This window comes from Strigops habroptila, chromosome 8, assembly GCF_004027225.2.
Source record: "Strigops habroptila isolate Jane chromosome 8, bStrHab1.2.pri, whole genome shotgun sequence".
Taxonomy (NCBI): Eukaryota; Metazoa; Chordata; class Aves; order Psittaciformes; family Psittacidae; genus Strigops; species Strigops habroptila.
The window spans coordinates 6976598-7118150 of NC_044284.2; the positions used below are offsets into that span (position 1 = coordinate 6976598).

At 44.1% G+C, this 141553-nt stretch overlaps 5 protein-coding genes and 1 long non-coding RNA gene across 8 annotated transcripts in view; 3 read left to right on the forward strand and 3 right to left on the reverse strand.

Annotated features, from left to right (window-relative positions):
• Positions 1-2981: 2981 nt before the first annotated feature.
• LOC115611405 (transcription cofactor HES-6-like) lies at positions 2982-5764 on the reverse strand. 2 transcript variants are annotated; one of them, XM_030494274.1, is made up of 4 exons: positions 5604-5739; positions 5053-5148; positions 4853-4928; positions 2982-4140 (listed from the first exon to the last, which is right to left on the reverse strand). In XM_030494274.1, the coding sequence occupies exons 1-4, from the start codon at positions 5664-5666 to the stop codon at positions 3695-3697; spliced, it is 681 nt and encodes a 226-aa protein (XP_030350134.1). In that variant the 5' UTR covers positions 5667-5739; the 3' UTR covers positions 2982-3694. The 2 variants fall into 2 exon arrangements, with proteins under 2 accessions (XP_030350134.1, XP_030350135.1); XM_030494275.1 differs by having other exon boundaries at positions 3481-4140; positions 4853-4931; positions 5604-5764.
• Positions 5765-17056: 11292 nt separating this feature from the next.
• CAB39 (calcium binding protein 39) lies at positions 17057-60082 on the forward strand. The gene is made up of 9 exons (XM_030494273.1): positions 17057-17318; positions 40259-40415; positions 47272-47436; positions 51196-51314; positions 53962-54130; positions 54894-54953; positions 56156-56221; positions 56530-56673; positions 57500-60082. The coding sequence occupies exons 2-9, from the start codon at positions 40302-40304 to the stop codon at positions 57686-57688; spliced, it is 1026 nt and encodes a 341-aa protein (XP_030350133.1). The 5' UTR covers positions 17057-17318; positions 40259-40301; the 3' UTR covers positions 57689-60082.
• A 5628-nt stretch (positions 60083-65710) lies between these two features.
• On the forward strand, positions 65711-76154 carry LOC115611471. Its single transcript, XR_003992593.1, has 3 exons — positions 65711-67845; positions 74447-74624; positions 75847-76154. It is a non-coding gene; the product is annotated as an uncharacterized LOC115611471 (long non-coding RNA).
• Positions 76155-79701: 3547 nt separating this feature from the next.
• On the forward strand, positions 79702-102131 carry ITM2C (integral membrane protein 2C). The gene is made up of 6 exons (XM_030494454.1): positions 79702-80162; positions 92681-92818; positions 93564-93752; positions 94030-94140; positions 98285-98435; positions 99736-102131. Exons 1-6 carry the CDS (start codon positions 79863-79865, stop codon positions 99825-99827), a joined length of 981 nt encoding a protein of 326 aa, XP_030350314.1. The 5' UTR covers positions 79702-79862; the 3' UTR covers positions 99828-102131.
• A 14443-nt stretch (positions 102132-116574) lies between these two features.
• LOC115611703 (G-protein coupled receptor 55-like) lies at positions 116575-120330 on the reverse strand. Of its 2 annotated transcripts, none has more exons than XM_030495013.1 (2): positions 120185-120330; positions 116575-117700 (listed from the first exon to the last, which is right to left on the reverse strand). In XM_030495013.1, the coding sequence occupies exon 2, from the start codon at positions 117669-117671 to the stop codon at positions 116754-116756; it is 918 nt and encodes a 305-aa protein (XP_030350873.1). In that variant the 5' UTR covers positions 117672-117700; positions 120185-120330; the 3' UTR covers positions 116575-116753. The 2 variants fall into 2 exon arrangements, with proteins under 2 accessions (XP_030350873.1, XP_030350872.1); XM_030495012.1 differs by having other exon boundaries at positions 116575-117725.
• A 20739-nt stretch (positions 120331-141069) lies between these two features.
• LOC115611981 (G-protein coupled receptor 55-like) overlaps positions 141070-141553 on the reverse strand; it is a 927-nt gene continuing 443 nt past the window's right edge. The window contains exon 1 of the mRNA XM_030495731.1: positions 141070-141553. This exon is cut by the window's right edge and continues 443 nt beyond it. Within this exon, the coding sequence (XP_030351591.1) occupies positions 141070-141553 (484 nt within the window).

Genomic DNA, 141553 nt, shown 5'->3' on the forward strand with positions numbered 1-141553 from the left:
TAGGTTCTCAAAACAACATTGCTTCTCATGAGATGAAATATGAGCATGTGCCTGTTAAGACAGGAATGTTTAGAGTGGAAGCTGTGAGATAATGGCATATATAAAGGAAAAGTGAAGTCTTGGGTCTTGTGCTGCTGGTGGGTTTGCTTTCGCTTCCCTCTCCAGAGGAACGCTTCACTAGCGAGCTACAAGCACTTGCAGTGTGGTTCAGAGCAGTTTGCAAACGTTTTGCCCTGGAATTGCTTTTGCATGGGGTTTTACAAGGTCACTTGCTTGTGAGTGTGGAGGATTAGAGGATCATGAGCCCCTTCACAGCTCTTCTTTGCCACAGTGAGCCCTCAACAAAGAGGTCAACTGAAAATTTGGCTCATGTTCCTTGTTAAGCAGCATGCCTGAATCTGGAGCATTTTGGCCTGGTTGCTGTGGAGGACAGTGGGGACTGTGTGGGTCAGAAAGAGGTTGCTCCACTGAGCTGAGGGTGGGCGGAGGAGTAAGGGAAAAGGCAGGGATGCTTGGAGGCCCAGAGGGTTGTGTGTGTGTGGGAGAAGACAGCATGGCAGGGCTGTAAGTTCTCTTAAATACTTGTGAGCCTCTGTACCTTCCTCATGGGAAAGGATTTGGTCCTGTTTTCTGAGAAATAAGGGGGAGTTTTCATCTTGGATTCCACAAGAGCTGGTCTTGGAGCACAGTATATATAAAGGTTTGGACCCATTATCCTTTGTCCTACCACTACAGTCCCTGATGAAAAGTGTCGTCTCATTACAGGTTTACATAAAGCTGCTGGTGCTTGCTGCAGATGTGAAAATAGCATCTGTATGGGCTCTGCTCCTGTGTCCAAAGCATGTGTGATGGTGCAGCTTCAAACACGAAGACAGTGCTATTTACTTTGCATTAGCCAGCTGGCTGGGGGAACTTCTCTATGCCCCCTTTTGCCTAGGGAGAGGATGGTAGTATTTGGCAATGTGGTTTTGGGTGGTCAGTGGAGAGGTGCCTATATTGAAGAGCAAAATATGATTGCTCTTGTACAGCCCTGGTCTTGGTAGAACTGGGTGGGTTTGAAGTAAATACAGAATTCCTTTGTCAAACACCATTAATAGCTGAAATTGGTGTACATGAAGTGCTATGAGTAATCTTCTGCCTATCTGAAGAAGTGTTTCCTTCCCTGAAAACTAGTGACTTGCAACAGATTCCCGCAGCATTCGCTGGGTACGTGGCAGGGAGATAATAGGAAAGGTCACCATTGGTGGGAAAGGAAGGCAATGAAAAGTGAGTGTCCTGAACTAAAACTGTTCCTGGACATCGTCGGCCAAGAATTGCACTCACACTGTTCTATTTATAAAACCCCTCTGGCCAGCTGCGACGTGACCCTCCACACCCTCCACAGGAGAAACCCTGAACTGATTAGAAACAGGAAATAATAGAACTCACCAACCACAAAGTAAACAAGCAGAGATGGTGAGAAATACATATCTCTCACTGACCTCTTTTCAGCACAGTAACCACAGCCGATCACTGCAGTCACTGGGGATTTACAGCTTTTAGGGGGAAAGTATGTTTTGAAGTCGGTGCCGTCAAACCATAGTAAATATTTTCATTGCGGCCTCTCCCAGCATAACAATAAGGTGGCCCCAAGTGACATGAGATACGTTACTGACACCATCTAGAAGTAAAAGAAAACTTCAGGCCTTTATCTAAACTCAGCAATTATGTGTGACAATAAACTGGGATGGTCTTTAATGTCTTTTGTCTTCCAGGATTTGTGGTTTGCTTTGCCTGTTTGCCTTGTTTTCTCTGCCCATGAGTATTCTGTGTGCTTGGCTGCAGGGGTTTGCGTGGGCTGGCCCCAGCTCCCACCCTCATCTGGATCTTTGTGGTGGACGATCCTCTTCATCAGGGACTGTAGTGATAGGACAAGGGGAAATGTGTTCCAACTCAATCAGGGGAGATTTAGGTTAGGTATAAGGAAGAAGCTCTTCCCTGTGAGGGTGCTGAGGCGCTGGCCCAGGGTGCCCAGAGAAGCTGTGGCTGCCCCATCCCTGGCAGTGTTCAAGGCCAGGATGGACACAGGGGCTTGGAGCAACCTGCTCTAGTGGAAGGTGCCCCTGCCCGTGGCAAGGGGTTGGAACTGGAATAGCTTTAAAGTGCATTCTATCCCCAAGCAGTCTGTGATGCTATAACTCTATGATCGGGGTGTATTTTCTGCATTGGTGGTCACTCCAGAGATTCCTTTCAGTAAAGGAGGAGGTTTTCAGGCCAAGGGTAGAAACTGAGGTTGTGGTAAGATCTGTACAATCCTGTGTCTTTACCAGCCTTCTCACTACGTGACTAAAGAAACCTGCCTTACCTCCACGCAGCAATGTGTAGGCCAGTTGTTTCTCTTACCGCCCTTCTGCCACTGCTCCTAATGGCTTTTCAGGAGGGCTGGATAAAAGGGAGAGCTTCACAGAAAAAGATGCTAAACCCAGAGGTGATGGTTTTCACTCCTTCAGCACATCATCAAATAGATCCTCTGCATAATGAGCCCCTCTGATCTGCGGGTCCATTAATTTGTATGTGTGGTGTTTGTTTAAGAGCTCCTTGCTCTTTTATTTGAACTGTAAGGGGCTTTTAACTGCCTTTGAGATGGAGAACTGGGAACAAATGTTGCCAAGCAGATTTGTCCCAGTCTCCTTGGCCGAATTTGCAGGGAATTTTACCTTCTGCCATTTACATTATCTCTGCCATTCCTTTATAAGACAAGCTAAAGCATCGATCCAGGCTGATGAACCCAACTCCTGATTTCTTTTCTCCTTTGGAGCAACCTGGTCTAGTGAAAAGTGTCCCTGCCCGTGGCAGGGGGTTGGAACTGGATGAGCTTTAAGGTCCCTTCCAGCCCAAACCAGTCTGTGATTCAGAAATCAACCATTTGTGAGAGAAGAAAACAAAAGCAGATCCTCAAGAACCATTTACTCAGAGCAGAAAGGACAAGGGTGGGAGAAATATCAGTTGTTATCATCAAAAAGTTTATTTAGAACTTTCAGTTATGGAAACAAAAGAAATAATCCCTAAATATAACTATGTGTAACATACATATATACATGTAGCTCACCAGTTTAACAGTAATATCAGACGTCCAGGTTTGGGAACAGCATGGCCAGAGTAAGCAATCCAGAGAGCATTTCTAAACAGCCTAAGAAGTCCAAAGTCTCTCCCTTTCTCTATTTCTAATCACAGCAGTGTTTTTATACGAATCAGAACCAGCATCTCCTACAGCTGCACAGGGGTAATAGTAAAATTAAAACGCAGAACACATTGGCCATGTGCCCCTTTATCTAACACAGTGATCTCAATGGCTTATGTGAGATCCAAGAGGTAAGCTTGATGCCAGAGAGGGTCATTGCTTGATGTCTATTATTATTGCATCGTTATTAATAGGAAGTTAATCATTTTAAGGATGTAAGCAAGCTATATAATTAATATACACTAAAGAGCAGGAGAGGATTCTATACAATAATTTAGATGTATTAAATAAATAAAAAAATAATAGCAGCCTTCTACAATGCAGGCTACACATAGGTTTACTTCGGCTTGAAGTACCCTGGTCTTTAGTACACCTACAGGAACAGACTTGCTCCACAAGTGTTTTAAAGAAACATATCTATAAGATACATACGTAAGAGTGTCTAAGGTTAGGATAAACGTTTTAAAACACACTTTACCATGGCCTCCACATATCTAATGACCCCATTCTAGGGTTGTTATGGGAAAAATTGGGCTGCAGGACCTGTCGGGGAGGTGCAGCATCAGCCTGGCTGAAAACAGACAGCGGTGGCAGCTGGAAGGAGTTTTTCGAAGCCTGCTTGTTCTCTGCAGCATAGAAGCGCTCCTGTGATGGGTTTGTGCCCCGAGTGCTCCCCTTAGGGCTCAGGGGGCCTTTTGGTGCCAAGAGAAGCTGCTGAGATGGGCTCGAAGACCTCAGTGCTGCTTTGCAGGCGTCTTCACCCGACCTGGGCAAGGATTTGAGCAGGTGGTTCAAGAGGCGTGCCCCGAGGGTCTTGTCCATCCACTCGCAGGTGAGGAGGAGGTTGTGCACCTCGTGCATGCACTGGATGTACCCGGTGCTGTACCGCTGCTGGGCTTCCAGACCCACTTTGGAGTCAGCTGTGTTGGAGACAGGGCAAAGGGGAGTTGGTGAGCAGGTAAAATTTGCCCGATGTGTTCCTGCTTAGAAGCATCCACCAGCTCCTTTTTAGCAGGGCCTGTTGTGATAGGACGAGGGGTGATGGTTTTAAATTAAAAGGGGAGATTGAGCCTGGACATGAGAGGGAAATTTCTTACAGTGAGAGTGGTAAAACACTGGCACAGGTTGCCCAGAGACGTGTTGGATGCACCACCCCTGAAGACATTCGAGGCCAGGCTGGATGTGGTTCTGGGTTGAACCACATCTAGTTGAGGATGTCCCTGCTCATTGCAGGGGGGTTGGACTAGATGAGCTTTGAAGGTCCCTTCCAACCCAAACTGTTTTATGAGCCTGTGATTCTAGGTCTTGCATATGTACAGATGGGCTCCTAGGGGCATTGCTGAAGCCGACGGGGCTTTACTCTAAGCTTAATCGTTTGCAGGGCTTTGGTGGGCACCAGGCATCCAGCCAGAGTCAACCCACCGCAAAGGGGAAGGCGATGCCAGGGCAAAATCAGACCGAAAAGCAGAAAGTGGCTCTGGAAGGAAAAAACCACCTTCCGCGGGTTAACCAGTGCCCAGCTCTATCTCCCCATCTAGTGGAGAAAACCAAACCCGAGCAGCAGACTGGGCCTCATCGGGTTTGAAAGATGCTTTTGCCTGTCCTCGCAGGGTGGGAGGACAGGGCACTCACCCATCAGCTTGCTGCTCTGGATATTCTGGAGGTGCTTCACCGTCATTTCGAGGATGTCTGCTTTTTCCAGTTTAGACTGCTGATGAGGAAAGAGCACAGCAGTTAGAAGGGTTTGTACCACATCCAGAAGAGACACCCCCCAGAAAAAAACAATCCCCACCAGCAAAAGGACAAAAACCAGCAAAAAAATGAGCACTTACATCCAGGTGAAACGCGCCCACAACTGTCTCTTTCAGCTGGTCCAAGCAGTTATTAATCCTTTCCCTTCGCTTCCGCTCAATGAGGGGTTTCCTTAACTGTCAGGGAAAAGAAGAGGAGAGGGAAGAGTTGCAGTTGATGTTTTTTCTTCCTGTTCCTGCTGCAGTTCAGCGAGGGCAGAGAGCCCCATCCCCTGCATGAAGCCAGCACAGGGTAGCACAATGTTCAGCAGGGGCAAGAGATGGATGGAGAATGTGCACCTCCAGCTCTAGAGCTCGTGGCCTGTCCCTCACATGCTGTTAGCTCTCTCCCACTTCCACCCATCTTAAGCAGAGTTTACCCAAATGAAACAGAGAGGAGCCTTTCTAAGGCAGAGAAAGGAAGCAGAACAAACACCCACATGGGTTAAACTCAGAGAAAGCATCTTAAGATGAAAAAGCAAGTCCCCTTTCTCTTTCCTAGAAGATGCCCATAACCCTGCACTCATCACTCGCATGCCTGGCACCAGCAGCCAGGCATGGGGTTGCTATTGCAGCAGTGTGAAGGGACCCACCTTCCTTTCCTCCTTGGTGCTGGCCAGCTTGTGGGCGCTGCCAGCAGTAGCCGTGGCGGTCATTGTAACCCAGGCACTGGGAAGGACGGGATGGGACGGGAAGGAAGCACTCGGGCAGTGGGTCGCTTCTGTTCCCGCGCTGGGCTCTTTGCTGCTCCGCTGCTCCTGTGCTGTATTTATAACCCAGAATTAGCATGTGAAAGGGGACTTTCCTTGGCGGGACTTCTTTTCCCACACGAGGGGTCGAGCCCGGAGGTTTGTGGCCATCAATCAAAGCTGACAGGTCACTGCTTCTTTTCAACCACCAAGCCGCCCCCCCCAAACGGCGACAGATGTCCAGCCTCTGACGCCGGGCTTTGGAGGCAGCTTTTGTTAGGGAAGAAGGGAAGGAAAATGGGCGCGCTCTGAGCAGCTTGCACAGCTCCTCGCTCAATTTGCACAGATTCCCAGGGAGGGAAACAATAGCCGGGAAGCCGTTGAGTTACACCTGGGAAAATGCCTTCTGCCTGTCTTTTCCTCCTGTACCTCCTTGAAGCGTTGCCTATTTGTACCTGCTAATCATTTCACATCTTTGAAGAAGCCTCTTAATTTAATAATCAAGTACTCGAGCCAGGAGTTCCTGCTCCCAGGGATTATTATTACAAGGTAATGATGATCGATTAAAAACTGTTGACAGCAGACGCCCGTAGGAAGGTTGTTTCAATCACAGAAATCCTCAAGGGAAAACACAAGGACTTTATTTTCCTTTAGGGAATTCTCTGTTGCACAGGGATGGATGTAGGAAATCAGTAACTCTTCTAGTTTTTGGCTGCAGTGTAGAATTTAGCATTAAACAGGCATCCTTACAGATGCAAACAAACCTAGAGGCAAGTTTGTTCTATGGGTTTTCTACTTCTGTGCTATTTTCCCCCATGCTGCAAGGAAGCTTGGGTGGTTTTGGGAGGAAAGGTGGTGGTCTGTTTGCTGCTCTGAAACACTAGTGCAGAAGCAGAGGGGCCTTTGGAGGAGACTTGGCACAGGGTGAGAATGCACTTCTATGCTTCCTCCCTTCTGGGGGTAGTATGAAAGTGTTTTTCATGACTGTGCTTTTGCTTTCTGATGGTCGCTTTGCTAATGAGCAGGATTTGGCAGTGTCCCGTTGAGTCCCACAGGCGAAGCCCTTTGGGTTGGTGTCGAATGTGTCACCTTATTGATATGGAGAGGAAGCAGTTCAGAAGCACCGACCTATAGGTGGGATTTCTCAGCTCCCTCTCCCTCCTCCAGCCCTGGGTAGGGATGTGCCCTAGTGATATAAGTGAGGACATCATGTCCCTTGCTTAAACACTGTGGGTGTGCGTGTGAATGCAAACATACCTGCACACCCTGCTGCCGGGCTCAGCGTGGAAACGTGGCCCCAGACATGGTGTCTCACACTTACCTGGTTTTAGAAGTGTCCTACTTGGCAAGGGCCTGAGGTGGGCTGGTGTGGTTGTTGCGCTGGGAGGGGAAGGTTTGGGAGGGGAAGGTTGATAACTTGTCCTTTCTGCCAGGTAAAGGGAGCAGGGATGGGCTCCTTATCTCAGGTGTCCTGCGCACAGCGAAGGGAGATCCACCACCCCTCAGGCAGCCAGCCCTGCTTGCTTGCCAGTGAAAACTCCTTGTTTTGTTCAAGCTTCTTCCAGCCCATGTGGGAAGTGGAGTGTTGCTGGTGTTTATAATAGGAGTATCTGTATTGCCACACGATTCCCATGGCTCGGCATGGAAGAGGCAGCAGCTGGGTTGGGATAGGGGCAGAGGAAGCGGGTGCTTGAGGCTGGAAGTGCTGCCCATCACTCGGGCACATTGCTTCTACCTGGGCTTGGCTTGGATGGTGGGTAGGGAAGAGAAGAAGTCCCCCCAAAAACACCCCTCCATCAGCACCTTGTGTAGATGTTAAAAAGTTCTTTTCTTTCTCCAGGGTGTGAAATGTAGACAAATAGCAAATAAAGAAACCTTCAAGCAGTGCTCACGCCTTTTTCTTTCCTTTTCTTTTTTTTTTATTGGAAAGCCCAGGAAATAAGAGAGGCTTTGTTGATGAAGGAGCATCCTTTTTCAGTGAAACCCAGCAATGCAAAAGGGAAGTGGGAATTTGAGAGGAAGAGGCACCTTCCCAAAGCAGTCAGGGCAGCAGGGGGAAGCCTAAGACCACCTTGGCTCCTGGCCCAGCAGCATGGCAGAGGTGTCAACAAATGCAGAATTGCCTAAAAGCTCTGAAAAACATGTTCTGTGCCTGTTGGCATCACTCCCTGGCTGGGCACAACTGCAGGGTGCTCTGTGTTTGTCCCCATGTCTGTGGAACAAGGGCAGTGCCACCACGAAAAGTCTCTCTGGTCTCCATGGTGGTGGTATCTCCTCCCTTGCCTCCATGTTCCTCTTTGGCCTGGACTTGCTGCTCCTGCCTCACCCTTCCTCCCACTTTTCTTGCCCTGCGAGGGGAATGCTCTGCAAAGGGGATGCCCTGCGAGAGGAATGCTCTGGAAAGGGGATGCTCTGCGAGAGAGATGCTCTGCAAGAGGGATGCTCTGCAAGAGGGATACTCTGCAAGGGGGATGCTCTGCAAGAGGCATCCCCAGCAAAGTGGCTCCCATAGCAAAGTGGGTCCTATGAAGCCAGCAGGCAGGGGGGTGCTGGGACAGCCAAGTGTGACACAGGACCGAGAAGATCGTGGTGGCCCCCTGTGCCCCGCCATGGTCCTTGCTCAGCCCATGTAGGGCAGCTGAATCCCCTTCTTTGGTGGGACAAGCCCCTTGGCTTGCCCGCTGGCATCTGCTCGGGGTGAGCTCATTTCAAGGCTCATTTGTAAGACAGCCCCGCAGTGAAAAAGAGGAGCAGCTTTTGCTGTAAACAGTTATTTTACACCTCTCAGTCATGGCAGAGGCCTTTATATTGGAGGCAGGGGGGTGCAGGCGGGAGCTGCCCTGGCTTTGGGGGAAGGCTGACATCTGTGCCGGGGATTGTAGGGACCCACCAGGCCAATGCAAATGAGCATTAAAGGGAGCTTTCTGCAAATTCCCGCTTTCCTTTTGCATTGCCCACTGCCAGGTTTCACTGAAAGGGGATTCTCCTTCCTCAACAAAGCCTCTTTTTTTCTTTTTTCCTGTGCTTTCCAAAAAAAAAAAAAAAACCCAAAAAAAAGGAAAGAGAAAGGGGTGAGCACTGCTTGAAGGTTCCTTTTTTTTTTGCTATTTGTCTACATTTCACACCCTGGAGAAAGAAAACAACTTTTAACATCTGTTCCTGCAACTTTTTAAGCGGGAAAGAAAGGCTCTTGAAAAGGGGGAAAAGTGTGGCAGATGTTGGCAGGTTCCCTCTGACGCAGATGTCTTGCTCCGAAGAAAACCTCCTTTGGAGCTTGGCGGGCCAGGGCTCCTCTTTGACTCAGGACACGCGACTGCCGAGCGAGCAGAGGGACGTGGGAAAGCGCCGCCGAACAAAAGGCCTTATTCAAACAAACCTGAGAGCCGTGAACAATCTAATAACCAGCAGAGAAATGGTCAGTGCCCCCCGGTCCTGCCGGGGAGGGGGTCGGGGCAGCCGGTGGCCACAGGATGGGGGAATGTGTCCCCAAGGCTGCAAGCAGGGGTGTCCCCTCCTTGCCCCCACGACCTGCTCCCTGTGGGGTGTCCAACAGGGTGGTTTGGCCAAGGCCCATCCTTCTGGAGGTCTCTACTGGTCTGCAGAGCCAGCTGCATGGGAGCTGGCTGCCCCACGGCGGCAGCAGAGGTGGAGGGCAGGTACCTGCGGGGGGGGGCTTTAATGAAGCTGTTAACTAAGAAGTTCTGCCAACAGTGAAAGAATCCCCAACCGCATCGATTAGGACTAGTTGAAAGATCCTCGTGAAACTGGTTTTAAGGAAAGAAGACTTTTTTCATGGAAAAAAAAGAGAGAAAGAAGTATTTTCTATGAACCTTTTGTTCACCCTCTCCCCTTCTCTCTAGCTGGTAAATGAAATGATTTAAAATAAGAAAAGCTGGTAATGTTTAAGTACGGGCACTTCATAGGAAAATGGGAAGCCTAGAGGAAAGGGAGAACAGCCAAGAAAAATCCCATCAAAGGCACCTAAACCGCAGCCGCTCTGAGATGAGCTACATCTCCATCCAGGTCTCAGTTCAGGATGTGGTACCCAGTGTGTCCCACCTCAGGCTGGTGAGCAGGGTCCGCAGGGGAACCACATGTCCTGCAGCCCAGCCGGGACAGGGTAGTGCTGGAAGTAAGCTGGGGCAGAGAAGCAAAGGATGATTTATCTGTGCATAGGGTGTGGAGAAGAGCATTTGCAGTCACCATCCATAATGGGACACAGGACCAAAAGTGAGGGAGCTGTGGCTATGCTGGGGAAGGCTGTTCTAGATGCCCTTTGTGTTGGAAGGTTAAATCCTTGGGGCTGGGGTGATGCTGTCTGTACCAGGTCACTGTTTTTGGCAATGGGGTTTGTGGCTGGGCGAGCGCTGTGTGGCAAGCGGGAAAGAGGCAGAGGGGATCTTGGAGATGAGTCTTGATGTCTATGGCCAAATGGAGGCCTGTCAGGGCAATGTCCTATGCAATTCACCATGGTGTACACAGGGGTAGGAATGCAGTTGGAGGTTTATCTGCTCCAGAGATGTTTAAAGGTGGAAAGAGAACACATATATGGCTTTGGACATGCAGTATTTTCATCACAGGGGAAGTCCGGCTCCAGAAGTAGCACTGGACATCCTCTGGAATGTCTCTTGACAAAGATCAGTGCGCCAAACGTCACCAGCCCCAGCTCAGCTTCCTTGATACCAGCTGGCTCTACTTTCGGGAGTGCACTCCTGGGATAGGAAATAATTACAAGGCTGGTACCAGCTGAGTAATTCTCAGCTTCTCTTTCACACACCCCCATCCAGCCTTCCTGTTAAGGATCAGCTGATGCTCCTGCCGTTGCTCAAGCCATCTCTTGCCTGGTGAGTTAGCAGTGCTCCCTGCCCCAGAGCAAGTGTTATCTGCTGCTTCACAGCCCAAAACTGCTGCTTGCAACACGGCTCCTAGGCCTTATAGGAAGAAGAGAATCTGATAAGCCATGTGGGTGGTGACAGGATGATGAAGGTTAGCCCCTTGCCTGTGCCCAAGGGGTGGTACGAAAGGGAAAAGCCAAGCTTGGTGGAGAGGGTTTAAGGGGCTTTTAGGGAGCACACAAAGGGGGTTCTTGATCTTTCCTCATGGGGCATCCCTGGGGTTGTTTTGTTCAGGAGGGCAGCTCTGGGCTTCCTCTTGCTTTGTACGTGTGTGATAACAAGACTCATCTGTAATGCAGCAAGGGCTTGGTTTATTCAGTAAGCTTCTCTTTCACAGCACCGTGAGTGCTGGGCTCCCCAGATGTCAGAACCCAGGGCTCAGCACCCTGTATCCCAGCCCTTGCATCCCAGCCCCTGCACACCCCATATATCCAGCCCATGCACACTCATATCTCAACCCCTGCCCATCGTATAGTCTAGCCCCTGCACCTCCTGCACAATCTGCTGCTTCTTAGCTTCTCAGTTCCTGAAGATGCAGAAGGACCTGGGTTAAGTTTCACCTTTGTGAGACAAACGTATCTTCTGTGAAGGAAGATCATGAGGGGAAAGCAGGGCGGTCATGAGGCGTGAGGTGTGGCTGTGAGGATAGATCTTGAGGGGAGATGAGGTGCAGCCATGAGGGGAGGTGAGAGGTAGCCATGAGGGGTTGGGGCAGCAGCTATACAGTGTGGGTCACTACGGGGGGCAGATGAGGGGTGGCTGCGAGTGGAGAGCATGAGGGGCAGCCATGGGGGGAGATCAGTTTGCCCTCAGTGACATGGTTTAGTGGTGGGCTTGGCAGTCCTGGGATAACAGTTGGACTCGATCTTGAAGGTCTTTTCCAACCTAGTTCATTCTATGATAAACCATGAATAAGCACAGCTTTCATCTCAGTGGCTGTGTACCAGTGACAGCTTTCTTTGTGTAGCAGGTGTGTATATGTGCGCCGACACCACATCCTGACCCCCTGACACAAAATACCATGTCAGCACGAACAAGGCCTGTCATCAGTGATGCTCTGCAGGGAGAGCGACTCGCAGCCCTTGTCCTTATCAGCAGCATTTCCTGAGTGCTGCTCATTTCTGGTGCTGCAGGGCTGGGATTGCAGCACCCCAGGAAGTGGGGAAACACTCGCTTGGGGTTTTTGCACTTGCTGGTTCAGTCTCAGCACAGCCCAGATGCTGCTGGGACAGCAGAAGACGCAAGGGTTTAGTATGGGAGAGTCTCCAGTCTTCGTGCTCCAAGTCTGTCCTGGATGGTACATATAATCACATCCTGCTCTCTAAGATAGTCTTTTGTATCCATATTTTTAGATTTATTTGTTTCTACCAAATAAAGCAAAGTGGTTTATACATGCTGCCTGGTTTTAACTATCTCTCCTCTTTGATTTCTTCATTTTATCCCCCTCTTCAAATCCATCTAGGAACCTGTCCTTTTTTATAGGGATGAGGATTTCTCCTTCCTCTGGAGGAACCAAACGGTGTAGGAAGTCCTGCCAGCTCTTGGGGCACAGTTGCTCAGTGGAAGGAAGATGAAAGCCCCAAGGGGGTGAAAAGCAGCCAGGTGCTGTGACAAGGTGGATAATGCTCCATGGGCTGGTCTGTGAAGGGGAAAAATGCAGCTTGCACTTGTTTCAGCTTCTCCATAATGAGGCATGTAAAAATAATAACAAAAACCCCACTGTCACAGCCCTTTTTTCCCCTTTCCTGTCTATATTTAAGATTAGGAGCTGTGCCTTGGGTTTGACAGTTTTCCAGAAGAATACCTGGGCTCAGATGAGTGTTCTGTTGTGTTTCAAAGGTGATAAAAATTTTGCCATAGAACATAAATAACCTCTCTTTCAGAGGTGGATCCCACTGAGCCGGGGGAAAGGGGTTCAGGCCTTCCCCAAACCAGTGCCTGACTTTCAAGGTGGGGACAAGCAGAGCTCTGGAGTGCCCTTCTCAGGTGCCAGGGATCCCATCAGGAGGAGGAGGAGGAGGAGGAAGTGAAGCATAGAAAAGCTTAGGAGAGCCTCAGGGAAGGTCCTTGCATGCATTTGTTGGAGTGGCTCAACACAGGCTTAAGTGACATGGCAATGGCTCCTGTGTTAACTCATCCCCACAGCAGCTGAGACAGAATCCAGCTGAACAGCAGGACTAAGCCCACGCTATTCACTGCAGCAGTTCTCTGCTGTAAGAGCTAATTAATTAGTTTCTGCAAAGCCCTTTGAAGGGGCAAAGCACTAAGTAAGCATTTAGCAGCATTATCCAGAGGGTGTGGGCTTCAAACCTTAATGGGGGCTACTTAAATCTGAACCAAGTTAGTAAACTTGGCTCATAATTTCTTTAAAACCTAAACCAACAGGGAAAGCATCTGAAAAATAACCAAAGCCCTGCAGTCATTTGGTAGAGCTGAGCCTGTGGAAGAGGAAGGTGCAGCAGAGGGATTAAGAAATAAGCCTTGATCCCTGGGGATGGGGTGGGACAGACACCCTCAGGGCTGCTGGGAAGCTACTTCAAAATCCTATCTGAGAGGCAGTGGCTGCTCTCTTCAGGAAACCATCCCTGTGTGAATGGCATCCAGGCAGCATGATGCTCTTGCAGGGATGCATTGGCCCAGCCTGGGTTTTGGCTGAGCCACAGCAGCCTGTGGTGCTCTCAGCAGCCTCCCTGCTCTTGGCCAACCTGCTCTTGGCCTCAAGGAGAGAGGAGGGAGGCTCTGCAGAGTGAGCTGCAGCCGTGCAGGACCTGGCACAAGGGAGGCTCTGCAGGGCGAGCTGCTGCCATGCAGGACCTGGCACAAGGGAGGCTCTGCAGGGCGAGCTGCTGCCATGCAGGACCTGGCACAAGGGAGGCTCTGCAGGGTGAGCTGCTGCCATGCAGGACCCGGCATCCTGCATGGGGCACAGCGGCTCTGCGTATGGTACACCCAAAGGAAGAAAAGAGGTGAACAAAACAGAGTTGCTTGAAGGAAGATTAATTTCACAGGAGGATATATTTTTTTTCCTCACTTTCGCTATTTGTCATTGTAGGGAGCTGAACCTTGGGCCTCAAACCAGCAGCAAAACCCCCCTAGGATCCCATTCAGCTGTCTGTCCCTCCTGAGCAAAGCGCTTGAATACTTCCCTTTCCAACTACCTTTTTTTTGTTTCCTCCAGTAAAGTAACTTGGATTTTTTAATGTTTGCTCAGTTCCTAATTTTCAAGGATTAATTATTTCACAATGGATGTCTCAGTCACGGCTGTGAATAAGAGAATTGCTACTGTACCAAGAGCTCTCTCACATGTTGAATTTAATTCCTGCTTCTAAGAGCTTAGAAAAGTCACACTCTCTCTGCTAAGAGATTTCCCTGCAGTACGCTACACAGGGATGGTAATTGCACTGAAACCATTACTCGCATGATCTTTTTTCCAATGGTCATTTGTAAAGCAGTAGTGTCTATTTTCCAGGAGCTGATGTCAAAGCCCTGTGCCAGCGCTTGCCTTTAATTCCTACTTTCTGTGTAGTCAGTGCCTTGAATATTATCTGTTTAAACCTGAATGTCTTTTAGCATAATTACAGGTTAACAATTTGAACTCAGACATACGCACCCTTTTCATGCTGGCTTTGAAAACCATTATTCCCAGCTCACAAGTGGGATATATGAACTGCCAGCGTTTCACTGACAGTACACCATGGGTCAAGGCGAGCTTTGCAAGCCATTCCCCAAGGTCCTGTCACCCCAGGCAGGCAGTGTGTCCCCCTGCCTGCTCCATGTCCAGAGCTCCTTCATCTCTTATATCTTTATGTAAGAGCACGTATACATTTGGGGGATAATAAGCAAGTATATATAAACATACATATAAACATATTTACGCTTGCTCTTGTATCTTTTTATGTATGTATATATATAAAGTGTGTATATATACACACACATATATACATTATTGCCCAGCGAAAACTCCCTCTGTGCTTCCATGCTGCTGGATGTAGGGATGGCTGCAAGAATATGTGGTCAGAAACATATCTCTGCATCCGAGCTGTAGCACACAGCTGACTAAGCAGGCTGATTCAAGAAGACCTCTTGGCCGAGCATTTCACATGTTCTGTGAGATCTTTCCACATCGGAGATGGCACCAGGAATCTCTTTTCTTGTGGTGTTAAGAGTTGCTTCCCACAGGACGTTGCAGCCAAGCCAAGGGAGCTGGAGGAGAACAGGGCCAGTTGGAGCGGGAAAGCCAATGTAGTGCAAAGGGTCCAGGAAAGAAAATCCATCTCACAGGGGTGAGAAGTTGGACTGTGAAATACGGGAGGTTGCTGTGAGGCTGCTAAAAGACACAGCTAGAGCAGAGCACATGGGATATATATCCAAAATGCAACAGACGGGGCAGCACAATGCCAGCCAAGCACTGCCGGAGCACTGAGTTTTCTCAGACATCTGGGGATGGTATTTGTTGCCTGGATATGAAGACTATTTTGGTTTATGTTTGAGTTTGTTTTTAATTTGGTAAACTTCCAGCTTGGGGGAATGCCTGCCAGGCATGGGGGAAGAGAGGAGACCCTGCAGTCCCCAGGGGAGTGTGTAGGTCCAGCACCCTGTGCAAATCCCATTGCTCTAATTCAGGTGTGGCTAGAGAAACTGCTTTTGTGTTTCCCCCTCCCTGTCACCTCACCATGGCTGGAGCAGATTCTCACTCTGTCTAATACAAGCTCACTGAGCTGTGAGTACAGCCAAAGGGAGAGGAGTTTAAGGCCCTCTGTGCCCCACTGCCGAGCTGTGCCCCATGCAGCATCCTGGCGAGAGGCAGCTTTTCCCACCAATGCCACTTGCTCGTTGTAGAGCAGGTGAGGCAGCCGCGGCGCATGAATTGCAGAGCAGCAACGTGCTGCTGCAGGAAAAATGCTGGCAGTGATAAGCCAGACCCAATCCCTCCCCAGTGACGTGATGAGGAAGGGCAGGAAAGGGATGCCACAAAGGTGATCAGGGGTCTGGAGCATCCCTCTGATGAGAAGACATTACGGGAGCTGGGCCTGTTTAGTTTGGAGAAGAGCAGACTGAGAAGGCATCTCATTAGTGCACATAAATATCTCAAAAGTAGGTGCCAGGAGGATGGTGCCCTCTTTTCAGTGGTGCCCAGCGGCAGGACAAGGAGCAATGGCCATAAACTGAAACACAAGAAGTTTCACCTCAACGTGAGGAAGAACTTTACACTGAGAGTGGCAGAGCACTGGAACAGGCTGCCCAGGGGAGTTGTGGAATCTCCCTCTCTGGAGACATTCAGGACCTGCCTGGATGTGTTCCTCTGTAACCTGCACTAGGTGGCCCTGCCTTGGCAGGGGGTTGGACTGGATGGTCTCCAGAGGTCCCTTTCAACCCTAACAATTCTGTGTGATTCTGTGATGTGGAGACACGTAACAAAAAGAAGCTGAAGATAGAAGCTGTCAGCTCATGAGGACATTTCAGGAAACCAGGCCAGCAAGTCACACAGTGCTATGCAGCAGTAATACATCAGACCTGCAGGGGCCAGGTTTCACCTCCCAGCTTGTAAGAAATTCATGACTTGTTTCATAAAGATATATTTCTCTGTTTTAAAATCATGGTGTGTATTATATCACACTAATAGACAGTATCAACTTGAACTGTGCCGGGAGAGATGTGTGCTTTTTTCAATCCAGGTTACGCTGCATTTGTCATGGCAAGAATAATCATAGAATCACAGATTGGTTTGGTTTGGAAGGGACCTTAAAGCTCATCCAGTTCCAACAGGCAGGAACACCTTCCACTAGACCAGGTTGCTCAATATATGAGTATTACCACCCAGGAACACGGCAGCAGCCCAAAGCCCTTCCGTACCACGATGGGAATTAGCAGAAACAACCTTTGGACTATAATTCACTGGCAACCTGGTGCATGGGGCTGGCTGAAGTCCATGTCCGGGGCAGGACTCTGTGTCACAGCCGCACATCTGAGCCCTGGGGCTCATGACACGGGAAGAACAGGAGAGTTTTGTGACAGCGCAGAGGGTGCAAAGGGCTTGCAGGAGGTTGGGGCAAAGAGGAAAGGGGGAAATTATTACTTATTATTATAAGTACTTATTGAATTAATTATAAATTATAAATTATTAAGTAACAATATTTATGATAGGTAATAAAAACATGGAAATAAAGATAAATATATATACTAAAATATAAATAGTTATTAAATAAAGAATATTAAATACCCCTACAGGACAAAATGTTAATAATGAATAGAAATAATAATAGAAACAAAGAATAATAAATAATAACATTGGGATAACAGTAAATAATGGAGGGAATGATAGCGATGTCGATGACACAGACCCGCCGGGGCTCGGGTTTTGGTGGTGGGGGGGTCCGGTGCTTCCGCGTTACTTCCGCGGCGCTTCCGCTCCCCGCGTAGGCGCCGCGCTCGGCCCTCCGCGCCGGCAGAGGGCAGTGTGGTGCGGCAGCGGGCGGAAGCGTCGCCGCGCTCCGCCGCGCTCCGCCGCCGCGCTCCGCCGCCGGGCGAGGGAAGGGCCGCTGCGACGCAGCAGAGCGCGGGGCGGGGGGGGGGAGGGGGCCGGGCGAGCCGGGGCCGCGCCGCGCCTCAGCCTGCAGCCGCCGGAGCCGCGCCGCCAGCCGCCGCACCGGGGCGGACGGGCCGCGAGGGGCAGGCCCCGCCGGACACGCCGCTGAGGAGGCGCCAGGCCGCGCTCCGCACGCAGGTACTGAGGCGGTGCGGCCGGGGGTCGGGCCCGGGCCCGGCGAAGGGGGACGAAGGGCACCTGGCCCGACGCGCATTGTCCGCCGCGGCGTGCGGCCGGGTCGGGAGGCGGCGCTCCCGCTGCTGGTGCGTGCGGGGCGGCCGGTCGGGGCAGGGCCCGGTCGTGTCCTGCGGGCCGCGGGGGAGCGCGGCCTGGCCCGGCCGGTGCCCGCCGCTTGCCGGCCCCGGCTCCCGGTTCGGCGGAGGCGTGCCGGGCAGATTGGCCTCGGAGGCGGCGCCGCCTCTCCGGGGCTAGCTGTGGGCCTGGAGAAGGGGCAGGTCCCGGCGGGTGCTTAGTGCCCCCGGTGCGGTTGGGGTGGGGGTGTCGGTGTCGGTGTGTGTGAGCCGGAGGCAGTGTGAAGGGGAAGGGCACAGGCCAGCGTCTGTGTTTAGTGGTGCGGCAGCGCCTTGGATCCCGGAGTTCCTCAAATGCAGAGCCGGGCAGCGAATTAAGATGTACAACTGCGCCGGGTTTACCTCAGCCCGCAGCAGAGGAGCCGGTTCTGGGGTGGGAGGCAGCCGCTGCCGCACGGCCCGGCCCGGCCCGGGGTGCGCAGCAGGGCGGTGAATGCTCTGCCCCAGCCAGGGAAGAGTGAGCCCTTCGGTCAGGAGAACATCCAGTTACAACCTCTTCTTTGTTATGTCCTGTAGTCCATGAGTTGATGAGAGGTGTGGAGCAGGCACTAACTTACGCAGCTCTCTCAATGTCCAGGTCTAAGGCCTCTTCCTACAATTGTTACTCGTGTTCGTAGTCCTCATAGACCTCTGTGCAGAAATAGCTGGATGTGAGGGCTGTGAAGATCCGATTTTTTTGGCAAACTACACTGTGCTCCTGAAAAAAAAGTTTTTTTCATAGTTTTTCCTACCAATCTGTGAATAGCACTAACTCTGAAACCAGGATGTACCCAATAGTTTGGTGTTTGGGGCTTTTTTTATTAAAGAAAATGTAATTTTTGGTATGTGCTCATGTAGGTGCATAGGATTTATTTAAAGCCTATATGCAGTCTTATGGGAATGGTGTGATTTAATTTGCATGATGAGTCAAAGATTAAATTACATGACCTAGGCTCTTTAGTTTCAGTGAGGAGTGTAACAATGTTTGGAAGAGCAGTTTAAGTGTGGATCAGAAATGAAAGTCGATTAGCATCAAAATATGGCCAAGTCTTGTGTGTGCGTGTGGGTTTTTTTTAGACTTACCTGTCAGAAACTCTAATTCAAGGCCCTGTGTTTTCCTTTCAGCAGCATAGTTCACCAGCAGGAAATTTGTCTTCCTTTTTTACCCGGAGAGCTCATGAAATCATATACTGTCAGAGGAAATTTAACATCCTGAGCTTGCGCCTTGGCATCTAAGCTTTTAAATAATACATTTTTACTATCTAAAACACTGTGTACTTTTAGTTAATACCTGTTACCTAATACCTATTGATGCGGCACATGCCTTTAGCTGCAGAGAAAAGAAAGGCCAAGAGATATTCTGTGAATTATAAGTGTGGCACCTGTTTTAGGGCCAGAAATAACATGGGGTTTTTATCAGTTGGCAGCTGGTCTGGTGTGTAAGAGTGGCACGATGCCCTCTGTCCCTGTGTTTTGGTGGGATTCTGTCTGTCGTGGGCTTGATGTTGTAAGAATATTGTATTTTACCATTAGCTTTATAGTTGTCCTGTGATGCGAGACCCTGAGTCAGCCAGGTAGTATACACTTGACTTAAATTTACCTTTATTTAAACTGTAAATGGTAGTGTGATACATTGGGGGATTTTCTTGGTCAGACTGAAAAAGCACCTTAGTACAGGAAGAGATTGTGTTGGGAGTAAGCAGAACAAAGGTCTTGTAATGTCAGCTTGTATGTATGGGCTGACATGCTGCTGAATATTTCTGACTGCTGGCAGCAGTGGGTTTATTTCAATTTAATTGTGTTCTCTTGTTTATGTTGACACAGAGTTCTGAAACTTTGATTCATTCTGTAGGCATTGAATGCATGGTTGGGGATGGAGAAGTATAAAACAGAACTTTTTTTAAGATGTATGTATTTGTCCAAATAAAGGAGACTAAATAAAAGTTCCAGTTAATATTTAATTTGTGACAATATGTGTTTGAGAGATAATTATGCTCATTGGGTATTATCAAGCACAGACAAATGTGTATTCCCATCGGGGTGTGATAGCATTAAGAAAAACTCCACCTCTTGGAATTCCTTGTTTGCTTTTATGAAACATTCAGGAGGGAATGGTGTTTATTTTGCATTCTATTGTGGAAGCTAATGCATCTCTTATTAATTAATCGATGGTAGTCAAGTGAGACCTTACTGTTGTGCTCTTCATGCTGTACTTTCTAGGGTTTTTGAATATTGGAATTACCAACCAGTATCCTCCCTTCTGAATCATTTCTGTATTGAGCTTTTGCAGATTTTTTTTTTTAGTGAGATGTTTGCAGCCTTAATTTTTTTGTCTAAAATCTTTTGGAAATCTTTTGGAAAGCTTTGATAATTGCTGTAATGTGCTTAGAGGCTTTAGATACTTGCGAAAAGGATGTCTTCTTTGTACTGCATGTAGACTTTTGGAATGGGGCTCTAATAGTTGATGGTGGTTTGAAGCAGGGGGCAGGAAGGAGCCTGATGACCTTTCAAATTCCCTTGTGGCCCTGCTTTTCTGTACTTCTGACACCCCAAAACATGGTTTAATTACAAGAGCAACCATTAAAGTATGATTACCTTTGTCTAATTGGAGGCATCTTGCAGCTTTCTATCAAAAATAAGATTTGACTCATCTGCTCCTTCAAAATGAATAGTACCACAACAGCCTGCAGCTATTTATGTGAATAACGTGCAAAGCAGAAATATGAGTTGACTTTCAAATACTGTATTTTTGACATCGTACAGTTGAAATCCTGTAAATTTAGCAATTTCTGGTAAGGAAAGAGTGGGCTGTGAGCACTTTTGTCTCTTCTTAGCTGCAAGTTGAAGCCAGCTATCCATCACATTGGACAAAACCCTTCTTAGTCCAGTGATCCTAAGTCATAGTGTTCACTGTAACTGTATTTTTGTGGCTGTAGATAAACCCTAAGCAAGATGAAAAATTCCTTTTGCTATTAGTGCTCGAGATTGTGCTGTTCTAACCAGACAGATGCTATATCCCCAATTTGTTGTCTAATTTAGGGCGTTCATTATTCTGAGTAGTTTGCAACTTCAGCTTTTATTCCCTTCCTTGTGGGCTCTTCTCTTTCCCCATGATCTCTCTTGGTATCGTGCTTCTTTCACCGCAAGATGTAGAGGTGTGTGCCAGAAGGAAGCTGAATGTCTTCAGTTAGAAGGTGAAACTTTATGCTGAGATCACTCCTTCTTCCCCTCCCCACCCCCAAGTGCAAACACAAAGTTAAATTAGAAGATGAGGCTGTCTTGAATTATTTTAACGGACTCCAGCTAGGCTTTTAAATGCATGCTTCAGGAGTACCTAAGGCTTAAACTGGTGTCATGTGAGTTCGGTCTTAGCCTCAGCGGGTTTATGTGCTTTCATTATTCCACCTGATGATAAAATGGCACATTCATTTGTCCCTATTTAAATAGCCTTTATAAAGGATTGAATCTAGGATTGATCCAAACTGGAAGCAGGCAAAATACTGTGTGCGTACAGGAATAACTGTTCCTCAGCAGCCTTCATGCCCTGCTTTTTTTTTTCAGACAACATTAATTTAGAAAGTAAATTGCATAGGTTTAAATAAACAACTGCAGTTTGCTTTCTAACTCCCTTGCTTTGAGTATTTCAGCCAATACTTCATATACTCAAAAGACACTATAAAAAGTTCCAGACTGTGGACTTCGGATACACTGAAAGGAAGCAATTTTTAAGCCTATTCACAAGGCCATAAAAATCAGGGGAAATTGCTGAATGTTTACCCAGTGCATCGCTGCTGTTTGTTGTCTTATTGGGGTGGTTTTTTTTTTAGTTTTCTCTCTTTTTGTTATTTCCATTTTCATTGTCATTATCAGTATTATATTGTACTTTAGTTATTAAACTCTTATTACCTCAACCCATGGGTTTTATCTTTTTTCCAGTGCTTCTCCCCATCGCACTGTGGGAGCAGGGGCTGCATGGTACTTAGTTGCCAGCTGGGATTAAACCATGACCCTGTTGTGGGCAACCTTTCTGTTTTATTGGAAATCTGCTACTTTTCGTACAATACCTAGCTCCTTTCTAAAGATCTGTTTGCTCTGTAGTTGTGCCCTCCCCTTCAAACACTCGGAGAATTCATCGCTAAAAAGTTAAATATAGCAAGACAGTTCAAAACCTGAGGAGTTATAATTAGTACAGAACTGTAGTATTAGTGTAACGTGGTTTTCTAAGTTCGGAAACATCTTTGGTTGCAGTTATTTAGGAGTTACTACTTGGAGTTATTTTTAAATGGTCAGTTATATTGTCAAGTGTTTCACAGTGAAAATGGCTGCACCAGTGAAAAATTGCTGTGTGCTGCCTTTGATCCTTATCCTTTTGTGTAGGGGGTTTTGGATCCATTTGTATTGATAACATTCATTTTTCTTACTAAAATAATGTAACTAAAAGTTTAACTGCAAACCCTGCAAGATCTGAAACATGACACTTAAAAACAGTGAAGAACTTGGCTATAAATTAAATTGAATTAATATGTCAGCTTCTCAGGGAGTTGAGTATGTGTGATTGCGAGAGAAGTACTTATGTGCAGTCATTCGTGTGTATGAAATGCCTTAGCTCCTTTGAAGTTACCCGTGTTAAAACATGTAATGAAAATATGGAGAAGTGTTTCCAGAAACGTGGAATGCATCATCTTTTTCTGGCTGCTAGAAGTGCCCGGGCAAACAACTGACCACTAAAGAAATGCCTTTCTGAAAAGCTTTTGTTGTTGTGTTTACTGATTTTAAGTAAAGCACGCTAGTACCTAGAAATATGAAGAAGGAGTTGAGGAAAGCCCCTCCATCTCACTCCTATCCGATGCCATTTCAGATTTTGCCAGGCAGAAGTTGACCCAGTGACTTTCCATGTTGTTTTTCTCTTCACTCCCCTGGACAAGAGCTCACCTGGGAAGGCTTAGCATGGATGGATACCTTTTGTTTTGCAAGTATTCATTCAGAGCCATGCCAGCTTCCCAGGTCATCTGCTGAGGAGGTTGCTTCAAAATAAACCTGTAGACACTGAGTTATCAATTGCATCTCGGATGATGTGGTAGATGTGTGTGCTGACAGCACACATTGAGAGCATCCTGTGCAACGGAGTCTCTGATCTCTTCCTTAGGGTAGGCGGTTTCAAGAGGTTTTGCTACAGTTGTAGAAATGAGGCAAAAGTTCACTTGTGTCATATTTTACTATGATTCTTACGTGTGAATTTGATTGTTATGTGTGAAGTATGCCCTTTACTGCTTTGGCAGATGATATTCCTTTTAACATATGTCAAAAGATATCTTTTTCCCTCCAGATGTATTGTAATGGTTTATAAATTAACTGGCATGTAACATGTGAACTTTATTAAATACAGTAGTAGACAAAGAAAAGGCAAAATAAAAGTTCGTTCACAGCGAATTAACAGTTTAGAAAAGAAAACGTAGGGGGGTTTATTCTACCTAAATGAGACCTTAGTGATACCGACATGCAGCGAGTGTAACACAGGTGAGCACTGAGAAGTCTCTCCCACACAGTTTATGAATGCATCGTTCTTCTAACCTGTAACACCTGCTATTCAAGTCCCAAGTTTCTTCTGGCCAGAGATTGGTAGTGATGGAGAAACTTTGCAGGGGAATTTAAAGAGATACCTTGTAGGGGAGAGAGTTGAGACACAGTTCTTGGTAAAGGCTTTGTGTATGATCAGTACTGTTAGAAAAATGTTGAGAAAGCAAAGTTAGTCTCTCAAAAGGTAACATTCAGAACTTCACTCTGCTTATTATTTGGTACAAAAAGTTTAGGTGATTGTTCTGAGGTTGTTTTCAGTAGGACCGTTTGTTGGTCAGTGCAGGAGAAAACACTCATGCACTCACAAAGGGGCATCCTTTGCATGTACTTTAGTTGTGACGTAGTATTTGGTCTTTTTCTTTATTGCATTAAACTCAGTTCTCTGAAGCCAGCAGGATTCAGGTCCTGTGGGCTTTTCATTGGTTCAGAGATACTAATGAAAGTACTTTCCACAGTATTCTTCAGCAGCATGGTGATTCTCCCTCTTTTTTCTCAGATAATGATGCTTAAGCACAAAGAATTTTTTCCTGTGTTTGCGTGTGTGGTGATGTGTGTATTGTGTGGTAGTGCGCTTCCAGAGTTTTTTTCCAGTGACATCCACTTGTGGTGTGAGATTCATTTACTTAAACATAGATATCTAGTAGTATTTTAGGTTCTCCAAGGCATCTGCCCAAGACAGGTAGGAGGTTTGTGGTTTTCTGATGGGGCAGTTGGAGACCAGCTGTGCTTTGCTATTTGCAGTGACATTTATCATTCAGGCACCTGGATTGTTGCCATGGAATTAGTTGTTAGTCTCAGAATTAAAAAAGGATGGGTTCTTAAGTGGTGACTGCATGTTAGGCACTTAAGTTGTGTGTTGCCTAATGAGAAAAGAAGATTCAGGTTAGAATTATTCTGTTTGGGACAGTACATGAGAGAGTCTTGACTGAGGATGCTGGTTTTGCTGTCCTCTGCCTTGTTGAATGCTTTCCAACTTTAAAATCAAATAAGGAAAAGTTCCTGTGGGAAACTGGTCTTTTCTGTAGTCTGGTGTAGTTTATCAGTGGAATGAATGAAGGCTTCTCTTTAAAGAAAAAAAATATGATTGAGGAAAGCTAAAATAATCAAGATAATTAGAAAACCTTAAATCTTGAAGTGTTGGGTGTTGAGCTTGAGGGCCTTGCTGCTTGAACATGAGAAATTCAACTTCAAATATGGCCTGAAAGCAAACTCAAGCTCCAGTGACCAGGGCAGATAGACTTTTTCCATGGATTTCATGGATAATGGCTGACAACGAAGGAATCTTCTTGAAAATAATCTTAAGTTTTCTAAACAAGCGCTATTCTGGCTGTAATTATTGAGATTTGTAATCTCCAAGAAAAGCAGTATATTGACTCATCAGTATTGACTAACACAGTTCCGGTTTACATCTATAATTGACATTGAGCAATATTTAAACTCTGCTAACTCTGTAATAGGGTGGAGCTGGAGTAAACAGTTTTTCTGTTAGGAACTACATCCATTCACAGAGCATTTTGGGCAGAGTCCTGGCATAGCTGTGCAGGCAGACTGGTGTTACTCTTAACCCATGTGGTAGGGTGTGGGGATTAACATCCTTAGATCCAAAAGAGCTTCTTTATTTCAGGGTTAGGGAATGTTTTCCAAAAAAGTCACAAAAACTTCAGGGCATTTGTGTGTGATGACAAACTTGTGACTATATTGAAGGTTTAAATTCTGTTCAAGAATTGCATATCTGTTTTCTTCTGTCTTTTAACTTGGAAAAACCCAAACAGCCTCCAGCCCCCAGCTTTATAACTGGTGATTGTAGTTACTCTTGCCTACCTGTATATATGTACATTTCAGTCTAAAGAGAAACAAATTCTGTTTAGTGAGCTTTCATTCTTGTTTGGGAACTTATATGTATATTTGTGTGTGTGCATCTCATGTATTTACACAGGTTGGGGACTTACTAATATCAAATCTAGGAAGAAATGTCATACCTGTGTTTCAGAAGTAGCTGTTAGTGATCTCTTCAGAGAACAAGGAGAAGGGTTGTTGGCCAGAAATACAGAATCTTTCCTCTCTAAGTGGGTTATTTTTAACCTTCAGGATTACTTGCAAGCTTGAAAAGTCTTAGTACAGCAGAAGTTTCTACAGCTTGCCACTGCTGCTTATTATGGTACTTTAACTTCCAGTGTTGTGGATTCATGCCTTTAAGATTTTTACCAAAACTGAGAAAATGTGAACTTTCATCAAGTCCCTGAATTAGATAACCAAACTAAACCAATTTTAAAATGATTGTGAATGGAGAAATCAAAATATGTGTTTTAGGAGCTAAAAGAGAAATCTGGATAGGTTGAAAAGCACATTATCTATTAAAATCTTCTTTGACTTAGTAGTAGAAAAAGAAGTATTTTGATCAATACCTGAATTCTGTCAAGTCCCAATTTCCTTGTGTATTTAGAGGATGGTTTATTAGATTCTAAACAACTTCATGCATTTTATTTGTTATTTTCAGAATTTTTAAACATACCATTACATGTTATCTTACAGAATTTATAACCAAGAGTGCATTTTGACTGCAGCCAAACCTAAGGTTATAGATTGAAACCTGAGTGTTGAAAGCATAACTTTTCCTTCTCCTTCTTAAAGGTAGCATTTTTCTAATATGTTGATTACTTTAGTTGTTGAAAATGGGACGACAGTATAGAATTCTTTTTGTGTGTGTGAATTGTGATTTCTTTTGGCTTGCCTCTGTAATTAGAACAAGTCTGTTAGAACATGGAACATGGAAATGATTTTGCATAACTTAGAGTTTACCAAGGCTCTGAATTTTGATAGCTGCAATTATTTTATTTCTAGAGTATTTGATTGTTTAAGGGCTCTTGATTGAAGCCTCTTGGTGTAGAAAGCAATGGCATTATACTGTTGTAAACTCCTATCAAAGTAATTTTTATAATCCCTTGTTTAAATAAAATTAGTGTTAAGCTGGTGCACCAATTAACAATAATAAAGGTTGGTTTTGGTTTGTTTGGTTTTCTTTCCCCCACGTAGCCCTGAGGAGTAGATGGTGTTGACAGGGTACTGGTGTAGCTGAAATGGTAATACACAATGTAGGATTATGTATAAGGAGTGTGGCCAGCAGGTTGAGGGAGAGGATTCTCCTCCTCTGCTCCGCTCTGGTGAGACCCACCCTGCAGTCCTGGTCCAGCTCTGGGGCAACAACACAAGAGGGACGTAGAGCTGTTGGAGCGAGCCCAGAGGAGGTTGTGGAGATGCCCCGGGGGCTGGAGCAGCTCTGCTCTGGAGCCAGGCTGAGAGAGCTGGGCTGGGGCAGCCTGGAGAAGAGAAGGCTCCTTAAGGGGAGACCTGAGAGCAGCTTCAGTGCCTAAAGGGGCTACAAGAAATCTAGAGAAGGGCTTTTGACAAGGGCAGGTAGTGACAGGACAAGGGGAATGGCTTTAACCTGACAGAGGGGAGATTGAGATTAGACATTAGGAAGAAGCTCTTCCCTGTGAGGGTGCTGAGGCGCTGGCACAGGGTGCCCAGAGAAGCTGTGGCTGCCCCATCCCTGGCAGTGTTCAAGGCCAGGTTGGACACAGGGGCTTGGAGCAACCTGCTCTAGTGGAAGGTGTCCCTGCCCATGGCAGGGTGTTGGAACTGGATGAGCCTTAAGGTCTCTTCCAACCCAAAACATTCTATGATTCTAAGTAACAGCTAAAATGCAAGCATTTCTGCCTGAGCTTGGTGTCTGCCCTTTGGAAGATCTGCTGTCCTTCAGAATGATTTTATTTTCAGTGGTCGGAGAGGTGATGTGTGATCATTCCTTGGGTAAACTTGTAGATATGATAACCTCTTCTGGTCGTGTTCAGTTTTCTCTTGGTAGCATTACACAGCAATTGCATTAGAGGAAAGTTGAGAGACACTCTTATTTTAGTGTTGTGAAACAATTTGATAGTTCCTTTTTCCAGTCGAGCTCTTAGCAGATCAGATTAGGGAACTGTCCCTTGGAGATGCTTCAGTTTTTCCACTGTGTTACTTGGCCTAATATTAGTTGCTTCTTGTTACAAGCCTCAATTTTTTAGCTTGTCGCTAGACTGGTAGCTCTCAAACATTCTGGTTTGTGGACCTCTAGATGTGTTGCAGGATTGATGCTGACTCCCATTTAGAAAATATCAACAAGTGCTGATTTTAGTTACATTTTATGAAGCCTCTGGGCAGTTCTGCCTTGGAGAATCACATCTACAACAGGTATTGCTAGCTGCTTTGATGTAAAATCAGTTGGAAAGTCTTCCTTTTGGAAAGGTACCCGTCTGCTAGGGTATTCCCCCTGCCCCTCTTTTTATATGCAAAAGTGCTTTTTGAAACTTCTGGGCAACTTGTCTTAGTTCTAACAAGAAGGAACTGTAAGGTGTTTTCTTGTGAATTTTGGCTGGAATAAATTTTAATGTTAAACTTCTAATCAGTTGTTATTTTTTTGTGTTTGTTGCTCTGATGGAAGCAGAGAAGTTTGCTTGCCATGATGGTCTGTCTGGAAAGATAACTTAAGTGTCCTCAAAAGCGAAAGACTGATGAAATGTGGCATGTATGTATATCTGATGGTTCACAGGCATCTGGTGTAGTGTTTCTAGCCTATTTCCATTTAGTGTGCAAGTAACTTTGGGTAACTGGAACCCTCAGGTGATGTGAGAAGGGAAAAGAACTTTCACCTGAGTTTCCTAAGAATATCTGGCTTTTCAGAGTGTGTATGCTGATTTACCCTGCTGCATCATAGATCTTTGGACTGCTGTCTTGTGAGTCATCAGGACTCTTAGTTAGGTTAGCATGGCAAGAGCTTGGATACGTTTTGGGGAGCAGTCTAGATCATTCTTCCTTCTTGATTCCTGTGCTCTAGAGCATTTCATAGCATGAAGTAGAGCTAAGGGTTAAGTTCAGACTCCTCTCCCTCTGCTTCAAAACATACCGAGGGGAAAATGCAATGACATGGTATTAAAATTCTGGCTGTCACCTCATGTCTCCTGAAGGTTTGTGCCATGGATAGTTCTCTTAAACTTGGTATGCATAATCTCTGCCCTTAAATCTATCTTTCTATGTTTGGTGATCAGCCTTGCCCCAAAGGAACACACCTGTCTTGGCAGTTGAAGTGTGATGTGGTTTATGTATCAGAAATCAAAGCCATTACTGACTGTGAAGATTTAGACTAAACACATGAACCGACACGAGAGACAGAGGTGTTCTGAGGCAACTGTGTAAAGGACACCTTGTTTTACAGCTGCTTTAGGTGATCTTGAGATTATTTGTGTGGAATTTCTGTATTGCTCTGCCTGCTGCTTCTCTTGGGAGAATGGAGTGAATTTTCCCATAAGGTTTTGTTGTGTTTGCTAGTTTGTTTATTTTTTATTGTCGTGGCACACAGTTTGACATGAATTCAGTAATGACTTCTAGTTTGTTTGGAAAGGAAGATAAGATTATCGATGTATTTTCTCTTTCTTAAACCCATGGCAGTTTTTTCTAGGCTAAATTTCGGCCAGCTCTTTCTCATAAGGTTATTTCTTACAAATGCACTGTTATCTTGATAGCAATGAGATGTACATCTGAATATCACAGATGTGTTCTGGCCTATAATGTGTTGATTTTGATTGTTTGTTCTTTCAAGCGATACCCATGAAACTAATTCTCCATCTTGAGTATTTAGGGAAAAAGAAGTTTCCCCTGAGTAGCCTCTGATTTTGTTGTTAGTGCTTTTTTCCCATCATCACGTTGTCCTTGGTACTGCATACTCAAGAGGAAGCAGGGATTTTCATCTGGGGATAAGTTGGATGAAAGTTCCATACTAAAACATACCTCCACACAGCTAGCTTGGGAAGATCAGCTGCTTGCTTTATAGTGGTACTGATGCTGGTTGACAGTGTGAAGGAAAAAGCGCTCTTTATAAAGGTACTTAATGAGTAAAACCCTAGCACAGTTGCAGTTGTTATGGTCAGAGGTGGTGTTTTTTTACCAATATAAGCTGTAGCTGTACTTGTAGGATTTACCAACAGAGCTGTGTCAGTAAACCCTTTGTATTGTCATCAAACCTGTGTTTTAAGTGCCAGGGACCATGGCAAAAAAATAGTTTGACAGGAAGCAAATTCTTCAAATGGATGATGACTTTACAGATCAGCTGAGATAGTGCCTGTACGTCAGCTCCTAGTACTAGGTAGGAGATAAGAAAAAAGACCAAGAAGTGATGAACAGTTTTTTGCCTTCACTGAATGAGGATGTAATGAACCAGAAGAAAAGGGTTCACAGTAATGGTGGGGTCATGATTCTGGGTTGTTTATTGATTGCATTCTGCTTTCTCTGTGACTCAGTACATAACTCCCATAGGTTGTCAGGAACTCCCTTTCACAGAGGAGATACTTAATCATTGAATAATGTGCCAAGTTCTCTTGGTTTTGTGTAGCAAGAATCAGCTTGGATTCGTGGGAGTTGATCTCAGAATAATTTACATTTCAATCTTTGTGTCACACCAGTGAGATGTCTCAATAGAGGCAGAAATAGCAGAATTGAGGAGTCATCCGTGGTCTCAGAGTCACCTCTCAGAAGTCTCACCAGTTGACTTGACATCTCTTTGCAGCGCAGCTTGCTGTGCCTGTTGGTTTTGGGTTTCAGCCCTACTTATGTCAAGCTAATGCACAAAAGTAAACCCAGAGACACTAAGCTGTGCCTGGTTGCATGTCATCTCAGCTAGTTTGTAAAGGGCTGTTGGGACTGAGGTGAATTGTACAGTAGTCTAACATAAACAGTCTTTAATTGTGAACTGCCACATTGATTATATTGGAAGGGAAGCCTTCACGGGTAATATGTCAAAGCAGAGATTGATGTAGTTTGCTATATTCTGCCCATGGCAGGGGCCAGTAGTAATCAGTTAGGGCAGATGGATACTCCCTGATATATCTTGTTAGTTCTGAAGTGAGTGGTTTTTGGATGTTCCTGAGTTTCATCAGGATCGCTGTTTTACAGCCCATTACCTTCATGCTTTAATGTCGTCATTCCTTAAGTGATCTTATTCCTTTGTAGGTTGTGTTTGTTAAAGATCTGTTGTTCTTCAGATAAATTAGACGAAGTGCTATAATATGTTGAACTTGGATAAACTTAGGTTGAACATCAGAAGTTTCTATCAGGCCATAGAATTTGGTCTCCAAAGGAAGTAAAGGAACCATGGGAAAAATATTGTTGATATTCTTAAACATTGTTTTTTAAAGTGATACTACGACACGGTTCTTAGTGAAACTGCATTTGGGTAAATATTTCATCTATTTTTATTTTTCCCCCTAGCTTTGTTACTTGTGCTTCTAGAGAATGGCTTTACTGAGTGTAGTTTTTTTGGGGATTGCACGTGGAGTGGTCCCAGACCCATTCTCATAGTTTGATTGTTCTCATCTTCTTTTCAAAACAAAACACACCAAAGAGCCCACATGCAATTCCAGTCCTAATTTGCGTTGGTACTTACGAGTCTCATCCTTCATAATGTAACTAATTCATGGTTTAGATAATACATTTTTTCCTCTGTCCATTCCACCGGCTTTCTGCTTAAGATGAAATGCTGATGTTGTGGTGCTAGTGGGGTTTCCTGTCCTTTGCCTGTGTGGTTTCTGATATTCGTGCAGCCATCTTTAGTTATTGGAACATGTTGACTGTTAACCTCATTGCTCTGTGTGAAACTAAGTTAGAGATTAAACTGCATTTTACTTTCTGCCTCCCCTTTTGCCACTTCTCACTCTCAAAATTAACCTGTAGATGTAATAGTGGAAATATGATGAAAAGAGAAATCCTCTGGAAAGGAATAGACATAATATATATGAAGGAATAGAAGTAGTTACAAAGGAGACTCTTGCTTTGCATTTGTACTTCCAAGGGTGGGTAGAATGGCATGTAAGTAATTGCAGCATTTTTTGTCCTGTAACAAATATTCTGGGTTTTGCGATGATGCAGTAAAGGCATCTGAGCCAACAGGGGTTTGACTGTGATGCCAGGCTATGAGAAAATCATTCAAGCTTCAGCCTGGCCAGAAGTGGGCATATGGACTGACAACTTCTCTTGGAGCGGGCAGTAAGTTCCTTTTCTGTGCCCGGCCTGTTAGAGGTAGGAGTTCCTTTTTGCGATGAAACTTGTGATTATTATTTTTTAACAAATGTGTTTACCGAGTAGCGGGTGAGGCATTTACGTGCTTGTCTGTAGACCATATTGTAACAGAGCAGCAAGGTTTGTGGGGAAGCGAATGGGTGGGGTAACTGAACTGTACTCAGGGGAAAGCAGCTGAGTCATGAGGTTTCCTTGAATATGGAGAAAGAGGGATCTCAGATTCTGAGCATTGGTAGTAACAAGCTTTAGTGCTCCTGGGTGTCCGAAGCCTGTTGAAAGCCACAGCCTTATTTGAAACCAGTTCCTGCTTAAGTTTCTGCAAAAGCTCTGTAGCTGCATGTTAAGCTGCTATGAATATAATAATGTACAAGTCAAAGTGTAACGTAGTTTTAGGAGGCTGTGGTGAGCTAGAGAGCCTAACGGTGGTAGCTGCCCTTCTGTTCCCCCAGCACCGTGCAGGTGCCTGCTGGAGAAGTAGGCTCTTGAAGAGGCAGAAGGATCAGTGAAATAATTGAATGGGAAGAGAGAAGCCTGCTTAATGAAAGGAATCATCTGGTGTTTGGTGCTAAAGAAACAAGCAGGGCTGTGAACTGCTGGGGACTTAATTGCTTTGAAATTTCCAGAAAGCAAGAGGCTATCTCACATAATGGATTTTATTTTTACATAGAAATTTATTTTCCTTTTTTTTCCCCCCGAATTGATCTTTGTTGTTCACTGAATTGTTCATCCGTGTTACAGCAAATATTCTATTCTTCTTCTTGATTTCTGTTTTTCTCTGAATGAAATTACCATTCTTAGGGGATTTTTTTTTTCCCATTTTTATCTTTAAGTGGGTCACACCACAAATAATTCTGTGATGCAGAGTTGTGAAAGTGCTTTTGAATCAGATTAAAGCTCTTGTGTGCTGCAGACTTGATAGAACAAGTTAATAGTGAATTTTAAGGAAGATGCTAGTGTTCGGTGAGTGGGACATGCCAGGTGTGTGCTGAACGTGCCTGTTTTGAAGGGAAACTTGTGTGTATAAATTGTTCCTCACAAAATACCAGAACAGATCCAAACAGATCATTGCCGTAGCCATTTAGGATGTCAAAAGTTTTACTTCTTACATGTGAGATCTATCCAGTCCTTCTACCTACATTTTAAAATGATGTTGAAAGAAATGCTGAAAAGATGTGCAGAAGTATTCAGAGGATGGCAAAAATGTGTTAGAGCTGCAGCATGCTGTTAAATTTTGCCAGCTGGTAGTGCCAGTTAAATACCATTTACAGCTGTAGCCATTCTGTTGATATTATGCTTACGCAGGTAAAGCCATAGTTATACAAAGTAGATCATGCTTGTAGCCCTGCAAGAGGTTGAGGTGTGTGCACTTTCTGCTCTTGATCAGTCTCATTGCCTCCATGGGACGAAGCTTTTGCATGTGAGGTTGTAGTAACTATCTATGCTATTTAGAAAAGTATTTTGGATGACAGCCTGTCATGTTTCAATTTGTTTAGCATATCCAAAATAAAATTGAGAACTTACTTTGGTACAATGCTGAAGCTCTAGAAAATGGCTTAATCTAGCGTGAAACCACATATCCAGAACCAAGTACTGAAAGATGTAGTAGAAAACAGCATGTGAAAAATGAGGAAGAATGTTTTAATGACGAATGTGAGTACTCCCTGTAAATAATATACTGAAGGAAATGATGGATGCTGCCTTTGGTCAACTATACTTCTGCAAATAGTACAGGGCTGCATCACCTGGAGCGTGACAAGCAGGTTGAGGGAGGGGATTCTCCCCCTTTACTGCGCTCTGGTGAGACCCCCCCTGCAGTCCTGCATCCAGCTCTGGGGCAACAACACAGGAGGGATGTGGAGGTGGCCACAAAGATGCTCCTCTGCTTTGGAGCCAGGCTGAGAGAGCTGGGCTGGTGCAGCCTGGAGAAGAGAAGGCTTTGGAGAGACCTTAGAGCAGTGTCCAGTGCCTAAAGGGGCTGACAAGAAACCTCGAAGAGGGAATTTTGACAAGGGCATGTGTAGGGACAGGACAAGGGAGAATGGCTTTAACCTGACAAAGGGGAGATTGAGATTAGACATTAGGCAGAAGTTCTTCCCTGTGAGGGTGCTGAGGCGCTGGCACAGGGTGCCCAGAGAAGCTGTGGCTGCCCCATCCCTGGCAGTGTTCAAGGCCAGGTTGGACACAGGGGCTTGGAGCAACCTGCTCTAGTGGAAGGTGTCCCTGCCTGTGCCAGGGGGCTGGAACTGGATGAGCTTTAAGGTCTCTTCCAACCCAAACCAGTCTGTGATTTATGAAATACAATGTGAGGCCTTTCAGGAGATGCGCTGTATCCAGGAATTTGCAGTGATGAGCTGGTGGTGGTATTTCGGATGCTTTGGAGTGGCACCTGCCTACTGTCCTGCCACACCAGCTGGGGCACCTGCCCTGGTACTTACAGAAATGGTACTTACAGCTAATGGTACTTACAGAAAGTAAAGCCAGTAACTTAAGTCTGGCTATATACTCTGATAACCAGGAACATTCTATAATCTTGTACAAGCGGGCTGAATAACTAATACAGTGTCTGCCTCTGGCTTTGAAGTGCTTGAATATTCTTTTCCCAAAGAGCATGGTAGCTTGCATAAAATATGGCTGGATCAAAGGAATGGCTTGTCAGTCTTCCTTCTGGATGCTGGGCATGTCTGAGAGTGAGGCAAGACTTCTAAAAAATGCATAATATCTTGATCTATTTCTGTTTTTATCATTCAACCAGACTTCACAGCAGTGAATTCTAGCTGAACTAACAGCTGCTTGTAACAATAAGACCTGATGAAAACTGATTTATGTTATTGTTTTCAATACTGGTGTAATGAGCCTTGTTAATCCAAGAGGCATACAACAAAAGAACAGGTTCTGAGGGGAAATCAGTTCTATCAGGAGCAAACACATGCTCGAGGCATCATATTTTTAATACAAACATGCCTCTCTCTAGCAGGATGCAGCTTGTTTTCGGTAATAGACTGATAAATTGTCAATTAAAAATCTGCATAGAGAGCAGACCCAACTGTTTGTTGTGAATCTAGATTTTTGTCCTTTGTAAACTCAGTAACTTAACTGTATCTCCTTAAGATAATCTCCTGTGTGTTATCATCATTGTTGATTGTAATGGACACATGTGATTTCAGATTAGAGCTTGGCAGCCTCTGTCTACCTGGAGGAGGAAGAGGTGGTGTGCCCCAGCCCTCTTCTCTGCTCCTGCTTTTCCAGGACTGGCTCTGGCTCATGGCCGAGAGTGCCTTGTGCTGGTTTGTCTTAAGGACCTTTCAGAAATCTTTTTCTTCCTCATTTTTGTTGGGTTGTGCTGCTGCCGTGTTGGTAAGTTCAGTGAGCACGCAGGGCATTCAGACAAGTATCACATCACTCAAAATCACTGACAGAGAGTGAGCTTCCCCCTTCATTCCTGCTTTTGATTCAGCTTCAGCCTTACAATGAATGCCCCTCCAGTGAGATCATGAGATGAGGGAGCTGATTCACAACTATTGCTGGTCAGAGGGATGTGTTTTCTGCATTCCCTATACTACTCATTGTTTACTTCTCTTTTACGTGTTAGTTGTCTGATAGCCTAGTGAGTTGAACTAGATATGAGGAAGAAATTCTTCCCTGTGAGGGTGCTGAGGCGCTGGCACAGGGTGCCCAGAGAAGCTGTGGCTGCCCCATCCCTGGCAGTGTTCAAGGCCAGGTTGGAGACAGGGCTTGGAGCAACCTACTCTAGTGGAAGGTGTCCCTGCCCATGGCAGGGGGTTGGAACTGGATGACCCTTAAGGTCCCTTCCAACCCAAACCAGTCTGTGATTCTATGAATCGACTCATGGATGGGCCAGCTGACCCTGGTGTATAAGCAGGGGAAGGAGTGTGGTGCTGGGAGCAGAGGGGGAATGGGACCTCTCTGGCCATGACCAGCTCTTGGGTTGGCTCATCTTGGGAACCTTATTGTTAGTTGTTTAGCTTTATTAAAAATTATGTTGGTTTTGTTTATCTTCAGCAGTTTTTTTTCTGATGTGCACATTAGCTGGATGTTACGGGTGCTTTTTCACTAGGCTTGGGTTTTTATAACATAGAATCACGGACTGGTTTCTTGTGGGGCCTACAACAGAATAAGAAATTGAGTTTATTTTACCTGGTTGTGTCTCAAAATTGGGAATGTAGGGGTTTTTGTATGTTACTTAAGTAGCGTTTTGCCTGTGGGAAAAATGGACATTTGCTCTCCTGAGCTGCAATAGCGTGAATACTTGAATTCATTTAATGCTTTGTTTATGGATTATGCTTCTATGCACAGAAAAAAGTTACAGCTTTTTAATGTTGTGGTCATTGGTGGTATCTCGTAAGCAGAAAGGCTGAATTTGCTTCTGTGTCTTTGCTTATACAGCTTGTATTCTGTTACCTTCATTGTAGCTTTCAAAGCGTGCACTGGGGAGATTTCAGTGGTGGTCATTTGTGTGTGGAGTAATTCTTTGCACATGTCGCTGCAGTCACAAGTGTTACTGTTTCTTCTACCAGTATTTTTCTTGAAAATAGTAATGCAGGCATCTTACAATATGTTTTACTTAAAACCAAAACAAACATAGCATCTGCAACAAAAACCCCCAACCTTCTACTGTTTGAGTAATCAGGTTTTAAACTGTAGCACACATTTCTGTTACATAGGTAGCACATTTTCTGACCCTTCAAATAAGAAATGAACAATTACTAGTTTGGGGTATGCTCTCTGCTAAATCTTTTAAAATTTGCAAGAAGGTAGTTGTTTGTTTATTGTGCTTCTGTATTTGGTCTTGCTGCAAGAGGGTTGTCCTCACAGAAAAATGCTTTTAAGTGTTGTCTGCTTAGTTAAAAAGCAATCCTACATGTGGAATGCATTAGTTTTAACTTGGACATTGATTGATTGTGTGATCAATGCAGTGAATAAAAAATATAAAGCCTTCTACATAAAGCAAACCGCACTGATGCATGCTGCATAGACAGAGCTGGGAATGATATACTATCTGAAACAGTGGGGCTACTATCTCTTGTTATCACAAAAGCCCAAATGTCCCAGTGTGCCTGAGTGTGTGTCAGTCCAGCTTCAATCTCTGGGTGTTGGCTGCATGCCACACTGATGTTTGACAGTCCATTTGGATTTACAATGGCATCTAAGATTTCTAAATGTGGCTGTGACACCAGTGCTTTGAGGGCCTTCAGTTTTGTTGCGTTTGGCATGCTTGAGTATTGGTGAAATAAAATACATGCTGGTGAAAGCCTGAGTTTTGGATAATATCAATCACAGTCTCTCTTAACAAATGGATAAAAGCAGTGAGGTTTCTGGGGAGGTGAGATAAAGCAAAGCAGCCCAGTGGAGTACAGAGCTGTCCATGTACTTGTTGCTGTTTAACTCTTCAGGATTCCTCTGATCCCTTTCTTAAACCACAGTCAAAACTTCATCATGAATTTACAAAGCAGCCAGGTGCTAGGAACGTGTAACAGTTGTCACTTGACATGATGTAAGGTCTGTCCTTACTTAGAGAAAATGCCATTTGGTGGTGTTTCCTTTTTTCCTTGCTTTGCAGATGTGGGTTGTTGCAGTTCTTTCCGATCTCGCACAGATGTTGTCATTGTCTATTGTGCACAGGGTGCTGCTTGGGGTAGTTTTGCTGGGATGAAAAGGGAACAGCCCGTCTATGTTCTCCTCGCTGCATCAAGTACAGCTCAGAGGGACAAAGGGACTGCTCCTGCTGGTTTTTTGTTTGGCAGGATGTGGCACAGGTTCTTCAGTAATAGAGTTTTGCTTCAGGGTTGGTGGGGTTTTCAGTCTTGAGGCCCCAGAGGATGTTCCTGTCGCTGTAATAAAATTGAAGTAGCAGGAACAGTGCATTTAGTCCATTTTATGTAATAAATACCTTGAAGCAAAATGTCACCTTCAGTAATCAAGGATGTGGATTTCCTTCTTGCTGGTGCTGGCAGTATTTCCTGATTTTTCTAAATTGCTTATGAGAAATTTGTACAGGAACTTACCTGAATTGAGAAAAAATTGAGTATAAATAAATAAATTGAGTATAAATATATGCTGGTGAACTGTTATTAATTGATTATAAGGTCTCCTCGGAGCCTTCTCTTCTCCCGGCTGAACAAGCCCAGCTCTCTCAGCCTGTCTCCATGGCAGAGGTGCTCCCCTGTGGAGAAGAGAAAGGTTCCAGAGAGACCTTAGAGCAGCTTCCAGTGCCTAAATGGGCTGACAAGAAATCTGAAGAGGGGTCTTTGACAAGGGCCTGTAGTGACAGGACAAGGGGGAATGGCTTTAACCTGACAGAAGGGAGATTTAGATTAGGTCTAAGGCAGAAGTTCTTCCCTGTGAGGGTGCTGAGGCGCTGGCACACGGTGCCCAGAGAAGCTGTGGCTGCCCCATCCCTGGCAGTGTTCAAGGCCAGGTTGGACACAAGGGCTTGGAGCAACCTGCTCTAGTGGAAGGTGTCCCTGCCCGTGGCAGGGGGTTTGAACTGGATGAGCTTTTAAGGTCTCTTCAACCCAAACCAGTCTGTGACTCTGATTCTATGATTATTTTCTGTTAGACATGCTAGTACTTAGACTAAAACTCATGTATTAGTTGTGTATGCATGTGTGTGTATCTGCTTTATGCAGAACCTGGAAGGTTTCAAGTCCAACTTGTAGACTAATTTAAAGGAGAAATTAAACACCATCTGGAGGGAAATCAAGTTTTGCAACCCTAGACATTGGGCACAACATGAGGACAGTTGCTTGTCATTATCTTGTATTAATGTTGTTTCTGTTGTCTAAGTAGTCTTTTAGTTTAGGAGTAATATAGTTGTGATCCAGAAAATGGGTGTGCAGAGGCATTTTCTTGGTTTTGATTTCTTTTCTTGTATGTTGCTGTAATACCAGATTTTGGGATTCCATAGAATATTTTTATTTGCTCAAAGAACTATTTTGATTCCTACTGGCTTTTATTCCATTTTAACACATAATCAGAGGAATTAAGCCTAGCAACTTCTTGAGCCAGTCCTGCTCTATTACACAGGCATAGCCTGTGTAATATATACTATTATTATCAGTGATGATATGCAGCATGAAAAGATCCAGCTTTGTTTTCAGGGCCTGCCCTAATTTGGCAGCAATAGTAACTGAAGGGAGAGATAAAGGGAATGTTTCAAACGTTGCTGTGATGGTTGAGGTATGTCATCTATGTTGTGGGGAAATTGTACTTTCACACCTGCCTCTTTCTAGGAAGAAAATATCTGTATGAAAACAGAGTGATTTTCATTAAACATTGCTTTAAACACCATTACATTTTCATGAGATAACAATTAGTAGTCATGCTTTTCTTAAAGGTAGGTTTCTTTTCCACTACACGTGGCAAAGTTGAGGCATAAAATTCTCTTGCCTTAGGATTGATCTCTCTCTATCTCTGAGGGTACCAGTCCTGTGTTTCTAATTTCAGTGTTACGTCCCCTTCTTTGTGCAGATTGTGAATGAAACATTTCTGTAATGAGACAATTTCTGTACTACAAAATAAAAGCAACGGGAAGTTGTGAGCTGTTTAACAGTGGGAATAGCTGCTGAAAGGTCTTGTTTTAACTTTCATGCTGATACTTTTATCTGAAAAGTACCATACCTGCCTTACATTCTGCCTACCTTATGTTTTTTATCAGCTGTGTTGGGTCAGTCACAGGCATGGGAACAGTATGATCTCTCTAGCTGGTTACCTGAAATACCTATTGAGAGACATTTTCTTGGCTAAAGATCTGTGTGCTTCTGTCCTTCACCTTTAAATTGTTGTCCTTGGGCCAGCACAACTTGTTTGTCTTAAAAATCAGGATAACTCAAATACAGCATCAAACGGGTGTTTTTAATCCTTGATCAAAACAGGATTGAGTAAGATCAGGGTTACCATTGTGGAGCTCATGGTGAATGAGCTGGTATTTTAATCAAGGACCAAAGTGCATGGTCTTAGATATGAAACTTACTGCATACTGGTTATAGTTGACTTGTTACTGACTTCACGGACATTGTATGGAGGTCAAAATTGCTAACTTTCAGGGTAGTATCACTTCTTTGTAATGACAGTGTAATCTCTGTCAGCTTCAGCTGTCTTTTGTGTCTAGCAGAAGTAGCACTGTCAGCATTTTTAATGCAGGATTTCCTGGTTTTTTTTGTCTAGGTTAGACTTACAGAAGTATGCTTTATGGAATTCACTTGTTTATTATTAAGTGGGGCTGTATGTGTTTAGTAGCAAAAGCTTTTGTATGCTAGTAGTACTTTTCTGTTTTGTATACAGAAGGGAATATAGAGGTGTTTATGTGTATAAAAGCAAATGTACATAAATATACAGAAGAATTAATGTATTTGGATTCAAGAGCCAAATATTTTTAGGGAAGGGAAGCTGCTCCCATAAGACCAGTTTTATCTTCTTGAGAAAGATAAATATCAGGCGTTTGGTTTTAGTGTTTTCAAATGCCTTATTTTTATCCCTTTTATTGGTGACAAATTTTGTTCCCATAAAATGAGTGGGGGTGAGACTGTATTTCAGTATGAAGTTACAGTAATAGTGATATGAAGAAGCCAGGACTTAAGAAGTGTTTTGGGAATAAGCTGCTGTCTGTAGCCACATCTGTAGCTTCTATGCTCAGGTGAAGGCTCTGTGATCTACTTCACGTTTGTTGTCAAATGAATATGGGTAAAAGCACGTACCTGGACAGTCACTGCAGAGCCACTGAGACATGATGACTTGTGTGTCAAAGGCATTTTGCTTGACAGCATTAATTGGAGTAATTTATCCATATTTAGTCTTGCCTGTGTGTGGCATTTTTACAGTATGTGGCTTTGGGTACAATTAATACACTCTGTAATTTCTTCCTGTAGCATAAGATGATCATAATGTGAGTTCTTAGATTCTGAATCTTGTGTTTTAAAATAATTAGAAACACAAGCTTGTCTTGGTAAGACGTTCAACTGCCTAGTTCATCTGCCAAGGGTGGTTACTCCACGTATGAATGAAAACCTTTGCTACTCGATCTTCACATGTGGTGTTACATTGACCTCTTCTGTTTTTGACATGCTTTTTTTTCTCTGCCTTTTCCAGGTGAAGCAGGAGCAATAGAAGGAAGACCCTGTGGCTCGCAATCATGCCATTCCCCTTTGGCAAGTCCCACAAGTCTCCTGCAGACATAGTGAAGAACCTGAAGGAAAGTATGGCAGTTCTAGAAAAGCAGGACATCTCTGACAAAAAGGCAGAAAAGGTACAGTTGGGACTTTCCAATTGCTAAACAGTAATCAAAAGGTGGGGACAAAATCACAGCTGTTGAAGTTGAATCAATTGGGAATTATTTTTGGGGTTTATACTCTGATAAAGGGTAAGTTATTATGTACCTTTGAACATGCGTTTCATGTTGGTTGGCTTTGCATTTTTATGCCACTGGCAGCTGATATGATACTTAAAATAATTTGGTTTGGAACTGTAGGATGTTGCATTCTTTGATAAGCAGCTCACAGCCATACAGTATTCTGGTGCTTGTATCCACCTTAGTGGCTTTATTACTGTACGGTAGTTCTGTCTGTGCTTGTGCATGCACATGTTCAGAGCAGAGTGTCTCTGTTACTGAAACCAAGGAACTTTGTGTCTCAGTGGATGTCAGTAGAAGATCTTTCACCTTTCCTTACCTTTTCTTCAGCCCACAGGAAGATGTGGTGAAAAGTTCCTGTATGAGTGTAGTTTCCTTTAGATAGGTTGGTTTGCTGCTTCAGCATTTGTACCTGTCAACACCCATTTACTTCTCAACTGATAGTCTTGATAGCTGTACTAAAAACCACCTTCAAGTCCAGCCTGTGTGCAGCTGCATCACACCTAGTGACTCGTATAGAGGGTTATGTACTTGTTCAGGTGAAGGTTTCTTTTTTTATGAACTCAGCACAAGGGCATAGATTTCAATAGTGGGCTTAAAAAAACCCCAAACCAAACAAAAAACCCAAGCAAACAAAACATCTCCTTCTCCAGTTTACTAGCTTTTGAAGCAGGCTATGAAACCATCCTTGGATCCTCTCCCAGCATTATTTAACTGTTCTGTGCCATTCTTGGCATCCTTACAGAGTCCCATGTAGGATTTAGTCACAATCTTTTTCAAGTTCACCAGTATTTTTAAGGAGAGTGCGGCCAGCTTCTCTACATCCAGTTTCACCTAGATTTGGCACTACTACTTTAAGTGCAGGAGAATCTGGGTCTTGACTGGATTGACGTCTTTATCCAGAAACTCTTTAAAATCAGCATCTTCTGCCCCAGTGCCAGCGTGTGGTATGTTCCAGGACTCTTGCAGTGTAACGTAGTCTTTTTCTCTCTTTCATTTTCATAGTATTTTCAGCTTCTCTCTTGCTGGAGAGAGAAATGTTATGGCCTCTTATGCAGGCCAGTGTGGAGGCTGGGAGATTTTTCATTTGTTGCTGATTTTCTTCTTTCTCTAATAAAGACGTCTGTCAGGAGAGGAGGGGTAGGTGCTTTCTGAAGAGTATGTGATGAGACAAGGTACCGCCTCCTTCATCTCAGCCTCATTATTAATACCTGGAGATGTGGCTTGATCTTAAAATCCATGCTCTTATGTCATCTTTCTCTTTTTCTTAGATCTCTAATGTGGAACAGACCAGCTTCATTCTGTTGTGCATAGCTGTGTACTGTATCACATGCCTGTGTTTTTGATGCTGTAGCTGAAGATTATTATGTACCGTTTGCTTCTTGCTGGCCTTTAATCCCATACCTCCATTTTCTTTAAAGACCTCATTTATGTGAGGCTGCTTCTTTGACAAGCCATAATATACTAAGCCTGTAGAGTTGTTTCTCCTTGTCATATAGAAGGCAACACATTCTGCTGGAAGGAGAAAAGAAGTCTAAGTATTCCCTGCATGAGATCTTAGGAAGAAGTTCTTCCCTGTGAGGGTGGTGAGGCACTGGCACAGGGTGCCCAGAGAAGCTGTGGCTGCTACACTACATTGTTTCTTATACCTGAGTTCACACAGTAGCTATTTTCTTTACTCTTTAGCATAAGGAATTTGAAATGTGTATGTAGATGAGAGTAAAAAAAAACCAATTCAGGCGTTGAAGTGAACTGAATGTTTCAAGAAATAATTGATGTTTTAAATATTTCTTCCATAAAATGAAATTAATTGTAAATGCCCCTTTTGTTTTATACCTTACACCTGGCTGAGGTTCCAAAGACAAATAGTACTTTTTTATTACATTACCACAGTGAGTTTGGTTTTTATATGTAGCTCACCATAGTCCCTACCATGCAGTAGCAGCACCATGTTGTTACGAAAATATAGTTTGCTACTATGTAGAGGATGCTCTTTGACAGTTTCCTAACACACTTGGAAATACAGATTTTGAATTGTAGAATTGGTCAGGGACAGCTTCACTAGACCATATAACATAGAACCACAGAATGGTTTGGTTTGGAAGGGATCTTAAAGCTCATTCAGTTCCAACCAAGTGAAGGGACACCTTCCACCAGAGCAGGTTGCTCCAAGCCCCATCCAACCTGGCCTTGAACACTGCCAGGGATGGGGCAGCCACAGCTTCTCTGGGCACCGTGTGCCAGCGCCTCAGCACCCTCACAGGGAAGACCTTCTGCCTAATGTCTACACCTCCCCTCTGTCAGGTTAAAGCCATTCCCCCTTGCCCTGTCCCTGCATGCCCTTGTAAAATGTCCCTTCCCAGATTTCTTGTAGGCCCGCTTCGAGGCCTATGAGGTAGTCTTGAGGAAACTTGAAATGTCAGGTGCTTTATAACCAAAAACGTGTTCATCACATATGCTATTAGTTTTCCATTACTTGTGTATTTTCAGAGGGAAGGGCTAAAGGGAAGGAGAAAGAAAACTTTCATATAAACGGGACCTACCCTTTATGTAGTCCATTAGTTAGTCTTTTACTTGCATCTCTTCCTCCTCTTTGGCTGACATCAGCATTTATTTTTATATTATCAGTTCCCTTTGTGGCACATATTTACTGTCGTGAAGGTAAATATTTACTCATGTAACAAACTTGTTCTTCCCTACCCTCTGACCTTGGGTTAACCTGCTCATAACAGCTCTCATTTTGGCTTTCAGATAATTGTTTCTGCCATGTCGTTAACCCATGTGGGTGGATTGTTGCAGGTGTGGTTGGTCTATCTTCAAGTTACCAGCCCTATACAATGGACAGTATATTTATATGTATGGGACAATGCAGTATGCTATTTTGATTCAGTTGTCCACATATAATATTATGTCATGTTGCCATAGAACAGATTTAATTCGGTGAGTTAACACTTGTTAACAAATACAGAATTCTGCTGCTTTTAATGTCTCCAGGGGTGGTGCATCCACCACCTCTCTGGGCAACCTGTGCCATTGTTTTCCCACCCTCATTGTAAAGAGTTTTTTCCTCACATCCAGCCTGAATCTCCCCTCTTTTAGTTTAAAACCATCACCTCTCGTCCTGTTGCAAATTTACAGAGTTTTTACAGTGGTGTTTGTTACTTATGATAGATACTGCTGTATCTGTTTATCTGCTAGTTTACTGTCGTAGACTAGTAAGAACAGTCACCACGTACAGGCTCAAATCTACAGTTAGTTTACTTTTTGATGGATGTTTTCATTAACAGGACAATTTATGTAACTGCATTATGGTGTGGATAAAACCCCTAGCCATAGACCTGGAGCTTTTTGAGCTCATCTTAAACACTTCAGGACTGACTATGTGTTCTTCATCTTTTTCTGCTGTTTCTCTAAGTAGAGCTAAGTGTTGCTTCATAAAGCTCAAATACTCCTGCTGTACAAGTCTAAATGAAGTATTGGCACTGCTTAGCATTTGAGGAAGTAGTAGATTTTGGGAATATCAGTGAAATATCCTAAAGACTGGAATAAGCCATCATGGTTCATAGTTATAAAGGCATACATTTCTATTCATGTATATACATTTCTATTCTGGTTTGACAGTCATACATGTGACTTCATTGTGTCTAGTTTTATTTTTATCTTCCTGTCTTTGATAAAGAAAGCACTTATTTTTCTATTTTTATTTCCCTTACTTTACATTTTACTTTTAGTTTGACTTGTCCTCACGTGGTATTGACTGTCTGAACATTGAATTTCAAATGTGGCTTGTCACAGAATGTTTCTTGAAAACACTGGTTGCTCCTTCTCAGTGTTGAGAATATAGATACAATACATATATATAATATATAAATATATATAGAGAGAGTGTAATATGTAGAATATATATTGTGTATATATATTCCGTATATATAAAATATACATTACTTATATATTAGGAAAGATATATGGTATCTGATTGTTAATTCCACTTTTGATCGTGGGGTTTTGGATGAACTTTATTCATTTTGATTCTTCTCTAGAGAGTTGTTTTTTTCCTGTTAAAGCAGCACATTAGGCAGTTGAGATCTCAGTATCTTAGGAAAGCTTGGAAGTGATGCTAGCTAGTCTTCTTTTGTCTGTCCTGATTTTTTTTTTTTTACTAGCTTTTCACTTAGCTCTTAATATTGATACTTAATATAGCATATAATTTTTTGGTGTAGCTAGCTAAATTCCATTCTGCATGTGAAATGGCAAAAATAGCTCTGCACATCCTGTATTTGGAATAGGTTTGAGAGTTCATGGAATATAAAGGAGTGGAGTGATTCTGGGGCAAGTTTGTAAGAGTTTATTTCTAGTCCTTTTGATGTTGAGTTTTAGAGTAGATAATACAGAAATGTCATGTTTTATGGAGTTGTAGTGTATCAGTAGACCTTGGTCTTTAGTAATAGTTTGGCCTAAAGTGATACAAGCAAGTCTCTTTTCATGGTGAAAGTGATTCAGGTTGCCTAGAGAGGTTGTGGAGTGTCCATCCATGGAGCTCTTCAGAGCATGGCTGGCCATGCTGGCCATGATCATGATCAACCTGATAGGACTTTGACGTTGGCCCTGACTTGAACTGGTGGTTGGACCCTGATGACCTCCAGAGGTACCTTCCAACCTGAGCTGTTCTGTGTTTCTCTATCTTTAACCATTACTTCCTGCTCAAGTCATATGTTATTCCAAGTTCAAGTGAAGCATGCTGAGATGGTCTTGACAGTTGTGAAGAGCATGGGAAATAAATTAGCATGTCTTCTTGAAGTTACTGAGTTGTATCTTCATGTTAGGACAGAAGGGAAAATTCTCCACTGGCATTCTTTGTAATTGCAGGCCTCCCTTCAGTATTGCCACCATCTTACTTAAAATAGGTAGCTTCTCGAACCTCTGCCTTTCTTCCTCTTTTATCTTGCTTTCTAAATTAGTGTGCAGGGACAAACTGCAATAGAATTTCTATTGCTGCTTCCTCTTTTCTTGGTAGCCATGCATTAATTCATCTCTTCATATCTCCACATTTGACAGATGTTCCTGTTCTTTTTCTAGATATTTCTTCTGAATTTTAAATAAATAGAGCAGTTGTGTCGCATAATATTACTACAATATGGTGAGCCAGCTTTCTCATTTAATGTCTTCAGGAGCTGTCATGAATCTAAGCAGTTTTATTGAGCACCTGCTTCTTGCTGTCTCACTAGCAGTGCACAGAAAATCCTTTGGAATTTGGAATGAGGAGGAGACTCATGGGACTAGTAACTGCAATTAGCAAAAAGAGGGAGGCAGCAGGGAGTGGAAAGTTGTGGAGGAGCTAAAGATGATACGGAGCCTCCTTAAAGGTCAGGGACTCCTTGTTGCATACCTAGCAAAGCTGGAATGACTTTGGGTTGAGTAGTGCGTGGGTCATGCTGATCTTGAGCCTCTCTAGGTGTAAGGCACAAATGAGAAATCTTTTTGCATATCCCTTCCAAGACAGGCAGTATCCAGAACGTGGTTGTTTTTTCAGTTGATTAGTTTTCCATGTGCCACCAATCACAAATACCTTACATAAATTAAAGTGTCTGCATACCTTGTTGGCAGGTTCATGTAATTACTAAACATTAGTGCACTTAGAAACCATTCATACTTTTTAAGCACATGCAGAACTAATACAATATAATTAAACCAGCTTTTTATGATTATAATTTTCAGCATTTTGCCCACAGGCTATACGAACATATATATTGAAAAGAGTAGTACTTTTTTTTTCCCCCAGATAACTTAAAACAGGTAACTGTGTTTTAAGATTTAAAGTGAGTGTTAAGAAGTGTTCTTGTTGATATTTTTTTTTTTTATTCATTTTTTTAAATTTTTTGAAAAGTTTTACTCATGAGATAGTTCTGCTTCAACAGTTAAATGCTGCTTCAGCCCATCATGGCAACTTAGGAATTCTTATTCTGGCTTCCCTAAGTGAAGGGTCAGACTAGTCTGTCTCCTGTAAGATGGGAAGCATCTTAGACTTTTGATTGTCTCCTGTATTGCTGTGTTCTTTCGAGTGCACCAGTTTCTGGGTCTGTTTCATAGCATCACAGACTGGTTTGGGTTGGAAGGGACCTTAAAGCTCATCCAGTTCCAAACCCCTGCCACGGACAGGGGCACCTTCCACTAGACCACGTTGCTCCAAGCCCCGTCCAACCTTGCCAGTTTATCTTGTATACTGAGATAACTTGAAAAGTAAAGTGGGATCTCTTTGACATTTTCTTAGTTGGAAAGGAAAAATTTCATCCTCAGTACCTGGAATGGGAGTCTAGCATTTGTCAAAACCTAATGAGTGCAAGATCTGTTGGAGGGATACATTTGGTCTCTCTGAGCAGTTCACTAGACAGACATGTGTCTCCATGTCATGTTTTCCAATCTCATCCAGCATACTTCTGTTGTACACAGTGGAAATTTTGTCAGGTTCTCTTCACTCCAGTGCTATTCTTTAGGGGATTTTTGAATGGGAAGTTTAAAGGCAGTAAAAAGGAAGAGATTTTTTTACTTTTGGTAACTTGCCAAATAGATTGCTTGTGTCTTGCCTTTTTTTAAACAACCCATAACAGTCTTATTCGCAGAAAGATTATATATTGTTTTTCTCAACAGGTTGCCATTTCCTGCTTATTTTTCCCCTTAATGGAAGCTTGCAGATGTGTGTGATTACAAAGATGAATGACATTGTGCTCTAATTGTATTCTTCTCCCATTTTCTTTAGGCCACTGAGGAGGTCTCAAAAAACCTTGTTGCCATGAAAGAGATCTTGTATGGCACAAATGAAAAAGAACCACAGACAGAAGCTGTGGCACAGCTAGCTCAAGAGCTCTACAACAGCGGTCTTCTTAGTACCCTAGTAGCCGACTTGCAACTAATTGATTTTGAGGTAAGAAAAGAAGTTTGGCACTTCTTATATTGTATATGTTAAAATAAACATGTCTGAACTCCTGCCACTTCAGTTGGTTAAGACATCTTTGGATTTTCAGCCTTTTTTCCTGGCTGGGACAAAACCATCGGAAAGAGAACTCCCTGTCCCAAACTACCTGGAAAAATAAGCAAACATAGGACATGAAATCTATGAATTTAGGCACATAAACAGGACAAAGTTGAAGTAGATAAACCTCTAATCCTGGTGATACAGTTCTGTTAAAATTATGGAATAATTCTTAATTGTTGTGTACCCAGAAGGGTTAATCTCTTAAGGGTAATACCATAGTGTATGCGAGCTATAATACTACAAGGCGTGTCTATATTCTCATCTGGTTAAATTAAATTACTTGGTAAAGAGAATTATTGTAACATTTATGGCGAATTTTAAATATCTAAGCTAAAGCTGCTAGTTTTGTTAACAGTATTTCTCACTCTCTTTAGAAACAAGTGATGCAACCTTTTTTCTGTTTTCCTCATCTTTTTTCTATTTGTTAAAAAACCCCAACGGGCCCAAGTTTTTATTGATTACTTCAAAATAACAACACTTACTTATATTAAAACATATCCCTATACAAACCTTTAGCTGGCATTTGTCACCACATCACATGGAATAATTTAGCTTCCCAGTGCCACAGTGAAAAATCACCGTATTTATTTATAAGAAATGCCAGTACAATTGGATTTTCCTGTTTTCCCTGAGGTCCCACAAGAGGCATGTGGTTGTCTAGGAAAGGAGCCAAACCCCATGCATCTCCACAGCCTTGACCATAAAGACCATCCCACTTAAGGTTGCTTTAAAATGGGATTGTTCATAAACAAGTTGTTCACGATGCAAACACAACAGTTTGAAGTCCTATTGTAGTATGACATTCCAAAAACAATGGCTTTCTTCCCTTTTCTTTCTTCTCTCCCTTCCACCCCACCCATAACTCCCTCTGATTTTTGTTTAATACAGTGGTATTTTTTCCCTACCCACACAACTGTTTATACCAAACATAAAACATTCAGGTTGTTAAATAAGCAAGGAGACCTGGGAAAGCTGAGAGGGGTTGCTGAAATGTGATGGCCTTTAATTGCTGAAGAAAGGAAGTCATGAAACATCATCTGGATTCTGCTGACCTCTAGATTCTTATCAGCTTGGTGTTTACTCAGCCTGGTTATTAGTGAAGGAAACCTTCATTATCTCCTGATAATGAGGAATGATAACAATTCCTACAGGCTTGCTCTCATTAAGGAGAACTTTTCATTTTGTTCTAAGAGGACTTAAAAAGATTGCAAATAGTTTCCTGCTTGTGGACTTTCTGCTGCTTTGTTAGGTGAGGATATGATGGTTCTCCCTTGAGAACAAGTCATTCAGGCTGCTTTCTAGGCCTGACCACTTCTGCTCTTTAAGGATGGGACCTGGCAGATGGTCCAGCTATTGTTGTTACCTAGAATTAACGTCAACACACCTGTGCTCCAAACGTATGCTGCCTTCCTGGTTGTTACAAAGTCCATCAGATGTTGGCTTTGATATCTCAAATCTCTATGGTTGTGGGCTTACTGCATTTGAAATGATTTCTGCAGTACGGGTGGAGATATGAACTGGATTTTCTGTTGGTTCTTAAACTTGAAGAGTAAGTATGTCCTTTTTTTAAGTCAAGAACTTCACTCTCATTCCTGAAGGTTTCCTTTGTAGAACAGGGATAGAGAACTAAACAACAGACAGGAACTGTTCACTCTGACTCTTAAACTGTCTCAAATGTATGGTTAAAAAAACGCCCAAAAACTAAAACACCCCCCCACCCCACCCCCTCCAAAATAACAAATTTAATGTTTTAATGTTATAATTAAGAAGCTGACCATCCAGACCTTGCTGTATGTAAAGACCTATTTAAAATGATTTCCTAATCTGGAAGCTTGCTTTCCAAGCAAAGCAGTCAACACAACGATCTACTTAGCAGTCTTATAAACTTAGCAGTTTTCTCCCTTCTGATTTGCACTAGTATGTCTGTAGAAGAGGTGGTATCCCTTGTGGAACTGGTGGTTTTGTTCTTTTTTATTTTTATTTATTTTTTTTTTTTTTTTTAAATGAAGGGAAAAAAAACCCCAAAACAAAGGGGGACTGAATCCTTCTGCTCAGAAGACAATACTAGCACAGTCTCCCTCTCACCTCTCGCAGTCGTGACTACTGGCACAGGGTTCAGTGCCTGTTTGCCCTTGTTAGGCCACGAGATCACTTAGTAATACATCCTTCTAACAATAACTAGCTTTGGTATTACTGTGTACCACTATCAGCTCAATTCTGTGCATAATAAGGAAATGCTGTTCTTGCTGGTGAAGCCAAAGCAAATTGTGAGATCCAGCGCAAAATTGGCAGTGTTAGTGAATGAGAGTTGATGACTATATTATGTGGAGTTTGAGTAAAGCAATTTCTGGAAACACTGCTCTACTCATTTCAGAACAAAGAGTTCTGGTGTTGCTTTGGGCTGGCTTTCAATGGAATTGTAATTGAGAAAACAAACATTTACAAACAAACTCTTATGTCCTGAAAACAACACTCTAACAAAACTGCCCATGCTAATTCACAAACATGTCATTTGTAAAACTACACCCTACGCTTCTATAAACATTTGATTTTTTTTCTTGATGTTGATTAGAAAACTGAAATAATTTTGAATAATTGCTATTGTTTGTTAAATTCTTCCTAATTAAATAAGCCCTGTATTTTACGTCACACGCTTGCTGATATTACCCAGAGCATTTATACTAGTTAGATTGTCAAGAAACATTATGTACGTTTGGGTTTTGTGTATAACATTCAGGGAACCTTCACATGGAGTTGCTAAACAGGTCTTTATTTGCAAGTCCAGGCTTAGTACACATTTGCCTTGTTTTTTTCTGGCTTAGATCTGATAAGAGAGTTCTGAAGTTATCTTTATGGCAGCCCAGAATGGGAAGTTAATTGCAGAAATCTGGCTTTTAAATGGTGCATGTTGAATGACACTGAAAAGTGCTTGTATTTATAACCAGCTTTTTGTTAGATGTCTGTACAAATTTGCCATCTTTAGCTATGGTCTGACAGAAGAAATAAATAGGAGATGTGTATGTATATTGAACAGAGAACATTCCCAGCCACTTTTATACTGTCTGGTGCTATCCTTATACATTTTCTTTGTGTATCGTCTGTGCTGAATTCCAGCATCCTGGTCTTATTTAGAATTTTGTGCACTGAAAAATGGGAGACTTGCATTTTAGGTCAGGGGATGATTTCTCCTCATAGTTTTTATTTATTTAACTTCCATAAGCTCCAGTTTTAAGTTGGATGTTAGCACTGCCATCAGAAATGCTCTGCAGGCTTTTATGGTGGCATTGAGTGTTCCTAGACAAGGGGAGGGGATAATGGAATAGTAAAGAAACACACTTACAGGCAAGAGCGCAGTCAAAACTGGTATGTTATTATCAAAAACAAGTACAAAACAAGCCCAGGAGATTGATAAAACATCAGCTGGCTTTACTTAATGTAAATTACCATGATGTAATGTTTTGGGTGCTTTGGCATATTTGAAATGGGTATAAAGAAACAGAATATTTGATCTGTTTAAGATCAGAGTACAGAGGCTGACTGAGCTCCAGAACTCACAATGTATGAATGTGTGAGATGATGATCATGTTAACTGTAAACTTGCCCAGTGGATTTGAATATTGTGTGTTTAACTGCTGATGTTTTTGACAGGGCAAAAAAGATGTTGCGCAAATTTTCAACAACATTCTCAGGAGGCAAATTGGTACAAGAACTCCCACAGTTGAATACATCTGCACTCAACAGAATATATTGTTCATGCTATTAAAAGGGTATGTACGCTGTGAAGCATAAATACGCTTTTACATGAAGTAAGAAGTCTTTACATTCATGGAGAAGCAATGAGTTCTGAAATGGTTTTTCTTTCTTTGCTAGATTTCTTTTTTTGTGTCTGTAATTCCCCAAAGTAAAGGGAAATTTGAGTAATAAAACACCTAAAAATAGACTTCTGCATAAAGTATGACTGAAAATTGTGAACTTTTAGTGACCAAAAATCTTCTTATCGAGGTATTACAGACATTTTCTTTTCAGTATACTCTTTGATCCTATTTAAACTATTTCCTTGTGAATCAAGAGCTGAAGGCTGCATTTTTTCTTTAACTGTCATTTCCAGATTGCTGTCCTTTTCCCTGCTCTTAGTTTGGTTTTAGACTTTTTATTCATAGTGATTTGTAATCCTGTAGTGACACAAATACACCAACTCAAACTTGACTGGACAAAGAATGGTTGGAGCATATGGTGCCTGCCAGACGGCTGTTTCTTCCTCTATTCTTTTATTATCTGGTGTATTGGATATTGGAGAATCGTGTCATACTGAATATGTAGTTGCATATGTAGAGCTGTGGGCCTCACACATAAAACCAGAAAGGTGGTGTTAGCATTTTCATGTTAAAACAAGACTTAAAAAAGAGAATGTGCTTTCTCCATGTAAAAAGAATTTCTCACATTTCTAATTACATGAGTTAAGAAAAGTGCAATTCCAGTGTGTTATTTTGGGCTAGAACAGTTCATCAGACATTAATAAACCATTTTAAAAATGCAGCTATTTCACGTACCACTTCTATAATTGTTCAAGTTACGTGTATTTAAAGTTGTGTATTTAAGCTATTTTATTGTAATATCTCTACGTTTACCTAAACTTGTTCATTTGTGTAAGCCACTGGAAAATGCATCATGCGAGAAACGTTCTGTGTGGAGAAAGCAGTTTTACATCTTTCAGTTTCACTCTGACTCCAAAGGTTTAGCACCAGAAGTAGCATGGAATATTTGCTTCAGTTCATCCAAGTGTCTAAGATCAACACTTTTCCACCAGATATGCTTTGTTATTTCCCCTCTCCCCTCCTCCACATTACAGCCCTGATTTTAGGGGGAAGCAAGACTTAGAGAGACGAAAGGATTATTACTTGGGGTATAACACAAAAGAAAATACTGATTCAGTACTTCTTCAAAATAATTTACAAAAGAAGACAAAGACATATGAGATGCAGAGAGATGAAACTACTTTCTCAGCATGTTCTCACTGATCTGTGACTGAATGAGGGCTGTAACATGTTTGTCCTAATTTTTAGTCTCTGTTGTCACCCTTCAGAGAGCATTATTCTGACATGGATTGTTGAAACACATTTACAAGTCAGGATGTTTGAAATGGGCCTTTAGTTAGCTTTAGTGGCTTAAATGTGACATCTGGTATCCAACTAAGTCAATTTTCTGTAAATTTAAACTATAGAATGAGTTGCACAAAGTTCAGCGTTTTGAAATCTCCCTGGTAGGTTAAATGGGAAAGTATTACAGGATTTAACACGAAAATTAATTCATAAGCAAATGTTGTTTTTTGTATGGGAATATAGTTAATGCTTATAAAGTATGCACAAATTCTGGGGAATTTGAATTGGCTTCTGATGGTGTAGGATGAAGGATCCTTTAGGTAGGAGGCAGGAAGGTAAATAAGAGGCTTTGACTGCTCCAGAACCAGGTAGGTAATAACAGACATAACTTTTCTCTAGACTGGAATAGTTTATATTGCAACATGCTGAGTTGAATTCTTGGTTTGGAAAGGCAGTTTCATCTTCATCCAGGGTCCTACTGTTAGCTTGCTTGGGGAAACGAGGAGCTAGTAGCAAGTTCAAAGGTGTATTTCTATCAAATGTGTCTTAAACACACTGTTGTGAGATCTTTACAGCTGCTGTTGATGTATGCTAGAATCAGCTGAGAGAACCCACAGTATTTAAGCAAGAAAGCCTGCTGAGGAAATGTGGCAACAATTTCTAAATGAAGCCATCAGAGATGGCTTCATCACTTCCATCAAATCACTGATGAACATGTTCCGGAGGTCTCTTGTAAGAAGGTGCAGATCTAGAGGCAGTGAAGACTTGGGTGTTTGTTACTCTTCTTAGAATATGAAGACAGTGTTGCCAGCATTCCAGGTTTGAAGCCCATAATGTGTAGAGTGGCTGGTGATGCTGGAAAAATGGTTTAATGAAAGACAAGACATGAATTTATGTCCAGTGTTGTTAGCCCTTCATGCTCGTATCATGGATAGTTTGATGTAAATTGCTGTCATGTTTAAACAAACAGCTTTTAAGACAGAAATCACTTACTGCTTTTCCAAATGTCTGCTGCCCCACCACTATGAAAACTGATTTTGAGTATGAAGAAAATACTCTATTTAATCTTGTTTCTCACTTGGTTAAAGTCATTTGCATTGGCTGTAATTTGGCATTTAACTGGCAATGATCTCAGTAATATTTCCTAGAAGTATGTAAAAGTGGAGGTTAATGTGCAAACAAGTACCTCTAACTTTTGGCTTTTTGTTTACGTGATAGCACTGAAGCCTGTAATAAGCAGGGTGGTGTTGCAATGCAAACTTACGAAGGTACTTGTGAAGAATCTCCTTTTTCTCTTTTGTTGGTCTTTTAACAGGTACGAGTCTCCAGAAATTGCTCTAAATTGTGGAATAATGCTTAGGGAATGCATCAGACACGAGCCACTTGCTAAAATAATCTTGTGGTCAGAACAGTTCTATGATTTCTTCAGATACGTGGAAATGTCAACATTTGACATTGCTTCAGATGCATTTGCCACATTCAAGGTAATTTACATACAGCATTTAGATTACTGTTACTTCTGTACTTCTCCACTGCATGAACCCAGATGGTGGGTATTACATTTTTGGGCAAAACAAGCCTATGGAGAGGGGGAAAAAAAATAGGCATGATGCAGACGGGTAAGCAGGACACTGTTGTTCCTTATTTCTCAGAATGCAGGACATAGATTTAAATGTATATGCTGTGTTCCAAATAACTTTCATTCCAGAAAGCAAGATTTAAACTTTATTTAAAACATGCATTAACCGAATACATGTGCACTTCCATGCCAGGGGCTTTTAAATCTGTGGCTTCAACTCATCAACTGAGCAAACTCCTTTTCATTCTGTTACAAACCTGAGTATATTTGGTGCTGATGCTTTATCTGGGGAAATCTTTTGTTACCCTAAAACAATCCATTACGGGTCTATAAGCATAATATTGATCATTATTAAATACCAGGTCATAACCTTGGTTGTGTATAGTTCTGTGCAGAGCATAGCCTTGACCTATAAATAGCATTCTTCAGTGATAATTCCACGGGCTGTTTACCTGTGTGAATTAACACAATACATCCCAGACCTTTCCCAAGTGATGCCAAGATCCTTGGCAATGTCCAGGTAACTGCATTCATGTCCTGAATTTCTTCGTTTAATGAAATAGCAACATTTACTATTGGATGTCTTATGTGTACTCACTGTCTAATGAGAATGTATATGTACTGTTTAAATATTTTGGTGAAAATACTGGTTTTGTGCTGTTTTACAGGATTTGCTTACAAGACACAAGTTGCTAAGTGCAGAATTTTTGGAACAACATTATGATAGGGTGAGCAGATACATTTTCATACTCAGAATTTTCTAGTGCTGTGTATCTTATTTGAAGTAATCAGTATTTTCGTTCCTTGTTTAGCTTTGTATTTGGAAATTTACACACAATATAAACCAGTTGAATTTACAGTAATTTCTGCCCAGCAGGTAATTAAAGATCAAGACTTTATTGTTGAATGTAGGAAGATGGAAAAACAAGAGAAAGGTGGCAGAAATCTAGTTCTGTGAAAACTTGATCTGATTTTTCCACTAGAGGGAACCCTTTCCTTGTCTTTGTCTTTTGCCTGTATTAACCCATAACAACCAAAGAATACAAGATAGCCCCCTCCACCTGCTGGGGACTCCTGAAACTAATGAACAGCCTTCAGTACCAGGAATTATTATAGTTTAAGAAATAAGAGTGACCAGCAGGTCAGAGGAGGTCTGCCCCTCTACTCTGCTGTTGTGAGACCCCACCTGGAGTACTGCGTACAGCTTTGGCATCCCCAACATAACGATATGGAACTGTTGGAGCAAGTCCAGAGAAGATGATCAGGGGCTGGAGCACCTCCCATACAAAGACAGGCTGAGAAAGTTGGGGCTGTTGAGCCTGGAGAAGAGAAGCTGCGTGGAGACCGCAGAGCAGCTTCCAGTGTCTGAAGAGGGCCCGCAAGGATGCTGGAGAGGGACTCTTCATCAGGGACTGTAGTGACAGGACAAGGGGTGATGGGTTCAAACTTTAACAGGGGAGATTTAGATTGGATATAAGAAAGAAATTCTCTACTGTGAGGGTGCTGAGGTGCTGGCACAGGGTGCCCAGAGAAGCTGTGGCTGCCCCATCCCTGGCAGCGTTCAAGGCCAGGTTGGACACAGGGGCTTGGAGCAACCTGCTCTAGTGGAAGGTGTCCCTGCCCGTGGCAGGGGTTGGAACTAGATGAGCATTAAGGTCCTTTCCAACCCAAACCATTCTCTGATTCTGTAATGAGATAACTACTTCCACCACATTGCAATCTAAACATTAAATGCTCCTGAAAGAGTAATTTTTTTTATAAAGCATATCAGTGTTTAAGCAGTAGAGACTTACAGGAACCTACAGAATTCGGTTTTTGTTTGCATTTTCATTACGGATTTGCATCTCCTCCAGTTTGTTATAGTCATATGGAGGAAGAGTGTGTGTGATGCTTGGGAAGGTCCTAACCCTTCTCTTTATTCTGTGTTCAGTTCTTCAGTGAATATGAGAAGTTACTTCATTCGGAAAATTACGTGACGAAGAGACAGTCACTTAAGGTAAGGCAATTTTATTTTCTTCTTCAGTGCAAAGTTAGAGAATTCCTTTAATTTCAAGGTGTGTTGACTTGAAATGAAGTGGCTTCAGTAACTGCCTAGAGTAGTGTTTAGTTTATTTTTTCATATGTTTTAATGCTTGAGATCAGCTACTTTTCTTTAGTCCAGTCCTTCCATTATCTAGTGTCCAGCACACACCAAGTAATTTCTCTCCCTGTGTAGAAATGGCTGTGTGCATGCATGTTTATTCCTTGTTTCTTATGTCCAACATCAAATCATTTTTTCATTCGGGCTTGTTTTCCCACTTTTAGCTCCTTGGTGAATTGTTATTGGACAGACACAACTTCACAATTATGACAAAGTACATCAGTAAACCTGAAAATCTCAAACTAATGATGAACCTTCTACGAGACAAGAGTCGTAACATCCAATTTGAGGCCTTTCATGTGTTTAAGGTATGTTTAAAACCGCCCACCGTAGAACAAACAACAAAAGAAACCCACCAGAAGTTGCTTAGTTGAGTAAAGGACTTAGCTGAGCCTAAATGGAGCTTATCTTAATTACTGCTATGTGGTTAAATAAAGAGGGAGGTAATGTTTGTCTTTATTATGATCCATCTTCACAAATAACAAAAAACATTGAGAAAACAATTAGGAACTTGCATATGATAGTGTATGATCTCTCTCAGAAAATTCTGGAATTCAGAAGGGTGAAGTGTGGTGAGATAAGGAGGAATGCATGATTTCACATGAGATCATGAAGCATCCTGGAGTTAAAAAGTGTTTTGATCATGCTGCACGATTGATGAAGGGTAGCAGTATTTTTGTCAAGTCACCTAAATTTCAAAGCCTGAGTTGTAACTTGCACATTGTAACAGATACCTTCTGACTTGGCAGCAGACAAGCAAACAGCTAAGAGCTTGGAGATGTAACTTGAGGTATAAATGCTTTGGGGAACTTCAGGATAGACATCCGATGCTGTATATAACATGAAACCATGCCTTTGCTACTAAATTTAAACATGGAGTGTCTTCAGTGTGTTTTGCAGAGGGTATTGTGGCTGGTCACCTCCTACAAATTTAATTTACTTTGGTACTAGTGTTCAGCTTTTAATAAAACCCCCTTGCGTTTACTCCATTAGTTTTTGTCTGTAGAGATACTGGGATGTGGAAAAATTAAAACACATTAAGTTATTGTCATCACTGTTTTGTTGGCTGGGTTTGTTTTTTAACTTAGCCGCCTGTTCCCTATTGGCATGCTAATGCCTTTTATTTTCTTGCAGGTGTTTGTAGCCAATCCTAACAAGACACAGCCTATATTAGACATCCTTCTAAAGAATCAGACCAAACTTATTGAGTTCCTCAGCAAGTTTCAGAATGACAGGACCGAGGATGAACAATTTAATGATGAGAAGACCTATTTAGTTAAACAGATCAGGGATTTGAAGAGACCAGCACAGCAAGAAGCTTAATCTCCAATAAACCCTTAAAATATTAAACCCAAATTCAGCATTTGCTGTTAGATATTCAGCATCAGGCACTCTTATCGATTCATGAGGAACATTACTGCTAATCTGCTGTTCAGTGAACGGTTTTTGTTTTTCTCTTTTCTTTTTTAGTCCAAGTTGAAAAACATAGCTGCTGCTTTCTTGCACAATGTGGACTTTCTTGATATTTGTGTCATTTCAGAATTCAAAGACACTGCTTGTTTTAGGAGTCCTGAAAAGAAAGAGTCTAGGTTCGTGAAAGCAAACATATAGATACTAGTTTGGTTTAGGAGAGAAGGTATTAATGTAGTTAAGTAACAGGTTGCATGCTTGCAAATCTGAATAAATCTGTATGTTTGCACTTACCTTGTTTGAGATATGAGCACAATGTGACCTGTGCATACCTGGCACCGTAGTATAAGATTATATGCCTTGATTTAAAAAAAACAAAAATGTGCAGTGCTTTATTTGTAATCAAAGGGGAAATGTATCTAAGATGTGAGCTTATTGGGATAAACAGTTGTCTTGCAAATAAACTGATATTGAAACTTAGCAACTTTTAAAAGAGTGAAATCTCCAGGTTCATAAGGAAAATGTATATATGCCTTTCACTGCTTTATAGAACTTTTTTTTTGACATGATTTGATTTTTCTGAGAATTGACTTGTAAACTTGGAAATATGTTCTAAGGGGTTTTGTTAATTTTACTTTAAAGGTATTTCAGACAGTAGACCTAGCAGTGACATTTTGCATTTCATTTCAACAACGCTTGCCGGTTTCTTTTGTATATAACTCCTAGGCTGCTCATTTCTTTAAAATATGATTTAATTTGTACAGCAGAGGAATGTTATTGTATTAGTCTGTAACTATTACCTAATATTGAGTTTTGCAAAATGAATGCTCATATGTAATGGAATACTTCAGATCACATGGAAATGCTGATTTAGCAATCTTAAGTACTGCAGCATTAAAAGGAAAAAAACCACCAGAACCCAAACAAATTCACTTATCTAATGGGGTGCCATCGCTTAGGGTAGGCTGAAATAGAGAACTGGAACCCTTTATACTACATTCTTACTGGATAATATTGGCCTTATTCAGTTAAACTAGCATTGTGCTCACCAGCTCGGCAAAGGGTATGCTAAATTAATATCAATTCCTCTTACTGCTGGGGAGCCTGCAGTGCATCATTTCTTTCTTACAGTAAATAACTCAGTATAGTAGTTGTGTGAGTGAATGATTTAATTCCCCCTGACTTCAGGAAACAACTTCATAGGTGTCCTAGGGTAACAAAATGATTTAATTTTGTTAATTTTGTTCTTTAATGCTGCAAACTGTCAGTATTTATAAAAACAAAAAAAACCCAACTGATTTTGCACCATGGTTTTGTTACTGTGACCATACAAAAGGAATCTACTAAATATAGCTAAATGTTATTAAAATTGTATTTATCCATCATATAGTAATGCTAAGATCACAACCAAGCAAACTTACGGATTGGAGTCTGAGAGTTCAAATTCTGCATGGCTGAATCAGATTGCGAATGCTATAGAAAATGTTTGTTGCTTCCTGTCCTCTTCCTAATTAAAATATTCTGCAATCAGCAAGATGAAACTCCAAAGTGATATTTAAGCTGGTTTGAAAGCCTTCACAAGGGAAGTCAGATAGCTCCAGCAAATTGAGTTGTTTAAAATTGCTATTAACATTGTAATTGGTCTTCTAAAGGTTCTTAACGTGTCCTTTGCAAACCAATTCATTTTGCCTACAAGAAGGAAAATAGCTTACTCTGAAGATCACAGGCAAGCAGAATTGGCCATGAGATGGTATTATAGTTCAGTACTAACAGTCTATTACCTTTTGGTTTATCATAGCTGAGTGGAGGAAAACATTATTTGCCAAGTTACTCACCATAACATGTAAGGCTTCCTCTTTAGAAAAATGTAGACATGCTAAAGATTTATATATGTAAAGAAGTGAAAACATTTGGACTGGGATGGAGGTTACTCTATATTAGGCCTTGGAAACAATGGCTGTGGTGACTTTTTTTAATATGTGGAAACATTTGAATGTTGGCTTTCGAGAAGAAGTTGTATTTAAATTACAGCTCATTTGACGTGCTCTTCGTATTAAAAACCTATTGTTCTGGAAGTGGTTTCTTATCTGCTTGAAGGCTTAAGGGTATTAACTAAAAGTTATTTAAGTGCGAGCGGGTTTTGGGTTTTTGTTTTGTCTTTTTTTTTTTTTTTTTAAATAAGAGATGTATACAATTGTAATTCTACTTCCGTGGTAGCATTTCATTTCTCCTGAGGAAAACGCGTTTCTTATCCAAAAAATCTGGCTGGCCCCATAATTTAAATTGAAATAAAATTTTGAAGAAAAACGCATGGTCTTTACTGTTGTTGCTGAAGAGGATGAGTTTCTTGTGGATGTGCATCTGTTCTCCTGTATTGCCTTGGAGGGGTTCAGCTTTTTCCTTTATAAATGTGAAATAATTTTAAATCTTGGAAAATTCTGGCTTGCAAAAGTATTTTTAAGGAATAAAGACAGAGTCCTGTATTAGAGATGTAAGTAATTTTAAGTAATTATTGGTTTCTTTTGCCTATTTGTAGCATGATTTGCTGATTCTGTTCCTTTTTTGCATGACCAAGGGCAAAGAGAGGAGATGCTATTTCCTGCATCACATCTAGATACAGGACTTGATGGGATTAGCAGAAGTGAATCCTCGATAATTTGGGGTCCTTCCTTTCTCTTTAGATTTCGGAAACCCAAAGTGTGTGCAATTGGTAACTCATTCCTTAGTAAGTCCTGTGGTCGTCTTGCCTTGGAAGGTGTCCGTCCATTTTTCACAGGTAACACCCCCCAGTTCTGCAAGGTGGCAAACATCAAGAGAGAGTGTTACTCTGAAAACCAAAAACCAACCAAAACCCTCCCCCCAAAAAAAAGAAACCAACAACAAAATATTCAGGAGGTTTTGATGCAGGTTCTTCAGATGGTTTTGTTTAGCAAAATTACTGTAAAATCTGGTTTCCTGGCAGGAACACACTTGCCTTGCAGACAAAACTACTTGGTGTTTGATAGCCCCCTCTAGAGGCTACACATGTTGGAGCCTTTATATAGAACTGTTAGTATTTTCCTCCTTCATGGATCAGAGCTTACAAGGGGAAATAGTAATTTATACTCATAGTCAAATTGCAGATTTTAATTAAAAGAATGTGTGGTCAAGTTGGATACTTGGGAAAAATGTGTTCTCCAAAGGGGTGGTCAGGCTTTGGAACAGGCTGTCCAGGGCAGCGGTGGAATCACCATCCCTGGACGTGTTCACAAACGGTGTAGATGAGGCCCCCAGTGACAGGGGTTAGTGATGGTCTTGGCAGTGCTGGGGTAAAGGTTGGACTTGATCTTAAAGGTCTTTTCCAACCCAGTTGATTCTGTGATACTTGACATGAAATGGCCGGGGCAGGAGGAGGCACGGGGCATGCAATGAGATGATGGACTGATTTCTTAACATCTGTTCTCCCTGCAGCGGTGATAAGCCGGACCTGCCTTGTGAGCTGCCATCTCTAGCAACCGCTCGGAGCCCATGGGAGCAGGCTGTGGACAAATCTGCTTGCAGTACGTTTGCTTTCTGTTTGCCTGCCAAGTCATTCCTAGCAGGCAAGTGTGTTGGTTTTCCTTTTGCTGCTGTTTCTCTCCTCCCCCTGCCTTTATCCTAGACATTTGCTGGCTGCTCTGCTGTATAATTTTCCTGTCTCTATTGCTTTCTCCTGTGTGGCTGCTCACTTGAGCTGGTGCCATCTCATTGGATGCAGTACCTTTATTTTTTGTCATCATTTTGATTATTTCTCATTTCTCATATCTGTACTCCATTCTACAAAGGTTTTGGCCTTCATGAGGCTGTATTAAGTGCTGTTTCTTTTAGCTTTTCAGCGTACTGTAATTCAAGTTGATGGTTAGTATCATAATGAGGAAAAAAGAACTCTGTTATTTTGCATGTTATTGCTTTAAATCAGTGTTCAGCTTAATCTGAGCACATTGAACTTGTGAAGTGTTGTTTCCAGCATATGTAATCTGTATTTACAAGTGTACCTGGGTAGATCCAGTTTAAATCCCATGTGACTGGAGGCAGGGCAAAACAGCATCATCATCAAAATCTTTAAAGAAGTTACAAGGAGGGAGGAGAGGGACATGTCAATATATTGCATTATTTGAAGGAAATTGGCTATGACATAAAAGAAAAGACCTGTTCTGCTTCCTTTTTAAAGGTATCTGGTGACTCACCTCTGTTTAAAAACCACCACCACAAACCCCTTTGTTATACAGCCAGTGTATAATTGGGTTTTTAGTAAGTCTGTGGTATTCCCAACAAAATGTAAAGGCAAGCTCTTATGCAACAAAGGTAAGGATGTAATTTTTTTGTCTTGCTCAGAAATGCCCTGGCCAGAACTGGCTTTCTGTCACTTTTCATGAATAGGCCCTTCATACGTAGTGTTTCTTCACTATCTATGTATGGCAGGAGAGTTTTTTAGTGGTGGTGTGGTGGGGCTGAGCACCACTCGGGTATGCAGGGTTACATCTGCCTAAGGAGAGTGTCATGTTTGGAGGTGGCACTGCCTGAATTGCCTTAGGTGATTGTAATAATGGGAACAGTAAAGGATTGATCAAGAGGGCATGCCTGGAGTGAAGGAAGATAAAAAATGTGCTAGAATATAAAGATACAGTTTAGATATCTTTTAGGGAGGGTGGATCTGTTTGGAAAAATAAGTGATAGATACGTATGCTACTTTTTATATCTGTTGGAACAGCTATGTATGTACTATTTAAGATAAATGATTACGACTGAAGTTGTCTGCCCTCCTTGCCTGTAATTAAATCAACACCCAGTATTTTTCCATTTCTTCCCCAGCAAATTCCTTGTACAGAGCTGTCATGGAGAATCCTGTTACAGGTCTTGTTTTTTCCTTTTGTGTCAGCCTTTGGGAATGCCTCACATCCCACCAAGAAGAAACCCAGGGTGATAAAAATGTGAGTGTTGCCTAACAAGGTTCTACTATTAAAAGAGACGTTGAACTGAATTTAACATTGCTTAGTGTTTAGAGGCTTGCAGGAAGGATTAGGTTTGCACTTAATTTGAGCAAAACACAAGAATAGAAGCTGTATAGATTTTTAGGGCTGCTTTGGCAAGTTTAAGAGTGTTGTGTGTTCTAACATAAGTAAGCCTTTGTAACTATAATTTGGGGCATCTAAATAAGGCAGGCAGTACATGTAGTGCAGTGTTTAAACAATTGAGGTGTGAGCAAAACAAGTTTTTGCCTTTAGCTCTTTACCAGCCTCTCCAGATTGTACAGAATTAAGATGTGTTGCTAAGAGAAATCAGACTGTATTGCAGGCTTCCAGGCACCTAGACAGGTTGAGAAATACAGTCTGGAGAGACTAAAAGGTGCAAGGGTTCACCTGGCTGTAAAACTTAGCTTGCAGCAGCTGAATTTCCTCCTCTTTATTCATCTCTGAAACTACAGAGTGCTGGGTCATGCTAGCTGACATCCAGTTACACGAAAACAGCATTTAAGGATTTACAGTAATATTACATTTTTACGTAAAACATTTTTGCCCTGGAAGTTGTTTCTTAAACTAGTAGGAGACCAGTTTCACAAACAAAAGAAGTGTATTGGCTGAGCTAGGTTTTGGTAATGTTTCTTCAGGCTGTTAGAACAGTAGGGAAACCCTTTAGGCTTAACTTCATGGTACTGCACATGCTTCACGTTTGAGGAACCCTTACAAAACACAGACGTGAAGATGAGGGTTGAATCTTAGTTGTAAGTCATATCAGAGCAATCTTCTATAAATTAACAAAGCACAGGTAAAGCTAACATAGCAGGAACAGTTACAGACCTGCAGAGGAGGAGTTTGTTGGAGGTTGTGAATAGTTTGCAAGTGTTTAATTTGATTTAAAAGATCAAATGGTTTGCCATACTAGGTTGTAGGCCATCAGAGTGCAATATATATAATATGGTAGACACTATACAGAGAGGATGGGAATTTTGGCTTCATCATTCAGTTTATCTAATATAAGAAACAGCTATTTTACGAAGAACAAAGCGTGCAAGAGCTTTGATGGGCAGTGGTTGAAAGTGGTTTTGCTCCTTGGTGTTATTTGTGAAGCTGGAGCCCAGCTCTCCAATTTCTAATGCCTGTCTTCCCTTCTCTTGGGGATTCACCTGCAAATGGGAGGGGAGAGGCATGGGTTGGAGCTAGATGATCTCAAGGTCCTTTCCAACCCGAACTTTTCTATGATTCTATAACAAAATGTCAGGGAAAAGCACATGTCTCATTCCATGCTGCTACTTTACAATTGTAAAATGTTTCCCCTTTGAATCTTATATACAAGAATAAACTGAAAGCTAGCATGGGGAAATCTAATAGAATCATAGAATGGTTTGGATTGGAAAGGACCTTAAGATCACCTAGTTCCAACGCCCCTGCCATGGGCAGGGACACCTTGCACTAGACCATGGCACCCAAGGCCCTGTCCAATCATAGAATTCCAGGTTGGAAGGGACCTCAAGGATCACCTGGTCCATCCTTTCTTGGCAAAGCATGACCTAGATGAGATGTCTCAGCACTCTGTCCAGCCGAATCTTAACAGTGTCCAGTGCTGGGGAATCCACCACTTCCCTGGAGGGTTTATTCCAATGGCTGTTTGTTCTCATTGGGAAAAAGCTCCAAAAAGAAAGCCCTTCTTAGTTTACTAGCAAAGAGGAATTGGTAATGCTTGTATTGATATTTATGTTGACTGATGGCTTTTCAGAATGAGCAGTAAACTGCCCATCTGGTTTTGAAAAACGTGCTGGGCAGGTAGCACCCAAGGTCAAATACTGCGTGGCTTCTGGTTTCAGCTCTTTTCCACCAGCTGTATAGGCTTTGCTGCCAGGTCCTGGCCAGGAGAGGTGGCACTGCTGCCGTCCAGCTTGTCCCAGCTTCTGCAGCCTCCTGGCTGACCTTGCCTCATCCCACAGACTCCTTCCATGTTAGATAAAAACCTTTTGGGAAAAGAACATGGGGCAAGATAGGGCACCAAAGAAAAGGGTCAGAAAAGATCCAGTTTTGCAGCAGAGCTGTCAGTGTTCTCATAACACAGCACTGCAGTGGGAACAGCAGTTTTGTGTTACTTGTCTTTGACTCGGATAACCGTGTTTAGTCAGCCACACAGGCTGAACTGTTTCTGGTCTGGGGATATGATGGTTTGTAAATCTTCTTTATCTCTTCTGGCAGTCCCACTCCTTGCTTCTGAACTTCCAAGTCCATAAAGGATATTTTCTGCAGCTCTGCTTTCTGTTAGTTAATCCCTTTTACAGAGTCTGATTCTTCACTTACAAAATCCCAGTTCTCTTGGCAAATCACTTTTTTCCACTCTTGCCTTTCCCTTCCAATTTCTGCCATTTGTCTTTTCAGTCCTTTTTCCGAGGGACTCTTTTGGACATTTTGGGAAATGCTCTGTAATTGCTGAGTCTCATGTAAGAACTGCGGTTATTTATGTCTAATCATTTTATCTCCAGTGGTAAAGAGTTTGTCATCGAGGTTTTGCCATTTTGCCAACACTCCCTGGCAGTGTTCAAGGCCAGGTTGGACACAGGGGCTTGGAGCAACCTGCTCTAGTGGAAGGTGTCCCTGCCCATGGCAGGGGGTTGGAACTGGATGAGCTTTAAGGTCCCTTCCAACCCAGACCATTCTGGGATTCTATGATTGCTGCAGGCAACATATGGTTTCCTATAGGCCGCTATTTGTGTATCATTAGAAAATAATGAATATAGTGAGAGTAGATGATGAGTACAGCACATATGGGGCTCGCTGCACTGTGTCAGGCAGATGGGAATTTTGATGGTGATGTGGAGAAGGATTGGGAGCAGCACTAGCATAGTGTGACCAGGGTGAACCTTACTAATGCTTGAGGTGCCACAGGTTTGACCGCATAATGTTAGGAAGCCAGATGCTGCCGGCACCTTCCCACAGCTGTGTGGGGCACTAAATACCTGACTTGATAACAGATTTATAAAGCAGACAGTGTTTTACTTCTGATTCCAAAATGTATAAACCTTTATATTTGGGTTTCTGGTATCAATAACAGGCTCTGTCACTGAGTGTGCTTTTGCAATCTTTCCTGTCATTTCTGTGCTGTAGGTAGGTGGCTGGGACAGTCTCCTGATCTCAAGCTAGCTGGCAGGTGAACCTTGTTCTCCAAACAGTCAAATGCTATCTGTATCATCCTGTGACTAGACAGCAGTCTGCACTGAATCTTCTGAACTCAGCAGAGGAGATCAGGTCTTCGATTTCCTAGTCTCTTGGTGGATTAGTCCTAAAAAGACTGTTTCTGCTGCTGCAGTTGGATTTGCAGTGCTGCTGCCAGAAGTGACAGGTTTAAGGACTAATCTGTCCCCCTGGCGCCCAGGTTCAGAATGACCCTTGCAATTTGCATGCAGCATCAGTATCTCAACCAGACCCTGTTTCCTTCCAGTGCTGTCTGTCTTATTCATTAGCATTCTCATGATAAGAAAAGGCAATTGCAAATCAAACAGCATTTAAATTGGTACACCAAAAGGACAAACGAGCCTAAAACATTGCCCAGACAATGGCTTCATGAAGGGCTGTTCTCAGGGCTGGCCTGCAGCCTCTTCTGGAGAGCTGGGTGATGATACCGGTGTCACTGTTATTTCTTTCTTGAGTGAAACTGCTTTTTGTGCCAACACTTCCACACCTCTCCAGCCTTATCCTCTGGCACAGTTTAGAGCTGCTTGAAGATTGCTGGAAATAATGATGTCTGGAGCACTCAGCTGGAGTGAGGTCCTTCAGCCTGTAGCTGCTGAGCTTCTGGACATGTGTGATCTGCTTCTGAGAGGTCTGTAATGTCTACAGGTTTGCATTCACTCTACAGGGAGGTTTTGCTTTATTTGGAGGAATAAAAAAGTCTACAGATCAAGGGTCAGAAGTCCTGTGACAGCAGGGAGATGGTTTTAATTTGATTGCCCTTATCTTACAGTGTGGCCTTTAACTTCAGGAAGCAGAAGGGAAGTGAGAAGATATCTCTATCCAAATAGAGTACTGGCAGTTCTGATCTGTGGTTCTCCACACCTTAAAGAAGCCTACTATGCCAAAGTGGGTACTTTTCTGCCCCTTGTTGCCTCTACAGCAGCAGAGAGCACAGAAGCAGATCCAGGCCAGACACTGGTCATGGTGACATCACTTTCAGGTTTTGGATCTGGCTTCCTTGATGTTTCTGTGCATATTGTGGCTGGACTGTCTCCATCTGAAATTATCCAGAATCAGTGTGGATTCTCTGGGGCATTGGGCAGTTTGGTTAGTCCAGGTCAATTCAAAATGAAATGTTTTCATCCTCTTTACAAACAAAACTTTAATTTTATTCTTCTTTTGGCAGAAAAAACCTTTTTCCTCTCATGGAAAATTTCTATTTTTCTCAGAAACAGAATTCTCTTTCAGAAGAGCTCCCCTATGGAAAATTCCAAGCCAGCTCCAATCCTAAAACTTAATGCCAGAAAACATGTAGCAGGCATTAGCAGAGGGTGACATGGGGTATAATCTATCATTTAGTCCTAACTAGGGCAACATAGCCATATGAATTTGAGAACATGAGCAGGCTCAGCATCCCTAGCTCAGCATGCGGTAGGCAATCCACCAAAAGCACACTTGCAGCAGAGGGGAAAAGAGTTGTAATAATTATTCAGTTTTGAAGGCTCAGTTGAGGAGCTGAGAAAGAAACTGGCAAAATGTCATCAGATGCACCATGTCTGCTTCCTCTTACTGACTTCCAAATCCAAAGTGTTTGCTTTACAAATAAGATATCTTTTGTTGTTTGTTTTTTTAGCAGATAGTTTCACCGACAACCAGTCTGAAAGCAAAGGCTTCCTCCTCCTGTAAGAAGTATGCTGGGGTGAAAATCATCTGGCATGTTTACAGGCACAACAGACTTCAATGTTGAAGTTGGTTCTGTTGATGCACAAGAAATAATAGCCTCCAATCCTTCTCCCACAGCCCTGATTGCTGCTTTTCTACTCGGAAAAGAGACCAGCTGACTGAGAAAGCACTGTTCCCTTCAGCAGAAAAAGGATCTGGGATTCAAGCCTGTCTTAAAAGGTAACTTAAAGCCTATTTGTGGAAGCATTGCCCAATTTAGCACTCATCTGGGAAAAACAGCAGGCTTCTGGACAGGAAATGTGACTTGGCAGTGCAAGACAGCATCACGTTGGGAAGGGAAAAGGATGGAGAAAGGCAGGTCAAGTGCTTCACGATGTGGCAGTGCTTATGTGTCCTGCCACAGTGTGTTGATGGGTCTCTTTGTTTTCATGTGCACTGTACAGACTCATCTTTTAAGGGCTGAGCTCACAGGCTGTAATCAGTTATCTCAAACTTCTGTCCCAAACATGGACTTGAGTGTATATTAAGCCTATCCAGGCACTGAAGTACTTTTCCTTGTCTGGCTTCAGTGTAAACGGCTGCTTGCCTGCCTGCCTGCCTCTGGTATGAACTGAGCAAAAGGAGCAGCTCTGATTCAGGTTTGGGTATGTGGTATCATGAGCCAGCACTTGGTCTTTAGCAGCAGCCCAGTACTGCTCCATCCGCACAACTTGGGGGCAGAACTTCTTTTTTGAAACCTATGTGGATGCAAGTTAGCTTAAAGCATTTCTTAGAGCATGAGAACAGACCAAGCCATTACGTAGTCAGTGTCCCACTGCTGCTCACTGAAAGACCCAATAGCACAGAACAAATTGATTACTCCTTTTCCTGAAGGGGGATGACTTCCAGACACACCTAGAGAGACTATCTACAGACCAAATTGCCACAGACTCATCAATTTAAATTGTTGTCAAAGGCAATGAAAAGGCATTTGATTTATCACTGATTTCAAGTGTGAAGGACAGGTTTCCTCAGCTCAAAGATAGCTGTGACTTTTTGGAGGACATTACTTTTTTTAAACTAAACCATTAGCAATGTAAAGATGTTAATTTATTTGTACCTTTGAAAAGATTTATTGCAGCTAAACTGAATTTCATTCGGTTTGGCTTTTGAATCTGCAAATTTGTTGACTTTCATCTGCAGCCTTGAGAATCCAGTGCATGATGGGCACTAACCAAACGTCCTTACCAATGTGCTCGGTCCTGACTTGGGCATGTCTTTGATGCTGTTTGCCCCAGAGCCTTCTCTTCAAGGCAGGACTTTAATTTTTAATGTAAAAGAGAAGCAGGAGCAAAAGAAATTCTTTCAGAATAAGAACTACCAAAAAACCCTTTCATGTCCTCTGTGCATTATACGAAGGGAAAAAATAAGAGTAGTCCAGAGGTTCTGTGCCCCTTTCCTTTGAAGGTCTCCTTTAATGATTTGTTCAAGCAGTTCTGTCCGGTTTTTGGGTTTTCTTTAGTGTGCTCCTTCCTCCCAAAGAAGCAGATGAATAATGTTTCTCTTGTTTGTTGTTATGTGAAATATGAAGCTTTATACTGCTGCCCCTCAGGTGCCATCGTGAGCTGCTCTTGCACTTAGAAACAACAGACAAAATCCTATTGGCTTTTCCTGTTGTTGCATCTTGGTTTTGAGAGCGATAGAAATGAAAGTTAGAATGAGGTGACAGCATTTAGGACCTATTTTGTTTCTCAGAGTTACAGAGCTAAAACACTCAGCATTTCACTGTTCCTGCAGGAAAGACCAACCAAATGCTTCATGAAGGAAAATAGTGTTTCTGGAGAGTTGAGCAATCTCATAATGGTGAGGTTTCCACCTGAGCAGCTCTTGGCAGTTCTGAAAGGTTCAGTCAGCCTATTATCTCTTCTAAGTATATAAACATAAATCTGTATTTAAAAAGAAAGAGGTTAAAAGTAATAGGAAGTGAAGTCATGCAGGGTGATATGCAAACCCCAAGTGTTCCTTATTTATCTTGTATCTTTGCACTGAGTGCAGCATTGTGTAATGTCACAAGTGCTGAATATTTTCTCTAGTGAAGTGATGCATTTAATTAAATTCACTGTTTAAAGTTCAGTTATTCATTAAAGGTACACAGCTGTCCAGAAAGACGTGCTGACCTTGGGTATACTATCTATGCTAATCTCCTGTATAGCCCTCTTCAGAGGGATGTTAGGGATATGAACTAGAAAAAACATTGTTTCATATAATTCACACAAAACAACCGTGGAGAGTGTCTTGGCATAGACATTTACCATTCACCTGACTGTTCCAAAGTGACACTGTTCACTGTCTGAAACCAGCAGATCAGGGCACGCATGTCCTTTGGTTTCTCTCTCACCGAGTCTGGACTTTGCTGCTGTTAGTGCATTCTCGTGGTCAGGGCTGACCCTCAGCCCCCCCGACAGCTCCGGCCTCTCCCCAGGGTGGGGGCCCTTGGGCATTCCTGGTTAGCAGCTCACCTCTGAAGGGTGTTTTCATGTTGGAAGCAAGCAGATACAAAGGATTTGTAGAATTCAAATGGCGTTTACCCACAACAAAGAATCATAGAATAGTTTGGGTTGGAGGGGACCTTCAAAGGATGCACAGTTCTCGTCAAACAATAAAACATCTATTCGTTTCCCTGCTCTTATTTTTCTGTTTTCCACTGCTCAAGTGTTCTCTGTGTTGAGGTTGAAGCTTTCAGGGCCCAGTAGCCCTCTGCCAGCAGATGTCTTTCCTGAAACAGAGGGGCCCTGTTTTCTCCCAGCATCTTTTGCCCTTGTCCAGCCTCAGTGTAAAGTATTCTTTGCTGTAGAAATGTGTTTCTTATTTCTCTTATCTGCCCAAGGCTCCTTTCTTGCTGAATTCTGTCTTTTCTTCTATCTTCTCAGATCCAGCACTAGTTTGATCTTGTTTTCCTCTGCTGGTGTTTTCCCATTGTCAGCCAGAGAGAGAGAGAGAAAGCTGGCTTTATCAGGAATAGAGTTATTCTTTTGTTCTCCAGAATTCCGAAAGGCTTGGCTTCTAATGGTCTTTGCTCAACCTATGGGTGGATAAGCAGGTAGAAGACACCATGGTCTTTACTCAGCATAAGGAACATAGGGTAATAGGCTGTGAAAGATGGTCAAAAGATAAGGAAGCAACCACTTAGGTCTCAAACAAATTTGATTCAAGAGGTTTCTTTACCTACTGAAGTGTCAGTGAAACTGTAGCAGGTCACTCTACTTGTGAAAAGTTAAACTGCAGCACAAAATCTGAGTGTGCTTCGATGAGGGTAAAGCTTTGAAAAGGTACGGCATATTTTTTGGTTCTGTCAAGACAATGTAATCTCCTACTATCTAGGAAAGCGTGATAAAAGAAATCCTGTCTTTGGGGCTTGCAAGTGTCTGCTGTGGAAGTAAGTAAGTGGTGTTTAAAGGTCAGAATGCTCTGGTGATAAGAGAGATGTACTGAAAGGGCAAAAGAACCACAGAGGACTTCCTGCGTCATTACAGCAGGTGCTGGATGAAATTGAGAGTAGCTGAACAAAGCAAACCACAATGATGACAGGATATTCAAAGCGAAATGTGGAAATAATGAGTCATTCCCACTTATTAAAGTGGAGGGGGAAGAGATTTCTGCCTCAATTTATCTACGGGATATAAAAGTACCGTTAACAAAAGAGGAAAAAAATCCCTTTAACCTAATTAACCCAAATCCCTTCAGATTATGGAAGTCACCAATCATGCAATGTTGTTACCCAAAAAACAGTATTTTTCAGGAGTCTCAGGTTTAATCTTTCTTTGTAATCCAAGTGATATGTTGCTTGGTTGTAAACAAACACATCTGTGCTCTCGAGTGTTTCTCAGATATCCAGAGTTAAACAGTGTTAGTGAAACCGGGTAGTTGAGGGCATGTCCTCAATGGTCTGTAGTGCTGTATGAAGACAGCCAGACCCTTTCTGGGTAACATCATCAGCTTGATCACCTCGTGCAGCTCTCCTGGTCTGTCACCCAGCTTGTGGTTCAGGGCAAGCTCATCAACTGCTCTGCTGTGTTGTGCCATGGAGACTTGCTTTGCAATGCTTTAAGCAGACAGAAAGCACAGGTTTATTCAGAATAGATCATCCCCATGTAATAGATAATGTACTGATTTTGGAATTTAGTTTATTGGATTTGGTGTTTCTTAGTGGAAGTGTGACTTCCCAAAAGGAATGCTTATTCAACGGAAGACCTTGCCAGTAATTTCCAAGAGATTCCTGCTGTTTTATGCAGATTTATACTTCACACCCTCTACTATGTAAAGTGACCTCTTTGTCCATCAGAAGCTTTTCCTAAGAGCTTTTATGCATGTTCTGTTGCTACTTATTACTCTGGTAGTAAATCAGGTTGCACACATTGGATGCCTAAGATACCCAGTTCTTACACAGGCGATGCCCTCTGAAACAGTCCTCCTTAACAAGGCAGGCTGATGCTGTCAGGAAAGCTCAATCCTCATGGAGACTGTCCATATGGTCTGTGACTGTTCGTCTGTTGGTATGAAGACTAGCATCTTGCAAGAACTGAAAGTCTGATAACATGCACAATGTGAGTGTGTGTGTAGAGATAGGTTAACCTAATAGGTTAACATCATTACTGCTTGGTCACCTAGGTGATGGATCTTGCTGCTATAGTAACCTGGAGGCTACGTTGCTCATCAAATATGGATTTTAACAAATGGGAATGATTTATGGTGTTTGTCTCTTGGGTCCCCTGTAACTGCCTGTTGACCTTTGAAAATATTTACAAGAATTGTAAAATGAGACTTTTGAGTAAAGGTTTTATTTCCCATTTTTTTCCTTGGAATTGTGTCATGGAAAAGACATGATGTTTATGCCCAGACACCAAACTTAGGATAGAGATTTTTGAAGAAAGGTAGTGCTATTGTTTATTACCTTGTGAACTCTTGTCTCTTAGGACCATCCCTCGCTAGGCAAGCTGACATTTTGACCTGTATCCAGAGGAGTTTGAGCCAACTCAATATATGTATCTTTGGGCATCCACATGGCCTTTTCATACACTTGTGCCAGCATGCATACCTGCAGCCACGTGCTGTTCCAGGGCCACGTCTGGAAAGTGGATATTCTCTGTATGGCTTATGGTATGTTGTGGGATGCCGTAACTTCTCTTCCTTGACCCAGATGAGAGGTACTTTTAATACATGAGGTGCTTTCAGCACGGTAACAGCGTAGTATGTTCATTCAGGGATGCAACCTTATATGCTGTTGGGTAGGAGATTTTCTTGGATTCAGACATCAGCATGTTTGGTGTTTCTCACTGAGAGCTGTGAAAGATGATTCAGAAGTCACAAGAGCACCGAGTGGGAGATAGCTCATAAGACTACTGGTCTTTTTTTGCTATGACTATATAAAAACTGGCTGTTTTCAGGAGAACCACAGTATATGCCCTTTGTTACCCACTGTGTATCACCTTTTTTCACTTGGACAATAAAGCTAGTAGAATAGGAGATATTTTCGTAATTCCTATGCAGAGGTACTTAACACAAGAGAGATTTTTAGATTTCTCTTGGCAGAGCAGGATGGGACAAGGGGAATATGTCCTGATGACTTGTGGAGGGACAAACCAGTAGATCCTGCACAATCTGACCTGGCTTATGAGACTTCCTGCTTTTTGGAAGATTTTACAAGGGATGAATAAAAATCTGGAATAGCACTAATGAAATCAAACCCACAAGTGATTAAAAACAAGACTGCCAGCTTCCTGCGCCATGGATGCACTCTAGGCTTACCATGAAGATGGAGCAGGGCCAGCATGTGCATCCCAGGAGCTCACCAAGACAAATCTCCATGTAAGTGGGGAGCCATAGAATGCAGCAGCCCATTCATCAGAAATCTGTGGAAATAGCCCAAAAGGTAACCGCAGTCATGCTGGAAATGACAAGAGCGTTCTCTGATGTCCCACCGTACAGTACTGACAATTTGCCTGCTCCTGGCACAGCCAACCGTGTGGCTGTTGATAGAGCTGTGTTACATGTTTAGGAGAAGTTTGAGAAGAGTATATGTTCATGGCACTCCAGCTGTAATACAAACCTGAATATAGTCTCTGGGCATTAATTAACAAGATTCTTTGAATGCTTTACCAACCAGCATCTTCACTGGCAGAACAGGCAGTAGCTTCATCTTACATGATCTGCTAGCTGGTGATTTCTTATATGCAGGGTTAAAGTGTAATACTCATTCTTGGGAATAGGGGTTATTGGTGGGGAAGGATACAATATAATAGGCCTTGAAGATAGAAACACAGGGGAATGGAGCCTGCCATTGAAGGATGCTCCAATGACATAATGTCATCTGGATTTGCTATGTCTATGCTACAAAGAGAGGGTGGATAGAGAAAGTTTGGGTATCTACTTGTAATCTGGGATGTCTACTTGGAAGTTGGGTTGCTCTTATTCCTGGGCAGAAAGGTGTTAAGCAGTGTAGGGGGACAAGAAAAGAGTGTAGAGAGCTTGCTTTAGGCAGCTGTATGACTATTGGGTCCACGTAATGAGCTGAATTAGAGCAAATCTAATTACCTTTTTCATTGCTTTTCCGTTGGCACCTAATGGTGGTGGAGTCCATGACTCCATGACGCATTTTCCTGCATCCATTGACCCCATGAAGCATTTTCTTCTCATCAGTGAGCAGCTTCCTTCTATGTCATGTGAGATTAGGCCAGTTTTCAATGAAACAACAACAAACAGTGAGGTATGAATGAGAAAGGTTTCACAGAAGCTTGTTCTAAGTGTTTCACCATTAAATGCTAGTTCTTCCTTGGTCCTTTAGGAGGCAGACTCTGGCAGAAAGAATTTGTCTGCAGCTGGCAAGCTGGATGAAGATGAAAGTCCTGGAAAAATCCCCTTCATGACTGAATTCTGCAAGGGGACCTCATCTCAATCCCTGGTCCGAAAGATCACCGAGCCGAAGTGCTGCTGCCATGTTTGTGAAGCCAGAGCCCTGTTATGTGAGTGTACCAGATGCTAAATAGGAGCGAGTAGCTACAACCCTTTTTTTCCCCCCAAAGAAAGTCAGCTGCTTTTCCTCAATCCCTTGGAAGATAAACCCAATTTCTGTGTCGTCAGCTGAATTTCAGGTTCTACCCCTCACCTTAAAGTTGTCAAGGATAGTTAATAGTAGTGATAAGTGAAGAGGGGGCAAATAGGTGGGAAGAAGTAATTCTTCTAGCACTATACTGAATTGCTTATACTTTTGTAGGGCTGAAGGAAAGAAAAGCTAAAGGTGTTTATCTTCAGCTTCTTTAACACTTGAACATGTTTCACCTGGTGAGTGCAGGGGGCAGATGGTTCCCATCACCTAAGACTAAGAATAAATTTTGGAACCCTTTTCCTTCTCAATAATTTTCCTTTCTCAGAGCTGAGGAGTAGTGGCAGATCTGTGTATAAATCAGTTTCATTTGTTCACCAGATGGGTGATGTGGCCCAAGCCAGGCAAATAGGTGGGAGCAGTTGAGGGTGAAGGTGGAGCTCATGAGGCCATGCTCGGTGCTGTGTGAAGGTGGCTGGCCTCAGAGTAAAAGAGGCTTCTGGGGTTAAGAAGTCAGCTATCCTAGATAAAGATGCCTATGGTCAGGGTTTGGAGAAAAGCTATTTTTGGTGAAGGGGGTTGTAGATGTTGTCTTTGTTCCCTTGTTCCTGGGACCTTCTGAACAGAAGCATGGCAATTACTAGGTGTGGCTTGCTTTGGCTTTTATTTCATTTGAGCTGCAAAGCAGAGGACACTTATATAGCAAAGGCTAGATCGATTTCTGCCAATTGCTGACTCTGAGCTTGCTTGAATTGGTATAATATGTGCTGATGCTATAAATAAAAGCAGTTCTGTCTCTTGCACTGAAAACTCTTTGTCAGCCATGCAATGCTGAGATTTTGTTAGGTATTAATTAAGTTATGGGTATGTGTAGGATGCCATGTATTGCTAGGAGGGATGGCAGATTCTTTCCATGTGACCCAGTTTGCAGTAGGTTTGGGGATGACGAACAAGGTGTCTGAATAAAAGGGTTGATGCTTGAGTCACCCTCCCCAAAAGAAGGCAAAAAACCTAAGGATGTCCAAGTAGTCATTTGGCTTGGGTTCCTAGTGACATGTCTACATTTTTGTCTACATGTCTAACATACTGGCCATGGTTTTGTTATTCTTGGGTTTTCTTATCTTTCTGGTGTGTATTTGCAGTGCTGCGTTCAAAGGCAAGGCACCAAAAAGAATTAACAAATCTAAGGAACCAGGGCAAGAAGGAGGAGTTAACGTTGAAGTCTCCATCTCCTAAGGATTATTGGTATTACTACAATGTCCTGTGATACTTCATCCCTCTTGGGTTCAAGGTAATGGTAGTTTTCTAAGCGTGTAACATAAAACCCTGAGATGTTCATCAAGATCTGCTAATTAAAGAGACAGCAGGCATTTAGGATGTGGCTGTCACAAAACACCACAGCACTTATCCCTGAGCTTTGAAAAGCAGTTCTTCAACAGTCAAACTCCTGGAAAGGGATGACATTTTCTTTCCTCCTTCCCTGCGTAAGATCCATTGGAGAACTGGTGCTGGTATGCAGTGTCACGCTTCTTCCTCTTCAGTGTGTTCTGCTCTTGCCAGAAAGTTGCTTATTTGGGCTGAGCATGCTCAGCCACTCTTAGCAAGCCCTGAAGAAGAAGGAAGCTGAGAGATAAGAAGGTGGAGTGGCCTTTGTTCGCTCTGCCTGTCTCTTGCTTTCTACTCAGCTGATCAGGCATAGGAAAGGAAAATAACAAGTATACTTTCAGCATATTACTGAGTTCTGCTCATTTTTACAGCACACTCTCTAGTACAAGCCCTTATTGGAATGGCAGTGGAAAGGCAGAATGATTTAAGGACTCTAAAATTCACATTTTCTTCCAGCCTGATATAGTGAGGGAATATTAATACACCAGGCAGACCTCTGAAATAGATTCAGCTCAGTAAATAGCAAACATATTGGCTGGCTTGAAATATATTAAGGCACTTATTTTGTGCTCTTTCCTTAATGTTGTGGGGTTTTCTACACAGAGTGTTACTTTTCTGAATGCTGGAAAGTGGCAAGGTAGAGGACAGTTTCTCTAATAAAGGGTTATAAAAGCCTCACCAGTCCATCACTTCAGAAGTGCTATGGTGCGGCTCTGCTTAATGAAAGATCAGTCAAGGAAATTGTTCCTGGGTTCAACTTAATTACATGCAAGAGATGGAAACTTTGTTATCAAAGACTAATAAAATATCAGGTGGCTCTAATGAAGTCAGTGAGGTGGCAGTTTTAAACTGAAACCTGCTTAATAATAGAAAAGACAGTAGATTTGAGCAAGATGCTTTATAAGCAGCATGTCACTTCTCTGCTGCAAGGCAAGAGACGCGTTTAAAGCTGCATTAGCAAGAAATGTTAAGTTCATTGTCAGTGTTTATCCTCTCAGCCTCAGACTGAAGGGCCTATAGCTGGGGGAGATTTCTTATTGAAGAATCCTTTTAGTCTGAAACTCAGCCTGTGGTGGCTGGGGTGATTTTTCTTAAAGCTTGCGAAGCCATTTATCCGCTTGTGGAATTGAAATAGGAAGATCCCTTGAAATGACATGCTGTGAATGATACTACATTTTGAACCATTAAATAAGCAAAGATGCTTAAAGTTTTAGACCTTTAATGTTGACCCATTTTATAATCATTTGGGTGTTTTCCTATAAATTTTTACAATACCTGGTTTGAGTTCATTGTTACGCTGAGAATAACTTTCTCACCAGTCCTGCAAAGGCTTTTCTTGTGGTACAGTAAAATTAATGAGTATTCCAGTTGTATCCATAAATTCTGCAAACTGGTAGATTGTTCAAGGCACTTGTGCATGTTTCCAACTGAAAAAAGAAAAATATATGTTTTTAAAAGGCCTTTTTGTAAAGTATATGTCAACATTAACAGCATCCTGCAGGATTCCTGGCCTCATGCAGAGCAGTTTTTCACTCTGTTGGTGCTTTTGGGGGGCTAGTTCATGTTTTACAGGGTGATGTTGTTTAAGCCGTGCCTGCGCATGAGTTGCAGAGCCAGTGGCCAGGGAGGACAGTGGGATCTCAGGTAGGGCTGCCTGGTGGAGAAGAGCCAGACTGGTCCAAGCAGGCTGCTTCCAAGCTGTGAACAGCGGACTCCCCCAACACATACACTCTGATCTTAGTCTTGCATGTTTGGTCAATGATGCTTTCCACTTAAAACAGGAATTTAGTTGTTGTGCTCCAAAGAAAACCCATTTTGATTCGGTAGTTGACAGGCCAGCAATTGACTTGCATAGAAAGGGTGACAGGCCAAGGGGGGATGGCTTTAAGCTGGCAGAGGGGAGATTTTCATTAGACATTAGGAAGAGGTTCTTCCCTGTGAGGGTGCTGAGGCGCTGGCACAGGGTGCCCAGAGAAGCTGTGGTTGCCCCATCCCTGGCAGTGTTCAAGGCCAGGTTGGACACAGGGGCTTGGAGCAACCTGCCCTAGTGGAAGGTGTCCCTGCCCATGGCAGGGGGTTGGAACTGGATGAGCTTTAAGGTCCCTTCCAACCCAAACCAGTCTGTGATTCTGTGATTCAAGCTTTCTCTGCCATTTATGTATTGAGAGATTTCGCATCACTTTTCCCCAGCTGGCTTCCTGGCTTTAGATTTCTTCTCTGTGATGCGCTGCCTGGTGGTCTGGAGACAAGAGAGGTAACATGGCATGTGAGGAAGAGTGTAGCCAAACAATCTGAAAACATGCACAGGTAAGGTGAAGAGGGTAGAAAGTGGGATAACCTGGTGGATTGAGGAGACTGGGGCACAAGAATTTCTACCCCTCTGCTCTTGTTCTGGGCACTTCCTTGGTGTAAGGCTACATGTCATTTAGGATAAACATTATTAGAGTAGATAGCAATTGCCTTATAGCTTTTGTCAGGGAATATCCTGATGGTGTATTTTGGTTTGCATGTCAAGTGTGAGGTGTTTGAATCAGGCTGTGAGCACTCCTGATGCCAGAAACTCAGGACCATCTTGTCTCAGTCTGAGCTCCTAATGAGGAGCTGTTTTGGAATTGCTGCCCCTTATCTCTGTGTGAGATAGAACTTGCAATCCTGATGTAACTTTTACCCACACAGTGGGATGCTGGGGGCGACTGAGCAGCTCTAAATATTGACCAATGGCAAGTCAGCACTATGAGCAATTGTTGTGAGTCAATGTTGAATCCCTGCCAAAGATGCCTTTTGCAAATAAAACTTAGCACTAATTTATCAATGGTTTAGTTCATAACATGATGTAAAGCACTCAGTACATAATGAATCCTTCTGGGTTGAAAGAAAATGCCCATAACTGCTTTATTATAAATAAATACCATGTTTGTAAGTGGACTGAATCAATACAAGGGTATAGCTGTTTCTCCACTGCCATTTGCTGCTTTTCTTACTACCCACGGCTGGCAGAGAGGCTTTTGTTAATGTGTTTTTTACCCATTTTATTACTTTAAAGCTGTCGACATGTTCTCTACCCCTTGCTGTGCTGTGCTAGTGAGTCCTGCCTACAGCCAGGTAGTGCCCCACTGTTCCTGCTGTTCCTTTGCATCCGCAGCCCCTCGCTAGCAGCTCTGCTCCCCAGCCAGCATTCAGTGGCACAAAAGCAACCACCCCGATTCTCTTCTGCACGCCACGCTCTCTTCTGTAAGGAAGGGTGTTTTCTAAATCACTGTCCCCATGACGAAGGTAATCTGTCTGTTCTGCTTCCGAGAGCTGATCCTGGGGGAGAGACCACCTGAACCCTCTCGGTTACTCCATGGATTCTGGTCCCAGGCCTTGAATTGAATGGCAGCTTTCCCCCAGTAACCTTTGCTCCCTGTGTGCATGGGTGGTTTAGTTTTCTTTAATTTTGTGGTTTGTTCTGTTTGGTTGTTTTTTCCATTGTTCACAAACCGTGCAGAGGAGGCCCTCAGTGACATGGTTTTAGTGGTTGGCATTGCTGGGGAATGGTTGGACTTGATGATCTTGAAGGTCTTTTCCAACTTGGATGATTCTGTGATTCTATAGTTTGCTGAGCCCATTTCAGCAGTGCCACTTGCCGAACTGCAAGCTTCACACCACAAACACCCAGGGCTGCACCCTCCATCTCCTAAACCTGCCGTGGGGCTGAGAGCTGCAGCCCGAAGCTGCCACCCCCAGAGCTGATGGTGGCTGGCGTGGGGGGAGCGCACCGCTTAGGGCTGCGATGGGGCAGCAGCCGTGGGTGCTGTTGGCTGGCAGGTCCCTACGGGACAGGTTGAACTGCCGGAGCCTCGGGCGGTGCACTCGGGCTCCCCGCTGGCTGCAGAGCCCCGTCTGCCCGCACAGCCCGAGCCCCCTCCCCGGTGCCGCCGGCGGCTCCTCCCCGGGGCGGTGCCGCTGCCGGTGCCGGCGGCGCGGTCGGCGGCGGAGCGGGGCCATGGTGAAGATCGGCGTGCAGCAGCCGCCGGCAGCGCTCAAGCCGGAGAAAGAGAAGGCGGCGGGGGGCGATGGGGCGGCGGGCGCCGTGAGTGCGGGGCGGGCGGGCGGGCCCCGGCCCTCTTTGCGGCGGGTTTTTCCCCTTAATTCCACTCAACTGGAGCGCGGTCCGAGCTGGAAGGGGCGTGCGCGGGGTCGGGGTCTGCTCGCAGCTGCTGCTGCTTGGGAGAGGTGGAGGTGTCCGGTTGGATGGACGTTGGGTCGCATCCTGGGGGCTGTGCGGGCACCCGGAGCTTGAAGGAGGGAGGGGATGGGGCAGTGCCACTGTTGCGGGGTGCGGTGGCCTTGGGTGCTGGAGTATGTGGGGAAGTGGAAGTAAATGGCATCGGAACTCATCCCTTTGGTCTAAGTGGTCTGAGTGAATGTGATTTGGGATTGATCATATGTGAGTGGGTTTTGCATTCTAACAGCTCTGAAGGCTTAGGGTTGGCATGGAGGAGAGGCGAGAGGAGCAAAGCGAGAGGAGCTGGTGCTGGAGCAAGATGGGAAGTGAGGGAATAAGAGCACATGCAGCTCTTTAGATGCTTTGCAGTTTCCAACATGGGAGTTGACACGCGGAAGTTGAATTGCTCTGATGGGTTTAGGTGATGGGTATGTGGAGGTTGGATCCTGCCGGGCGCAAGGGGAATGAAGGCACTGGGGCATCCCTGGTGGATGCCGAGCACAGCTGGGGCCTTGGGGCAGAGTTATGCTGAGTCCATTCCAGCCTGTGTGAGTCACGGGCAGGTGCTGGCAGGCAGCGCTGGGCACGTACCTGTGGTGGTGGTATGGCCGGTGCTCGAGGAGGGAAGGGTGGAATGCACGCTGTTGTGCTTGGCCAGGAGTTGAGTGTTCCCGAAGTCTCTTGTGCTAAAGAACCCCCAGCTTGCACCTTCCTGTGAGGGTGGACTTGCTGTGGTAGGTACCACATTGAATAGTGGGGAGAGTGTTGTCCAGAGAGGTGGGATTGACCCACAGCATCAAGTCTGCCTTGTTAGCGTGCTTCTGTATCACAGTAGGAGACTTTAATGGCATAGCTGTATTCCTCAGGAGTGCCTCAGACTGTGCATGCAGCTTGATCATTTATTGAGCCCTAGCATCTCCCTGATTCAAGAAACAGGGAGCTGTGGTTTTGCTCCATTCCCGCAGCAGTGCAGAGCATCCCCTGCCCTGGGAGCTGGTCTGCAGGAGGGGATTAAGGAGATGGCTCAGTTCTGCAGAGAGTTCAGGGAGTTGCTTACATTGGAATGATCTCTCACATCACGCACGGATGTGCTTGCAGCTCTCAGCTGTGCCATTGGTGTCTGAATGTGCTCAGTCTGTCATGATTGCATCTGTTAATCTAAGGCCTAGGAGCTGTGCAGGAACCTGTAACGGGTAAATGTGGCCAACTGTGACTTCTCAGGTGACTCCCAGGCTTCATCTTTCCTAATAACAGACAAAAGAAGGTGGTAGGTTTCTCACTGCCTTTGATGCCTGACCCTGAAAGTTGACTATCACAGTGGACTTCCAGCTTGTGCTGCCATTAAACCAGCTTTCTGCAGCTGAGGAGTCAGTTGTTCTGCCAAAGGAATGAAATGGGCTTAGGTAGCAAATAAGACATTTTGGGTTCTTTACATTGCCTTGGGCTTTTTTCTGACTCCTGGCAGGCACACTGTTGTTCTTTCAAGCCCGTGTGAAATACAGAGGTACTTAAAAGCATGAATTTACCATAAAGACTTTTCAATAGTCTCTTAATTGGACAGACATGCAAGAAAATCGGTGGACAGGCATGTAAGAAAATGAATGTAAGACTTGTGGCAGGAGCAGGTTGCGGTGGGTCAGTGTGCAAGAGGGTGTCCAGGGAGCAGCACACCCACTGGCAAGAGGCTGGCCTTTTCCAGGTGCAGTTTTCAGGTATCTGTGACACTGGAGTCTTTGGTGTAGTTTGTACTTGGCTGGGCCGAGGGGTGTTAGTGCCTTGTAAAATACCCAGCTTGCAGGGTTAGCATTTCCATAGCCAGGCTTTCTTGCCATGCTCCCTCTCCTGCTGCCAATAATTCCCGTCTGTGTGTGTCTTTCTCTAGCTGCCTTGCAGCAAAATGGCATTGGTGACATGCAAACAAGATGCTCTGCATTCCTTCCCTCTTTGATCTCACGACTTCAATCCCAGTGATAGGAGCCAGAGCTGGGAAATGATTCAGTGCCGGCTTCCGCGGCCTGTGAATTTTGGCAGGTGCTCTGTGAATGCAAAGATATGGCAGGCAAGAAGATGTCTGTGATGCTAATGTGTCCTGAGAAGTAGTAGGTGAGAAGTCCTCACAGTAAGCTCACATGTGCTTTCTCCCCTGTGCAGCTCAGTTTGAATCGAAAGGAATATGCAATTTTAACTCAGTCAGAAAATCCATGTGATTTTGAGGCAATTGGAACATTTTAAGGGCTTATAAAAGCAACAATCTTGCTGTCATTAGTAAGAGCTGGGAGGAGGCAGCAGCCTTGAGCAGAAGGCAGTTTGAGGTTATGCAGTCAGTAAAATAATCTGTTGTGTTTGTCAGAAAATATTTTCTCAGATGCAAAATAGTGTTCAGGGAGTTTTAACTGAACCTCCTGATTTACAGTCTGAGATGGAAATAAACACATACACTATGTCTTTAAGTTCTTGTTAAAGGAGTTAAATAAGCTCCCTGTGTTTGTGATGGACATTGAAATCCACAGGAACTGAGTAAATCTGATGGCTGGAGCTCTCCAGTCAAAATGGGGGTTGGGGTTTTTTTTGTCGATTCCTTATAAACCCCTCTATCACTTGCAGCCAGTTATTCAGCAGAGACAGTGCAAGACCCTGAGAAGGGGTTTCATTAAGATCATCTTCTTTACCAGGTATAAATGCTAAGTATTGGAGGTGCCTCTCATCCCTCTCACTCTGTATGTAGTGGAGACTGACTGCTTAGCTGCCCTGGCCAGGGGCTCTGCCAGATGAAAGCTGTGGCTGCCCCATCCCTGGCAGTGTTCAAGGCCAGGCTGGACACAGGGGCTTGGAGCAACCTGCTCTAGTGGAAGGTGTCCCTACCTGTGGTAAGGGGCTGGAACTGGATGATCTTAAGGTCTTTTCCAACCCAAACCATTCTATGATTCTATGTTTCTCCTTCCTGGAGGTACCAATGCATCATGAGCTGTGGGTGCTCAGAGCTGGGCTGCAGCACATGGGGCAGGTGGAGGAGCAGTGGCCATGCAGGCATCTCTGCTGGGTTTGCGAAGCAGGCATGCCAGCTTGGTGGAAGCTGTTGTGCCAATCAGTGCAATGCTGGGCTTTGTGAGTGACTTCTTTGCAGGATGCTGTGAGGTTATAACAGATGGTGAGGGAAGGGGATGTGAGGAAAAGCCTTTTAAACAGGCTTGTTCTCCAAGCAAGCTGTAAATCCAAAGAGGGAGAAAAAACAGCTGGCAGCAGCGTGGATTGATTATGCTTATTGATAGGTTTGCAGGCTTGAATCCAGGCTTGATGCTGCTGAGCTGCGGGTATTTTCACCATGTTGAGGTCTTGATTTAGGCATCTAAACATGATAGTTATTAAGTTGATGAACTGCCTCCTGTAACCAAAGGCTATTCCTGGCCTTTGCCCAACCCTCGCATATCCACATGGGCTGAAGTGATGTGCCTTGTATGGAGTTGTCAGCTTGAAAAGAAGCATTGTCGCTGCTTCTCAGTTCTCCGTCATTTGGTGAATGCCTAGGAAAAGGGCTGAATGGGAAAAAATGTCCCCAGACCCTTATAGGATCTGCTGTAGTGAAATACTAGACTTGAGAATCTTTCCAGACCCTGGACATGAATATTTGATATTCCAGCTGAGCATGACAAAGGATCTGGCTAAAACCAGTGGGGGATTAGGAGAGGGAATGACTATTTCTAGCAGAAGTGTTATAAATGCGACTGAATTTGGAAACACAGAGCTCTCCTTCACCCAAGAGGTGGATGTAGACTGAAGAGCTGCAGATGGAGAACCTTGAAATGTCTGTCTAGAGGTGTGCATTCTCCCAGAGCTGGAGGAGAGCTGAAGGCAGTGCAGTGTTGCACATAGGTGCTCTTTAGACAGGAAGAACCTGTTGCTTTTACCTGCTTTGGGTGCAGCAATTTCTTTGGCAAAACACGGAGAACTGAGAAACACCTTTAAACAGAAGCAGTTTTAATGGGTAAAAATGAACCAAATGCAAGTATGAAGCAGCAGCTTTGCTCATGTGTTAATATTGCAGCACTGTAGGTCCTGTCAGCAGGACAGGACCTCCTTTGCCTGCTGTAAGAAGCCTTGTGCTGTGCAGCGGTAAGCAGGAGGCTGGTTTTCACCCTGTCATTGCACTGTGCTGTTCCTGTGGCTGTTTGGGAAGAGGTGGCCTGGCATGTGCTGTGTGTGAATCATAGAATCACAGAATCAGCGAGATTGGAAAAGACCTTTAAGATCAAGTCCAACTATTCCCCAGTGCTGCCAAGGCCACCACTAAACCATGTTACAAAGGGCCTCGTGCACATGGTTTGTGAGCACTTCCAGGGACAATGACTCCACCACTGCCCTGGGCAGCCTGTTCCAATGCTGACTGCCATTTCAGGGAACAAATTGTTCCTCATCTCCAGTCTAAACCTCCCCTAGCACAGCTTGAGACTGTTTTCCTTTCATCGCATCCCTTGTATGTGGGAGAAGAGACCAGCCACCTCCTGGTGGCTGCTCAGAGGAGGGGAACACTGCTTCCAGGTCTGGAAAGACGGAGCATCTGGGAGGATGAGCTGTCCTTATGCACAGTTGTGCAGTTCTTGCTTTTGTGATACCAGATCTTTGCTCGTTAATGGTTTTACAGGAGAGGAATAAGGTATTTTTACTTCTGGATGGGTATTTTCTTCCCAGGTGATGTGTGGGAACCTAAGCATGTCTTGTTTTGTTTTTAAGGCCAGTGTTACCATTCAAGGGAGGAACAGTGTGAGGGGGTTTGGCTTTTTGGCTTTGCAGAGTTGTTTTTCCTCACTGCCATCCCCTACCATTGAAGTCGCTTGGAACAATAAAGCTGAGAACGGTAAATCTGCCTCCTCTCTCTTGCTGCTGTTAAACTAGACATCATTTCTTTGTGGTGTATTTCTGAGTGTAGGACTGGCTGTCAGGGTTTTCCTACGCTGCTGCTGGGAGAAAAGATAACTGCTGTCAGTGTTCTGAAAGGGAGCAGTGACTTCATCTTATGGTGTGACACTGTGGAATCCAGATTTTCAGGGAAGAGGCAAATGTTGTAACCTGACATCTGGTTCCTTGTTAAGGTGCTTCAGCTTGAACGCCAGGAAATGCTGGACTCTGACCTGTCTGTTCAGAGCAAACAGTACAGGTTTACAGCTCTGATGCCCCCTCTTGTGTGCAGAGCCAGCACAAGGCAGTACCGTGGCTGTTCCAGCTCTTAAGCATCTTGGGCATGGCTGTGTTCTCTTTCTACTAGCCTTTTGGGAACCAGTTGCATCTAGAGGACGAGTGAGGTGGGACAGCAATGGCCTAACTGGTCACAACCAGATCAGCAGTGCTTGGCTTGCCCTTGGTGACATCCAGTTTGCTCTTGACCATCTCCACCTGCCTGACTGTAGGAGCTCAGAGGTGGGTGCTGTAGTTTTAAACTACATTTGTTTGGACCCCAAAACTATCTGGTCATGGAGCTCCCTGGGGGGAAGAGCCCAGTGGTGGTGTTAAAGCAAGTCCTCTGCCCAGCTGTTGTTCTACTCTGGTGCTTCATCAGGATCCAAAGCCACCACTAACATTGAACAACTTCAGGTGAAAAAGTGTGGAAATCTTTTTCCTCATGTGTCCGAGCACATTATCAGAAGTTGTGTGTGGTGACAAGGGTTAGTGTTAGACTTGGCAGTGCTGGGGGAATGGTTGGACTTGATGGTCTTAAAGGTCTTTTCCAACCTGGTTGATTCTCTGATTCTATGTGTGTGGAGGTCTTTTCCCTGTCATATTTTCTGCTTTCAAATAGAATCATAGAATAGTTTGGGTTGGAAGGGACCTTCAAAGCTCATCTAGTCCAACCCCTTGCACTGAATAGGGACATCTTCAACTAGATCATGTTGCCTGCAACCACATCCAGCCTGGCCTTGAGTTCTCCAGGGATGGTGCATCCACCACCTCTCTGGGCAACCTGTGCCAGTGTTTTCTCACCCCCATTGTAAAAGAGTTTCTTCCTCATGTCCAGCCTGAATCCTCCCCTCTTCTAGTTCAAAACCATCACCCCTTGTCCTATCACAATGGGCCCTTGCTATGAAGTCTCTCCCCATCTTATAGCCCCTTTTAAGAACCGAAAGGCTGCAATAAGGTCTCCTGGGAGTCTTCCCTTCTCCAGGCTGAACAACCCCAACTCTTTCAGCCTTTCCTCATAGCAGAGGTGCTCCATCCCTCTCATCATCTTTGTGTCTCTCCTCTGGACCCTCTCCAACAGGTCCACATCTTTCCTGTACTGAGGACCCCAGAGCTGGACACAGGACTGCGGGGGGGGTCTCACCAGAGCAGAGGGGCACACACAATCCTTCCCACCTCTAGCAAAATCAGTCCCTAGCTCACTTGGCTTGTGCCCAGGGCTCCCTGGGCCTCCCGCACAGGTTGGTGAGTGCATTTGGTTAATATTGGAGCAATTGCACAATTTTACTCTGAAGAGGTGAGTGTGTGGCTGTTGGAAGGATAGTCTGTACAGCTCCTTCCCAAGCACGTGGTCCCGCTGTCATGCCACGGGACAGCTCGTCACTTCAGTGGGCAGTCAGGCTTTTGGTTTGCTTCTTACCAAGCCACACATGAAGGCAGAAGCAGGTAGACTGGTTTGGTGCAGTCTGCTGAGCATGGTATGCAGCTGGTAGCGTTTTCATTTCTGGGAGGAGAAGGAAGACTCAGCTACAGCAAGAACAAGCTGAAAGCTGTTGGCATTTCCTTGCCTCAGTTTCTCAATATTTTTGAATACTTCTGGCATTGGTTAAAAGGTCTCTTTAAGAGTCAGGTGTCTGCCCACCTGCGTATGTCTTTACCTTTGAATCAAATCTCTCGCTGTCTTTGCCAAACCCTTGATTTAAGAGCTTCCCCTATTCCCAGAGCAGCTGTTCTGCTTCAGTCTTACTTGAGCTGCCTTTTAAGTAGGTTTAGGTAGATCTAGTTGCCTCTCGTTAGGTTTTGAGACCCAGTGCCAACACTTAACCTTCATTCTCCTGGGAAGAATTCCTATTCTTTTAATGCCACCTCTCACTTCAGGGTTTCCAAAACCCAGCCCTCACCTTCACTTTGCTTGCTCCTTCCCTCTCCCAGGCGCGGTCTGCCCAGGTAATCCAGAGCCTTTTAGCTGAGGTGCTGGAGCTGCTGCAGCTCCTGTTGGTTTCTGGAGATCAGGCCGTGTTTATCAGACTCTGTAGTGTGTCAGTCAGGCTGTTAAACACCCAGGTTGGGACATTTTTTACCTCTTTATCACAACTGTTTATTTTCTCTGTGCCTGCCTGTCTGTTCAGCGTGATGCTTGGGGCTTTAGCTATGTGGCCTGTATGAATAGCTGCCTTTCTACAAGGAGCTTTGTTGGCTCTGCTAATGCCCTGAATGGTTTTACTCCTGGGAAAGAGGAGAGGGAGATTGGAAAAACTCCAGCTGGAAGTTGTTGTGCCTCTGCCAAAAAATGAAATAAAAAGATACATGGAAATGAATTCCTCACCCCTGTGCAAAGAGGGAGGAGAGACAGCCCCTTAGATCCATCAAGGGGTGGAAAAAGGGGAAAAGAGGGGGGTTACATCTCTCTTGCTGGTGAGGGAGAAGGAAAATATGATCACTGAGCGCTCAGGAGCTCCTACATGCTGCGTTTGTAACATCCTGCTGTCTTTGTCATAGAGCAACAATGCTGGGTTTTAATTAGCCAGTGGTTGGCTTTGATATTCTAATCTCCAGCGCTGCGCAGTGACTTTGTTGCTAGTCACGTGCCGTGGCGTCGTTTGAAGATGTGATTAGATTCATTTATTGCAACCTTTTTGCCTTCGCTGTGATAGTCTCTTAATTACAGGCTTCCAGGCACCCTCGAGTCCAAAACCATCCCGTTGAGTTCTCTGTGGAAATGCTGCTGTGTGCCCTGCACAAGCGCTGCTGACTACTGTGTGCAGGGACTTTGGTTGCCTTGGAAACCATGTGCCATATATATATGTGTGTGTGTGTGTGTGTCTTCCCGCTCCATGCATCCGCACATCATTTTCTTTTCAGACTTGAAGCATTAGAAATGCTCTCCAGCCTGGAAGAGTGGCTGGAAAGTTGCTCATCAAAAAGGACCTGGGGGTGCTGATAGACTGAGTTTGTGTCCAGGCAGCCAAGAAGCCAACAGCATCCTGTCCTGTGTCAGCACCAGTGTGGCAGCAGGGCCAGGGCAGTGATCATCCCCCTGTGCTGGGCACTGGTGAGGCTGCACCACGAATCCTGTGCTCAGTTCTGGGCCCCTCACTGCAAGAGAGACATTGAGGTGCTGGAGCGGGGCCAGAGAAGGGCAATGGAGCTGGTGCAGGGCCTGGAGCACAAGTGTGATGAGGAACAGCTGAGGGACCTGGGGGGCTTAGTCTGGAGAAGAGAAGGCTCAGGGGGGACCTTATCATTCTCTGCAACTGCCTGACAGGAGGATGGAGCCAGGAGGAGGCTGGTCTCTTCTCCCATGTACTGAGTATAGGACAAGAGGAAATAGCCTTGAGCTGTGCCAGGGGAGGTTTAGACTGGATATTAGGAACAGTGTCTTCCGTGAAAGGGTTGTCAGGCATTGGAAGAGGCTGCCCAGGGCAGTGGTGGCCTTGGCAGTGCTGGGGAATAGTTGGACTTGATGATTTTGGAAGTCTTTCTCAACCTCCTAGATTCTATGATCCTGTGACCCTCCAGGTAAAGGGCTTGTTCAGAGGCCCCTCAGTGCTGGTACTGAGCACTGACCCCTGTGACTCTCTGCTAGGGCCCTGGCCCATCCCTGTTTCTCCCTTGGTATCACCTGGTATTTCTCCTCATTTCACTGCCTCTCCTCCCTCCAAGCAGAACTGCTTGAGGACAAGACTCATTCTTTGTTCATCTGGCAGAGGAGCACTTTTTGGAGCAAGGGAGATGCTCTGGCGGATGCAAGGATGAACTGCGTTGCTGCAGTGGTTTTATCTCCCCCTTCTTGTCTTCCTTCATCTGCCTCTCCCCTGTATGTAGTCTCTCACTTTTCTTCTCCAGAGCTCTAGCTTGGCAAGTGCTCTAGTCTCAAACCCTGGCTGGCCACCCCTGCTTGCTGCCTTTCAGATATCACTTCTCTCCGAGCTGCATCCCTCTGAGCATTTCCTTTCCATTGCATTTCTCTCCTCGCTTGTCAGTTGTCAAAATCACATCTATTTTTAGTCGCCCCAAGCTTCTTTGCCTGTTGGGGGTGTATATTTAGACACTTGCTGAACCATGTCCCCTGTTTGTCAGGCACTGCTACACCTAAAATGGAAGATTTCAGACCTGTGTGTTTCAGAAATGCAGGAAAAATGGTTTCTGGAGAACTCGGAGCTGTTTCTAAAGCTGAAGAAGCAGGAACAGGGTGTGAGCTGAGCCCACCTCTGCAGAGGTAGTGTGCGTCTCGGGAGGGAACAAGGCATGACATGACACCTTTAATTTCCTCACTTCTGTCAGCTTCAGCAGGACATGGCTGATGAAAGAGCGATAGAATCAAATGTATTTTTCATAACCTTGTACTGTATTCATGAGAAATATCCAAGGCAGCACGTCACTGGGTATGGTTCTTGCTAGCAGCTCCTGCTAGTTTTGTGTGTCCGTAGGCTCAGCACTGTGGAGCCAGGAGGGTTTGCTCAGCTCCAAGTCCTTCTCTTCGGGGCTGCTCCATCCAGTCTCTGCCTGTGTTTGTGCTTGGGATTGCTCCACCCCAGGTGCTGGACTTTGCACTTGGCCTTGTTGAACCTCACGAGGTTCACACGGTCCCACCTCTCCAGCCTGTCCAGACCCCTCTGGATCCCATCCTTTCCCTCCAACGTGTTGACTGCACCACACAGCTCGGTGTCACCAGCAAACTTGCCGAGGGTGCACTGATCCCACTGTCCATTTTGCCAACAAAGACGTTGAACAGTGCTCGTCCCAACACCAACCCCTGAGGAACACCACTCATCATCGGTCTCCACTTGGACGTGGAGCCATTGACCACAACTCTTTGAGTGCAACCATCCAGCCAATTCCTTACCCAGTGGTCCATCTGTTAAATCCATGTATCTCCAGTTTAGAGACAAGGATGCCATGCGGGACTGCTGCAATGGATTGCCTCTTCTTTAAAACACCCACATTCGTACAGCCAGCAGTGGTGGTCCTGCAGTAGAAGGAGGAACGTTGCAGCATGTGTAGGACAGCGGCCTGGGAGGAAGCAGCTTGGTTTCTTAGAACCTGGTGAAGATTTTTTTCCCTGCTGTTACTGCAGGTTGTGCCCTGCTTCATCCACAGAGTATCAGCACTGAGAACACCTCCAGCCTGAAGCTGAGGGGAGGGCTTGGTGCGTGTGAGGTGTGGTTTGGTTTTCTTTTTTCCTGGTGTCTCATAACTTCTCTCAGGGCAAACCTGTGCTTCACTTGGCTTCCCCCACCTTTCCCCAGAATGGAAAACTTGGGCATTTTTCCCGAAGCCAGGAATGCTTTGTAGGGAGCCAAACTCATCTCCTTTGTCAGTGAGAGGTGGGATGTCTCACTGTGTCCTTGGCTGTGCTTCAGTGTGAGCAGTAGATCTTTTTGTTCCTCTTCATCCCCACTGTCTGCACCCTTTGTCCAATGACAAGTATCCAGGGAAATCCTTTTCTGTGAAACACTCGACATGTAGCATGACTTCCCTGTCATGGCTGTTCATGTCAAAGCCTTTTAACTTCTAGTTATGTGATTTATTTGGCTTTTTCTTTGTGGCTTGTCACGGTTGCTGCCCCTCATCTGCAGAAGGAGAGGAAGGGAGAGGTTGGAAGTGAACTTAAAATGTGGTATTTTTCAGTTTGCTCATCCCTTTATTTGCTGGAGGAGCAGCAACAAACTGATTACACTGATCCTTTAGTGTAGGGAGCTGGTGGTGAATAGAGATGCTGCGGGTCTTTCAAAAGCTGGGATGAGGGAGAAAGAAATATAGGTTAATTTCTCCTGGAGGTGTGCTGGAACTGTAGCTCTCCCAAAGCAATTTGGTCTTTTAGTCTTCACAGTTATCAGTCTGAATGTGGCTAGAAAAGAAAAGCTGCTAGCTGGAGCAGTCCGTGCTGGCTGGAGCAGAGCAGGTTGCAGAAGTGTTGCATGATCCTGGCTCTGCCCCTGTTCTGTGCCTCAGTGGAGCTGGAGGGGAGATCCCCAGGGATGCTGGGGTGCTCTAGCCTCTCAGAAAGAGTGACCTGATGCCTCCAAGCCTGGGGTTGAACTGCTGCTCCGTGGCAGGGACCCAGGGACATCTCCACTTGGGGAGATGTACCTGCAGCACCTGCACCACCCTGCGGGTTTTGGCCATGGTACCCTGGAGAAACATGTCTTCCTTTAAAAAGTGATGCAGCTTAGAAATGGGAGGCTGTTGGTGCTTTTAAATCTGTTCCTCCAGTTTGCAGCAGTCTCTGGCCAGCCATAGACAGAGTGTCTTTCTAGTCAAACATATCAGATCATGTACTGTGCAGAGGGAGCCCTCCCTGGTGCCTCTCTCCCCTGTCTGCCTGCTGAGCTGCGGGCAGCTTTCAGCTCTCCTGGTTGGAAACTGGGGCATCTCTGAACCGGCTTCTTTCATCTGCCTCTGAAAAGCCCTGCATCCTCCTGCTTAACATGTCAGAGGGTTATTTTGGTAGTAAAAACAAAAGCATCTTAGGCTGGCATGAGTGGGTCCCCAGGAGGTAAACCTGCCTTTGTGCTGCCCTCCTTTTCAAGGGCTGTAATGGGGTCAACTGGCTACTGTCTGTATGGATTGGGAAGCTCTGTGAGATGGCAGATATGTTTTCTTTTGATGCTCTGACCATATTCTTGGAAGGTGTGCAGGAATCTGCTTGAAAATGAAGCTGAGATCAACACAGCGGTTTGGGTAGGCTCACCCCAGCAGGGCCAGGAGGTTTCTCTCTGAGACGAGTCATTTCCACCTCAAATTTCTGATGAAGAATTCACCTCAAAAATATTCTGCAGCAAAATTCCACCATGGCAGCATTGCAGCAAGAATTTTTAAGTAAAAATACATAAATGCTGGAACTGTTAGTTCCTGATTTCCTTTTCTTCAGTCAGTCCTTATAGTCCACTGAAACAAAGCTTGACTTTGTTCTGAGCAGTTGGTGGGAAGCAGAGTATACATATATATGTGTGTATGTTCATACACACACTTTATTTTATATATATATATATATAAAAATAAATATATATCTATATAGGGCATGAGGGGGAGAACAAAATGCACAAGAAGTGTTTTCCTCTTGCCAGAATGCTGTCAGATCTGAAGTCACTTTATGGGATGGTGCCTGCCACCTTCAGTCGCACACCACAAAAAGCCTTTACATAAAGCATAGTTGTTGTTCTGGTCCCTTGCAGCAACATCTGACTGATGCTCTCATTTTCACTTTGCAGGAAGAGCCAGCACCTCCGGTGCAGGGCCGGAGGTCATCGCTCAGCGGAGTGTGCTACCTGACCATGGGTCTCCTTGTGCTGCTCCTGGGCTTGGTCTTTGCATCAATGTATGTGTACAGATACTTCTTCATCACCCAGGTAAGGCTAAGTCGGGAAGGACTTCTGGCTCTTGAGCTGGAGCAGCCAGACAAGCTGCTTCAGCCTTTAAAAGCGGGGGTGCTGCTATTTATTGCTTTGCACTGTGATAACTTGGGAGCCAGGCCTCCAGGCACTGCAGACGAGACATGTCTTCAGGCTCACAAGGAATGGCTCAATGTCTGGACGGACACCAGTGACAAATGGTGTCCCTCATGGGTCCATGCTGGACCAGTACTCTTTAGTATCTTCATCAACAACACAGTGTATTGAGTGTGCCATCAGCAAGTTTGCAGATGACTCGAAGCTGAGTGCTGCAGTTGACATGCCCAAGGGATGGGAAGCCATCCAGAGGAACTTGGACAGGATGGAGAGGTGGGCCCATGCGAACCTCATGAGGTTCAACAAGGCCAAATGCAGGGTCCTGCCCCTGGACTGGAGCAACCCCAGTATCAATACAGTCTGGGGGATGAAGAGATTGAGAGTACCCCTGAGGATAAGGACTTTGGGGGTAGCAGTGGATGATGCGCTCCCCATGACCCAGCAGTGTGCACTCACAGCACAGAAACCCCTCGTGTCCTGGGCTGCATCTTCAGAGTGTGATTGATCTTGAAAGATCTTCAAGCATGTGTTTGAAAAGAGTGTTTTTACCCTGCATGGGTACGATTCTTCCCGTGTTTGCTGTAGCTGTTCATGGGGTGTGGGGTGTATGAGAGGTGTACCTCTATCCTGGGTCTCATCCCCACAGCTGCCCCGCGAGAGTGTGTTTCACTGCGGCGTCCTCTACGAAGACTCGCTGTACTCACCGTTCAGAGGGCAGCTGGAGCTGCACGAGGATGTCAAGATCTACATTGAGGAGAACTACGAGCAAATCAATGTCCCACTGCCCCGGTTCGGAGGGAGTGACCCTGCAGATATCATCCATGATTTCCAGCGAGTAAGGAGCTGTTGTGGCCTTTGGGAGGTGTAGCATGGGGCTATGCTATCACTATTGTCCAATATGTCTGTGATGATTTTATTAGTGAGCTGACCTCCTTCCCAAGGCCCTCTCTGAGGTTTTCCAACCTGCTCATCTTGCTTGGTAGGGAGGTCCTTGGACAGGTTTGCTTTAAAGCAATTTCCTGTCTTCCCTGAATTCCCTCTTTTCACCTATTTTCACAGCCACATTCCATAGTGAAGGGCTCAATTCCGTATTTTCTGTGCTTGGAACGCAGGGTCTGACAGCTTATCACGACATAACGCTGGATAAATGCTACGTCATCGAGCTGAACACCACTATCGTGATGCCCCCTCGCAACCTGTGGGAGCTGTTGGTTAACGTGAAGGTACAGGCTGCAGTCTTGCTTATTTTGCATGATCTCCTGGAGTTGGCTTGTGGGTGCCAGTTGGAATGCCATGGGAAATCAAAACTGCTTGGTCTAAGTCAGCCTTGGCTCTGCCAGAGCTGAGCCTGCATGTAGAGCGAAGGCTTCAGTGGGTTTAGCTGGAATATGAATTTACAGACAGCACAATAACACTGGCATAACGGATCAATCTGACAAGGGTGACATGAAGAAGCAACAGATTCCTTCCCTCTGGTGTTCACTGATTGTAGGCATCAAAGAAAGAAAGATTTCTCTCCTTTCACTCTTGCCATGGTTACTGCTGTGGTTTGCCATTTGCAGAGCTCTTGGTGGCCCTCGGGGAGTACCAGGCCTTCAGCTTTCACCGTTTTGAGGGGGAATATGTGCTGCCCTCCCTGCCAGCTGTGAGTGCAGCACCACACTTGGGCTCATGTGGTTTTGCTCACAGCTGGCATTAACTGGGTTTAGTACCAGCAGTTTGGTTCAGTTCAGAAGCCCATGACTGAAAGTGGTTGTCTTAAATAGAGTGCTGTTTAATCCTAACACCAGGGGAAAAAGCAAAACAGGATTTTTAAGACTGCAGAAGGTGCATGTCTATCTCAGCCTTTTGCAGGTAAAGCAAAGCACTGAGCCTGGGTCTTTTACTCCCTTCCATGAGGATCTATTTGAAAGGAAGGGAAGGAAAGGAAAAGAAAAAAAGGGAAGGGAAGGAAAAGAAAGAAAGGAAAGGAAAACAAAAAAAGGGAAGGGAAGGAAAAGAAAGAAAGGAAAGGAAAAGAAAAAAGGGAAGGGAAGGAAAAGAAAGAAAGGAAAGGAAAAGAAAAGGAAGGGAACGAAACCAACAGTCTAATTCTCCCTCTTAAATTCTCTTTGCTCACTTGCTGCTACATGCATTGTGATGAACTTTGTAGGGGTTGAGAGGCAAAAGGTTGTGCCCTGAGAGATGCCTGATCTCCAGTCCTTGTCCAGCTCCCAGTTTGTTTCCTAGCAAGTCTTTTCATGCACTGTGACCATCTGGCAAATGTGCTGGGAACCCTGCTGATGCGTGACATGCATGTACTTGCAACTCGCTTCTGACCAGGGCAGGTGAGCAGCCCCTGGGGCAGAGGGAAATGAAAAAGGCAGAATTGCACAAGCTGACAGCAGAGTCCCAGAAAAAAACCAATAGATTGGGGATGCTGGTCATGTCTTAAAATAACAGATATAAACTTAGAGTCAATGAATATTATACTATGTCTTTATCAGAAATTGAATTTTAAAAGGGGTTGAATTCAAGAAAAATGGGCTTATGTGTATGGTCTTATGTATCTCTTTAAAGAAAGCACAAAGCAGGTGTGAGTTTAAAAATCTGATTATTGAGATGGGTAGGTGTCCAGTCTGTCTGGGGACACCTTAGGGACATTGGTTTTAAGTGTTGAGCTTGGTCTTGAGCTCAGAAACAGTTTTTTCCCATGAGGACAGTGAAGCAGTGGAACAGGTTGCCCAGGGAGGTCGTGCTGCCACCTTGAAATCCTTGGATTTCAAGACCAGACAGGGTAAAGCCCTGAGGTCCCTCCCCAGCTGAATTATCTCTGTCTCAGAGCCTGTCATCTTCATGTCCACAGGCAGGGCCTTGCAGGTGACCTGTATCAGGCAGAGGGGGCAAATTTCTTCCTGCTGCAGAGACCTTCATCACCTGATGAATCGCCCCACTGCTGTTGGTCCCTGGACTTGGAGACTTTTGCTTTCTCTGCATCTCTGAATCCAGTCAAGTCCCTAAAGAATGAGACTGATTTCCAGCTGAAAGTTTAGTTTCTAGGTGGCTTCAGTCTTGTTTCTAGGACCAAACCTCAGTCCAGCAAATAACATTAGTGGTTTGCTCCAGCAGACTGTGGCAGCGCAGAGAGGCACTGAAACCCCTTTGCCCTTTCTTCCCTGAGCAGCCTGGTGCTGGGGTGCCCCTTTGCAGTGTGGCTGTCACCATGTATGCATTTCCAGGCCTCTTGTGTCTGATTTTTTTGCCTGTAAATGGCAGCTCAGCTGCTTCTTGCAGGCTTTATTCTGCATAGGTGTGTCAGTTCGGTGAATGGCATAAGTATTGAAGAGAAAAGGATGGAGGGATGTTCCTCTGTGCAGCACCAGGAAGCTGGGAGATGAACCACTTAAGTGATGGACAATCCACACCTTTTTCAGAATGCAAGATGCTCAGAGCTTTAGTTTTCTTAAAACTCTTGGCAGAGAATTGAAGGTATCATCCTTGTTGCATAGTGCTGCCATAGAGGAGTGATGATTCCTGACTACTTCAGCTGCCACAGCTATTTAAATCTAAAATAATGAAGAAACTGGGCTGTGTGCATGTCTCTCTCTCTAAGCCCTCTCACCAGATCAGGGATGTGGCCAGTCCTGAGCCCCAGCCCTGGGTGTTAATGTGACAGCTCCTGCCAGTAACTGCACGTATCATATGCCCTCTCCTGCATTCTCCCATCGAGAATCAATAATTGACTTTCTTGCACAACTGTTGTGTTAGTGTAGGGCAAACTTCCACTAATCATCTAGTCCTCCAGCAGAGGAGAGCTTTATTGATCCAGCAGGATATGCCAGCCCACAGCACAGCACAAAGACAATGTGTTTCCAGGTGCATCTCTATGGAGATAACCAGTCCTGTGGTGGAAACTGAAGAGGTAGTATTTGAAATTGTGCTGTTGTTGCTTGCCTTTCCCCTTGATTATATTTATATTGGCCCCAGGATCTGCTGGTTCTTTCATTTCTTTGACTCGTGATAAGCAGAAGGGTCCAGAAGTGAGTATTTACTTCATGGCCTGGTTAGCATCTAGCGTGCTCAGAAGTGGCCGCCAACCCAAGCTATACTTGTAACACAGCTGCTTATTATGGGGAGAGACTTTTTAGCAGGGCCTGTTGCAACAGGACGAGGGGTGATGGCTTTAAACTAAAAGAGGGGAGATTCAGGCTGGACGTGAGGAAAAAACTCTTTACACTGAGGGGAGTAAAACACTGGCACAGGTTGCCCAGAGAGGTGGTGGATGCCCCATCTCTGGAGACATTCAAGGCCAGGCTGGATGTGGTTGTAGGCAACATGATCTAGTTGAAGATGTCCCTACTCAGTGCAGGGGGTTGGACTAGATGAGCTTTGAAGGTCCCCTCCAGCCCAAGCTATTGTATAATTCCATGATTGCCAATGCCCAGACAGCTGTAAGCTGGCCTGGCACCCAGGAATCAGCTTGCAGAGAGTCTTCAATGCCAAGCAGATTTCCTTCTTGCAGGGAGAGAGACAGCCTCTCTCCCTGGGATGCTCCCAGGTACCCCATTTTCTCTCTCCCCATTTTCTCCAGCCCCTGGTGGCTTTCTGCCATGTCCCCTTGTCAGGTACCCTGCTCATCACCCTGGTGTTCATAGTGGCCTCCACCCCAGCAGCAGGGAGCTTACATGTCCTGCTTTGTCTCAGCTTGCTCCATGGTGTGACCTGCCTTCCTGCACTGCTGCAGAGCCCCTGGATGATGCCCCTGGGGTGATGGAAGTGTGCTGAGAGCTGTCTGTCCCCTGAGCACCTAGCATGACTCTGCAGGGTGGTGGTGCTAAATGTGGTGCCCGTGGCCCATCTGTTGTGCTTGTTCCCGTGGGCTGTAAGGGTAGGAGATCATTGTGGCTGTGCTGAATGAAACGAGGAGGAGGAGGAAATGTGGAAAACTCAGGAAACTGTTGGAACCTGAGCAGGGCTGGCGCTTCTGGTTTCTGCTTTTTGAAGTAAATGTAAAATGCACATTTTGAGTGGAGTTCCTGGCATTTTGGTTGAGTCTTGATCCCTCTCCAGAGGGCAGGGATCTGAGTTAAAGCTCTGCGCACCTTCCTTTAAAACTGGGGTTAGTTTATAACAGGGTTGATCCTACACTGGCTTCATCCATTATTTTTTGGATCTAATCAGCTTTGTGTGCTCTGGGCTAGTAGCATGGGACAATTTACTGCAAAGCGAAAGAAGTGTGTTAACTGGACTCAGTAAGTGGAGTTTGAGCCATCAAACACGGATTTTTAACAGTGTGGCTGTCCTTGGCACTCTGTGAGACAGTTGTGTTCAAGGAGCCATTCATGGCACCATTTGTGCTTTATTTTGGTGGAAACTGTGTCATTTCAGAAAGGGACATACCTGCCTCAGACATACATAATCCAGGAGGAGATGATCGCGACCGAGCACGTCAGTGACATGGAGCAGCTCGGCTCCTTCATCTACCGCCTCTGCAGCGGCAAGGAGACCTACAGGCTGAAGCGGAGGAGCGCAAGGAGACGTAAGAGCCTTGCCACATTCAGCTGTCCTAACTTGCTTACCCCAACATCACAGTTGTTATCGCTGCTGTTACAGCCATGCTGGCCTCTTTATGGCAAGAGGGGAGGTTTCCTTGTGGGTGTAGGCACACAGGCGATCTTGGGAGGTGTTTCCCATCTGGTTCATCTAAACCCTAACCTGGGATGCTGCTGCTGCAGATGGGTGCTGGCTGCTGTGTTTCTGTTGCCTATCAGCCTAGTAGAAACATGGAGATAATGGTTGCAGGAGCCAGCAAGTCCTTTGCATCTGGGATCCTGTGGCTGAACTAATAGCAGTGCTGGTGGGAACTGTATGGAAAATTTCCCTAATGGAGACACCTGCTTCAGTGGCAGTTAGTCAGAGCAGATTAGATCTGCAAATTACCCTTAATCAGTGAAGTTCCTAATAATATGGAAAAAGTTGTCAAGAGGGAAAATTGGACTACCTTAAAATGGTTTCATGAAAATCAGCAGTATGTATCTTATAAACAAATGCTAATATTGCTGCAAAACACTCCAAAATACTGTTTTGCAGCAGTATTTTGCAGGAAGAGTGCAGTATTTGTATTTATTTAGGTTTAGATACTGCTGTACTTAAAGGCTTGCCTGTAGTCAGTTTGGATTTGGGTCTCTGGGGAAGAAGCAGGGTGCAGAAGACTCCATGGCTGTAGGTTGTGGTTGCTTTCCCAATGGGAACTGCACAGTTGTGCACAGGGCTGCTGGCATGCTGGCTGCTGTGCCTGTGGAGCCCTGGCACTGTCCTGTTTGTCAGCAGGGCACCACTGGGGTTGCTGTAAGAGGGGAATACCTGCCCGGCAGAGCTGCCAAGAGTTGAGGTCTTGCAGTTTAAGGGCATGGGGAGCATTCCTTGTTTCCCAGAGAGGCTGGGGCCATAGCAGGATCAGTGCATGTGGGGATACAAACCGCTACAGAGGAGTGGCTATTTTAAGCTCTCCTTGACTGCATTCAGAGTTGTGGTCTGTACCAGCCTGTGACTTCTGCTGGTTTCATGAGGCTTTTGGTCTCTGTGACATCACTGAGATGTTGTCAGCTGAAACCAGCTGTTTCCAGGCAGCTCATGGCGCCTCTTACTGCAGAACCATGGCCTGGACAACATGGCTGTTCTTCCAAAGACCACATTATGCTGCTTTTCCTATAGGCTGTGTTGTCCCTGCATTTCAGCGTTCAGCAGTTGCACATCTGCTTTCCTTCCCCCACTTGCTGCAGCTCTTACAGATTATCATTGGTTGAATTTCCCTTCTCCTCTCTTTCAATCACTTCTAGGCATCAGTCGACGCGAGGCTGGAAACTGTCATCGCATTCGTCACTTTGAAAACACTTTTGTGGTCGAAACTGTTATCTGCGGGAAGTCATGAAGCTACTCTCCAGATGTAACCTTCCTTGGCTTTGCTTGCACACACATGCACACACATGCTCTCAGTCCTCTCTTTAGACATGGTAATCTGTCTTACTTTTTTTACTCCCTCCCCTGCTTGTGCAGCTCTAACCTCGCGGGTCCATCACAGTGGATTCTCTTCTCTCCCCGCTACCTGCCTGAAGCGTCTGTTGGGCTTAAATTTACACAGTGGTGAAAGATAACATGGGAGTAGATGCAGCTTCTTCCATACCACAGGATGGGAATCTTCTTTGGAAGCAAGTTTGGTGTAGAAGGGGTGCCTGAGAAATAGGAGTGCTGGAAATAGGTTGCGGGATTTCAGGCTGGTATAGTGTTTGGAGGCTGCCTTGGCACTGGGACAGAAGGTGCATGAATAAGAGGAGGGCTACTGGTTTAGTGCTGATGTAGTGACCAGAAATATGTAACCAGATACACTTAGGAAAAGAGTAGTTGTGAGGTTACAGACAGGCTGGTTCAGAAAGCTCAGCAGAAGGAGGGTTTCTGCCCAAACCCTGCTGTGGTGGTCCCTGTGAAGACCAGATATACAAACGTTGAAAGCAACCACTGTGTTGTTTTTATGGCTCCTGGACTCACCCCTCACATCTCCTCCTGAACGCATTGTGGCTCAATGTGACTCACAGAGCAATGCAGGGTATCCTGATGGGTGTTCAGGATGGGCAGGAGGCCAGGGCAAGGAGGTGGGTTGGGAATGACACAAATGACACAGCATGTCCCTGCTCCCCAGCCACAAAGCAGAAGGTGAAGTGCAAGCCTGTGTAGCCTTTCCTCTAACACACAGTTGGAGCTGCTGTGGATCCTGGGCAGATCTGCTGTTGCTTTGCCCATGTAAATAGCGGCGAATCTTGGATGTGAGGTGCCAAAGCTCCACTGATGTCCCTTCTATATAAGCCGTGGCTGTGGGTAGAGCCGGGTGGTTTACTCCAGCCCTGTGTCTGTCCTGGCCAGCTCTGCTTGCTTGGGAAGATTATGTTCATGCGTCTGTGTTCCTGAGTTGTTGTTGAGATCCCATCTGTGTGCGGATGGGGTGCCATGCCTACGTACAAAGTGGTGTCAGCAGCAGAGCTGGGAGTTACTGGCAAGTGCAGAAGCAGATTTTTTTAATTCGCTGTTTTTAACAATGTGTGTAATCTTGTTTATCACCTCTGATGAAAGCTGGTTTCATAGTGATTACTGTAGTCCTGCAGTGTATCACATTATCTGCAGGCACCATTCTAGCACAGGTATTGATACAAGGCAAGATTCACCTGATGAATATACTGCAGAAGAATTGTGTGATTGAAACTGCATTTCTGGTGATCATCAGACAGAAAAAAATGCAGATTAATTAAATATCCTTCCCTCTGTTCCATAAATATGGTTAAAACTAATTAGGCTCTTGAAATGCAGGCAGGTTTTTGGCTTGAAAGAATGGGGTGAGTTTCAGCTTGGCACATTCTTGTTAACTGGTTTCCAGCAAATCTGGACTTGTTCACCATCTGCTGAAATTCACAGCTTGTTGTTTTAGAAAGGAAGGATAAAGTAAATGCAAGTACAATCATTAACTCAGCACAACCAAATAAGTGAATATATTTTAGAATAAAACTTTTAAGTAATAATACAGTGAGTTAATTATGTGAAAACAAAGCAGGATCTCTAAACGGTCAAATAATGCAATAGGTATTAGTATGTCCTTAGTGCTGAGAATTTATTTTTCTATATAAACACAGTCATCTATAAACATCAAGTTTTAACAAGTAGAGGAGGATGCTTTGGTTTCATTCTACTTTAAGCTTAATGTAAAATGAAGAATTATATGTACCTCATGCAGGTTGGTCAGGAAGGTTTCCCACTGCCAGAGAGGTACGTGCTTTTCTAGCGTTGTGTTTTTCCAATGGTAACTTGCTGCTAGCCCTAATCTTTCATTGCTGAGTGGATGACAAGAAGTGGGTAAGAGGATTGGTTCACTTAATGGAAGTGCTGCAGACTGGTAAATTTAAGCCCTGAGTTTATTTCTAGGAGCGTAAGCCTGCACTCAGGTGAGCATACAGACCTTTCTTCCCCTTCCTTCTGATTCTGCATGAATTAACTGGTCACTGAATATGCTAACTCTGTGCAATCCCGCAGCTGTAAGGACAAACCTTGGTTCTTTTAAGGTGGTCACTGTTTCATACAATGAGAATGCAGTTGTCTAGAGACAAAACATAAGATGCTTTGTATATTTTGTCTGGTAGGACTCTTACTTCTTAGGAAAAATCCATGGGATAATAAAATCTTTTACCTCTGATCTGTAGAGTGTGTGTTTGTTCAGAATGAAGAGCACGTGCCCTCCATGAAGCTGTTGCTCATGGGAGGCAGCAGCTGGATCGCCCTGGAGGGGCCAGCCCGCGGGCATCTTGGAGCTGGGCAGTGGGAGGATGCTGCAGTGTGGAGGCCCTTCCCCGTGGGGATGGGAGAGCTGTGTGGGGACATGGCTGAGCAGCCCGCTGTGGAGCTTGCCCATGTCTGCAGGCTCTGCAGGGCTTTTCCCTTGTCCTTGCACTTCCCTGGGAGACCCAAGGGCAGCCCCTGGTGGGACGGTTGCTGCCAAACTGAGGTCTGTGAAGCAGCAAGGTACCTCTGCTGCTTGATGGTAGGTGTCTGACCTCCATGCTCAGCCTTGCTTCTCCAGCTGCCTGACTTCTGCACAGAAATTTGTCTGTTTGCATGTGCCCTAAGCCTGCTGTTGCCTTCTGGCTGGCTCTGTGGGGCAGGTCTCTGGAGGGCTTCCCTCCTCTCCTTGTTGCACGCAGAGACGTGGTTCCCTTAGTGCTCTCCTGAGCTTTCTGTGCCCCTCTTTCATCCTTCTGATAGGGAAGTGTCAGAATATTGTTGCTGAACTCAGCTGATCCTCTTTCCACAATTAGTCTCTGGTCAGTCAGTGAGGAAGTTCAAGTTTCGCATGTTACAGTATTTTCTGATGCATTTTGCACTTCTTCAGTGTCTGCATGCTTTTTCCATTACTGGAGTTCTACAGAAGAGAGCTGCATCTTACAGTAATGATGTTTGCCAAAGCCTCTTCTCCCAGGCTGGCCCAGCCAGCTCTGCCTGATGGCCCTTTCCTTCCATCAGCACTGGGCTAAGGAGGCAATGCTGCATCACCTCGTGGGGAAGCCGACCCCTTCAGATGTGTTCACCTATTGAAGGCCAAAATGCTGACACTAAGAACATGACTGATGCATTTCAGTAAATCTAGTCACCAGTAAGTCAGCCACCTTGTGTCCGGTGCAAAGAAAACCAGCTTGTATTGTGAAATTCTGCATTTTCTTTTGAACATTCACTCTTGGTTCAGTTTTTCATCTCCTGAGGTTGTGTCCATTGCCCCTTGCTCTTAGGAGACACGAAATAAGTCAGTTCTAGTTCCTAATCCTGCTCATGCTCTGGAAGAAGGCTACTTTATTTGAGCAATGGCCCATATAAAAGCAGGCAAAGCAAGCCTGCTTGAAGAGGTTTCTGTGGCAGAGGTGCAGTTGAAACCCCAACATATGGATCACTCTGATGGGAGGTAGCGCCTAATATAATTTACCTTTTAATACTTGCATATTGTAGCATGGCTCAGGGGTTGTTTAACTTTCCCAAGCAGTGCTCAGTAAGTCAAAGTTTTAACTCTAGGAGCATCCACTGCCAGGTTCTGGTGGATTATTTTAAAGTGTGCTGGAATCCTATTAACTTGGCATATGAGGGGAGGGACCTCAGTGTCTCTCCTAAACCAACAACAAGCTCTTTGTTTGTTACAAGTCTTTTACATAGCATTTACAGTCCAGTCCCATCTCATGAAGTGCAGCCCACTGGGGTTTCTGCAGCCTTGGGGTGAGCAATGTTCTGGCCGCGATGGACCACACTGGCTCCAGCATGGGGGCTGAAGGACCTGTTTTTTCACCAGCATGATGGGGAGCTGGTTTTTTTGATGCATCTTGTTGATGCATGGCCCATGCTTCTAGGCAAGTGGCAGGAGGGCTGCCAGGTCTCTTGGGAAGAGGCAGCGAAGAATGGGCAATGCGGACACCACCACTGGTGATGCCACGAGGCATGGGAAGCTCTGTGCTTGCAGGCATCTCATGCAGTGGCTCTGCCCACTGCTGCCATGGATGTGGGATGGCCGGTCCACAGTGTGTCCTGAGTGTCTGAAGGGCCACACTGCCCACACTGGCTTGGTGTTATACTCTACAAACTGTCTTTTGGCTTTGGGGGTGAAGAGGGATTGTTGGGCCACTTTTATGCTGTAAAGAATGAAAATTACCTGTCAAGTGTTACCTTGTGAATTGGCTCCCTGATGTGCATACCCGAAATTCGGCATTCCCCACTTTGTTATGGTTTATAAGACTTCCAGTTGTCCTTACTGGGAATTGACTGCAGCCCATTTAGCTCAACATGAACAGCCATCTGATACATTATGTTGATGTCAAGCTAATGAAAGCCTGTTCTCTCTCTAACACATACTTAACTATGTGCCTTAGGATGTACAAGTTTTTCCCAAGCATTTTGCTGCCATCGTTCTGAATTCCCCCCAGGACATTATAGAAGTGTGTTGTGGGTGCTGTCACAGCTTCCCAGAGGAAAAAAAAGCATGACTGGGCAGCTATATAATCTAACAAAAATAGCTCCCGAGTTAGTGTCCCATCTCTCAGGTGAATGCCTGTTTATTTCCCTTTCGGTAAGTACAATTCCCAATGGGGGCATTAATGTGCCAGTGAAATCAATGAGGTGCTGCAGCTCCATCAGAGGGAATGTTTTCTGGGTTAAATGAACAGAAAGCAGAGTGTGAGCATAACCTCACAGCATAACAAGGTGGGTGGAAGCTGCTAAACTTCCTGATGCTAAGCTGAAGAATTTGTTCTAATAATGTTTTAGCAATGAAGTTACCATTTCCTGTTTTGAAACATTTTTTATCTAAAAATGCTGAATTAAAATGGTTAAGTAACATGGTAATAGAACAAACAGTGTTCATTTTGTGTTAAAAGAAATACTTACGTTGACCAAAATGTCAACAAAACATGAGCATTTTTTAATCTGTGCTGGAAAAACCTGAGCTAAAGAATGCAATTGTGGTTCAATCTGATTTTAGTTTTTTTACTATTTTAATTTGCCTCATACCCCAACAGGATAAGTCCCTTATTTTCTATCCAGTATTCAGCCTTACTTGCCAACAGGACCCAGTGAGGCTGAAGAGGGAACTGGAGCTTGAAGCAACATTTAGATCCATCCAACTTGTCATACTAAAATGAGGAGCCTTTGCTTCCTAGAGAGTAAGAACATCCCTGGTGGATGATCTTCAGTGCTTGGTTTAGGAGTTTCTGCATACCTTAGTCTCCTACGTTAGACACGATGAACCCCCTCGTGTGTCAGATATTTTTAATGACTAGTATCTTTTAAAACAAGACTGACTTTACAACAGGATGATACTGCCTGTTGTTTTCCCTGGCTGCTGTGTACATGATGCCTTGTATGTTGGGAGCTTCTGCTTCTCTGCGTGAGGACTAGACCTGTTTACTCTGAAATGCAGCTGGCTCTGACTTGCTGTGTCTGCAGGTAAGGAGGTAAGTGCTGAGCAGAAATACCCGTTGGGATGTTCCTGCATGCTGTCTTGTGGCTGCTGCTTTCAGCCTCTGTTGTGTTAAAGGAAAATCTCTTCATTCAGGTTGGAGCTGCTTCCACACCAGCTTCAGCTGATCACTAAGTGACCTTCCCCATCCCCATAGTCTCCTTTTGTATAGTCCTTTTTCCACAGCTCCCAGCTGGGTCTTGTGGGGTAGAGCTTTCCCCAGCAAGGTGGCACATGCCTCATGCCCCATTGCAGGGGATGTCCCCAAAACGAATATCCTTGCAAAACATGGACTGGTGATGTGCAGCACAGCCCAGAGCCTCAGCCTGTCTGTCACTGGGCTGTGACTAATGGCCTGCTGGAGGTAATGGGAGGATACTGCAGAGATTATAGAACATGCAAGGCAGCCTTGCAACTGTGACTGAATATATTGGCTTAGGCATCTTTTCTGTAAGCAGGTCACATCAGACGATGGGCTAGAGCTGGGTGAAGGAAGAGCACATGGTGCAGGGAGTGCTTGACAATTACCAGCACTTTAACTGCTTTGCTTGTGCTAAAATCTCAGAAGAAATGGGTGGGTTGAGGAATGAAGAATCAGCTGTTTCGTTAAGTTTGCTGAGAATATTTGCTCTTGGAATATTGTTATTCATGGTGAATGTGGAAGGTGTTTGTGCCAGCTCTAATTAACCGTTCTCGCTAGCACAAAGATGTTCTCCAGTGAAAGCCAATAGGTTATTCTATTCATTTGGATTAATTAATGTGAAAAGGCTAAGTATGTAATTTCATACTTGAACTTTTAGATCTGTGTTTGAGTTGAAATCATGTTAGGCAATGATTGAAGTATTCCCATGGTCTGACTGAGGAAAGAAGTTTCAAAATCAATGACAACTTCATGTTGGAGAAAACCCCACAAATTAAAATCTGTTGTCTTTTAGAGAGATTTCTCTAGGATGTCGCTCTGTTCCCCCATTTGTTATTCATGGAGCAACTTGTTCTCAGTAAAGTAACAGTAAAGGCTTTGGATCAGGCCCCAACTCGTTCCTCACTCTTTTCAGATGGTGATTTTGTGGTTGCCACTGCTCGAGGGAGTCAGTCCTCATAAGCCATTCCCCCTTCTCCAGATATTGTTGCATGTCAAAACTCAGGGAAGCAGCTATAACCTTACTTGCTTTGGCACTGTGAATACAGGGGGCTGCCTTCTGAAAATGCCCCTATGCCAGTGGTGGTGTCAGAGCATTACCCTTTGCAGAGGTTTTTGGGGGTGCAGCCTGTCACTGGCCCCCAGGTACCCTCTGTTGCAGCATGGCTGTGTCCCACAGTACTGAGGAAGCATGGGAGGTGCCTGCGGGTCAGTGGGCAGTGACTTATCAATGCGCATCATTAAGAAATCTGGCAAGCTGGATTTGAGAAATGGAAGAGAAGTAAAGCTCAGTGGTTTTGAACGTATAGCAGCCTTTGTGGTAACTGAACCATCACCACCATGTCAGTGGTCTCTGTGGGGGAGTACTGGAAAATGCAGACCATTGGAGTACCCTTTAGAGAAAGGTTTGGACATGACACAGCTATGGATTTGGTGTTGAGTGCTGGAAGTAGCAACTTCAGGCAGCGTTTTATATGACTGATGTCTTGATGTTATACAAGCTAAGAATAAACACTGAAGGCCATAACAAAAATGTCCAAAAAAGAAAAAACACTTGTTCCAGGATGCAATAAGCCATGCACAGACGCTTAATCTACAGGCTGGCTTTAAAATCAGCTGAGACTGGCTGTGCGCGGCTGCCTGCAGCCCCAGCTCTAAGGCAGGGAAGGCTGTGTGGCTTGGCAGCCCCACGCTGCTGGATTGCTCATGTCACAGGTTGTGCTGCTGGTGGCTTTTGGTTTTGCAATGACATTAGCAAGGTCTCAGGGTGAGTTTGGGCTGTCAGGCTAGCTGGGGGGGAATGGAGTAAGGGGAATTGGTGTGGGGGGCTGGATGCTGGCTCCAAACTTCAGAAAGTGCTCCCAATCCTTGACCTTCCCCAGTGCTACTGAAAATGAGCAGCTTTGTAATATATATTTCAAAAGCCCCTTTACATGTGGCACATAGTGCAAAGGGCTTGCAGCACACTGCCTTTGAGGCTGCCTGCTGGGGTCTGAGGAGCTAACACAACCTCCTCCTTAAAAACTAACAGCACACCCAGTTATTGAGCAACACAGGAAAAATCCCACGGCGCCACACGCATCATCTGCTTGCACACAAGTCCTCACTGTGTAAATGAGGCAGACCTCCTCCTCCCTCGGGCAATGAATGTGGCTGGGAACAGCAAGTAGGTGATTTCCCACTCCACCACCGGTTATAAAACGTGTTGGGTTTCTCTTTGTGGGCAAGGTCGTTGTGAAACTGTCCCCTACATCAGGGCAAGTGTGGTTGGCCCTGGGACCTGCTTGGCTGGGCACAGTGGAATGGCAGCCGTTTTGGGGCAGACTTGCGTTTGTCATGCTGAGTGGGAATGAGCACTGAGCCTCATCCGAAGCCCCTGTGCCTTGGCTGCCAGCTGCAGTGACAGCCCTTAAGTAGGTCTTTAGCAGGAGCTTAGTTGTATTTTGGGTTCAGGAGGTCACAGCTGTCGGTCTCATTTCTGCCTGAGCCCAGGACCCGAGAAGGAAATGAGGGCCAGTTAAATATATTCTGTTTCCTGCCCTATTTTAGCTACTTTTCTGTGTTCAGTTGAACACATCCAGGTCCCTGCAGTGCCAGGAGGGGCTCCTCTCCTGGCAGCAGCAGGCTGGGTTGCTGAGCAATGGGGGAAGAGTTACCTGATACAAGCGCTTTGAGAAGCATTTTGCAGTATTTGGAAAGGAAGCGTTTAAGACCAGTGCTCATCCACCTCTCCAGGGAAAATGAACTCTACAACTGTACGGACAGTTGCAATGTAGCTTAGGTCTCTCTGAAACATGAGGCAGGTTTTCAATAAGCGTTTTGGATCATCTCTGAGCTTTCAAACAGCTTTTAAAAAGAAGATGCAATTAAGATGTCATGGATATAAATGCATTTTCTTTCCCCCCACCCCAGTATTTTAATGCTAGCCCGTGAAACGCATGAGCAAACAACAGACTCGAGTCTAGTTGCCTTTGTAACAGCAGGTGCCAAATATCGAACTGGCTGGTCGGAACATTAAGTGGGGAGAGGAAGGCATGTCAATTCAGTAATGAGCTTTGCAGAGGAAATGCACTTTGCTTTCATTCAGCACTTTTGATGAAGTTGTTTAATTGCACTAAAAGGTAAATATTTGGTATCAATCTCTCTGACAATTTGAATTCATCCGCATAGCTGTTTCTGAAACACCTCCTCTGCCTGAGCAGCCTTTGTGCTTGAAGGGACTTGGTGGGTCTTTCCATTTTCAGTTCACTTTTTTCCCCATTAACAGCAAGGGCTCAGCTATTTTTAAGGCCTGACCACTGAAAGGGCAGCTCCATGTGGGGCTGTTTGCAGAAGCCATGAAATCAGTTAACGCCTCCTAACATTTGCACCTCTCAGGCAGTGAGCAAGGCTGAGGGCTGCTTAGCGCCTGTGCACCAGTGTATGGGGCTGCTTCCATTAATTAGCTCATCAACTGACCGCCATCTTCTAACAGTGCTGGACACCACTCACCTCAGCGGGCACACGGGTGCACCAGGGTAGCGGATAATGGTGGCAGCGCTGAGGGAAGGAGGAGTGCCGGCTCAGCCTGCGTGTCCCGCACCTCAATCCTCCTCACGTTAGGTTTTATACTCGCTTGTGTTAATGTCCTGGCACCCACCCAAACATGAAGTAAGTGGGGGAAGCTTAAAGAAATAGTTAAATGTCAAAACCACATTGTTTTCTCACAGAAAGGTGGCCCCGTAGGCAGTGTTTTGTCACCGGAGCTGTGAGTGGTTTTGTGCAAAATCCTCCCTGGGTGCGGGAAACTTATAAAAGTAATACTGCTTTTCTGTCAGAAACTGGTTTTGAATTTGGCAAATGGCTCTGAGAAAGAACAAGTTAAACCCTTTGCTGTCCATATTTAAAGGAAACCTTGTGGTTGCTGCATCGAGGCACAGTCTGCCCACAGCTGGGCTTGTCCTCCTGGCCCCTTGGTCTGCTGTCAGGGGCCATGGCAAAACCAAGATCCTCAGGGCATCTCCTGGAGGTGAAATCCCAAATGTGCTGGTGTGTTTAGGAAAGTTTTTGAGGGTGGTTGGGGTTTTTGGGGGTTTAAACAAAGCAAACCGTGGTGGACGGCGGCTGGAGGAGAAGGGGCAGGCAAAGTGCAGTGCCACAAGGGATGGCATCTCTTTGTCATTTGGCATTGCTTTTGTCATCTTGACAACTGTGGTAAAAGAAGTAAGTAGCTGGCATAGTCAGTGTCAAATGCTGGGCAGCAGCTAGCACTTCCTCATGCGGGTGTTGGATGTGACTTGCTTTTGCTGTGCTCTGATGTCAAAACAAACCATGGAAAGCCATTGAGAGTAATACATGCAAACCACATGATTCATTCAAAAAGCTTGTCATTGTATACACCTTTTCTTGGCATTTTCCCTCTGTGGCAGCGTAAGGCTGGATTTTTTCCCCCCTTGCTTTGCATAACGCCTTAAATGCCCTCCAGCTTCTGCTGCAGGCATTACCACTGCTGCCCACTGCTTGCTGGCTCTCTGCTATTCCCTCAGCCCTCTCTCGTCTCCCACCACCAGCCTTATCTGGCACTGGGTTGAGGGATGCTGTTGCCAAGATTTCCCAAAGGGGCTTTTCATAGCCAGCACCTGCCGAGGAAAGCTGCCATCATTTGCCACCGCTTTTCTTTTTGCTGTGTTTTTCTTTCCTTCTTTTCTTTTTCTTTCTTTCTTAAAGTTTCTTTCTCCTCTAAAGGTTTGGTGACAGATGTTTAAAATTATTCCCATCTAAGAGTGTGAATAGGAGCCAAGTGACGGAAAGAAATTTAAAGCAAATCGGACACTTGCTTTTGGTTGCATCTATCAACTCCCACCTAAGGATGCAAAAGCAAATCTAAACAAGCTCTGAAATGTTGTTTACAGTTTAAAGAGCAGCTGATGCCTCTTGAAAAACATTCAGCCCAGAAGGATTCTGTTGCTTTGTCTCTGGCTTTTCTTTATTTCTCCCTCATTGTTCTTCTTAGCAAATGCTGTTTGCATGAAAATGGCGCCTTTTGTTTCTTAAGAGCTGATCCATCCCTATTACTCATTCCTCATTTGGACATTGACCACTGGAGTCTGAGTCTGCCCAGGCGGTGCAATTAAATCAGACCCTCCAGATTCTAATCCTCTGAGGTACTGGGCTCATTTCCACAGCAACTGATTGTGCTATAGAAAAAGGTTTCTAACTTCAGGTGGATTAAGTATGCAGCAGAAGTTGAGCGAATGTGGTTGTAATGGAGAGTGGGGTGCAGTAATACAGAAAACATCAGTTACATTGGTGATCTACCTTTCTGATAGGGTCCTCAAGGGCAAATATAGCTATTAACTGAAATTTGCATGTGCTGTTCCCAGCCATGTTTGAACCCCACTTCTTCCCTGGATGCTGTGAGTCTTGGGGCCAGAGGTGCCTGATCCGCTGCCCCTTTGTTCCAGTGGGCCACTTCCAACACAGCTCTGCTCTGTGGCTGGTTTGTTACCTATGACAGGCTCCTTGTGCCATGTCTTCATCTCCTTGAATTTGGGAAATGCCTACTTTGTGCTGTTTTCATCACCAGTCAAAATGTTACAAGACTTTTCTAGGTGTCCTTGAACTGACCAGCAAAGTGCTTCCTTCCTCTTGGCTCCCTGTCGGGATGACGGTCAAGCTTTGCTGCTTTGACATCTTATATTTATCCTAGAAGATAATAATTTGTACCCTCAACAGTTTTGCCCAAACTTTGGTAAGAGAGATTGTGACCTGTAGGGTTCTGTTTGCATCTGTGTTTAAAGGACAGGTAAACATGAGGTGGGAGCTGGATTATAAACCTAATATGACTAAGAATAATGTTGAAAATAAGCGAAGTTCTGGAAAAAAACCCTTCATCTGATGTAAACAAAATAGTTTTCAGTATGGGAGTCTGGCTGCTGTGTTGTGCAAGCTAGACAACCTGATAGACTAAAAGTTAGAATGGGTATGTTTACCCACAGGATGAGTTTTTTGATTGACAAAAAGTGGGGAGAGATTTGGCATGTCTTCTAAAGATGTTCTGTGATAGGTTTATGTGGTGTATGTGGGCATCCCAATGCAAATGATACAGGCTGATTTGAGATAGCAATAACCCAAAACCCCTAACCCCAAACTTCAATAGCATGAAGTATAATAACCATGTGAACAGTGTGATTATGACCAGAAATTAAAGGTAGGATAGGACTCTGGTACTGCTTGATTTCTGCCCCCTTATTCCAAAACAAGGGAACATATTATTCTTGCCTCTGTATTGTAAAAGGCGGGGGCCATTAAAGTTCTCACTGTTTCTACTGTGTGTAGGGTTATATTTTGTCTTGCCATTACAGCATGGAGTTGATTACAAATGCTGTGTCTGCTTTTTCATGCTTTCCTAAGCTCCTCTTTAAACTGAGTAAAGCTATTTCAGACCGTGACCTTCAGTGTCTCAGATCCTACGGTTGGCCAAGTGGGACCAGGTTAGGTGCTAGTCTCTGGGAGGTGGCTTTACTTGTAGTCACAAAGTTAACACTTAACAGGGAATGGTTGGGATTGTATTAGTATACTCTGAAGTGTAATCTAAACTGGATTTCCTGGATTTGTAATGCTTAGCATTAGATTAACAATTGCCTGGCAATGTTTATAACTCTAAACTGCTGATACTTGCTCTCAAATCTAATCCTAGTTTAATACCTTTTTTTGTCTTGGAATAGAGACAAAGATTAATAGGAATCAGTAGCATACAGCAGATGTGAGTTCTACATCCTTTGGTGTCTGTAAATGACGCTGATTCAGCTTATCTTCCTGGGAAACATTTCTGATTCCTCAAGGATTTTTGGTTGTATCAGTATCCAGCAGCAACTTTTTTGTCACATTAGGTGATGTTGTGTCATTCTTATGGAGTGACAGTGTATAAAAATCAGAATGAGAATAATAAATGAGATAAAATGAAGGAGGTTATAGGTGTCCTTTGCCTTTCTTGGCAGCTAAAGACAGTGCTTTATCAGAGTTTGTTGCTATGGTAGAAGTTTCTCAATAAGAAAAAACCCAAAGGAGCTTTTCTAGAGAATTTATTGCCTTCAAGAAGCTGAAGACAGAGGCATATGAAGGGAGGATGAAAACAGGGCTGAGTAAGGTGACCTGGAGCACTTGGTTGCATTGTAGCTTTGCACGGCCCGTTGCAAATCTAGGAGCAAACTGCATGGGTCGAGTCCAAGAGTCAAGAGTATCGTCCCACCACAACTGGGCACATTCAGGTCTTTGCGTGTCTCTGTCACAGCAAGGTCAGCAATGGAAATGCTCCATCACTTTACTGTGCCACTTAGGACATTTTTACTTCTTTATAAGACTTCTATCTCATACCACTAGGAAATGCAACAGATGAAAAGAGCATACAAACAGCTTTGCTCTGTGGGGAAATAACTGTGAAGTGAACTGGGGTGTGTTTTCTGCATGTGCATGTCTGTAGTACTCCACTTTCACAGCAAAATCAGCTATTTCACACTTCTTGTCTGTGCAAGTTTTCTCAGGCGGCTTCTCCCTAGCACCTGGAGTGCTATAAATTCATCTTTAGCTCATGGCACTGTCTTTCTGCAGAGAAAACAAAGGACAATTCTAACCCTTTCTACTGGCAATAGAAATGCTAAAAATGCTTTGAGAGGAGTATATGCATAGGAGAATTTCTATAAAAGCCTATACATTTATCTTGAGACTTGCTTTTCTGAGGTTTTTCTCGTTATCACTGACAATCCTATTTACCATGTGGCATTGCTCATGGTAAATATTTTGTTGTATTCATTGCATGTGAACATCTTTCATAAAATATAAAAGCCAACAATGAAATCTGTAGGAGATAGTGCATGCCTTATACCTGTGCTGACTCTTTCTCCTTTTGGTTGGGATTTCCATTGTTATATGCAAATATCATCAGTGATGTTTTTTTCTTAAACCTTGTTCCTTCCCAGTCCAAACTGATACTTCTTGAGCCTGAAACACAAGATAATAGCTGTACCAGAAGAATAGAAATTTGGAAAGCAAAGGACAGATGTGCAGAGTTAGTGGATACCTAAGTTTGAGTTTCACTGGTAGGCTTTCAGTGCTGGTTTAAACTCTTTCCCTTTCACTATCCAAATGCAAAAACATGTGTATGTGGAAAAAAGGCTCTGTAACAGCTCTCTAGCCCCCATTCGCATTGTCTCAGGGTCAACAAATGATTTTTAGTGAAGAACAGAATGTGTTAGGAATGAGTCCTCAGTTCTTAGGGGCGAATGATTTCCAAACAAGTCCTTGGTTTTGCTTTCTTCATTCATCTGGATCTGTATTCTGGAAAGCCTGTGATGGTTGAGATTGCAGATTTTCAGATTTTTTTCTTCTCCTTTTCCTTCTTAGCACTCTGTCTTTAATATTCTTTTGGTGCAAACAGTAATGTCTGTGGTCCCACTAGATGCCCAGTGTCATGACTTGGATAGAAAGCCCTACAAATGAAAGAGCTGCTATAGCTAACCACGTGAGCAAAGAAGAGATTGGACCACACCAGATTTGGCCTGGAAAGTGCATGTTCAGAGGCTGAGAAGCAGTAAGATCCAGCAGAGAATGTGAGTAGAAAATGTTGCCTTCACAAAATTATAATTTCACCCAGAAATCTACAATGAAAGTTGTTACCCTGCCCTGACCTTTACTGCTTTCTTACCGCTGGCGGAGGTACTGTGAGTCATGTGTAGAGGCAGGGAGCTCAGATGGTGGCTGGTTGTACCCTTTTTGCAGGCAGGGTACAGCTTTTCCACGTCTCAACCTCTTTGTTTCTAGAAAAATCGATGTCCAGAAACACTGGAAAAATATAGGGGAGAGGCTTGAGAGAAAAAGAAATGCCTTTAACTTGTCCTTCATACAGTTTTAACTATGCTTAAGTTGGTCAACATGGCTGCCTCCTCTAACGGATGTTACTGCTGAAGTTGGTAGCCAAGAACCCCAAAATTCCTAAATTTAATATTAATCTCACTGCTCTATAGCAGCACTCGAAATGAAATGAACATGCGAGTTACTTTATGATCCTGGGACCAAGGACAGCAGGAGAACAAGTAAGTAAGAATAGACATACTTAAAAATGGAGGAAAAAAGCTGAGCAATAGAGGGAAAACAAAACTTTAAGTGAGCTTCTATTCTCAATTATAACAGCGTAAGCCCAAAGCCACGTCTGTAAAAGTAATGGAGCTGCCTCAGGCTATAGAAAAGCAATTGAGATTGGTTTTCTCTCATACTTTGGCATTTTCTGCCTCATGAGGTAGTGACAAAATCCCTGTTCCCTATGTTGAGGCATTATCAGTTCAAGTGGAGGACCTCTTTGCATGGCCCACTGCTTTGAGAAGTGAAAGAAAACTTCTGCATTTCTTCTCTTTTTTGTTAATTGTGCTTCCAAAACGACCCTGACGTTGCAGTGGTAACACCTTTGTGTCGATTAAAGTGCAGTTAGTTATGAGATAAGTTATGAGCAAGGATGCAATGAGGATTCGGTATCTGATAGCAGAGGAGTTAAATATTCTGAGGGAATCAATGGAAATAGCAGTTGATACGGAGAGGGAAATCTTGCTGGAATATCTTGGTGGGTTATATTTTCATGCACTTGAACATGACCAGGACATTGTTAGTTGAAATGCACAGCCCTTGTAACCTCAGAAGCATGGTTCATTGCCTGAACACTAAAACAACTCTGTAAACAGCAGCATACACTTATATCTGTGTTTAGTCAGTGTTTGCCTCTTCAGCAACTGGACTTCTTTGGTACAATCTCATACGTAGATGTAGCAACTTCAGAAAATCTAACTTTTAAAAGCTGGAGTCTCCAAATTCAGACTTGCCAGCTCGGGGAGAAATCAGTGCAGTTTGTGTGTTACCCTTCTCCAAAGTGTACAGAGAAAAGCCAATTCAAAAGCTGGGATGAGTATCCCTGCCTAGAAGAGGCATTGCAAGGATCCAGCTCAACATGAGTATGAAACCTAATTGCTCCACTTGTCATCCCCATCACTTAGGAAAGAGACAGCAATTGGGGTGCCCCTGAGCAGTGAGCTGCCTTTCTCCAGGCTGGATGCATGTTGTCATTCAGTTTATCCAGGTGCCTGTAAGCACTGTTAAGAAGTAACTGACTGGCATGTTAGGCTCCTGCTGGTGGGTTAATTTTTACTGCCTTGTTTGTTTGGGAAGTGGTAGTGCTCAGCTTGCTCCAAGGTCTGAAAGGTTGTTTTCCCCCTGGGATCTTATGTTGCTGGCTGCTGCTTTAGGGATCAGGGCTGTTCTTATCCCTCAGTAAAGTGGGGGTTGTTCCTTCAGATTCACATGTTTGCCATTACGTTGGGCTTCTCATTTCATGCTCTTGTTTGGTTTGGCTCTGTTTATGAAACTGGGTTTGTAACCAAGAAGGAAGGAACAGATACGTGAGAAACCTGTGAGCAGAGGAGGAGCTGGTGAGGAAGCCTGGAACTGGGATAGTCAATTAATCTGAGCTATCCAGGGACTTGAGCTAATGGCAGCAGTAGTTAAAAGTGCAATATGCACATGACCTGTCGCTAAAACAAGCATTGCACCTTGCAGAGCAAGTGGAGGAATGGCATGGAGATCTTGCTTTGCCCATGTTAACTTAAAGCTGCCTTTGTATTTACAAAGTTACAAAAGTTATGGATTTGCACATCTGTATAGCATGTGCAGATCTAAACCTGAGGTGTGAGTGTGAGCATACATGATCAGGGCAGGGGAGGCAACAAATTTAGTCTGAAGCTTTTTACCTCCAAGTCTTTGTTTCTCAGCAGCCCGGGTCTGTAGTGGCTGCAGGCTTGAAGAAGATTTGCAGGTGAAGTGTAGACCCAGAGGCTGAAAGATCCTACCCCATGTAAGTGAATAATTTTGTTATTTTTTTAACGAAGTAAAGAGGAATCACATCGAAAGAGACATGCATCACCATTTGTAGGAATAATTCCATTTCTTTTTACTCATAAATGCTAACACAAAACATTATGGAAGGAAATAAAAAAAGTTAAGAGCAGGCCCCTGTGAACGGACTTAGTTCTGTTTCTTATGAAATATATTCAGATCTGAATATTTAAATTAAATTGCTTACAGAAGTAGTTCAGGACCCCGAACTTCCCATGGAAACCTCTTGACACATGATCCCAAGTAACAAACATGCAGCACGTGGATCAAGGCTTTCATGTGGTTGTTTTTACCTTGTTTTGTAATGGGTCCTCCAAGGACTCCTTTAAAACAAAATAATAACACACCCCATCAAGACAGCAATTCAGGTTTGCCCAGCAAAGGGTGACCTGAAGGATATCTCGTAGCACCTGCTGAAACCTGGTGTGAATGATGTTATTCTTCACCAAGAAGTACATGAAGTATGCCACATGGTAAGGTGTGAAACAGACCAGAAATGCCACAAGGTTTGCCACCACTATCTTCTCTGCCCTCGTGGTATGTGTTTGGAGGTTATCTGGTTTTCTGTGCTTTCTCAAGCACCTGATGGTCTGAGCAGTGCAGAAGGTCATGGTTGCCATGCTGCCAAAGAAGGTGGCTTCCAAGGCACTGAACAGGCCTGCGTTTTTCCATGTGCTCTTGGAGAAGTTATGGAAGCAGGATGAGATGTTGTGGCCCTTTCCATGCAGCTGGAAAGTAGAGACTGTCCCGGCAGAGGTGCCCAGGCAGATGACAGCACAGACCATAGCAGCTTTCTTGATGGATCGCAGGGCGGGAGCTGTGAAAGGGTGCTGGATGGCAATGTACCGGTCTACACAGATGCAGAGGGAGATGAGGATGCTGCCATACATGTTCACAAAGTAAAGACTCTCCAAGGTGGAGCAAAACACAGACCCCAAGTTCCAATGGTCCTGAAGGTGGTAGGAAATGATTTTAAAAGGAAGAGTAAACAGCAGCAAAGTATCCAGGAAAATAAGGGCTATCATGTAGACTGTAGATTCTGACAGCTTTTTAACCTTACAAAACAGGAACGACAGAGCCATCATGTTGAACAGCAATCCCAGGGTGAATATGGGAGTGTACATGATGAGTTGGAACAATTCCACAGTAGTGCTGATACTGCTGACATTGCTGTTGGCATGGGTCTCATTCATATCTCCAGGTATGAAGAGGTATTCTCCAGCTGGAAGAGAACGAAATTACCTTCACTGCAAAGAAGAATAAAGATCACATTTAAGACACTGTACAAAGCCAAATGAGGTCTCTGTGTCCATAGAGTTGCTTTTAGCTCTTGGGGTGCTGTGTGCTGAATTGCAGTTCCCAGTGCAAGGAATCTTGGGGCAAGTGCCAAGGAATCAGTGCCAAGGAATCTTGGGGCAAGACTGTTCCTCAAGGAGAAGCAAAGATTTCTGGGGTCCAAGCCTCACTGGCGCTGTTACCCAAAAGTATGCTGCCCAATAAGTTAGCCTAGGCAGAGTATAGATGCGACTGCACCATCCCTTTGGAGTGATGAGATCTCTTTGCAAAGCCAGGGTAGCAGCCCCTGATTTTCGGATTGCTTGGTTTCTGGGGATGGAGGCAATTAGTTGGATCAGGTTTCCTGAATCAAGCTATCATAAGAGATTTTGGGGAGCCTAGAGCACAAAGGGTCCTGCATATTTATTAATGTCAAGATCCCAAATGGTCATTGCCATCCTGCACCCTCTCCCACCACCACTGAGCAGAGAGGCTGTGATTACCTTTGTCCCTTCTGACAAGCTTGCTAAAAGCAACAAGCAGGATGTTTCAAACAGGCTATTCCTATTAAAGGTCGAATCTTTAGACGCAGAAGGACATTTAAGAACGCAAGGTTTCATCTAAACCAGCCAGACTTACCACAGCAGATAAAGTTGTATCTGCAGAGACACAAGGTGCAGAAAACAGCTGGTTCCTCCTCTGCAAAGAGGGAACTAAAAACGTTGAGGTAGGCACCCTGTGAGCAGGGGTCATGGAGTAATCCTCTTTAGAGGAAGCGTGCTGGTTTGATCCTGCCCTCAAACTCTCCTGATAAGGACCGGGAAGGCTCTCATTGGTTTCTGCAATGCTAGAATCGGCCAGAATCACTTAAAATGCAAATGCACAGGAAAAGCTGGTCCTTTCTTCCAGCCACTTCCGTCACAACAAATGTAACCTGTAAATAAAGCCTTTCAGAGATCTTTCTGTCAGCACCCAGGAATTATATTTGATCTGCTGCTCTCTAATTGTTGTTATTTCCACCTAGTGCCTTTCCTACACGAGTTACTGATCTTGATGCTGTTTCATTTGAGATTTGTGAACCTGTTTTCAAATGTGCAATGAAAGTTCCTGTTCTGCAGATCAAGTTACTCCCTGAGTATTTCAGAGGTAAGCTCTCCTGCACAGTGGTTTGAGGGAGATTAGGCTCTCTTTGGCAGAGATTAGGATCAGCAAAAAGGACATGTAATAATTTCTTAAAACCTAGCAGTTATTGTTAGGAAGACAGAGCAGGTTGGCTGTTTGCTTCTTGAGGACACACTGGTGTCCTCACGATAAATGATTCTGTAAGATACTTGTTTACGTTACAGAAGTGAGAAAACCAGCTGTAGAAACCCAGCCTGAATGATGTGCTGGCAGGGCTGTGTGTGCAGGAGAGTATCCCTCTGGTGGGGTCAGACTCAGGGATCCATCCACTGCTGTAGCAGGTACAGGTTTTATTCAGTTCCCTGCAGTAGGCAGTGCTGTGGCTATGTAAAGCACTTAACAGTATCCTCCTCCTCAGAGCACCACTGCCTGTATGGCATGGGGGGACATGGCTCAGTGGGACAGCCATCCTGGCAGCAGTGCCTGCTCTGCTGCTGTCTGCAAGGGATTGAGGGCAGCTGGAGGGGGAAGAGTGCATTTCCCCTCACCAAATAAAAAGGACATGAAAGCCTGAGTTTGTGAAGCGCTTGGGGATCTGAGAGGCTGGAAGTGAGAAGTACCCCTTGTTGTGCTGCAGGTTGTTCACTGCCTGGGAGTTAAACCTTCCTGCAGCCATGGGGCTGGGGAGTTTGTTGGGAGCTGGGTTGGGTCCCTGAACATCTCAATTCAGGTGGCCTGTGCCAGGTGAGGGGTTACACTAATGACCTTGGCAGAGATACTGCCCAATACGCTGCTCTGCTGAGTCCCCTGCATCAAGTGAAGTCTAATGCTGGGAGGGAACCCATTACTGAGAGCCAAAAGGATGCAAAGTTACTTAAGGAATCACAGAAAAGTAATAAATGGTGGCAAAGATTTTTACTTCATTGCCTCATAGGAGATTTCATGAGTCCTTTCTTTTTTTTCCTTCAGTCCTTTTTTTGTTGTTTTGTTTTTTGATAGTGTGTCTAGGAAATTTTGGGTCTAGAGAAACAGAATTTCAGCTTCTTATCAAGATTTTTACCTGAGAAAAATCTATTTATGATAAAAAGGCATTTTAGACTAGAGTCTGTTGTGTAGATTTGTAAGCAAAACAGCAAACATTATTTAAAGCATGAAGAAAAAGGGTAGCTCTGTTCATTCTTAAAACCCAAAAGTAGATGTGCTATAAGCAAAACAAGTTATGCAAAATATATTTAGTTTTCAGATTTTTTAGCAAGAGAAAAGCTTTTAAGGTTTTACTACAATGAAATATTCTCTCTCATCATCTTACCTTTGGGCTGTGTCTAGCTCTGCTTGGTGACTTTTCCTCCTTCTCAGTTTGTAGAATTCTCGAGCCTTGTGTTATTCTTTTGAGGCAGTGGAGTGAGCTGCGTGCAAACAGCTGGTCAGGATGCCAGGGAGCATGAAGTGCTGCTGATTTTGGTTTCATCACATGTTTCCATTACAGCAGCTGTCTCCCCATGCTGTGTCTGCATACACGCAATATGTACATAGTATGTCACACAGAGCTCATTTAAGGATGTAAATGCATGGCTTTGTGGGACTAGTGTCTCTGAGTCACCCATTCAAAACAGTCTCCAGTGACAGAGAAGGGAATTCTGGCCCTATACACCTTTCTCTTTTTTTTCTGTCTACAATACATGGTTTTACTGATTGTAGGTAACATCTGTGGGTAGTGTTAGCTGTTAAAATGTGCTTTAAGCTAAATCCTGAGCTATTGCTGTCATTGTTTCCATGACTTTTCACGATACTAAAAAGGAAAATGAGGTCACTGATTTTCAGTGGCGATCTGGTATGTTCACTTGCAGTTGGTATTTTAAAGAAAAGATGGGGTTAGTTACTCTTAAATGTGTTTATACCCTTAGGAAACAGGGAATGTACCATGGAGAGTGTCAGGGGCTGATTTTGTTCAGGTGGGAAGGGGAAAAAAAGATTTAATCTCTTGGTTTTTTTATTCTTTCTTTTCACCCCCCCCCCTTTCCCCTTTTTTACCCCATAGGTGTTTGCAGTCTTCTGACCAAAGGAGGAAAGAAAGGCCAGAGGGGTAGTTTTGCTTGGTCCTCTTCATACTCCTTAAATATCAAACCTGAGGATTATATTGGCTGGATTCAAACTGTGCATCTGTGAAAGCAATGGGATTAGGAGATGATAGAAAAAATCGTAATTGGGGTTTCCCCATGGTATTTCACTTTAAATGACTCTACTTAAGTAAAAATAGAAGAAACACCACCAAGGGGAAAAAAACACGAGAGAAAGTCTGAGCAAACAATACTTCATTGGATTCCTCAGCTAAGTTTCACTTCTGTGTGTCTGCTGATGGTCTTGTGACCATGACTGCATTTTGGATATGAGCAAAAACCCTACACAACACAGGCAGGCACCACTACCATGAAAAAGCATGTGGGGCCGGAGCCAGCCTGGGTAATGGGAACTGAGGCTGCCATGAGCTTGGGACAGAAACCCAGAGTGCTCTCTGTGCCTCTGCCCTGGTCCAGGGTCTGCACATGCCAGTTCTGATACTGCCACCAGCGCTCAGAGGGGATGTTGGGTCTTCCCCATTCAAAGTTTCCCCCTCACACACTTGGACTGTTCTCTTCTTTCTCATTTTCTCTTTGACACTCCTACTCTCATGCCACCTAAGTGCTGCCCACCTCACCAGAAGTATACCTCCTTGGGCCTGCTTGCTGCACAAAGCCCCATGTGGCTACACATCTGGAGAAAGATGCTTTGGGAAGGGGAGGATGAGGAAGCAGCAATGCCGGGGTTGGCACGTCATAGTCACCACCAGTGGCTGGTCCACTTTTTTTTCCAGCAAACATCCTCGTGATTTTTTTTTTTTTTTTTTTTTTAGGGACTAAAATGGCCAGGAAGGCATGCAGGGAGTACAAATGCGCTTGGGACAAGGTGTGAAGACTCTTTTCCATTCAAAAGGTGAAAAGGGATGATGCTGAAGGCTGATGGAGAGGGGAAAATTAAACCCGGTGAGCAGTATAATGGATAGTCCATGAAGGACTCTCAGACTGTTGGTCAATAGCTTACTTGTGATGCAAGGGTAAGAAAGCTGCAGGCAGTCAAGGTCGCTTTCTTACTGCAGGCTTTACTCTGTGCTAATGGGACAGGACTCTTCATGAAACCCCCAGGGCCAAGAAGTCTGTCCCTTTTCTTGCAGACTGGAGAGAAGAGGGCTACACCATGCAAACTCTGCTTTGTCCTTGGCACCCCTGTGTGTGTCACCACTGCCACCAGTGTGTGAAGGACTTGCTGCGTCATGCTATTTCAGATGCTGACTGCATCACCTTCTCCTTCTTCCTGACAAAGGAACTGTTTCACATGCCTTTTTTTTTTTGCTCGTACTGAGGACTTTGCTTTATCATTGCTTCCACACAGACCTCACCTTCAGGCCCTGCTTGTATCCCTGGGTGGGAACCAAGTGAAGCTCTGGTGATTTCCTGTGCTTGCCCTTCCAAAGCAAATTCTGGCAGTGCCAGGCTGTGCTAGCCATCCCAAGGCACTGCTGGTCTGTTGCTGTGTCCTGACACTGGGCCATAACACAGACCGCAGTGCCATGGTTCTGGCTCTTAAGCTGTCTGTCCTGGCTCTCAAGATAGTGTCGGTTATGGTGCTGCAGACATCCTTCCAGTTTAGGAGCTAAATCAGTACCCACTGCACTACACAAGGTTGTGCAGTGGAGACATGAAGCTTTTTTCTTGACCTAAATCAGAACCTAACCAGTGAGAAAAGTATTTATTCTGCTTGAGAAGAGAGAGTACCCACTGTCGTGAACCCTTTGCTTTCTTCCTTGCTTTCTCCCTTCAAGTCTTCTCCATTTTTCAGTTTCATTCACCTCCACCTGCACCCCCATGCCTCCAGGACTCTGATTTTCTCTGTTTTTGAAGGGCTGCTTCACCTCTGTGCTACGGAGGAGGCTTCAGAAGCCAGCCAGAAGGAAACAGCAGGAGGCTGGGCAACAGAGGCCAAAACAGAGCAATGTATGGAGCCTTGGGATGGTGTCAAAGAAGCTTGTACTGCTCGAGTGTGCTTAAGGTTGCCGTGGGGGGCTGCGGACATGTCTGAGCTCCTTGGTCCTGCTATGAGACCTCGCTGCGTGGCACCCAGGAACACCAACTCTCCCTGCATCTCACTTGCCTTGAGCCATTGCAGCATCCCACCAGGGCTGCCTGCAGCCTCTGCGTGAGCCAGGACTGTGATGAAATGTCCCATCGCCTAAATCTGGTGGCTCTAGAGAGCTGTTTGTTGTGGTGTTACTCCATCTTGTGGCTACAGGGGGAATGAGAAAAACAGCTTCAGCCCCGTGGATGTCTCTGTGGTGGGTCACCAGAAGAACAGCTTCTCCTGTAACTCTGACAGCTTATTCCATAACCTGTCTCCACCAGCAGAGCTTGTTCTCTTCACCACCCACCATCCTGGACAGCCCAAGACTGCTGAGAAAAGGGAGAGCCAAAAGCTCTGATGATGAGGAGCAGAGAGGGCCAAAGCACAGAAACATCTGAAGTGGAGCTTCTGTAGAGGAAGTGACCTTAAGTGCTGCCTGTGGGTTGCTGGTGAGGCTGAGATGCCAGTACAGTGGTCTGACCCCAGGCAATGGCCTTCTCAATGCTGGTTATTGTCCTCTGAAGGACCCTACAGCTTGAGGGAGACACCAGCAATCCTTGACTGTGCACCAGTGCCAAGGGTGTCCCAGCAGAGAAGGGTCCTTTCAATGCTAGAGGAGCTAAATCTTCTGCTTGGGAAAGCAGGTGAGCTGATTTCTCTCTCTGAGCCCTGACGTGTTTAGTTTTGAAGGGATGTTTGCGTGTTGAGAGACATGTCTCAGTTTCCACAGAGAATGAGCTGGGGATGCTCCTATGGGTCTCCTGAGGCTAGGTCAGTAGGATGGGTGTTTTTTGTGTCAGTGCTCCAGGACTAATGAAGTATGAATAAACCCAAAGGAAAATACTTGTTTTCCCAAACGATGTTGTGATCTAAGACCCAGGCAATTCAGGCATTTATTCTCTCACATCCTTACTCTGCTGATTCTCAAGCTGCAGCCCCAGTGGCTACAATTTGGTGGAGATCTGTCTTTTGTGTTTCAGCTTTTGCACTTTTCGTTATTCTCCCACTCCACGGAGCAGTTGTTCAAGCAGGACTTGTGCACCCTGGCTGGGGCCCTACATACCAGGTCACTGCGTGTGTCTCCTTCCAGCTTTTTGGCTGAGTCATTTTGACGCTTCTAATGTATTTCTGTACCTTTTTTCCCTACTCAAACCATTAGCTACACTGGTCTTCAACTCGTAATTGGACCTCCTGTCCAAAAGACCCTTGCTCACATTTTGAGCTCACAGGGCTCCTCGTAGGGCTGAGGAGCTGCGTCCTTCTGAGGTGCACCCCGTGGTGACCAGGAGAGTCTCCATCAGAACCCACATGGCTCAAGACTCTATTTCTTCTTAATGGAAAGGGTCAGTTTTCCTTGCCTTGTTTCTGGGGCCTGTGTAATGGCACAGCATGTGTCTGTGAGAAATTGTTAGATGTATTTACAGCAGTCCTCATCAAAGGGAGGGAAGTTCGTTGAGTGTCATTGTGAGAAAATAATGAACTAGAGAAGAATGTAAGAGTCATTTTAGGTAAGAGAAATAGTGTGTCTAATATGGCATCCTGTGTGACTGAGGCAGCAGTGGATATTTAGGGGAAGAGCATAAGAAACTGCATTTCCATTGCTGACAGTGCTTCTAGTAATAAGCAGCTTAGAAAATAAGGAAAGCCTGATCTTCAGGTTCCCTTAGTTCCAGACTTTGCTCTTCCTATATCCCAGTGTTTTTCTACTGAGGCCTTAACAGATACATGCCACGCACTGAACATGAGATGCATGTATCTATTTAGCAGACAATTCTAGCATCTTTATGCTGAAAATACCAGAATGTTTTATCCATGTATCTTTAATATTTCAGGGAACCATTGGATATTGATGAACTGTAGTACCTACCTGCTGCTTGCTTTAAAAAACAAACCAAACCACCCCCAATCCAATTGTAGGATACTACAACTTCAATTTTCCAGTGTTTAGAAGAGGTAGTTTGTTAGAATTGCTTAACAGAAAAAGAAGGTAGGTTGCCAGCTGAATCATGGTTTCTGGTCTTCTTTCTTCTTGGAAGACAGCAAACTTCTGAGTTTAGATGATCATCATGAAGAGATGAATTAGGTAAAAATGCAGTGACAGCAGCCAGAATTTGGCAACACTGCTTTTCCCTGAATTTATATTGATAACATATTCCTCAAAGGAAATATTTTTAGAGAACAATACATTTACGAAAGACATATTTGGGGGAAAAATGAATATTTTAATTTTTTTTTAATTAAAATTTAATTTGCTTTCTCTGTGTCCTGCTCTATTACTTCATTATGTAAACTCTGTGTACCATTATTGTGCCAAGTGTCAACTCATGGTCTACTATAACGTTAACAGGTCAGAAGCAATGCATATATTTATTATATCATGATGATATAATCATGATGATTATATCAAATATTTGCCTTTGCTATAACCAGTCTGTAGCCCAGGAGAGACAGTGTTGCATCAGTCATGTCTGGATGCTCACACTCCTTCTAGAAGTCCTACATTCTTCAGCAGTAATTTGTATGTCTGCCCTTCCATATTCAGAATTAACTATTCTCTCTTGGTAAGTGTTGAAACTATGTAGTAACATGCAAAAGAAGTAATGAAGAATGTGACAAGCATAATTTTCCATATATATGTGATCACTTGAATCTTTCAGCGTTTCTATTTAATTTCAGTAACAGTTTAGATAGGGGGAGGCTGTGTATACATGATAAAAGGATAGTGTCTCTGCAGTTACACTCTGTGCAGATTTTGGCAAGGATTAAGAGAAGAATATCTTTCTCTACCTCCTTTTTTCTGTAGCTGAACTCAGGAAGCGGTGGCCTTGAAGCAGATCTTGCACTGTTGTAAGTGCGTTGATGGTGGTGTTTGTGCCGAAGCACTTATCATTTAGTCACCTACATTATGGAGATTTGCTGAGCACTCGTAATTCATGCTTTGTCTTCTCATTATTATTCCTTTTAAGACAATACAGCTTAGAGAAAGAATCTCTACTTCTCAATATTTGGTTTCTTTGGCCAAGCGTTTCTTGTGCATTTAGCAGGCGGCTTTCTTCTTTTTGTGCCTTGCCAGCACACTCTTTCTCACAACAGGCTCAGGTCCTGAAACTCCAGTTTGGTTACGCTAAAGCCTATTGCACTGCTGCTGATGGTTTCTAGACCACTGTTAAGCAGTGATGTTAAGCATTTGCTTTCTCCTGTGTGAAACGTGTGCGGCATCCCACATCTGTGAATGATAGAAAATAGTCTGCACTTTTTTGTTTCTTTTTCACACATTTACAATTTGCTTACGTTTGATACAGTATTTTTTTGTGTAGGGTGGCTTTTTTCTTTTTTAGCTTTGGTTGCTAACAGTTTATGCAGAAGCAAGTCCAGTCCCTCATTCGTTTCATGTTCAGATGAAAGGCAGAGGAAGAGGAAGACTTCTGATAGCTTTGTGTCCTTTGTCATTGTTGCCATTTGGCATTAGGTACCTCTGCAAGAACTAGCTTCTGACCTGCTCCCTCTTTTCAGAAGACCTACTGCACAATAACTACATTTGGGTGCAAAAAGGGAACTCTGAATTTCCAGCCCTATTTTTAACACCAATCCCTTTAGAAGCTTTTGACTGATGGAATAGACTATTTAATTTGGAAGGGACCTACAATGATCATCTAGTCCAATTGCCAAGTTAAAGCATGTTGTTAAGGGCGTTGTCTAAAAGCCTCTTAAACACTGACAGGCTTGGGGCATTAACCACCTCTCTAGGAAGCCTGTTCCAGTGTTTGACCACCCTCCAGGTAAAGCAATGATTCCGAACGCCCAGTCTAAACCTCCCCTGGTGCAGCTTTGAGCCATTCCTCTCATTGCATACCAGGGAGAAGCACCTCCTTCTCCACTTCCCCTCCTCAGGAAACTGTCGAGAGCAATGAGGTTGCCCCTCAGCCTCCTTTCCTCCAAACTATGCAAGCCCAAAGTCCTTAGCTGCTCCGTGTAGGACATTCCTCCTCTGGATGCATTCAAGGACCTTCACATCCTTTTTCATTGGAGGGGCCCAGAACTGCACATGGTATTCTAGGTGAGGTCACACTAACCCTGAATACAGCAGGATAATCATCTCTTTTGACCAGCTGGTTATACTGTGTTTGGTGCACCCCAGGATACAGTTTCCCCTCCTGGATGCCAACGACCTTGTGGACATCTTCCCATTGCCTGGCACTGAGGCTGATGGAAGGCTTTCTCCTCATGGGATGGGGCAGAGAGGGGCTCTTCTGCAGGACATCTGGGACAGGAGCCAGGGACCCTGGCACACATTGGTCAGGACTTTGCAAGGGAGTTTGAACAGTGGTCACTGGCTTGTTCCTGTCCTGCAGGCTGGCACCAGTGCTTGTTGTAAACCTGAAGAAGCTGGTCACTGAGCAGCTCTATGGTTTGACAGTGTGAATAATCACCTCAGTGTTGGTTTACCTATAAAATGAGAAGTGTATGAGGTTTAATGTTCGTGGGGTAATACGTTCAGAGTATTTTTGCTTAGAAAAGCATTTGTTGAACCACACTCAGCACATAACTGAGGCTTAGAAGTATGTTCAGGAAAGAACACAGCAAGTGGCATGTTTAATCCTCTGAGCCCCTCATACTGCAGGGTCTGGAGAGAGAAAAATTCAAGCACTGTCTCAACAAATAACCTGTAAATAACTTGATTTAAGGGAAGCAGTTCTTCCTAATACCTGTTGTTTTGCATCTTTGTGTTGTTCCATTGAATCCTAGTAAGTTCTTGGCTTTGAGACGAGATGCAACTTAATAGAATGTAGTTTCTATTTTTGTTTGTTTTTTTCTACCATGGAAGTGATGGGTTTTGATCACCTTTGCAAGTAAAGGCTGATATTTGCACTATGCTTTCTTGCACCTCTAATTGTCCAGTAAGGCCAAATTTCTTACTGTTTGTTCTCTCTAAGCCAGAGCTGCAGGAGGCTGATGCAGACAGGAGTGATGTAGACTCTGCTTGTTGTCAGTCTGCACATACTCATGCAGAGAGGCAGGACACAATAGGAGGCAGAGGAAAGACAGAGGAAAGGGCTTTGATGGCTTTTTCACTTTTTCACAGGCATTCAGCTGAATGTGCTTTCTGTATGTTTTCCATTTGTCCTCACTGCAGGCATGTGCAAGGTGTTCCTGCCCTGCAGCACTAGGGCAGAGGGAGGTTCATACCACCTGCACTCTATCTATTATCTGTATGTAACTATATGCTATATGAGGTATGCATAGTTAGATATATAGTCCCTATTGAAAGGAGCCCATGTGGCACCACAGCCTGGGTTTCAATCAAATGAAGGGAGAGCCCCTGCTCCTGCCCTTTCCTTCATGCCATTCTCCCTCTTTCCACCAGTCACCTCTTGCTTTCCTCAGAGGGCTGAGGCTGCACCATTCTGTGCCTTTTTATTTTCTGTGCCTCTGGTGAAAGGTGTAAAGGGCTTTTGGTAACCAGCATTTGCTGTGAGTTTAAAAATGTCTGTCTTCCTGCCTGAAAATGGAGCTTATTAAACTGCTTATTTTATAACGTGGTATGCGTATGCTTCAGACTTCTCACACTTATTAATTCTTACCGAAATCAAATTGATTAGAATAAAATATGACACTGATGAAGTTGTTATGAGCATTTATCAGGCCACATCCTTTTCCTGTTGTTTTCCTGGTATGCAGCTCTGAAGTCAAGTATTTAAACATATTAGCATAAAATTTTTCTGGTCTCAAGCATTTCTTTGTAAATAACCACAACCACTGAAGCCAAACTAAGTAGACCTGTAGCTTTGATGCTGATACAGCAGTCAGGCTTGTGAGCTTAAGTACAGGGAGAGGGGGAGAAACTGTTAGAATATCTTTAACTACAAGATTATTCCTACCATAGTCAAATTTTTGCAAAGTTGACACTTGGCTCGTGTTTGCAGTGTTGACACCTGGTTCTTCCGAGTAAGCTGTTTCAGGATCCAGAATTTGTTTCTTCCATTCCTCTGTATCTAATAAACTTGTGTAATTTAGATCAAAGTTAATATCAAGATGAGTCCAAGCCTCTAAAACTGCAGTTTAATAGCATATGCATAGCCTGTCACATTTCAGCCAAATCTCTTCTTGGAGCTTCTTTTAAACTGACCTGGTTTATCAAACTAAGAAATATTTACCATTTCTGTGTAGGATAACTCTTGCTTATGATTCTGGATTGAGGGGAGGATACATGCTTGGAGGAAACCCAGCCATGATAATTGTGTTGTAATCCCCCCCACAAACAAATGGATACACTATGTAGTTGTGGCTTCCCTCTCTTCTACTCAACAGCACCTTCCATACCAATCTCCAAGGCACCCATGGTAGAGGGAGCTGCTACTCAACAGGACAAAGATTTACAGCCAGTACATGATGTCATTATAAAACTATTTGTATTTATCACCTTGATGCTAGTTAGACCATGGCACTTTGTGTACAGATGAACCGCAGAGACAATGTGAGCGCTGGGTTTTGGTTTGATTTCAGCTGAGTTTTCACAGCCAGGTTGTGCATGGCTGTGTCGTGTGGCTGCGGAGAAAGCACAGCTTGTCTTTGGCCCCCTCCAGCTTGCAGGGGGTCCAAGGGCCAGTTGCTGCCCAACTGAAGGGCAGGAAGAGCAGGCACTGGAAGAGGAAGAGCGCTGGGAGCCTAAAGATTGCCACCTTGCACCTTCCTCCTGGTGGGCCACGCTCGGTGATGGGTGATCTCCTCTTCAGAGATCTCTCTGCCTACGGTAAAGGGCTGTGTTTTAAGGTGTTTTCATTATTTAAAGGTGTTTCATTTAGTTTAATTTCATTTCAGATAGGTCCATCTCCTATACCAAGGCACAGGAGACACCCAGGCTGCATCATGCTGCTGAAGGTGAAGCCAGGTGAGTGACTGAAAGGGTCTGGGTGCTGTGCAGCAAACCTCCCAGTAAGAAGGAAACTCAGGCAGGGTTTTTGTGTTCATGTTGTTTTCATGTTGGCACACCAGTCACTTCATTACCCTCAGTTCTTCACTTTTTACTTAGCACCACGTTCCCCTCCCTGAGGCACACATGCGAGGTCTCCCAGCTCACAGAAATGAGAAGACATATGACTCAATCCCACGCTTTCCAATGTACAGGAAAAAGCAGCCTTTTGTCACTGCTGAGGGAAATCTGGGGCAGATTCTCTGAAGCCCAGCCGTGGCTTTCTAGCAAGTGTCAAGCCTGGGCAAAGAGCCCTGTGGCCAGGCAACTCCCTGAATGGGCAACATGAGGCGCAAGAAGGCAGAGGACATCTGTGGGTAAGAGGGGGGTGTCTGCTCATGGTCACCACTGTGGGTGCTGGAGGGATGGCTCTTCTTTTCCCTAGCCTGGGGGATACCTTCTTACCTTAGGTGGAGGTTAGAGGACAAGCAAAAGTGGAAAGTTTGCTAAGGAGCCTTACTCAATTTAAGCAACCCAGGAACAAACCAGTTTTAAGAAATAAAATGTAAAGGTTAAGAAGTCAAATTTTATGTGCAAGGCTCAGGAACGGAAGAGGGTTTGCATTTCAGCCGAGGCCATGCTCAGGGACAGAAAGAGGTTGCCCAGAATGTTAACATTTTGAATAATTGCTATTACCTTAGGGCCTGGAGGATTGTGGTGTATTTGGTACTCTACATGGTACAGCCACTTAAAAACGAAACAACTTTTGGTGGAAGAGCATAGCTAGTCCAGCATTTGTCCCATAGGAAACTCTGCACTTGCTGAGAGACTGAAAATGCTCCTGGGATCACTCTACCAGTGCTGGTATCTTGGCTGCCTGTGGTGATGGGGAATAGACAGCGATTTATTTGTATTGTTGGGGAACAGACAGTGGTTTACTTGTACTATTTTATAATATATGTATCATCTGACTTACTGAGCTTTGCAAAGGAGCTGGTTTGAAGTTCTGTGCCAGGTCTTGTAAATGCTGCAAGTGTGTGTTATGCATGCTGTTCCTTAGGGACTGGCTTTCAACATGCCCCTGCTTCAGTGCAGCTCTCCGGACTGTGCTTGTGTTAAAGAAGTACGCAAGCACATCACAGAAGAAGAGTGGAGTTGAAATCTTTAAAAACTTGAAAAAAATTCATACTTTATCATTCATGACAGCTGCTGTTAAAGAGGTTTCTGGCCACACAGGTATCATGGATGATAGACATCACCTGTATGTGACGCACTAGCAGGCATGTTTAAAAGGACCCTGACTCAGCTGTGAGCATCACTGTTGTGGCTCTGCGTGCACCAAGGAGTTCTGCTGAGGTGCCTCCTGCTAATGTATCTCTGCTCTTTAGGTGTTTACAGACCATGCTGAAGCTCATGGATGCACTCTCCACCTTCCAGCCAAACAAATTGAGAGAACAGCGACGACTGACAAAAAAGGGACCAGAAAACTAGCCTAATGATGGTGAGTCTCTGGTGCAGATGCTAACTCTGGCATTGGCAGAGATCGGCAATTGTATCAGCCACATTAAGCTCTAATTCATTTAAAACCCCCCAACATTTGGTGTTGGCATTGAAAAGGGCTTCCATCAGTGGGTGGACTGGGTGAAAACAGCATGAAAGACTTACCTGGTCACACCTTTTGATTTGTCCAGAGGCCAAATTGTAAGAAGAACGCAGCAGAAAGTCAAAGATGGCAGCTTAAAAGCAGAAGACAAAAAAACCAAAGCATGGCTGCATGACCAAGGGTGTTTCAAGGGCAGAAGGCTGGAAGCAAGGTGTAGGTAAAGGCTGAAAGTAAGGAAATGTCTCCCTGCTATTTCCCACCTGCTGGGAAACAGAGCATGATGTATATTCTCTGTTTAAAAACTGGTAAATCTTGCCAGGTTTTCACAGGAGAGAATTCTCACTGGTTGGTTTGCAGGAGTCAGGCTGAGGGTGGTGATAGTGAATTCTGTCCTAAAGAGAACCTGGACACCTTTTATACACAATAGACCTGGTACTTGGTGCAGTTAGGAGATACTTTGTTTGATGGTAGGACTTTTCTTGGTTCTCTTTTTCTCCTGTCTGCAGCATTGAGCCAACAGAGGGGTAATTCCTACTGACTTTGACTGAAATCCACAAGTGGTGACACTTGAAGCATTAGGCTGTGTTCTGAATGAATAATGGTGTAAGAGAGAGCAGGGGTTTGCTTTCCAGCACGAGCATGGAAAAGGAGCATGTGCTGCTTCTCACAAGCTCTCAGCATCCTTGCTGGTGAGGCTCTGGCTGTAGCACCAGCTTTGGTCCCTTCTTATGTTCGTGTGTTGCCAGAAAACAGCAGTGAAATGGACTTCTATGAAGTTTAGCCAGTGCAGAATTTGTTTGACAGGGATGTGTAACTAAGAAATGATCCAGCTGAATTTCCAGTGCTGGAAGTCAAAACAGGAGAAAGAGCAGGTTTGCTGTGTAAATTAGGCAAATGCAATTTAGATTCATTTAGGAAAGTTTGTGACTCCAAATTAATCACGCTGTCTACTTTCAAGAAAAAGATTGAATTCTCACGATGCCTTTGTGTTTTTACTACAAAAGCCTAAAGAGAAACAGGTTTTGAAGGTGTTACTTCCTGGTAATAATTTTACTGTCTTTATTGAGCTTAGTGCTTGTTGTTACAGGAAAAAAAACCTAAAAGAATCACAGTTGTATTTTAACCAGTCAAGTGATCTCCTATGGTTTCAAGGCAATTGCATTTCAGGGCTCTGCCTAGCGGTATGATCTCAGTAAATTAGAGATAGCTGGAGATGTTCAGAGTTCTCTGATTTTACTGGAACTGTAATGTGCTGGGTGCGCTTAAGATGCTGCAGTGCAGTGGAAGCAGAGAAAAGGCAGTGTTCTGTAGAAGGTTCAAAGCTGAGGTATGAGGATCCTTTTAAAAGAAGTGGTATATTCCACAGGCATTGATATGATCGTAAGACATACTGAGGAAAATTGCCCAGCCAAAGTAAACTCAAAGAAAGGGAAAACAAACCACAGTTACATTTACTCAGTAAATCAACAGATTGAAGGTATCAGCAAAACACTGGAATCTTCATTTTTCCTGGTAACACCAGGCAATTAGTAGATTTAATACAGATACTAATGACTGGATTCCTATTAACCTACAAGGGTAGTCATGCATGATCTCCCTTCCAGAGCTCAGATAGCTTCTGGCTTAATTGCTGGCTTCATCTTTATCAGTAGTGAGGTGGTTGGGGTGACAGAGGTGCTTAATAAGCAGCTGTATGGTTTCATCTGCAAGAAACAGGTATGCAAGGGTCTAACAGTTGTGGAGTATACAGACAGGTGATCTGAGAGCCCAGATGCTCCAGCAGCCTTCTGTCCTGCAGGTGGATGTAGTGGCTCTTGTTGAGGGCACTCCAGATCTTAAAAAGCTAAATTTCTCACTGGAGATGCCACAAGCTTTTCAGTGACTGTTGAGGGAGCCTCAACAGTTTATTTGACATTGCAATGGAGGGTGTTTTACTCGAGGTGGGAGCAGTTAACTCAGGGGACGGTGTGGTACATTTACAGTGTGGTAAAATGCAGCTAGCAAACAGAGCTGCTGAGAGGAACTGACAAGTGATGCTGAGCCCTGGCACTGCTCTGGGCAACCTAAATGAAACCTTACTCTCATTTCAGCACATTGTACAAAAGATAAAATATCTCTATATCTTTAATATATATATCTGTATCTCATATAACTAGACAGCCTACAGCCTTTCTCTGCTCTTTCTATTAGCTTTAACTGGACTCTCTTGTGTGTGGGAGTGAGACACTCTCGTGTTTACTTAAAGCTGCATTCTTTTTAAAAGGAGGACAGTTTGTGGTGTGTGATCTTGATGTGGTGATCATATCCACCAATGCTGTTGTTGGCAGTTTCAGAACTGCAACAGGCCTTTACCCATGTACTGAACTAGGTAAATACAGTTTTAGTTGGAATGAAGATTAACTGTAGAGCAACATCTCTCACTCACAAGTGTAGTTTGCCAAGTCTCGGGAAATATGAAAAAGGAAGTGGTAACTAGGGCCTTAAAAATGAAGAAGAAAAGCAAATTTCCCCTTATTCTTTTAACATGGACATCTGTCTGTCCTTGAAGTTGTGCTTCAGTAAGTGGGGGGAAAACCAACTGATTTTTCAAATGTCCCACAAACATAACAGCTCACAAGCAGCAGCCTGCCCTTGGCAGCACTTTTGGGCATGAGCTGGGTGCTATGCAGCAGGCTGCGAGGGGGCTGCCATGGATAGGATCTCTCACACCTGTGGGATGCTCCTTGCCCCATGGGAAGCTGACCACAGGGTGCAGGGCTGGGGCCTAAAATGCTGGCTAAAAGACGACTTGCAGAAATGGGGAGGTGGGGTGAGGAGAAGATAAATGGTGGGGCATGGTTGTTTCAAAACACCTGCATCTTGCCACAAGGTCTGCCTCCCCGCAGCTTTGCTTGTTGTGGCTTTAATGAGTAAGCACTGTTTAGTACAGGCAGTGTGTGTAAAAGCAGCTGGCATGGTGTGGAGGAGGTGCCAACCACTGGGTGAGGGCTTATTTTTACAGTAAACTATGTCAGCTGGTATAGATCAGGCAACATAGATGACATCCTGGTGCTCCAGAGCAGATTTACTGCAGGTCTATTCAAGCTGGGTGTGTGCAGTCCAGTGGTGGCTGAGTTCACGCAATGGGTGCTGGGGAAAGCAGTACCATCTCTATGACCTGTTGGTGAGGCAGAAATGGCAGTGATTTAAAACCCAAGTGAATTAAAAATTCATGGTTGCATCATGAATTTGACTCTGGTGATCCCTCTGTCATGCAGTATGCTGCAGTGAGTGCTGCTGACATTTATTTTGTAGATATTTTAAAGCAAAATAAATGGGAGCAAAAGTTCCAACAGGGCCAAAGGCAATGAACTGTGCCAATCCAGGGACAAAGGATCACTTCATAGGACCAGAGCTACACTGGCTGCTTAGCCAGTGCCTGTCACCATTTTGGATTCCCATGTTTCCAGCACTAGGTGGAGAGCAGTCTGTGCAAGCGGAGGATCGTGTGTCTTGTCTTCAGTCATTCTGGCTTCGTCAGATGAAAGACACTGTATAAATACAGCTATTCTTAGTGTGGCGAGGTTTGCTCCAGTGCTAATGCTTGCTTTAGTCTGTGTATTGGCCTGATGTTAGCAAGATAAACAGAAGATTGCTTGTGTAAACTTGACATACCCACATACCCATGCTGAAGGGGTGAGTTTTATCTCTCTGGAGCTTTCCAGCTACCACTGAGGTAACAGAACTGAAAAAACTCATCATGTAGTGATATTATGTGGCAAGTAGTTCCTAAGAGTGGTATTCCAATGCACATAGCTCTTTTGCCAACAGAAACTCATGTCAATGACGTGTTTAGAAGCAGCACAGATTCCCTCACCTAATACTCTCTATAAAACAATGTTTTCTAATTTTAAAAATATAGGTGTGTGTTAGTTTTGGATTTCTTTTCTCACTCCCACACGTCTTCACTGGAGAAATAGTTTTAGCTGTTTCAGAAGTGGTCAGTGCAGATGAAGAAAGCCTCAGCCTATGCAGAGCTGCCTCAGCATCCATCCCCATGACAGTGGCCACCTCCACTGAGTAGCAAGATGGGCGCCACATGGTGTGCCCAGTGCCCAGTCCTGCCATGTCCTGCTTGACCAGCAGGGTCTGTCTCCTGTGTGAGGGTTGGGCGAGAGCTGCGATGCAAGATGCAGTGACAAAGGGCATGACTTTGAAGAGTGCTGGGTGGGCACACACACACGCAGAGAGCAGCCTGGGGACACCTCTGGGGAGATACACAAAATCTTGCCTTGAGCAGGAATAGGTGTTGAAGGGGTTTTCTGTGCTTCCTATGGTTTTGATTTCAGGAGCAGGTCTGCATTTTTGGACTGAAGCCATCTTGAACTGCTCAGGCAGATCCTTCTGACGGCAGTGGGCTCAGCTCTCCCTCTGCGGTAACCACTTTCCACCTCATGCTGCAGCATCCTCTTTTCATCTTCCTCTTCCCCCACACAGAGACAGCGAGTTAGGGACTGAGAGAAAAAGCAGCTACCTCTTTTGGTAACTGAGCCTTTGCGCTGTTCTTTCCATGCTTTGTATTTTAGCAGTGCTAGAAGAGCAGCCAGAGCAGAGTGCGTGTGTAGCTTGTCTCTCTGTTTCTCTACATGCTTTGCAAACATGCTAATTTGAAATTAAACCAACCCAGCTTTCCCATTTGTACTCTTGTGTAAATAACAAAGGCAGATTTCTTTTGATTTTGCTCAGGGCAAGCACATTTCTGCCCCTCCTTCTAAAGACAGTTCCCCTTGGAAAAAATTAAATCCCTTTTGGTGTGTGGCAGCCAAGGTCTCATTGTCCATCGGGCTCCATAAAGGGGTTGCCTGAGCTATTGCCATTTGCTGCTCTGGTGTTCAGCAGGTGCCTGCAGACTCTCAGGGTGGCTGTCAGGGTCATCTCAGCAGGTTTGTACATTGGGCTCCTGCAAGACTTGCCAGTACCTCAAAGGATGCTGCCTTTTCACAGCTCCTCTCCTTGTGTTTGGGTGGAAGTATGGAGAGCATACTCAAGATTTGTAGGAATGAGATAGTCTAAAGTGGAAAATACTCTGAATGTGAGAGGAGTAAAAAACACTGCAAAACCATTTTGCTGAGAGAGGCAGAAGTGTGCACCTTTGAGTAGTATTGCTTTATCTTTTGTTTGTTAGTGTGCATTTTGGACAGGTTAAGTTGTCTTAGAGAATGACATTTGAGTGAAATATTGCTTAGAGCAGCACACAAAGATGTGAGGTTTAGAACGATCTCTCTGAAGATCAGTTTCAGTCTTCAAAACCGTTTCAACATCTTTTTACGATCTGGAGGCTGCCTTAGGCAGCGAGGTGGCTGCTTTTCTCACTGCAGATTTCAGAACACTTGAAACTACTTGATATGATAAACTGCTAGAGTGACATTTATTAGGCTTGCTTTGTGAGTAAAACTTTGGAAGAAATGGTGGCTGATCATTCTCACATGGAAAAACTGTCTGGTTAATGTTTTTAACTAAAGTATTTAATCATAATGAAATGGTGTTGTACCTTCACAGGGTGTGTGTCCACCTATGCTCACCGTAGCACCTTGCTAGAAGGTAGGAGACTATCGCTGCTTCAAGCCAGGGTTGGATCCTCCCTCAGGCGCCTTCCAGCTTGTAAATCATATAGTATCGTAAAAGCAGTTTTATGAAGGCAATAAGATGTTCCATAACAGATCCTCTACTTGCTATTAAATCATTTGAATTTACCTTTTTTTTTCGTTAAAAATAATTTAGATATGTTATTTCAAAGGGACTTCTGGGACAATATTACTTTTTAAAAGGTTTGGCATTGTTCTGATGATACTTTTATATATACATAGTGGAGTGGCACTGAGCTGAAGTGACGGTCATAAAACCCACCAAGCAAAGGGACAGGAAAAGAGTTTGGGGAACAAACTGTGGGATTGATTTGTTTTTGATTGGATTGTGTTTCTTTTCCTTTTGTCCAAACTACTTTTATGCTTTACAGTCTTTCAGTTGCTGAGTGTACAAAATACAGCTTGGGGATCATATTCGCTATTGCACAAATGCTACTTGTAGGATACTGGTGGATAGTCTTTCATGGATAAGAATGCCCTTGAGAGCAGCCAGCTCTCTTCTGTGTTGGGAAGACCTGTGGGGTTTGGCCCAGCTGGAGAAGTTTGACTGGATAAAACCTGTGTGTCCTGAAAGAGCCTTGTCCAGAAAATAAAAAGTTAAATACAGCTGCTCTTTAAGGACTGTGTCAAATTGCATCTGGTTTTGGTTCAACTCGCAGAAGAGAGCAGAACTGAAAATGTGGTGGTTTTGGGTAGCACTTGGGGGTTTTTTAATTTTTAATTTATTTTTGTATTTTCCCCACTAGGACAATGCTGCTTTGACTTTACAGTGCAACTGAGCTCCTGGGAGGAGACCTGGGTGTGTGAGGGGTTCACATTCAGGTTCCTACCATTTTTCTGTGTATTAATAACAACATCAAGAGAGAAGAAACCTTTTCTGTTGTGCAGTCTGAAAATAGAAATTGTCAACTTGTTTATTGACACAGAAAGGCTTTTGTTGTTGTTTTTAAAATGTCAAATGCTCTTCAGCTTTATTCATTGACAGAATTCTGTGCCTTCTCAAGCTGCACAAGGCTTTTCATTGATTTTTTTTGTCCTGCTATAAAAATAACACCAACCGGATATTCTCCAGAGTTAAGAGTAAATTTCACAGAGGAGCCTGCATGTAAAATTCTGATTTAGAAAGACCTGTAATCTTAGCTGCAGGTCAAAGAAAGAATTTAAGTCTTTTATTTAAATGTAAGTTCATCTTGAAAAGCAGTTAGTTGAAAGTAACACCTTCTGGCTCAAAAGATCTCTCTAAAAGATTTGACTGTTGTAATAGCCCTGTAAAACCAACACAGATGGGTTCTCCTCTTCTCCCTACCCTCTTTCCCCCTTTCCCCACACATTTCAAGAATGCTTAGACAGTTCTCATTTACATATGGAACAGGCAAAATTTAGACAAATCGAGTTATATATCAAATCACTTTTGGCCAACAAAGAAGTGGCACTGGTGGCAATAAATGGGGAAAAAAGTAGTCCAATTTAACTTCCAGATTCTGTGCTATGAGTTTACTGCCATGTATGACATGAGCAGACTAAGACTGTAGACCAGTTGTTCATAGTGGGCCCCCAGACTCCTTGTTCTTAGAGATGATTTTCATAAACTGACTTCTGTTTCCTTCATTGAGAAAACCACTTTGATTTCTTTCTGTAGGTGGAAGTCTCTCCCTGTCTGAGTGTGCTGGGCCTCTACTACTGACTGAGCATCGGCATGAGTGAATGTTGTCTCCCTACCCCTGTCAGATCAAACTTCTCCCCCACCCACGCATAGGAGAGTCCCTACACACTTTTCCTCTCTCCCTACTACATATGTGCACCTATTCCTCTGAAGATTATCTTTTCCACACTTCTGGGTGTGATCATCATTCCTGTTCTTACTTTTTCTGTTTATTATTGTTTACTTGGTTTTTCTCGCCAAAGTTGTAACTTGCCAGAGTTACAAACCTGATGTAGTTCCTGGGAAGGAAAATCGCCAACTAAGTCTTGAAGATGTTTTAAGGAGAAATTGGTAGAAGCTTGTGATGAAGTAGGTAGATAAGAATTATATTCTGCTGTCTGGGGAATTAAAATGTATTTGCAAATCACACATTTCATGTATATACAGTTTATTTCGTAGAACATGTTCTTTTTCACATAAATATTTCGTATGCAAAGTAATGTGAAAGTTGCAAAAAAGAAAGGTTAACTCATGGAAAAGCCTGCAAGTTTCTGAATGATTGAAGCACTAGCAAATAATGTTTTGAAAACCTACAGTTTTGTAAAGCTCTTCCTCTTGCTCCTTTGCAGACAATGGCAAAGATGAGGATAAAAACCTTTCTTTGCTTCTGAGCTCTTTGCATGCCTCAGCTGCAGTCACAGTTTTACTATTAACAAGTTATAAAACACTCGTACGTTTAGGCCCAGTATTAGATACGTGCAGCTGCCCACTTGCACAATCAATCATTTCTATGGAAATCAATTTGTACTTTCAAACTTGAGAGTATGAATTGTACTCTCAAAGTGGGCCCTCCTTTCTTTTCAATTTGCTCCAGACAGAAGGTACTTTCTTTTCACATATTGAATGAAGGGAACATCTGCCCCAGAATGAAGACTTGATTACAAGCAATCTTAGACCATTTTTACAGCTGTTTTTAAAAGGCACAGAAATGGATTTCTTGATGGCGAAGTGTTTCTGCCTAAGAGCATGAACCATGCAACATAATGGTACAAGAAATTGTAGGCTTAATTTTGCAACAAGAAAACCTTGAGTTTAGACTCAGAGCCAAACTTGCAAATGGCATACGGGTATTGACATACCGTAAGTGCTGACTAAGAAGGGTTGAGACATGTCCAGAGACATTTTGTGAAGTGTACAGTGCAGGCTAGAAGGACTTCACTAAGGAATGAGGTGGATAGAGCTGGTTCAGTCTTCCAGCTGGGAGTAAGGAGTATATCAGACAGGAGCTCCCTGTTTTTCTGTGATGCACAGCTTGCTCCCCTAATCCCCCTCCTCCAAGAAAGAATGAAGAAAACGGGTAGAATAACTTTATACATGTGTCATGTTGTATCTTTGATGGAAATACAGTGATGTAGAAATACAGTTCATCACATACGCTCTTTCAGTAAATGCTGTATCTGAAGGGGTTCTTTTGGTTTTCATGTGCAAAAACATTCTTAAAATTGCAGCAGAAAACCATGCTGACTCCTCCACAAAGATAATCAGAACTGTTTGTTGCTCGAGGAATTGCTGGTACCAAGACATTCTGTTGGGGTTGTATATTGGGCAGCCTGTCCACCATGAAAGAGCAGAGGCTGCTGTCCTGTGCAGCAGACCCGACCAGTGTGTAATGCTTACAGGAGGTAGAATTCACTGTTATTCCAGGCTGGCCAAGATGTTCAAAGCAAATGAACTCCAACAGTGACCTTCTGGAGTATTTACAGAAGGAAAGAGCAGAGTCAGACTCTTGGCTGGGTACTGCTGTTTAACTCTCAGACACCTTCTAAGTTAGAAAGAAGGTTATGAATAGTTATGTCTCTATCTGGCCCTTAGCAATAATTTCCTGATCACATCGGCAAAAGGAAAACTGGTGCAGCAATGACAAAGGCTGATTTTAAGTGGCATTGCAGTGATCTGGGTAGTTTTCCTCTGTCAAGCCTTTCACATTTAGTAGATACCATCAAGGCTAATGCTTCTTTTGGTGTCACTCTGTCACTTTGCTAATGCTGCTTCTTTTTTCCAATGTTTTTCCCTTTTCATCTTTAAAGGGAAGAAAAACACAGAACGGGTTCACGTTCATCAGGAAAACATTGTCCTTCTCCTGCACCGTCCCTGCCACGGCCAACGTGACCCTACTGCTGTGTCAGGGATAATGCTATTGGCATTGTCCTGTGAGGCAAGTGGGAGCCAAGGAAGAGGTGCTCTTCTACTGCTGGCAGTCCCATCATGTGGCACAAGGCTTAAAAACAGGACAGAGTTCAATCACCTTTTTGAGGTGTGTCTTCTCACGGAATTCTTTTGCAGCAAGGTAATAAAAGATGGCATCCAGGCAGCAGTTGAGGTTGGCTATTATCATTGACACCTGAATGAAGAAGCTGATGGTTTGTTTCAGGCTGCAGTCCACTATCACATGCTGTCTTACCAGGTACTGCAGGCAGATTGCAAGGTGGACAGGTGTGAAGCACACCAAAAACACCACAAGGTTTATGATAATGACTCGTAACGAGCCATTGCCTTCTACCTTCTTTTTAGCTTGACTTTTGTGATTCAGAAGAATCCAGATGTTTTGGGCAGAGCAGAAAATGATCACTGCAAGTGGGATCAGAAATCCAAAGATTTCTACAGAAACAATGAGGGGGGTGCTCCATGCCTGTTCGGACATGTTGTGAAAGCATTTAAAATTATCTTCCTCGTGAAACACATACATT

Bases quoted from the DNA above. Each gene is read 5' to 3' on its own strand.
- LOC115611405 (XM_030494275.1), bottom strand. From the start codon at position 5,666: ATGACCGCCACGGCTACTGCTGGCAGCGCCCACAAGCTGGCCAGCACC. The intron at 4,932-5,052 runs GTAAGTGCTCAT...TTTCCTCATCAG, and splicing joins TGGGCGCGTTTCACCTGGAT to CAGTCTAAACTGGAAAAAGC. The intron at 4,141-4,852 runs GTGAGTGCCCTG...TCTCCAACACAG, and splicing joins CCAGAGCAGCAAGCTGATGG to CTGACTCCAAAGTGGGTCTG.
- CAB39 (XM_030494273.1), top strand. From the start codon at position 40,302: ATGCCATTCCCCTTTGGCAAGTCCCACAAGTCTCCTGCAGACATAGTG. The intron at 40,416-47,271 runs GTACAGTTGGGA...CATTTTCTTTAG, and splicing joins CTGACAAAAAGGCAGAAAAG to GCCACTGAGGAGGTCTCAAA. The intron at 56,222-56,529 runs GTAAGGCAATTT...TCCCACTTTTAG, and splicing joins CGAAGAGACAGTCACTTAAG to CTCCTTGGTGAATTGTTATT.
- ITM2C (XM_030494454.1), top strand. From the start codon at position 79,863: ATGGGGCAGCAGCCGTGGGTGCTGTTGGCTGGCAGGTCCCTACGGGAC. The intron at 94,141-98,284 runs GTACAGGCTGCA...GTGTCATTTCAG, and splicing joins AGCTGTTGGTTAACGTGAAG to AAAGGGACATACCTGCCTCA. The intron at 98,436-99,735 runs GTAAGAGCCTTG...AATCACTTCTAG, and splicing joins GCGGAGGAGCGCAAGGAGAC to GCATCAGTCGACGCGAGGCT.
- LOC115611703 (XM_030495013.1), bottom strand. From the start codon at position 117,671: ATGAATGAGACCCATGCCAACAGCAATGTCAGCAGTATCAGCACTACT.